A 144,179-nucleotide genomic window follows, 5' to 3' on the forward strand; every position below is an offset into this window, starting at 1 on the left:
AGCAAATGCTCAGTCTATGGAAGACCTGCTGTCTGATTTGGTCTTTCTCTTCATTATGCAGTGATCTTTGAGCAAAAGATGTAACGAATTGTGGGTTCCCTTTTCTCATTCTCTATAGCTGATGACAATTCATAGAGCACAATATTTTTGGAGGAAGCAGAATTGGAGTGTAGGGTCAGATTTCTGGAGGAGAAACTTTGCTTCAGAATACTCATGGTGGTCTTTCTTCTAGGAGTGTGTTACATGTCCTAGCTAGCTAGCCTTCTGGTTTTTCTACAAATGAGATGCCAGTATCAGAGACCCTCACCCTCCTGTGTTTTGGGAAAAATATCAGCAGTTGAAGCAAAAGCCAGATTAGATGTATTTTCTTCAATGGATCAATTAGAATGTGTGGAGTTGTACAGATGAATTGCTTTAAAACAACAACAAAACCATCTTCTAGTCTCTTGCAGATGGGATGAATGATATCATTGATGGCACAGCCTTTCTGTCAGAGCTCTTTGTGCTTCCTGGCTTGCTTGTCAGTTGGTCCTGTCATTTTTGTGAGTTCTGGCAAAATAAGTAAGATGTAAATAGCTCCACCAGGAAGAGACACTAGCCTAGTGGAAAAGACACTCATTTAGGATGAAGAGAGGAACTGAATGTGTACTCTTGGGCTATAGAGAATCTCAAACTTGGATGTCCTCTTTTGAAGTGAATATTTTAATCAGTACTTTTCTATTTGAAAAAACATATGATTTGCAATGACTGTATCCATCTTTGGCACTTTTCGAAGAAACCAACATGAAGACAGAGACTCCAGTGAAATCTTCAGCTAAAATAAAGAGGTGCAAAATGACTTCTGGACTGGGTAGAAAGGACACCCAAGTCACAGTTTTAGACATGTCCAGAAATTAGCCACTCACTGTAGACTTCTGAAGTCTCTGTTACATTTGGCTTCTCATAGAATCATAGAATGATTTGGGTTGGAAGGGACCTTAAAGATCACCTAGTTTCAACCCTCCTGCTTCCTTACACTGGAAGGAAGATTTTTAGTCTTTGAATGTTGTGGAAATAATTGAACTTTCAATATCCTCTAAAGTAGTATGTGAGTTAAAACAGTTTTGAGGGTTGCATGTGCTCTCAAATGCATAGAAATGCAATTGGCCATAGGGATAGATTTGGGTTTCCCTCTTTTGTGGAGGAAGTGAGAATATTGCCATGGATTTTAGAGTGACATGCAGGAGGTGATCTGTGTCACCACTGCCTGTATTTTTACACTTTCTTTCAGGACATAAATACTAAGGACATCACAGCAATTGATGCACAGAGCCCCTGCTGGGAAGTGCCTTGCACTGCTAATGAGACCCTGTGTGATCTCTTATTGCTGAAGGGGCTGCCAGATGCCACTGGGGAGAGGCCCAGAGAATGATGAGGAACATGAGGTTTGTGAGAAGCAGTTTGCTGAGAACTGTAGCTCCTTAAAAATCTTTGGATTTAGCAGTCAACACTTTCCAGATAGACAATACCTCTGTGAGCAGTTGCAGATGAAATCTTTGAAGTGAATGATCAAGGTGGAGATGAGGCAAAGGGAGGAGAAAATTCTGCAAGCTGCTAAGACAATGAGAAGCCAGTGATTAAAGTCATATAATGGTTGAAAGAATGGTGAGAGTGCTCCTGTCTAAAAATGTGAGAAATATTTTCTTCCTTGCTGCTTGGGGAAATTCCTCCTCTGTTGCATCCTGACATTTCTTCTCTCCTCAGGGCATAGTAGTCATCCTGCCAATATATTCTGTTCTTGCTGCTACTTTTGGTGCTACCAGAGGGCCGGATTTCGTGTGCTGAAATCCATTGGAAAGCTCCTATGGCCTCCCACCAGCATAGGATCAACTCCTGAAAATGGTATTTCAAAGTAGAAATCTGGTAGGTATTTTCCTAACTAGCTAAGAACTGAGTTGTGCTATGCTAAGCACAAGTTATCTAAAAGCCAAAGGATACACCTGGACTGTAATTCCCAATGTTAAATAGGTTTTAGATATTTCATTTTATGTGGGAGAGTTTTACCAGCAGCACAGCCTGTCTCTTTGACAGCCATGGGTGTGTACTGCAGAAAACTCTGTGACTGAAGGAGTTACTATTTTCCCATTGGAGACTTGCAGTCAGTTGTGCCTCTGACAGGGTAAAATGAGGAGTAATAAACAAACAGCTGCTCTGTGGACTCAAAGCCCTCGGAAGCCATTAGGGTCCACAGCACTGTGCAGATACCAACCCTGCCTGTGAATAAGGACAGCACAGCACAGCTTAGGGATGCCATCCTGTCAGTGTGAGGGGCTGGGTTAATCACCCTGACTGACAGCTCATCGATGCAAATAGGTGTTGGTAAATAACATGCAGCTGATCACTACTTTTAGCAGAACACTGAACTCTGTAGAGCCTTTATTTCCTGTTGGATTGTGACTGGATGAAGCCTCCTGCACAATGCTGCAGGCCAACAGTGTCTATATGGGCAAATTCACAGATATCTCAGGACCTTTGAGGTGAGCTGGTACCACCTGGAGAAGCCTCTGTCTCCTGGGCTGGCAGATAATGCCTCCCAATAAGGGAATCTGCCTACGTTTTATATGCTTTTACCCTTGACATTGTAAAGCCCCTCATAGGAACTGTACAGCCCTTAAAGATGCAGGGAGAGAGACAGCCAGTTCTGATGTTTACCCAGCAGGACTGATACTGTTGGAAAGAAAATTTGCCTGCCTGGCACAGCTGGTGCTTGACAAAGCCCTGACTAGCCGATCTAGTGTGTGACAATATGAAAGTTTCCTGTGTTGGCCTGTTCGGAGAAGCTCTGGGAAGAGGGACAGCATTCACTCTCTTCCTTTGTGGGCAAAAGAGAAGTGACTGTAAAGTATGTTCTGTTTGCCATGGGTTGTTCCTCACACTGTATTGTGACTGCCTGGCTTGGACACAGATTCTAGTTTTATTACAGAGAGTCTGAAGTTTTCTTTGACAGGCTGGAGTGGAGTTCTGTATTGAAACAATTCAAAGCTTTAAGCTGGAAGAAATATGTCCAAGGCTGTGCTTTGCTACAGACCTTTCTGCTTCTGTCCCTACCCTTACTGTCCACAAATGTACATGAGTAAGCAAGTTATGTGTGTGGTATAGCCAGGAGAGTTGTTTGAAATGGTTGGCCTTGTTCCCTTCAGCAGAAACAAAATATATGAATGTCTGTGGCCCTACTGTAAAATTTTCACATCAACTGTGATTTTACTCTGACCTTTCTCTGATCCAGTCTGTGCTAAGAAGAATGTCTGGTTGCAGAACATCTGAGTGGTTGTCAAGTGTCCATTATCCACCAAACCTGAATACTCCTCTCTCTTTCTTCTTTAGTTGATTTGAAAATAAAAGAAAGGACTTGTTGTTTGTCTGATTTCTGGAGCAGCAGTTAGGAAAAATGAATATTGAAAGTATTGATTCCCAGCACAGAGATGTTCCATGCTCTTGTCTTGCCTCCTGTGGCAAGACATGTGTTTCTTTGAATTGCTGAGCTACTCAGATGAGCAGAGAAAGATAGTATTTAATCCAACATAGGCCTTGCTTTGAGAACAGATTTATTTTGTTGATGGTGCTCTACTCACTTGCATCACTAGAGAAACCTTTAGCCTTTTGGCCATTTAGGTTTGCTGAGTCTTCTTGCTCAGACTGTGGCAGAGCTTGGCCAATGCAAGGGCTGTCTGTGGCTCCAGCAGCACTGGACTGTGGCTAACATGGCCTCTTTAGCAGAGATGGAAGTTGTCTTGTTCACATGGGCTCTACTGAACGGTCTTCCTTCACCCAGGTGAGCACTGTCACCTCCTCAAAACTTTCCTAAGGAGACATGGTGAAAACATCTCTTGTCTGCATCTTGACTGGTCCAGAGAGGGGACACATTTCCCTAAAGATGAAACCACCTCAAAGCCTCTGCTTCTGTTTTCCATGCATAGTTGATACGATGGATTAGAGACAGGTGAAAAATGCTCTCAGTTTCCTCTTGTGCATTCAGTCCCATGCTCAGGCACAACTAAGATCTGTGCCAAGAGGCAATTCAGGTTAGGAAAGGGATATGCCATTTTTCTCTACCTCTGCTTCTTGTCACATTTTGTTAAACGCGGTCATGTAGCATGTAATGAAGACATCTGTTCGTTTTGTAGGAAACTGTGAAAAAGTGCGTGCGTTTGCCTTGTGCCATCTGTTGCCGTTCTGATAAACACTTGAAAGCTCTGGCAAACATAAACAAAAACAGTGTGCTTTGGTGCTCACTGCACCATTTTCTTTCTTGATGCTCTGTGTTTGAACCTCTCCTTGTGGTGCATTAAATATTGGGGGCTCTGGTTTGCTGTAAGGCAATCTGATGCCCAGCAAACACTGCAGTTCAGCTTCTGTCCATGTCCCTCCCCTGAACCTGAGGCAGTGAGGAGAAGCAGGAGCTCCTGAGCTGCTGGAATGATGTGAAATGCTGCCTATGCCACTTGGACAGCTCAACTTTCCCCCTCCAAACTTTGTGCCTCTGAGTGGAAACTTGGCTCAATATAGGACATTATTTGGGAATATACTACTGATCAGGAGGGATTTAGATATATTATACAGGATTATTATTTTTCCAGAAGTCTGTCTTGTGAGCAAAGGTTCTGTATTACAGAATGTGTTGAAAATAAGTAGCTTATAATGGATTTCTTGTGGAGATGAAGAACTATTACTCTATGGAAAGACAAAAAAAGGGCATTTTTTGTGAGGCTCATGCTGTCAGAGAAACACAAACAAGACAATGCTGGAGAGGAGGTGGCCAACTAAAAGCAGACAGTGGAGAAAGAACATGTATAAACTTTTGATTGTGGCTTTCAATGCAAAAGCATATAGCAGATCTCAAGTATTACTATAAAAACATCTTTTTTTCCTTAAAAAAAGACCTGAGCTCCTTGCAGAGAAGTGTTTACCATGTGTTACTTTGCATATACCAGATCGAATCTACAGAAATAGTTTCTGTGAAAGGAGAAAAAGATCTCTGTTAACTCCTTCTGCTACATACTTACTAAATATAGTGCTTTCTAGTGACAGTGCATTTCTTCTGGAATATATAGACTGTGCCAGTCAACAGCTAAATTACCTTTTGTAGATTTCTCCCTGAGTTGCATATAAAGTGAGCTATGCTGCAGGTTAAAAACAAAGTGTGCTTGTTCTACAATTATTAAAATTCATACCTGATAAAGTACTTTACGCACAGAAGTTTCATGCAGAATGTCTAAGTCTATATTGCAGTCTTGGGACTGTTCTGACAAGGAAAAGAGTATGAATACACAGTGGTAAAAATATAAGGAAGCCAGGAAAGGATCAGAGGAGAAATACCAGATCTTCTTTTAAGAAAAGCCACAGAAATGTGAAATTAAAAAGCACTCTAATGCATACTGACAGGGAGCAGAGGCACAACTCACATTGCAACTATAGCTGCTCATAAGCCAAGCATGGTTATTTTTAGGCTGATTTCCTTAGGAAGGCAGACTTATGAGTGCAGGAGGGTATGTTTATGTGTGTGTGTGCATGCACCTGCCTCTGCACTATCTTGAGTTCTAAATCTGCTGGTCTCTTCTTGCTGAGTTTGATGGTAGTTTGAATCCTGACAGGTTTCCTGAGAGCCGATGAGGAGGGAGGGTAGTTTGACTCCATCTCTTGTTAGGCATGAAGGAATTCACACGGCCATAGACTAGAATAAAACCCCATATACAGGAAAACCTTGAGAGGAAAGGTGTAGCACCTTGTTAGACACAAAGAGAATCTGGCTGCAGGGCACCAAATCATAGGAAAACAGGTTTAAACACTTCCACTGCTTATGGAACAACTTTTGAGGAGGTGGGACTTCTGGCAAAAGCTTCTTTTTGGCAGCTTCAGCAGACTCTCCTCCTCTGTGGACCAGACAGGGAAGAGAACATGAAACACAGGCACAGTAGTGGGTTCACCAGCCCTTGGGAGTGGAGCTGCCAGAGGCTGTAATTTCTATTTCTGAAAGATGTTGTAACTTTTTAAATTTAACTTCACAGTATTTTTAAGTATATAAAGAAATGCTGAACTTTCATTCTAACAAACATTTTGAGAGTCAAAATGCCATCGAAATTATTTTCTTCAGAAAAAAATTCAGTAGAATTGTATATTCCTCCAAAAGGTTAGTTTTTACAAAACAACATTATTTTTGTTAAAAAAAATCCTTGTCAGAAAGAGTTTATTGCTTGGGGTCTAACCAATTTCAGTATCAAATGATAAATCAATGTGTACAATTACAGCTCTAATGGGGATTAGGTCACAGTAAGCTTAGGAGTACTCAAGACTTAATTAGCTCACTGGAATCAGTGTGACTCTATATTGACTCCATAAGTCTTGAATCAAACTCTGAAGGCTTGATGAGCAGAAAGACTCAGTGTTATGGTCCCTAAATTTCAATGACATCTCTCCAGCTTAGCCTCACTTTCATGACTCTCTGCTGGAGTCTGAGGAGAGGTTCTCTAAGTAGTAATTAGAGGTGCTATTTACTTTTGTTCTTTCCTTTCCCCATTCCCCCTTTTTGTAACAATCTGAGGACCTCGGTCCGAAAAATTATTCAAATCATTCCTCTGCCTGGGGGATAGGGGACCCTCATTTCCCACTTGAACAACTAGGTTTGGAGATTTTTCTAAGACAGGAGGTATTGGGCTCCTCTTAGAGCTCTTTGTTTTGCTTGAGGGAATAATTACATTGTCATTCAGGGTTACTCTTGAGACTTGTGGTCAGAGTACTTGTAGGACTGTAATGTCTTCTGTAGGCTCTTCAACAAGCTGTTTAACAACACCTTTATGAGAGGCAAGAGCTCCTGGCTGTGGCTGAATTCCAGCCTTGTTCCCTCTCTTTTATCATGAGGGACCAAGCAAAGGTATGTGAGGTTTCCGTGATTCCAGCTGGGTCCAAGAGACTTTATTCTTTCCTGTTGTTTGACCTTGTCCATGGATAGATGGCCCTGCTGCATGTCTGCACATTTAGGTGAAGGAGATAGGAGTTGCAAGCTGTGTTGATGTATTTCTGTGACTGAGCTTTGATAAGAGATTCTTTGATAGAGATAGTAGAAGTCCAGCCTCTGGGAAAGAAGGGGAATTCAAATCCTGTCTTCCTGCATTCCAGCAAAACACATTTATCACTAGGCTGGAAGTGAAACTGGAGATCTTGGACCTTCATGTTTTAGCCAGGAACTCGTGCAGGTCTGTTCTTTGCTTCACTTCTTGAATGTTTTTATAATTGAAGAATTCCTCCATACAATTAAATTACATTTCCAAGTTTTTTACACTGTTGTTTAACTGGGTTTTTATTTGCCTCCTTTTTGCATGTCCCTGTTTCTGCATGTGGGATCTTCTATCTGGCTTTGCTCAGTGACTTTTCAAGGCCTTTTCTGTTGTGTTATGCGTTGCTATCAATCTATGTCTCTTTGGCTGAGAAACAGCTGCAGGGGTATTGGGCTCTACAGGTGTGAGTTAGGCTGGGAAACATCTGGTCTGTGAATTGCAGTAGGGCAAATGAGATGGTGTCAATCTGCTCAACCACATAAAGATTTGGACAGTTCTAATAATGCCCCAAAGTGCTAACTTTATACCCCTAAAGTTAAACTAATTTTATTAGCAAATATATAGGCACCTTGGGACCTGAGGTGCCTAAGGGTTAAGTTGGGGTGCTCTGGGAGTGTTTAACCTGAACTATTTTTTTAAAATAAAAATGACAGCTAGAGACTTGAAACAAGAACAAGCTCCTAATCATTTTGGCAATGAGAGAGAATCCCTGCCTTGAAGAGATGGCTGTCTTGCTAGGCAGCAAATGAAAAACTGGTAAGTACAGGGAGTGAGAAAAAAGTAATTGTTGTGTCACATTTATCAGTGGAGGTGGAATTCATGAATTCTCTGCCTTGTGCTCTTGCCTGTGCTCCTTAAAGGCCATTTTACATCTGGATCAACATCTAGATATGCTGCTTCCTGCTATTTGTCTCTGGGATCTAATGAGGTTCTCAGGTCAGTTTGCCATGTTTATAACTTGCTGTTGGCCATACAGCGACTGTAGAGAAGTGGTCAGTATTTGAGTAGCCATGAAAACGGGATGACTTTTCTCAGCTGTTTATTATGTTTCATATTGTTGGCAAGGAGGTATTTATCTTCTAGTCTCTACCTTATATATGAGAGGACAGGTCTGTAGCAATAACCATCAGTCCCCTTATTAAAGACCTTGAGGTGCAGATTGCTTACAAGAAGAGGAATTGGAAGTAAGACAAGGTGATCACCTAAGATAGTGGGATCCCTTATGATCTCCTAATCCAGTTAATATTCAGATGAAGAGTTTATAGGTGATTACAGCTGACTTTGGACTCATAAATTTTGGACTTAGAAATTATATTCCTTCTTTCTTTCACCTATATTTGTATTTCCATAGTTTGTCCATATAATGCCATGGTGAACTAGGTTTATTTATCATAGAAAGATACTTCTTGTACATTCTGTGTGAAAATATATTATACTCTACACATGAGAACAAAAACAGGCTGCTTACTTATCTCCTGATTCTGGCTCAGGTGGTCCCATCTCAGGTTAGGAAAACAAAACTGGACAGGAGGATTGGCTGGTTGATAGGGATTGTTTCCTCTCTCATGGCTGGACAGAAACCTGCTAGGTGTTGCCCACTAATTTACCACTCCCCTCAAGAGGGTAGTGGATGCTGTAGCCAGGCTACCCTGCTGAGAGTCCCCTTTTGGATTCCAGATGGTGTTTAGTGTGTGGCAGTCCTCTGCCTTCCAAAATCATTCTGTAGTCATCTTCTGCCCATCAGTTTTCCCTGTTTTTGTTCAATGAAATCTCTATTGTAAAAAAAGAGCAGAGATGGTGGGCTATATCTCAAGCTACTTTAAAACACAAGAAAGTCTCTACTGATCAAAACCTTAAGTAAACTCATGAATATGTAAAATGTTAAGCATGCAATTAAGTAGCACCTGTGTGTATGAAATTCATACTGGCTGTAGTAGTGGCTTTGTTGGACAGGAAGGGGGCACACAGGACATAATCTCTGCTACTTATGGAAGTGAAAGCCATTTGAGATGGTGGCAGTGGAGGGCAGGAGCTCACACCCTGGGACCAGGAGCTCAGGCAGTTTCCTACCCACATCACAGTCTGTTTATCTAGTCTGTACTTCATCAATTTGCCTATGACGATTTAATGGCAGACAGTGTCAAAAGCCCTAATGAAGTCAAAATAAACAACATCCACTGCTCTTCCCTCATCCATCTTGCCTATCATCTCCTTACCAAAGGCTTCTGTTTGGTTAGACATGATTTATCCTTCTTAAATCCATGCTGACTACTCCAAATCACCTTCTTGTCATTCATATACTCGGAAAAAATTTCCAGGAGGATTTGCTCCAACACCTTCCAGGGATCAGGGAAGACTGTGGCTGCCTGAAACCTCTTCCTTGACCTTCTTGAAGAAAGGAGAAACATTTGCTTTCACCCAGTCCACAGGAATCTCCCATCTTCCCATGATTATTGAGTGTCCTCATAGCGAGGCCACCTCCCCGACATTCATGAATGCATCCCATTAAGCCACAAGAGTTTTGGTTTTTTTTTTCTTTTTTGGTCCAATTTGTTTAAATGTTCCCTAAATTGATCATCCTCTAGAGAGAGTAATTCTTGCTCCAAACTTTCCTACTAGACTCAGGAGATTCCTCAAGACCACACTTTGCAGTAAGATTCAAGCAAAGAAGGCATCAATTTTCCCAGGCTGGGATTCCATGATCCCACTGCTGGGATCCTCTATTCCCACCTATGTGAGCTCTGTGTCTTTGCTGCTGATGGGAAATAGTATGGAGATTAGTTCTGTACTCTAAAAGAAGGTGTTTAACTGCAGGAAAATAGGTCATGCTCTTTTGATTTTTTTTTTTGTAAATGTGAACTCTTTTTTATGTTTGTTGCTGACACTTGTGAGCACAAGTGACAGAAGACCAAAATGTCTGTTAGCCTAATTATGTCTTACATCCAGAGGTGCAGCTTTAACACAAAAGAGAAACAGGACCTCCCATGGTCTCTCTTTTGCATTCAGTTATTCATCCCAGCAAACAATATGGGAAAGTTTTACCAGGTAACTTTGTTTCTGAGGCAAGAAATCACAGCAAGCAGATTGATCATGAGTTAGTGACTAGGGAGAGAGAGGGGGAGAAAAACAACACCCTTCAGCTATAATGTTTTCTAAAGTTAACACGTCACATAGGAGGTGTAAATGATATGAGGTCTGAGGGCTGCTGAATTTCCAAATGCTTTGCTGCAGTATCTTGGGCTGGCAATTAATCAATTTTCTGTGCCTTTCAGAGTTTTCCTCTGAACAATGTTCTTCCTCTGAAGCTCATTAGCCATCAAAACCTGTCATGTCTACACATGTTTTTCTTGCACCTCATTAAGAGATTATTGATTGTTGGCTTCTACCTCTTTCAGAATTTGCTTCAGAAAATTAATTTCTATCACGAGTTCAACTTAGCTGAAAGCTTTTGCCGATGCTTGATAATGACTTGCTTTGTTTAAAACACTTTCAAAGTTTTCATCATATTTATTTTTTCCCTGCAAAATACAAATCAGCTTCAGCAGAAACAAAAAATGTACCTTGATAAAAATATTGTCTTAAGTTAGATTGAAGCCTGAAGCAGTTTCAGAAATGTTAGAAAACTTCATAATTGCTATTGATCAATTTGTAACAGGTATATCTTGTGGCCACCAGTTTCTCTTGTTATATGAGATTTGTCAATATAGTCATTCCATTGAGGGAGGAACATAGGCCAAGCAATTAACATTTTTTTTCAGGATTGCTTTGGTAATTAGGACCAATTTTTCACTGGTAGGTTATTAATTATTCAGGTCTCATGGGCTTTTTTTAATAGGAAACCTTGGCAAGTTCTTTCTGCAGTCATGAACAAACTTCTCCTTAATCATCAGCCAGTGAAGTCAATCAGACATTCTTTTGCTCAGGAAGAAGGAATGAGAAAAAAGGCTTTTTGCATGTGACATATCCTTGATGTTATCTCCATTCAGGTTAATGCAAAGGATATGTTCATCCTTTAAAGCTGCTGGGGCAGGCAAAGTAATGGTACCCATTTTACAAGGAAATAGATAAATAGAGGTGAAGGACCAGATTTGCCTAAGGTTTCTAACTGCGCTTGGGGGCTTATGATCACCTAAAGAGAGTCTTAGAAGGGCCCTTGTAATGGGAGGCATCGAGTTGCTGTTGTTTCCATGCCGAAATCAAGTCAAAGTGGGGTATCAAACCTTTCTGTGTACTTTAGACACTGCAGCAAGACGATTACAGCACCTCATCCTGGAAGATGTAGAAATAAGTCTCCTTTCCAAGAGTCTCTCTCTTGACTATCAAAGCTGTGTTAAGAGGTTTTCCTTGTTTACTCAGCCTCAATACTGCCTGCATGTTCCTGCCTCCTGCTTTTATCACACAGGTTTTATAAACTTCCTCAGTCATGTCAAAATTGTCTTTTGTGACAATAGTGGAAAATGGATAGATGAACTGGTATGGCTCAAAATTACCCACACGTACTTTACTGGACATCTGGACAGCAGTGGTTTCTGAAAGAGAATGGTAGGATCATTAAGGCTGGGAGGGACCTCTGGAAATTGTCTCAGTCAAGCCCCTTGCTTGAAGCTGTGCCAGGTAGAGGAGTTTTCTCAGTGCCATGTCCAGTCAGGTTTGAATACCTTCAAGAATGGAGACTCCACAACTACTCTGGGCAACCAGTTCTGATATTCAACTACCCTCACAGTTAATTCTTGGGTTTTGGGGAGTTTTTTGTGGTTTATTTTGTGCCTGTGGCCCCTTAACTGGGCACCATTGAGATTTATCTGGCTCTGACATCTTTATTCTTCCCTCATAGGTATTTATAGACATTACAAGATTGTCCTTTCTCCTGGGTCATTTTTTGGGGCTAGACTAAGCAATCTTGGCTTTCTCAACCTCACCTCATGTGTAGGTGAGCAGTAGTGACATTTGAATTTGGCTTCGCTGTCAAGAGCAAGCTTGTGAGAAGTCAGTCAAAGGATATCTAATAACTGGAGCATTGGCTTCCCATTCCCCAGAGCATTCTGTTCTGCCTTGCTAATAGTTTTTGACCTTTCACCCCTCTAGGTAGAAAGACTAATAGTGGACCTAACTAGATCTTCAAAGCCTCAGACGGAGAAGTCTCCCTCTCCATGATGTTGGTTGAGATACGCTCCATGCTTTATGTAGTTCCTTCCACCCAGCCTCCCACAGTTAATGACAGCCCTCTATTGTCTTGGCAAGAATGGCTGAGTTGACCCATCTGTCTCACTTAACTAATTAAGTGTTGGTTGGGTGACATTCAGACTTTCAGTTTACTTTAAATGAGGCAGGTTAACCTGCAATCTGTGGTCTCCCATAGTATGCTGAAAACCAACATTTTATGTTTCAAATAAACAATATAAATCCATTCAAACACCAATGACAAGAAAACAAAAACTACAGATGGCATTGCTGCAGTAATTGTTCTACTTATCACTGGGGAAGAGACATTTAAAAAGCTTTCCATTAGGAAATACATTATCTATATAGTTTTAAAGATATTTGAAATGAAAATCAACTTTAAAAAAATAATATGTGTGTAAATGTTTTGTTTCATGGAACAGACAGGCCAGTTAGTCACCTGATTTTGTATTCTAATCCCTTGCATGATGAGCTTCTCCCACTAATTCCTGCACACAGGTCTCTTGCCATGGGGCTGGATACTCAGGGAGTTGCAGCCCATTGCCTAATCCTGGGTACATTTGCCTAAGAATAACTAATCTTCTGTTGTAGTCCTGAAGTGGTCTGTGACTTGATAGAGCAGTCTTGAAGTAGGATCAGCAGCCACCAGCTGCTCCCTCCTGTTAGTTCTGTTCTGGCCGTCCTGGCTTCTGCTCAGCTTAAAGCAGTGTGCTTAATCAAATTACCACATGTCATTTCTCCATTTCTGGGCTGCACGAACCAGCATGAGACAGCCAAGATCAATCTTACAGCAGCCAATGGCAAAGCTACCATCAGCCTTGGGGAAAGAAGGTATTCCTTTGCTATTCGATGAGGTGCTGTACAATTACAGAGATACCTGTCTATAAGGTACTGGGTAAGCAGAACACTGGTTCACATGAAAAGTCAATTTGGACTCTCTCCAGCCTTTGTGAGTTTTGTATGCTCCAATGAGAAGCTCAGAGGCCTTGATGGGTAACAACAACTGGATTTTTACTGCTACTGTATGAAGTGAAATATGGGGACAAGGGTGGTGGGTGAAATCCCCCTTCCTTGTACAAGTGGCAGGCTTGCAAAAGTATTCAGAGTGCATACTTCTTACTGCAGTTGGTGGGGTTCTGGTACCATAATCACCTTTATGGATCAAGGCCACTGCTAAGAGTCGTCTGCAGAATTTAATATACTCAGTGTTGTGGGCAGGTTGAATGTAAAGTACCTACTGTTATGACCAGAAATAGCCATAGACCAATGTGCTCTGCCTTGGATGCTCTGTTCCCAAGTTCAGGCACCACTCTCTAAACTCTTCCGAAGGTGTTGAGTTCTACCTTAAAAGCAGCTGAATTTACTTTGCTCTGCTGTTCCTGTTGGCAGGCTGTTTCAGACCCTAATTGTTGTGGTGGTTAGGAACCCTCTTTTAATTTCCAATCTAAATGTATTCATGGCCAATTTATATTCATTTGTTCTTGTGCCACTATTAGCCATTAAGTAAAATAGTTCTTTTGTCTTCTGGTGTTTATCCTCAAGATAGATTTGTAGAGAGCCATCTTCCCCCTTTATACAAAGCTATTTTGCCAGTCTAAACAAGCTGAACCCCTTTGGTCTCCTCTTGCAAAACTGGTTTTTCATCCTGACTGATCTTTCTTCTCCAGTTTGAAGTCAGCTGTACTCATATAGACACAAAGCCAGAAACGTTTCCTGCCTCTAGTGGTTATATCATCTTCCTCACTTAAGTGAGTGGATTTGCTCTATGGATTCATCGGCTGAGCATTGCCATTCTCCTCATGTATCCCAGTTCTTCATATTTCTCCAGGCAGAAGATAGCTGAATAATCCAGTTCCATCATTAGAAAGATTTGTGAAGGACACCAGCTGCATATCCTGCTGCAGTAAGACTGCTGTATTTCGTTTGTGTTGGACAATGGCTAATGCCGAGACTTTGCTTTAGGCTGGTTTTCCTCATGTGGTGTTCTTGATCTCTCCCTTCTGTCTCCTCTCTTATTTTTTTTGGCAGGGGGAAACCCTTAAGAGGGTAGTCCATGGGATGGTGTGTAAGAGCAAGCCCTGCTTTCTTCCTGACTTTTCTTCCTGTCTGCCAGCAAAGTTGTGTTCAGCTGGAGGATCATACTGAATATTTCCAGCTGCTCTGACATCTCTTTGCTTTTCAGAAGTCTGAATTTCCTCTTTGCTGGCACAGATTTAAATGCCTTTCATTAGGCTTTGGTCTTCATCACACGAAATATCAGTGGTACATTCAGTTTTCATGATGAAGAGCGATTCTACTGGGAGAACATCAGTGAACTTCTGAGCTAAAACTGGTAAGCTTTGAGGGTTTTGTTCACTGGTGTTGGCAAGACTCTGGAACAGTTCCCTGCAGGTCTAATTATTTTTACTAGACAAACTCTCATTGCAATGAATGGGAAGTTTGGACTGTTAGATGATTTCAATGGACTTTATATTGTATGACTGTCATGTTGTAATAATTCATAATGTACCATGAGGAGGGACTGCACTGTGAGAAGAACATACTTGCTGGGGTGTCTCATATAAGCAGGGCTATGCTCTAGTAATAGTTCAAGATCTTATTTTGACTGCGTATATTGTTTTAATTTGCAGTGTTTTGGCAGTGCAAGCAGTCAAATTTGCTAGTTCTTGAAAAGAACAAGAGAAATTAAATATGCAAGAGCATTAGAGTACGATTCAGTATTTGACATAAACCCACAAAATTAAAGCAAACCAGACATACCTCTGCTTCTCTGTCTAATTTTTGCATCAACATGCCCCTCAGCTTTGGCTCTATCACACCTACTACTGAAGGGACAGTTCTATGAGTTTATGATGACTAAGAGTAATTTAAAAATGATTCAAAAATGTCACTGTAGTGACAGTATTATGATTCAAACTTGTTTTCTCTCTTTTTTTTTCTTTCAAAATCCTCTGTAACATCAGAGCCATGGATAGGTCTGGCTTTATTCACAGAGCCTGTGAATAAAGCCAGGAGATCCATGTGTCTATGGGGGCCAGGGTTAATATGGTAGAGACTAGGATAGTCTATGGTTCTGGTAATGGTTTTTCCTGCTTAGCTTTGAGCAAATTATTTCTTTTCCTTACGCCTCTCTCTCCATCACACTTTATTTTTTCCAGGTAAGGTTGTGCAGGGAAGAGCTGTTCCCAAAATACTGCCTGCCATTTGGTAGCCCATGCAAAAGTTGGTATGTTTGTGTTAAAAGGACTTCTGCTTGCTTATCTTTTCTGGGAGCTCACCTTTGAAAAACATCTTTCTTTCTCATCCTGCCAAAATGTAGTGTAAAATAGGTTAGGGTTGTTTGTTTTTTCTGAGAGCTGGGACAGAAGGGAATTTCAGTTTCTACCACTGTTCACTTTTCACTGAAATCTCCTAAATTTCTGTGCTCACAAAGAAGTTCTCTGTGAAGTTGTTCATGTTGGAATGGTTTTCACCTCAAAAATGTAGGGAAAAAGATATTCAACCATCTCTCCAATACAGTCTTTTTGGAGCCAGTGTAAGATAAAAGCAAGTTTCAAAAGGCTTGTGGGAAGAACCACTTCATATCCCTGATCCATGTTCTTGGAAGTGGCACGCTCCCTCCTTAGAGTAAGTCCTGAAGTGTATTACAGCAGCCAAGTGCTCTGCTGTTGCACATGCCACATCTGAGCTATGGGTCAAGGGTGACATTTGATCTTCAGAGCTGTGTCTTGTCTGCTGCTAATGAAAGCCAGAGTATCTTTGTGCTGAACCTGGAGAAGGAAACAAAAGAGAAATGTTGTGAGTCAGAACTGACCACATCTTTTTCTGCCTTAAACTCCCTGTTTAAAGAATTGGGCAAAATAACACTCCTTTACTTTCTGCCTGAGTTTGTCCTGTCTGTTTGAATTGCAGGATCTTTGAGACTCCTGTTATTCTTGTACATAGACTGGCATTATAGGGCCACAACAGTTGCAGGAGGGTCAAAACATGATGACAATAAAATATCGAACGATGAGAGTAGAGAGATTGTTTGTAAAAGTCAGAGTCCTTGGCACAGCTCTTAGACTACAATTTGATCCTGACACTGGAGATGCAACTGTCCATTATCATTCAGGTAAAGTGCTGGTAGTCCAAGCACAACATGTTCTGGTGATCCGTGAAAGATTTATAAACAGAGAAACAAAACACAAGACTTCAGAGCTTGTATCAGGAGAGTGCTCTAGAGGACTAAAAGGTTTTTCTATGCTTTTGTTTCTGTGGGCATCCTCCAGTCATTTTAATAAAGCCAAGATTATTGGCTCGATAATTAATTCATTGATTTACAAGTAAAGGGTGTAATTCAACAGGGTTTATTTTTTTATGTGAGAAAATGCTACGTTATAGCTTTCAGATTACTTACTCACGAAGTGTACAAAGTTAAGGTAGTTTCACTTTGGTCTGTCAGTCAATAACTTCAATGAGCAGAGGCTGTGGAGAGGAGAATGCGAACGAAAAGAAAACTTCCTACTGTCTGATCCTCTGCTTCTGAGTTGCACTTGCAAAAGCCAAGGGAGAATAGTCTGCTCACAGAGAGGACATCTAACAGAGCTGTTGACAAGCAGGATCGTGAGAAAACAGCAAGGCATTGTTTTAATCAATACAGAAGAAGAGGTAATTGATTTTAGGGATAGCAAGGGGTTACTCAGCCAATAATTAATGACCTTATCAAAGTTGTCTGGTAAAACCATGGATTATGTTGGACTCAGAATCCTGGCTGTTTGAGGAGAGGTCAGATCTGGATTTCCCTCTTCCTCAGTGCTGTTTGCTGCTGACATGCTGCCAAAGTCAGTGCCCTTTGTTCTTTTTTCACAGGCAGAAGGATTCTCTTCCCCTACAGCATTAGTGCAGAGGATCTGGGAAGAGCTTCCATGTCAGTGTGTGACAGGAGAGTCAGAGCTGTCCAGGAAATGTTTGTGCTAGTTTCTTCACACAAAGTTTCTCCACTTTAAAAGGAAGCACAGGGATTACAAGGTGAGTGTATGAAGATTATCAACCCCGTTTACATTTTTCCATCCTCCCCATCTTTGCTTGTCCTCCAGCCTCCAGTCCTTCAAGAGCACTTAAAGGTCCCTTGTTGAAAGAGTGCCCCTTCTCAAGGCTGAAATACCCAGTGGTACAATTGTTACTGAGCCATTTGATGAAATAAAGCAGGTGGAAATTCTGTCATCATAGTTTTAGGAGTTCTGGAGCATTTTCCTTATTCCTATGATTAGCTAGAGCCTTTTCTGCAAACATTTAACGATCCAGCTCACAGTGCAAATAATTTGTGGGATATTCCATCTTTTTAATTTCAGACCACTGCCATTTATGACTCATTATTGTGTCTAAGCAGAGGACTGTATTTAGGAATAATATTTGTTTTCCTAAGATAATGAGCCCATTCCATTCTACCGATGCTCTGAATGAGATTAATCTCTACTGGGATCACAATTCGTTTTGCTGTGCAGAACCCTCAGAAAAGACCAAGACTATTGGAGACTTCAATAAACCCAGATAATGAGAAAGTTCCTTCTCTGTTTAGGGCTGACTGAGCATTTTTGATCAATCTTTTTTCAGCAAAAAGTATTTTTGCCAAACTGAATATGTATGTGGAAAAACCTGCTGAAGAGAGAGATGCTCTGCATCTGTGAGAAAGAAAATCTTGTTTTACAACAGGTGGACTCAAATATGACAGGACTAAATGAACCTTTCAGTATGTCTTAGTAGGTCTATAGCAGAGCTAGGATCTCAATTTTGCTGCTCTAAGCCCTAGTTCCAGAGTTTGAAACACAGAACCACCTTATTTCTTCTTTATGCCTTTAAACTTAGTTTGGTTCTACTATTTTCATGGACTCTGTGTAATGGGTGAACAGCCACAAGAATGTTAATTGTATCCCTGGCTTTCCTGTTACCAATGAATATCACTCAAGCTTTGTGCCTTGGTTTCCTTAATTATAAGATAAAGATAATGATACCATCTTAGGTTTGCATTGTTCCTGAAGTACTAAGTGCTGTTACTTTTCTTGCTGAACTCTTGGAGCCAAAACCTGCACTTGTTACTGGACACTGTTAAAATCAATGGGTTATTTGCATGTTAAAGAATTACAGTTGTGGGGACAAGGCAGCACTACCTGTGAAGTCCTGCAGGGGCTGTGGTAAGGTCCTGCCCTAGCAGTTTTGACATGCTGCTTCTGTTGCCTTCAGAGAAGTTCTTCTTTTGCATAGTGTTTGGCAAGGTAAGAACAGGGGATGCAATGCCAATTTTTTGTTGCATGCCTTGTGATTCTCTCTTTGAGGGCTGCACAAGAAATTGTGGGCAATAACATGAAGATACAGGGAATATGTGTGTGGAATTCTAATTCTGTTGTTTATGCTCAGACAAGGCAAGCTGTTCTCAAGGTATTTCAGTATAAAGCATAAAAGTTTCTAATTAAACTTATAAATCAAGAACACATGCTCTGAAATATTTCCCACTGCTGGATGCAAAGAGTGTTTATGTGATGCGTCAAAGACAAAAGGTGGTGTAGAAGATGCAAGTAGTTGTTGCAGATTGCATTTTGAAATACTGATGGCATACAAGGCAGCAAATAAAAATAATTTATATTGATTAACCTGGTCACAGACATGTACTTATTTTTACATATAACTTTAGAGTGCATGTGTGCCTAAGTGTGCCTCTGCAAAATGTAAGGAAGAGCTCTTTTTATATCAAGTATTTCTGCTCAATTCTTTGGTATGTCTCTATTGGAAAAAATCCCTTGCCATTGAACTGAAATTCAAAAGTCACCATTCTCAGTTAAAAAAGAGGGAATAATCAGGCTAACTTGGCTCAATGTGTGTGTAATCCTCAATCACCTTCCTTGATTCAGCTCAAAATATAGGCTGTCAGGTTTTGTTATGCTGTATTAAAACATTTTATTGGAAATCAGACTAGAATCAGAGCAGGGACTAAGCAGTACCATGTGAGTTTTTTGTTGCTGTTCTGAATGTGAAAAAGAGATGATACTGCAGCCAGGTCTAGTCCCTGCATATTTCCTTGTAGGATCAATTAATGCTCTTGGAGCTAGTGTCCAGTGTGCCCAGAAGGATCACATTGATATAATGTGTTTGTGGATATTTGGTGTTGTTTTGGTGGGTTTTCTTTGTGTGGTTGTTTTGTTGGGGTTTTTAATGAGTTAGGTTTTTTTTTCTTGTTTGGTTGTTTTTTTCCCCAAATCAGAAGAATGCGATTTGACCTGCTGGTTGGTGGATCCTGTTGCTAGGAGAAAATCTGACCCTTAATGATTAGTGCTTGAGATCTTCATTTGGCCTCCAGCTCAGTGAGGAAAGATTGAAGTGTTGTAGGGCTGTTCAAAATCCATTAACCAAACAGAGTCTTAAGGAGCCTTTGGACTTCTTGAACTTATCCAGTCTCTAACAAACAAATTCTCTAAGCTAATCAATGAAACAGAATAACTTTGTGGTCTTTACAACCAACTACCCTTTGGTGTTTTCAGTCCAAAGTTCTAAGGGAACAATTCCCTTCTATTATTAACATAAAGGCTGATAACCCTCTGAGCTGTGTTTTGTGCATTGTGTTAGAAACACATTCTCCCAGACATTATTTTTAAGACTACAGGGAGATGCAGTTCTCTTAGAAGGCATTGCTAGACCTGACAAACACATTCAGCTATTTGGAGCCTAAAAATACTTGACTGGCCCAGCAGTAGGTGAGATTTTCCCATGCACAGCTGTAACAATATGAAAACTCTTTGTGAACAGCATGCGCCATCTTCCTGCAAATGCAGAAGCAAAAGGGACATGAATTATGTGTAAATACTGATAGGCTTGAAGCCCAAGAGAAGGGACAAGTAAATCATATCTCTGCTATAGATGCAGACATAATGAAAAATCTCAGGTTTCTTGGGGACACACAGAAGATCCCAGTGGTCTTGGCATTACGAGGAGGCCCATCAAGCAGCATTAGCAGACTAATTAAATGTGCAGCTTAAACTTAATTTTCCTGGTAGCATTAAGATGGATTAAACATTGTTCATTTTGTGATGTCCTTGGTTCTCAGTTAGTATTTTTCACTCCTCCTCCCACCTTGTCATTTTGTTTCAATCAGTAATATTACTGGGTTTAGTTTAGGAAATGCGCCTGAGCAGGATTTGAAAATAGGATTTTCTGAGCAAATCTTCATAACTTACAGCACCTGGGTTCCCATTTCTCATAAGAAAAATACTCCCTCTTTTAATGAAATAGGTTAATTATGCAAAGTGTGAACATAGAGGCTAAGTGGAGAAAATTTGCTAATCTCTAAATGAGGAGGAGGATCTGTTTTATAAATTGCACTTTCTATATTTCTGTTTCTTTTTCTGCCATGTAAATTAGGTGAGACTGTGTATTGGCACCAGTAGGAAAGTGTGGAATGCCATGTGTTTAGATTAGATATAAGGAAGAAATTTTTCACTAGGAGGGTGGTGACACATAGACACAGGTTTTCCAGAGAAGCTGTGGATATCCCATCCCTGGAAGTGTTCAAGACTAGGCTGGATGGGGCTCTGAGCAACAGGGTCTAGTGGAAGGTATCCCTGACCATGACAGGGTGGTTGGAACTAGAAGATCTTTAAGTTCCCTTCCAACCCAAACCATTCAATGGTTCCATCATAAGTATGCTGACTTTTGTTTCTGCTTTGTGTTCTCACACACCATCCAGTTGCTGTGCAAACACCCAGTACAGTCTTGCACAGAATGGGAGTTGCAGCCTTGTGCTGTAGTTCCTACTAGTTCTCTTATGACCCTCGATGGAAGTCTGGAAGTAAGTGAAAGAATCAGATGTTTGGGGGTAAGGATTTAATTTTTCTTGCCTTTTTTTTTTCTTTCTGGGAAGACATCTTTTGATTTTTGTAATTATTTCTGTAGCTTTGAAGTGCTGAATGTTGCTCTACAGGTAAACCCAGGTCCTGCAAATAGATGTCCAACTGCTGATTGCACATGTGATGAGAGTTTGACTGATGTGTCTATTAATAGATTATATGGAATCTGTTCTTTTGGACTTGAATTCTGGCATTCTGTGCAAAAGATTTGGTGGTTTCTTCAGTCTATCAGGATGTGAAACTTCTGGACATCATAGTAGAACTTGTGTTTTCAGTGATGGAAAGAGTTCAGACTTTGACTTCTGGGCATCTACACATTGCTATGATCTTTAGTCACATTATCATGTACTGCCTTTTCATCTAAGTCTCTAGGTAGATTAGCAACTATAAAATCTCTGAAAGAGAACAAATTACAGTGACCTGAAAAAGATAGTTGTGATTTATTTCATTTTGTGAAATGAATGCTCTGAGATACAGGGTGGGGTACTTGGGCACCTCCAAGCTTAAGTAATAGCCTACTTTTAAATTTTCTTTTATGTGTCCTTGAAATCTGCCATTAGTCTTTACTGCAACAGGAATCCCCAAGTGTATCATCCTCTGACCTACTGAATATAGCCAGCAAAATCTTCTGGAACATGATGGATCCCAGGGTATGTGGGAGGACTTTTTTAATTGCCCCTTTTTTTTTTTTACCATCTGTTGTTGACTTATTTTTCTAGGGGATACTTATGTATTTTATTTTCCATATCCATCTGAGTTTGTTGGATCTGAAAGGTCGCTCTCCTGCTTCTGCTACTTCTTCATTGCCATAATCACACTGTAATAATATGGAGGGATTTGCTCAAGAGAAGCATCAGACAATTTTTGTGGTTGCTGCTTTTGTCTTATTTGCATTGATTTACTATTTCCTAGTGGTAACACTCAATGATGCTTTGTTCTTTTTAGTTGTAGAAGAAGAGACAATTCCAGCTTGGAGAAACACATAGCCTGTTAGGTGAAGCAGGAAAAAGAAACAGAAGTTTTTTTTCTGCTTAAATCAACAAAATTCATAAAGATCATGAGAACAATAGGGGTTTTTTAACCATGCTTTAGCACAAAATAGGTGCAGGCCTGCAGCTGGGGTCACACAAGAAGGATGGAGTAATTAGAGGTGGTTTTGAGGTCTTCTCCACTGGTTTGGTTACAGCAGCCTGTGCACTTGCACTCATTTGATACTTTGCTTTGTAACTTGAGGGACCATGAATGGGGAGATGAATGCTGGCAATGAGGTGGTGATTGATGCAAGTGTGCAGCTGGACTTGCACTAGTAATTTGAAGTTCTTGGACTGTTTTTACCTTTAAAACCTTGCTCCTGTAGTGACAGTGTGACATATGAAAACTTTCCTAGTACCTGTGCCTTTTAATGTTCACAAATCCTATTCACAAGCCTGAAAGTAGTAAGGTAATATGTCTGATTTCAAAGAGATGGACAACTTAATTGGTATATAAATTTAGAGCTAATAATGCATACTTTTTTTTTGTAATATATTCTGTATACTTTGTATGTTAGCTGGGTAATTTGTTTCTGCCTTCTACCTTAGGAAGCAGTGGGATGGTGCTATTTATCTTATTTCTTGTGGGAGATTTTTGTAAAGTGTATGCTGGGCTGCTGATTGAGTGCATAACAAAACAGTCATTGCAATTTCTACTAATCTGAAGCCATTTTCTTCAAGAAGTAGAAAATGCAGAATGTGGCTTGAACTGACAAACTACATTTAGTTTGGGACCAGTGTATGAATTTTCCAAAGAGAATAGCTAATCAAAGAGTGATGTTTATGGAAAAATAACATGATTGGAACTGTCTGATTTATTTACTGATATAAATAATGTTGAAAATGGGATTTTGAGAAGCAAACTGTCTGTAGATGAAGTTCTCCTTCCACGCTGCTGAAATATAACTTGTACATTGAGTATTGTAAGGGGCTTAACAGGTGGAAAACAAGTGTATGGCCCATTAGATGGAGAAGATTGTGATCCCAGCAGGAGGGAACAGAGAACAGAGAAGATGTGGGGGCTGCTATGAATTTGTGGTTTGAATCCCTCTTCTTGCCCCCAAGACAAAGAGACCACTATGAAACTCATTTTTCCTTCTTCGAGTGTCAAACATGTTTCTTCAGTTTTGCCCCCTCATGCATGCACATGTACTTGCATATGTTTGTATGTAAATAAAACCAAATTGCTTATCACTAGGAGTCTTTCCACTCTGCCTGCTGAGAGAACAGTTTATCTGCATGACAAGTACAAGCCATGTCATTTGAAGTACTGCTGGAATATGCTCATTTTCCCTTGTTCAGCACAGGACCACAATCTCCTGATGGAGGAGAGGTTTGTGACTGATGCAGCTCTGCTTTTCTGCAGTGTGTTTTCTACCTTGTTGAACAAACAAAAAGTTGTGGTATATTACTATTACCATTGCTTTTTACTTTATTTAATGGATTCCCAGTGTCTTTCTCTGTGCAATGCAGCCTGACTGTGTCAGCAATGCAAATTATTAAGTTGTTTATCATTTATTATGTGTTAAATGCTGACAATGTGACGTGCAAAGGATGTAGACTGAAAAAGAGACATTTACGCAGATGTGATTTATGCTTTCTGCAGGCTGCTTTTGTAAGAATTCTGAGCTTTCATATTTGCAAATCTCAGGTTGGTGGGTTTTACAGGCTATTCAGTTAATTCAGTCCCATCTTTCAAACATCTGTCGCCTCTGAAAAGTTCTTGGTGTAAAAAGGAAACTGTTATTTATAAGAAGAAGCTGTCAAAGATCAGCTATGTTCAACAATCTAAAGCATCGCTTACGTACATCAGCACTAAACTATGCTCATTTGGATAGCATGAATGGCTAATTTTAGCTTAAAATTGGAAGCAATTATGGGTTCAGGAAGAAAAGTAGGGCTGTATGTCATTAGTAATTGATTTCTTTTGTGGAAGAGCTTGAAACGAACATCTAAAAAGAAAACATTGTTAAGTGATGTAACCTGTGGCATGCAATACACAGATGTTTCCCAGATTTGTGTGTATGTGTCTCAGGTGGATGGATAGTTCTATTGTCATTCTCCCTCCTCCCTCTGGCTCCCTAAAAAAATCCACTTTCCTACCCTGCATCTTTTAGCTTCTATGAAACTCTCAAGCTGATGATAGCTCACACTGGGACCATTGTGCAACTTATGTACAAGAGGAGAGTGGTGTGCCATAGCATAGGAAGCTGCGAGTTGCTTGGTAAGATATTCTTGGTAGTTTTCAATACCTCAAAGTCTTATAAACAAATAATTGTCCCACCTGTGCTTCTTAGGGTGAACTACAGAAAATATGTCTAACAGAAACTTAGAAGCTCGTGTACAATGTCTGTAGGGATAGAACTGACTGTGGTAATGTACTCCTGCTATTTCTTCCCTTTCTTCCTTCTTGGAACAGTTTGTGATCTTTCAAGGGAGTGGTCCTTGGCAATCTAGGGAATAGCTACTGGGTCAGAAATCCTGACCTCTCTCAAATGAGTCAGGTCAAAGAAATTGCCTTGCACTTATTTTCCCCTGAAGCTCTGCCTTCTATGGTAAGCAGTCACAGGAATGATCAGACCAGCTGCTGGGACTGAGTTGTCATTCTGCCGCCAGTGCTGTAGTCTCCTTCTTAGTGAATTTAAGGGCTAGGAAAAGGAAGGAGAGTATTGCCCACAGACTGGTGTTGTAAAGGATCCCTTCACTGGCCACCAGCTCTAGGAATACTTTGGGCTATTAAAATAAAACATATTTGCTTCAGTGGAGCCAGCAAGTGGGGAGAGGAATGATGAAGTGATTATTGTGTCTGGAAACCAGAATTTCAAGAGACACTGTTGGATCTCTTTTATGGGAAGAGTTAAGTTTACATGGTCTTTTGCAAACAGATGTGATCTGTGAGTCAGGGTTTGCGAGTTTAAGCTCAACGTAGTGCTAATATGATGATGTGGCTTTTGGATTAGGCTAGATCATGTCCAGTTATTTTGGTGTGTGGATGAGGTGAGTATCTGCACAAAATCACATCAACCTGCTGGGTGGGATCCAGTTCTTCAAGCGTTATATAATTTGAGGCCTTTTGAGATGTGTGATGGTATCCAAGACATCCAGTTAAGGGGCTGGCAGCAGTAACACAGGGCCTACATCTGACCAATGCCAGATCAGCCAAACAGGATTCCTGGAAGCATCTCAGAAGGGCTGAATACCTATGTTAAAAACATGCCTGCTTTGCTGCCCAGAGCGTTGAGGAGCAGACCTGCAACAAGTGCCCAATTTGTCATGTTTCCCTGGGAGATATGACCTGTCCTCCAAGGATCAGCCTGAAATAGGATTTGCTGTCCCCTTTTCTAAGAGAATTTCATCCAGAAAATGGCAGGTCTACACTGGCCAGGAAACTTAAAGCCAGAGGTGTTTTGTGGAGTTCTACTATAAAAGACAAATACATGCAGGGAAGTTGGCTGAAAAAAAGAAGGATTTCTACTTTTCTGAATACTTTTTTATTTGATTTGGCTTCAAAGCTGGCAGGACTGCTAATTTCATGAGCAGCTGAGGGATGAAAAGACCCTTACTTGAAATCTTGGGAGGATATCTGCCAAGTACGTCTGCCTTGGGACTAGCATACATTGCTAGCCAAGACAGCAGAACTGCAAGGAGTCCAGGGTTCACTCAAGAGTCTTTTGTGGATTAGGTCAACATTTGTCAAGATGTTTTTTGAACCAACATTTTTTAACTCAGCAAGCCATTTTTGATGACCTTGTTTCAGCCAAAAATTTCCAAGAATCTCTGCTTGCAGAGTCTGAACCACACACAGGAGACATTTGGGATGACTATTTCTTTCCTTAGGACTCTTTGTGGCAAGCAAAATTAGACAAAGATTCCATTTATCTCATTTTTGAAATTCATATGTAAGGTTTATGAATGCTTCTGGCAGATTGTAGGCTGGTCTCCAGTCACTCTACCTCACTTTCCTAAAGATGGATAAGACTTGTGCACAATTCTTATGGAAGAACAAAATACACATTTGTAATTAGGCACTCAGTAGCTTTCTCTCACTACGTTAAAACTTAGTCTTAAGACTCAGTTATATCAAGCTTAGCCAGTTTGGTGTTCCAGTCTCTCATGACTTTCTGGCTAACTGTATGGTGTTTGGTATATTTCTGTAGTGTACAGCTTTTGACCATACCTAATCACACTAAACTGTAGACTTAGTTTAAAAAATAATATTTTTATATAATAAAAGATAGTATTGCAAAATACTTAGGGTAAATCTGAAAGATAACCTCACATATTACTGTTATTTTTTCTCCTGGAATCTTATTACTCTGAGGACCCCACACCTAAATGGTTGACAATTCTTGTTTTCAGCACTGCTGGATTAAAGAAAAAACCTCCATTCCCTTCCATTCTGTTTTCCTAAGGGAATGAGATTTATGATTTTATTGTACCTGCCTGTCAGTCAGTATCTTAATAACTTTTGAGTCCATTGGCTCGTTTCAGCCACCTTTGACACAGGGTAGCCACCTCTCAGATATTACATTCCTACACATTTTGTGTAAATCCACACCTATGTGAAGGAGAAAGACTTTATTAGAAATCCCTCCAAGGGAATGAATGACAGGAATGCCTCTTATCCCTCCCTAAGGATAGCAACCACCAGACAAGTCAGAAAGTGGATATGGACCCAGTTCCAGGTTAGCTGCCCCAGCAGGCTGTGACACTGGGGGACCTGGAAATGTGAATCCAGGGCGAATGTGGGAAAGCCTGGAGTTGTGGGAAGGGGAGAGAGATAGAATCATGTGGGTTAGAAAACATAGAACCATAGAATTGTTTGTGTTGGAGGAGACAAAGATCATTCAGTTCCAACCTCCCTGCCAGGGGAAGTGACACCTTCCACTAGACCAGGTTGCTCAGTGCCCTGGGGGAGACTGGGATGATGGAGTACATGTGATGGAGGGACACCAGGAAGGTGACTTTATTGTAGGAACGTGCCTGAAATGGGGATGTTAAAGCCAAATCAATAAGGATATTTTGTTCAATATCAATAAGGAACCAGGCTTAGTCCAAGGCAGAGAGGGGAAGGTGAGTCGTATTTACAGTTCTGTTCCTGTGTGTTTTGCAGCCCAGCTACTTAGTGGGTGATTGATTATCGAGTGTTTTACAGTGACCTGTTTAATCTTAGTCCACAGTGAATATATATTTAACATCTTGATTTTTGTATGGAACAATATCATGGTATTAGTTGTATACAGTACTTTCTAACATTAACTAAAAAAAAAAATCACAGAGTACCTTTAACAATGAGGGGTTTCTTTGGCTACATTAATATCAATTCAATTTCTTTTTACTGTCACTACATACATATGAACCATCTCTTTCAGAAAGCCGTATTTGTTCTCTTTGTGAGGAAAATCTTATCAGAAAGTCCCATTACCCAGCATGTTCCTCTACCTGAGAAAATTTCTAAATTTCAGCCAGCTTGCAGTAAACAAATGCATCTCTTGGAATATTTCATAGTATGTTATGGACCTGAGTTGACAGGTTTTCAAACTCTTTGCAACAATTCAAGGAAATGATTAGATGTTTTGCTTATGTTCTTAGTGCTTCAGGGAAGGAATATTTGCAAGGATTTACTGAAAGAGAGCACCAAACTGGGTGTCATTTTGGTTTGGAAATACTATCATTATGCTCTGTTTATCTATTCTGTGGCAAGAGGATCTGCAGGCAGAATAAAACTGAGAATATGAGTCAGATCAACCAGCAATGGCTATTTTGACACACTCTGTCCACAGGCCTGGTTTATTATACCTGGAATGAAACAACCAAAGCACTAGTGATAAATATGTCTCCGTTTTCCACAAAATGAACTCCTGGGTTTTGCTTGGTAGTGGCTGTTGGTTTTCATAGGAAATTAGTAGAGTGTCTCATTAAACGAAAGGCAATTATATGTATTAGCAATAATGATAGAATCATACAAAAAAGAAGTCAACCAAAAAAAATACCCCCTATGGATGTAATTTTAGAAATGCATTATGCAAGGGGTTAATTTGTGAGCTGGTGGGTTTTTTTCCCTTACGTTTTGAAAGCTTTGCTGTAATTTTGTATGAAATTTTAGATCAGTGAGTCTATAATATCTAATGAATAATTTACAACGCCAACAGTCTTTCTGTGGAAGAATACTAAATTAATTAAGGCCTGGAGGAATTTCCATGTGTTTAAGCCACATTATATCTTCAAGGCTTTACTGCTTCAAAGTCACTGAGATGAACTCCTGGCTTTTCAGGTGTTAACAGTCCCAGGAAAGAAGATTGGTACCCTTGCTTTAGCCTAGTAAAACTAAAGGGCTTGAGCTTGTGTGCTTTGTGTGAACCTATTAAAATAGTACCTTGCACTCACCTTGTTCCCTTATTTTTCTGGGTTGTTGTATTTATAGGAACTGCTCTACTATCTCCCACAATCAGAGGTATTTTCCTGGGTTGGCTGGCAGACTCAGGTCCCTGAGCCAGCTCTTTAGGGTGGCTTTTTAATCTGAGTCAAAGGAGGTGGGGACCATCTCCTGACAAGACAAACAAGCTGTAGCTGAGTTTACCTCCACTCTGAAATGTACAAAGCTGACTTCTAACCACTCTAGCCTGTGCAGAAAGGGGTTTATTTCGATCTCTTGGTCAACCTTCAGAGAATTGGTCAGAAACCTTTTATTTTTGCAAGTCTCAAGCCGTAAGCATCTCTCACAGCTGATAGTACAGCTAAGGCTGGATATGGTGAGAACATCAACCTGCCACACACACATTGTTTATTTAAACAGGACAAAATAGCTGCTTTCCAGCTGCTTTGGATGCCCTTGAGTTGAAATGAAAATATAGAAAAAACATGTGCCACTATAACCAGATGACAGCCGTTCCCCTTCCTTGGAAACCAGTCAGGCACAGCACAGAGGAAATCAGTCCCTCTCTCCCATGGCTAACAACCCTCATCATCCTCTCCTTGCTTCCAGCTGCTGACCAACTAGCCCAGAAAAGATAATTTTACTCTCTGTGAGAAAACCTTCAGAGGTCCTTCATTTAGGCTTTTGTTTTGTCAGTTTATTGAATCAGTGTAGCACTTAACATATGTCCAGGTCTGGCCTCGGACATACTATGCTCTTCTTTTTATACTACTTCGTGCTATCCCCACTTCAGGATTAATAAACTGGGGTGCAGAGGGTACTTTGACGAAGGTTCATTAGGATATTTGTGACACTTTATGGCAGAGAATCTGTACAGTTGTGTCTGCATATTCCCCATTTCACACTCAAGCCCTGCCCCTCCTGTTATTCAAAATGTGTACATGTTGCTTTGTGCCTATTGTGGGGTAAACTAAGCAGTTTTGTGGCTGAGAAAATCTGGGTGTGGAGTCCTGGACTCCTCTGCCTATGTATGGTATAGAATAGTCCACAAAAAACCTGTCACCTTCACCAGTTTATCTCAGCTGCTTTGGGCAAGGGAGATGAGGCCTGGGCTCCACCTCGTCTATTTTACAGGGCACAGGTGGTTCAGATATAGGTCTCTGTGGTTCCTTCCTAAATTTTTGAGCAGAGCAGAACCATAGAGAGGCAGTGGTTAAAAAGGGGATGCTTTGAGGTGCTATTCTGGGCCATCACAGAGATTCAGCTTCTGTAGACATACAGTGTGTATGGGATGAAGAGTTAGGTGTAGTGGTGTTGGCAGAATCTGTGCTGACAAGACTTACAGCAGAGGTCTCATGTCATGGATTATTTTTGCTGAGATGCTGTAACACACCATGGGTCTGTCCCAAGAGTTGTAGCATGATGGCTTGAAGTGGGAAACAACCCTAGCAAGGACAGCAGAAGCTCGGCTGCACTCTCTCGGGTAAGCATAAATCTGAGCTCACTTTAAGTGTACATTATCCTTCTCACAAACACATTTACTTGTGGGGTTGGTATCTCTGAGAGAGTCCAGCTCCTGCCCAAAGGGTTTGGCTTAATTAGGCATCATCCATGTGAGTGGACTATGTACTCAGCTGTGTCTTAAACCTGGCTACTTCCAAACACTGGGTGGACTGTTTGAACCTCGAGTGCTGCTGCAGAGGCCGTGAAGTGTTGTGCCTAAATCTTTTCCTAGCTCCACAGTGGAGTTTGGGGACTCTGGTACCCCCTCAGTACAGAGTTTCTTTCTCAAAAGCACATGCCTAACACTTTGCTGAATCAGGACCTCTCTGGCACTATGACCAAATTGTACACACAGTAAATCAGAAAGGAACTGGGGTAAAGACTCGGGATACAGAAGGCTGCAGTGTCTGGTTAAACGTGGTCAAATTACTGACTGTGTATGTTCAGGCTACTTCAACAAATTAAAAGTGGGGGCTGGAGGAAGGATAGTCAATGAGGCCTGTATGATTGTAGAAGGTGGGGGGAATGTCAGGCTAGGGGTGCTCAGCAATACCCAAATTGTCCTGTTTGCCAATATCTAGAGATAATTTACACATCAAAAGGAGAGGGCGGAAATGAACATGAAAAGTGACAGCGATTGCCAAGTTAAATAAAAGCCCCTCAGTGAACATGAAGAGCAATAAGAGCCGTTTGGAAAGTTGGCTGGAGAAGAAGAGGTTATGTGAGAGCTTATACCCGACTGCCTTCTTGGCCCCTTGGGAACCAATACAGACATGGAATTCACTTGACCCGCAGGGCTGAGCAAAATATGGCCACACATCAGTAAAGCCTGATGCTTAAGTCATAGGAAACAAAAGCAGGACTGTGCCAGATGCCAGATGAGTGGAATCAGGTAGCAGGAACCACAGCCTGACTTCAAAACGCCTGAGTAAATCTGGGCTGCTAAATTTCCACTGGACTGAATCTGAAGAAAATAAAGGGGAAGAAAAATGGTGTTTTTTTCTTCTTTAGCCGGATACAAGTGGATGAATATAGGTTGAGTTGAATAAGCAACAGGCAATTTTTCTAAGACAGTGCTTTTTGAAATATGAGGCTTTGTAGATTTGGCATTAAAGCAATTTCTTTTCTTGTCATGACTCACCGAAGGACAGACACTGTATTTAGGTAGGATATGAACACCCAAATCTTTCCTTGCTGTTCTGCCCTTGACTATATTTTTTTTTAATCTCCTATGCTTTGAGCAAATTCAGAAACAGTCTTTATTTTCCCCATCACATCCCAGTCTCACTTTCTACTGCTGATAGTATGTTAGATACATTGTCAAACAGTGTCATCCTGGCTCGACTTTGCTGAGAGATGGTGTGAATGATCCAGGGTTTCCAGTGCAAGCACAGAAAGAGCGAAACTAATTGCTGCCCCAAGCAAAAATCTTCCGATGAGAAGCTGATCTATTTTACACAAGTCCAAACCTGAAATAACTCCTCAGACATCAGTGCAATCACTCTAGATGTGCAAGGGAGGCGAATCTGCCCTCAAGTCCTCTTGTCTTCTTTCCCGGGGGAGAACAGCCTGGCTCAGGAGTCAGAAAGGGGGAAGGCTGCCTGCAAGGATTGCTGCCTTTTTATACAATCTGCATCAGTTTTGTGATCAAAGACTCAAAGTGACCAGAATAGGCAGTCCTGGGCTTTCTCATTCACAGGCTTAACCCTGCCTGCTTAATGCTGGGACTCGGGGCTTTGATGCGAGGAGTCACGTGCATCTCCACTGCTGTGACTCTTTGTTCCAGACAGGGCTGTGCCTTTGCGGGAGTGGAGAAGTAGAGGGTGTTTAAACCCTTGGACATTTTGGATACATTAAGGCTTGAGTCAGTCTGGAGTGCAGGGGGTCTATGCCCATATCCCCTGGTGCTGTGATGTGACGAAGCCTGCAGCTGCCGGGGCCCTCTGCTCCCTAGAGACAAGCCAAATACCTCACAGAGTGGCTCTATCTTTGGCTGCCGTACTGCAGGGATTGGATTACAAGCAGCTTCATGCTGACAAGGCTTTGGAGGAATAATAATATCTTGAATATTATAGAATTTGAGGAATAATAATATTGGCAGGATAATAACATCCTCTAGGGAATGAGGTTGTCTCTCTCTCTTACAACCATGGCACAGAGGGGTTATATCTTCTTATATGTAGTGAGAATTTGCTGTTTCTTCAAGACATCTATGCCAGTTCCAGTTAAAATGTTCCCAGCATGTGTTCTGGCACTGCAGATGGGATGGGAATCTCCCTGCAAAATAAAACAACTGGGGCTTCCAGAGCTGTTTGAAATCACTCTGCTTCCTCTGCCTGGGAGGCAATAACATTTCCCTTGGCACCTGCTCCTCCTTTCTCCTTCCAATCACTTAAGAGCCAGGTAGAGTTTTGCTCTATCATATTCTCTGTAAGACCCAGACTCCCATTTGCTGTCTTTGTGCATAACTCCATCAGTTCAAAGGAGCTCTGCCAATATAATCCAGCTGAGCAAGTAATACACCATAAAGATGTTTTGGGATACTGTCCTGAATTCAGAACAGTGATGCTGAAAGTAAATAACCTGATTTGTTTCTTTGTGCTAGAATATGCCACATTTCTGATGTAACTGATTTGCATTGCCTTCACAAACCCTCTTCACTAGTACTAGATTTAATACCTGAGGCCAAAAGAAGAAAGGTTATTTTTAACAGCAAAGGGGCATTGCAGCAATATATATGGAGGATGCAGGTTTCTAAGGCTTTCTCACAAGGCGAGGAAAGTCCCTGTGATGAGAACCCTACTGCGTACCAGAGGGGTATGTGTGTGTTTCAGCATTGTGTTCTGGCTGGTGAGCCCTCCTTGGCTGGCAGAGGGGACCAGGTTGCCAGCACTGGAGTGGTATGAGAGCCACAATTGTATGTGTGTTGTGAGGCCCAAGACCTTCATCCACTGGGAGGACTGAGCCATGGGACTGAGTGCCTGCTGTTACACGCTGTCACTGATCTGCTGCATATCCACAGCCTGCTCACCTTTCCTGCCAGCTCCAAATGAGGAGATGCCACCAATTCAAGAGGGAGAAAAACTCAGTGAAGCATAATACAGCTCTTTTCTGGCTCACCCTGCAAAACAGCAGGGGGATGTGCTGCATAATCTAGAGGGATCAGTGGGCTCAGAGAACTCCTGAGCCTAGGACTAGTTCAAGGGAAGTGCAGGACAGACTGGCAGAGTCACGTCCAAGCTCTCAACAGCAGTATACAGCGAGCATTGTAGCTTTAGTACTGCCTGCTGGCATCTTCCTCCATCAGCGCCTGCAGTGTCTCTGAAACAGCTGCTTGCCTGCCTTCTCTGACACCCAGCAAGGTGCAGCAATGGCAGCTGTTCCTCACAGAGAGGCTCTGAGGAAGGGCAGCCACATCCAAAGGGACTTGCTCTGGGAAGGGCAGGCCTTGGGCTGTGCACATGCCAGTCAGCTCAGGCTGACTCTCACCATCTGCTGAGAGGGGACTGATGCAGAGGAGGAAGCAAGGAGAAGGATTGCTTCTCAGAGTCAGAGATGCAGACAGACTGGCATTTATTTTTCTTCTTTCAGCTGGATTGTTAAGAAAAAAAAAGCTGTAGTACAAAACCACATATATGTCAGCTACAGATATGCACACCTAATACACAAAAGCAAATGTGGAACAGTGATCAAACTAATTTGGTAATCTTCTGAGTGAAGAAAAAGAAAAAAACCCAAAAGTGAGAAACCAAGCCATACTGCCCAGGTCTCTTTGTCACAGGTCTCAGGAGAAGGGAGAAAAATCAAATCAAACTTGGTGGGCTTTTAGCTGCCTTCAGGAGTTTCTGTCTGACATGAAAGCCACATGGCAGGAGCTTGGAGGTGCCTTTCAGATTATTACATTAGCTGTGGCTCCAGGTGTCCAAGACAGACAGTTGACGATGACACCTTTTGTTTTCTTTTTCATGTTTGACAGCCAGATGCCTTTTTGATCTGCAGTGTGTGCATGTGTGTGTATGTGTATATTTATATATAATCTCATATCTATCACTCTGACAGCATCACAAATGATGTGTCTGAGCATTTAAACAAATATAGGAAAGATTTACACACTAAAGCATCAAGTGGAAGGGCTCCCTTTTAGCATTTGAGGTCCCCTGCAGTTTTATAAAACATATTCTTTCTTGTGACACTAAAATTATAAGGTTGTCGTGCAGATTTTACTGAAGAAAAGCCAGTCCTGTGGTTGGTTTCCTGAATATAGAGGAGTTATATGGCAAAACTTCATAGCTGGATTGTGGGGTTTAGCATCTCACAGCAAGGCTTGGTGTGACAGCATTCATGTTGTGTATGATACCTGCCTAGACAGGAGAGATGGTTCAGGAGCTGAGGGATCTCAGGGATGGAAAAGCAAAAGACTAAGCAAAGTAGAGGAGGAGCTCTTTCTGCAGATCTAGAAGTCAAACAAACTAAATAGCTCCTGTTGGCTGTGGGTTGCACAGTCAGAGCCAGAAATATGAAGAAAATGTTTGCACTGGTTCAGGTATTGAGAATTACTTTTCCTGCCACAGAAGAGTTAAAAATCAAAACCCCCAATCCTCTGTCTTCCCTGTGGGTTTACTACTGGTCACTGTAGGAGACAGAGTATTGGCTTGGAAGGCCTCTTATTGACCTTATTACACTCTTATAAAAAGCAAGTTGTTTTCTGGTTCAGAGCAGAGATTTTCTGCTCAGAGAAAAAAAATCTTTGCTGGTTATTTCTGGCTCTGGAGCCAACCCCACTGTAGGAGCTCTGGTCTTACAGGTAATGGTATGGTCTGCAGGAGACCATTAAGTGGTATTCTGAGAGACGAAGTGGGCACTTCCAGGCTTGAGTTACGATGGAGTACTTTAAAACTGCAGTGCTCACCACAGTATTCACAGCCTGCCATCAGAATTGCTGCAGAATAAGGCAGCAAAAACATTTGAGAAAACAGTTGTGAACAAGAAAAAACCTCTGACTGAAGAAGGGGATTGGACTAATTAATGTGTGACCTTATGGTTCAAGCCAAGACCAAGACTTGCACAGACTGCAAAACTGTGGACTGCCATTATGTAAAACAAAACTTGTTCCAGCAGTCCTTCTCTTTCCAGGGACTACTGCCTGAGGAATGAAAAGTCTGGGGGGAAAAATTTATTTACTTCTTGGACTGATATGGGTGTGAGGGCAAGAGTTGAAGAAAAAAAAAGGAGTTTTTAATAGTTTTTTGTTGGTGGTGGTTTGGTGTGGTTTCTTTGGTTTGCCTTTTTTTTTTTTTTACTACTGGAGTATGATGTGTTGGAGGGGAAAAAATAGTACAATTAATGATCAAGTGCTGTCCCTGACAGTGAATGACAAGTCCTAGAAGCCTCAGAGATACTAGGTAGTACAGAGCCCTTCTAGTAACCAAACATCTGAGGGTACCTTGTTCAACAGAAGAGCCAAAGAGAAAGACAGGGACTTGTATTTCATAATAGTCTGAGAGCTGATCTATCCTTGGAGGGAAGTAAGTCTGGCAGTGCTCAGGCTGTCATATATCCCTGCTCACCTTCATGATTCTGCCTCTGCAGTCTCTGCCCACGCAGTATATGAACAAAGTAAAGAGGTGAGTGTACTGTATGGGACATATGAAGTCTCCAAGGAAGAGCCAACTAATGCTCCTGCCTCACTATATTGTGATTGCATTAAGTTCCTCATTTAACATTTATTACATTCAGGATTCACAGGAAATCACTGTAAATTGTAGTTTTAATGGAAGTTGACCCTGTAAACCAGTTGATCAAATCTTGGGTCAAGATGACATGACATATGCAAATCATATGCAAAGATCATGTACAGCTGCATGTACAAAGATCACACTCCACCACGAGAAAACCTCCCCTGACTTCAATTAAAGTTTTGCCCAAGTCAGCTTGAGCTCTGTACGTAGAGCTGTATGTGGGCTTAGCACATGATTTGCATATGTCATGTAATGTACAATGTGGTATTGTGTACTTGCTGTCTCCCCCTAATTAATACATGATAGAAAAACTCTTAGAGAATAATGATTAAGAAAAAAAATTGTGCATAAGGAAATTGCTTGCAAATGACCACACTGGTGAAATTATAACCCAGTAATATTGCAGTCCCATTTATTTTCTGTTAGGTTTAATCACCACTAATAATTCAGTCGAGGGTAATTAATCTTTGCTGATCAAAGTACAGGAAAGGGCTGAAGTACTGTAGCTGCATCATAATGACATGTAATGCTGATGCCGCACAATTGCCTGTTTGCAGAGAGATGTGAAGATGTCCTCATCGGCATACAGTCAATGAATGGGAGTTCATTATCCCTCACTACAGGATAGAGGCTCAAATACTAAGGGATAAAGCCCAAAAGTACATACATAGGCAGATGCTTGCAAGTAAAGCTCATCTCATCCCCTGAGTTGGAGGAGGGTGTGCAGGGAAGCTGTGATAGAGACCACTGAGAGAAGAGACATTCAATATTGATTTTTTAAATCAATTTATCAGGATCAATTCCAGCTTATGATGCACTGAAGAAAAAAGAAAGCTTCAATCCCCAAACCCTCAGATTCCCCAGCAGAGAGTAATTTTCCCAAGTTCCTTCTATCAGTTATTATCAAGATGGAGGTTTGTTGCCTTCATGGAGCCTGCTGGTACTTTGTTAGAAAGGACACCTTCTCTGGTGACTTGATGGGGCCTAGATGCTTTGTCCTTCTTGCCTTGGTGGAGGTGGTTGATGAACAGAGAGATTGTGGGCAAGACATCCTGCAATGAAACCACCATGTGGTTGAGAGCTTATGAGAGTCTACAACCAGGGTGTCCACCTTAGCTCATCCTCCACTTTTGAAGAACAGTTTCGGATCATGATTGTGCTGCTGACCTAGACAACACAAAAATTCAACAAGACAATTTCCATCCATATGGCCAGAGAAAAGGCACAGGGACATGTTGCCTCCTGAATTACTTCATGGATATGTATACCCTGCTTGAACTTACAAGGCTCAAAGTCAATGCTGTGCTGTATTTAGTGTTACAGATGACATTTAAAAACCCCAACATCTAATTTATTTCATCAGGATTCATTTATTTTAATCTTTCAGCCAAGCCCTTGTTTGGGAACTTTGATCTGAAAGTGGTGTTTATTTTCAAAGTCACAAAAAACCCCCTTCCATGCTTGAAAATTCTATTTAAAATTCTTTTGATATTACATTCTATTGAAACTGCTACTAAACATCAGTGGTGTTAAAAAAACCAACACCTATTAGTAAAAAGGCAGTATTTAGAGCTACAATGGTCCTGAAGTACAGTGAATCAAAACTGGAAATCCATCAGTTCTTTGGCTGCTAAATGATTTCCATGCTGGGCTGGCATTTATCTTCTAGAATAGAGAAGCCTTTCAGAGTACAGCAAATATCTGGCAGAGGGCCAGAGGCCTTGGATATAAGACAATTAGCACAACAGGGGGAAAGAAGGGCTTCCGGAATTAGAGATGAATAAGAAATATTTGTAAAGTGCACTTTAAGTTATTGGTTTGATCACAGTCACTTATTTCTCATGGTTGCAAATGTGTTGTATTAGTCATCTGGTTCTGCTTTCTTCTGTAATTAGTTTCACCACTGAGTGGTAGGACTGGTACATAACACACTTGTTTTCCTCTACTTTATCATTAAAAGACTACTTTGTTTGGCTCAAAAAAAGGGAAAACAGCAACTTGCTATTTGTTGCAAAGACAGGCTGCTCCCTCCTAGTCCACTGGTTCTCCCTCCATGAGCAGATTTAATTAGATGTGAGGATTTAAGCCTTTACATTCTGAGGCATGTAACAGTCAAACTAATAATTAAGAGGATATATTTAGATGGTTTAAAAAACCCACTCTGCTTTTAAGAGTAAATCTTGATGATTCAAAATGCCGAAGGGTTTGCAGGCTCCTCACAGTATCACAAGCTGTAAATTTGCTCATCTTATGGACAAAGAAAAATATCCCAATCAAAGAACATAAACAGACTGTCAAGTCTTGAATATTAAGAGGTTTTAACTATCTTGTGCTACTCTGTTAGAAAGACAAGGTAAATTTGCAGTTGAAATTCTGGAATTTATTTGAGAGTCATCTTATAAAAGATGAAAAATTAATGATATAACACCATCTTAGCTAATGTTAGGGACTGAAACAAGAATTTACTTGAAAATTAACATAGGTGAGTCATGTGAAGGCAACCTTTGTTATGTGGCCCTGTTTAAACCTCAGCTGGAATATCATGTCTGCTTATGGACACTGCTCTCTGTGAAAAATGTAGGCCAACAGAAGGAAGGTAGTTCAGAAAACTGAAAACATGAATCTGAAAAAATTTGGTATTGTCTAGTCCAGAGAAGAGCAGACTTGTGTGTGGCTTAGTGATCTTTGGATGTGTATCTGGCAGATGCAGAGAAGAACAGTCAGTCTGTTCTCCATATAGGATGGAAAAAGAAGTAATTGTCTTAAAGTTTAGAAAGAGAAATTTAATTAAGGCATTAGGAAAAACTTCCTGATGTAAAGGTAGTTAAGGACTGGGTGAGATTGCCTGGCTTAACAGTGAACCTACAAGCTGTGGAGGTTTCCCATAGTAGGTTGAAGTAATATCTGTTAAAAATGGTTTAGATTGCTGTCCTCATTGCCATGAATGGTTCTTGATGTGGCTTTCAACCCCATTTTTGGGGATTTTCACTACTCATGATCTCTTCTTGCATGTGACTGTTCTTTGCTGCTTAGTCACTGGGGAAATAGCATTACTAGTCTTGCATGTCTTTTGGAGTTATACATCACAGAGCTGATCAGAATACAGATTTTCTGTTTATGGTAGAATCATAGAATAATTTGGGTTGGAAGGGGCCTTTAACAGTCATCCAGTCCAAGCCCCTGCAATGAGCAGGGACATCTTTAACTAGATCAGGTTGCTCAGAGCTCTGTCCAACCTGACCTTGAATATTTCCAGGGATGGGCCATCCACATCTCTGAGCAACCTGTTCCAGTGTTTTACCATCCTCATTGTAAAAAATTTCTTCTTATATTTAGTCTGAATCTACTCTCTTTCAGTGTAAGACCATGACCCCTTGTCCTATTGCAACAGACACTACTAAAGAGTCAGTCCCCATCTTTCTTATAAGCCCTTAGGGATGCATCTTGTCAGGTTCCATAGGCTTACATATGTGCATGTTCCTCAGGTGGTCACAAACCTAATCTTTTCTTACAGTGGGAGGGACTTTTCTCTCCCAGGTCTGTCTTGACATCCATTCACTTTAAAGGTGTGGGAAGAGAGGTTGCAAGTGTTTCTGTTATCCATGTGTCCGTTTATCTATCATGATGAAAATGTAAATGAAGATGAAAATATTTTTCTCTTCAAAGGTTGCCATGGGATGTTATTTACTACTGAAAACCATAAGAGTTTAAGAGAGGGGTTTTTTTTCTGATAGTCAAAGTGCCCCACAAAGCAAAACCAAAACATGTCATTTGGAGTAGAGCCAATCCAAGTGAAAAGTTGTACTTCATCAACTCAGTGGAGAGTGCTTTGCTTACATGAGGGGTTTATGGGAGATACAGCTTTGTCTCTCAGGCTGTGGCACAATCTCTGTTCTTCCGCCTTATGGTGTCTCACTGCATTGCCTCGATGGGAGGCTGCAGGCCGGTTTATGGACAGTCTGTGGAGCTGAGGAGCCCACACCACAATTCCAATGGAAACAGCAGTGGCTTGAGATAGGCTACTCATGTTTCTGAACTATGAAATATTTCACTTTAAAAAGTCAGAATATGTCGAATGTTGCTCTTTTCACTCTAAAAGCATCTCTATCTTTTTTAGTTCGGGTCTTTTGGGGGGTTTCTTTTTCTGACAAAAAAGCAATGTTTTGCATTGAGAAGTCATTTTTCATACTAGAAAACACAGGAAACAGAAAATTCCACAGAATATTAAACTTTCAGTGAAAACAAGCAAACAACCACCCATTTCTTGCCCCTTTGCTGACTTTCAGTCCGACCGCATACAGGGAATTTCTGAAAGTGAAAGTCTCTTTCTGGGGCCCACTGCAAAATGAAGTTCTAGGATGCAGCTAGGAGCTGCAGCAGCATTCATCCTTCCATGGAACCACCCTAGGGAGACACATTTCAAACTGGAGAAGGAACAGTGGTAATTGGAGTGACCTGTGGTTCTTGATCCCACTTACTGTGGGGGAGGACAGGGCAAAGCACTTTCCTGAATGACTGTTTCCTTGCAAACCTCTGTAAGAGAGAGGTCTCTGTGAAGTTCAGTTTTTTAGGATATTATGTTCTGTCAGGTGAGGTGGATTCATCTCCTTCAGGGGACACTTTCTTAGTGGTAATTCTGCTCCTCTGGTCTCTCAGGAGAGAGAGATTCCCAAAAGAGGCTTGCTTTTGGGCTTCATTTGTGCCTGCCTTTCTTTTGTACCAGTTAATTTTAGCCCCAGCTCTTTGCCCCCTTTGAGACTTCAGTCTAATCTGTTCCTCTTACTTAATGATTCCAAAGTGCTTTGAAACCCTGGCTTAAAGGGTTTCTTTCTCTTCACTACTGGTAGTCCAGAATAACTGCACCATAGGACACCCTGGCACCTCACAATCATCTTCCACGTCAAGAAAAATAAAATGGCTCATAGCTGTGCAAAGAATGTGCTCCCAATTTCCCCATGGTAGTTTTTCTCTCAGCTATTTCCAAGTTCTTTACAGTTGTCATGTAGGAACTCTATGCAGGACCAGAGTGCCAGCCCTGGGATTGCATTGCAATAAAGTCTTGTGACACTAATGTCACAGCTAGAGCATAACTGAAACCTTTAAACTGCATTTTCCTGGGGACAGGTAATTAGCAAGGTCTGCTATTTGATTACTAGTAAATTTAATGCTGTATGGAAACCAGCTGTCTGTGCCCAGAGTAGTTCCACTGTGAAGACAAGTGGTGTTAAAATAAAATCCCTGTCCCAGCTGGTGGTGTTAAAATAAAATCCCTGTCCCAGCTCTGCTTCTTCCAGAGACCTGGTGGGGGACATTCTGGAGATCTGTCAAAACTGTCTTCTCTGTACAGCCTCTGTAGAGGCTGTAATGTTAGCCTTTTTGTCTCACTCCTCTGAAAACTGCTTGAGGCAACAGGCATATCCTTGGTTAACCCTGGTGAGCCAAATCTCCACCCATCCAAAGAAGTTGCAGGTCAGTGACAAACGCCAGCTCCAGGCTGAGCCTTGTGTTCAGAGTAAGGTTAAACAGACCTGTGTTTTATGGCACACATAAACTGTGCCTGGCTCCATGAGAACTGCTTGAAAAATTAGCACACATCAGGCTGCTCTTTAGCAATGTCATGGGTCTTGGGAGGTGAGACCAGCTAGCCCAGCCTGCTGGGAAATTTCAGTGGGGAGCAGTCTCAGGCATGACTCAGTCTGTTGTTCTGTGTTATAGTTCTGGGGAAGATCTGTCATGTCACAACTTGCAGGGTGGCGACATCCTTGTAATTCCTCTGGAAAAAAGTAAAAAGAAGAGCCAGCCAAAGGCTTTAACTGAGCTTCATACTGCTGTGCTGTATATAGCTACAATTTATAGTTAAGCTATCCAGTAAAAAATGGCTTAAAGCAAATAAAGGACAAAGTAAAGACAGTTGCATGTGAGATAAAAGGAGGAGCGTTTTCCCAGCTGTATGCCTTTATCAGCCAGGGGGCCTGTACCTATAACCATGTTGAGTCCAGTTGTGCCTGAGTGTCCTCCTGTCTCTCCAGTCCCTCCTCCCCTCTCTACTCCCCAGCTCTGGTACTATCACACTCTGACACCAGAACTCTGAAAGGAAAGGGAATATGGATACAGGAAATTTGTCTCTTCTTGTTTATTACAAAGCACTATATGCATGTTCTGACTGTCAGCATTTGTTGGAATGGCTCCTTTGCAGAAAAGGGAGTCAGGGGTCTGCAGCCCCTCTTGCCCTGGATGGGACTCTGCACCCTGCTGTTCCTGTACAACACAGGCAGATTTACAAATCAGAAGTGAGGAGCTGATTGGATGAAGAGTTTCTCATTAACAGTGGCTGGTCTTACTGACACACAGTCCTGCCATTCTTGTGCTTCTTGTCACTCAAACCAGAAATTAAATCCTTTACTTGCTACAGCTGATCTTAAGATCAAACTTCCATGACTGGAAATCAGTTGCTCTCCTGCTCTCCATTCTTCTCACAGCACTTTAACTACAAATGGGATACTAATTACAGGTTGTCTTTTTCAGACCTATACTTTTGCATTACTTGTTGCTTTAGGAGCTCAAAAAATGCCACAAGAGACAATAGCTCACAGTGGCTTTTAGCCTCTCAGGACAAAGCCCAGAGCTGACATCATCTGCAATTATGGTGCACAGATCCAAGCACTCTGACATAAGGTGGTAAATTATTCATGATTTGGCAGCCACCATAACTGGAGAGTGTGCTTTAAGTAACCTCAGAATTGCAAGTCTGGTTTGTCACCACAATCATATTAGACCAGTGGCCTATCTCTAAAAACAATACTTTGGATGACAGTGATAGAGCCTGAGGGTAGATGTATGTTTCCCCTTGATTTCATGTGAGTTTCTTGGTTAATATCTTCAGGCAGAAGGATTAAAATCCTTCCCAGATGGGACCATGTGGCTTCTGCCCCAAAGACTTTGCAGTTTAAACTGAAACAAATCTAAATGCTGAGTGAACAAGCAATTTCAGCACATTTGGTGGGTCACTGCAGGGCAAGAAGAAAGGGAACTAATAACCTTGGGCAGGCAAACTTCCCATCTTGTTCAAACAAACTTGAGCTCGCTTCCCTACTGAACAAAGATGAGGGAACAAGACCTGGGCCCATAGGACTGAGAGGAACAACCACGATGGTAGAAACAGGTGGGAACTGTAATTAAGACTTACAAGCTGTTGAGATTTAAAGAGCTTGGGTGAACAATGCAAATATAGAGAGTTCCAGCTAGGGTTATATTAGGGACAATCCTTTCCTTGCACAATGATCAATTATATGGAAGTCCTAGCATGAGATGGAAAGTTTAAGCTGCTATAAGCAACAAGTGTGAATCTTTTAGGTGATTCTGCATCATTACACAGAGAATTCAGGTAACCCTGAGACCATCACGTGGGACAGAGTGGGAGGAAATACTCTTTATCATCAATGTTTTACCCCTATGGAGACTGGGACAAGCAGAGGCTCACCCAAAGTGCCAGTCCCATCATCCTGGATGGTTGTCAGGACATGAAGATGGCTGGACAGGATATCCAGTGCTGCAGTCTGCTGTGGCTCTTATGGGTCTTGCTTTCTTCCAGGAGAGAGATACCAGCAATTTGTGTCTCACTATAGCACATCCTTCCTGCAGGCCAAAAACAACTGTTCAATCCTAAAAGGCAAACCCTAATGTGTGATAAAATGCATTTTCTTCTCCCTGTTTGTCCTGATACTTGTACAACTTTAGCATATACCTTCTTCATCACTGTAATAAAAACACAATTAATCCAGGAACCCTGGGGAAAAGTGACCAGGCTCTTGTTTCCTTTGTGAGAGGTATATCTGGTTACTCAGAGAAAACCCCTTTGCATCAACTACTCTATCGATTTACTCTGTTCATTGAAGGCTTATTTCACTCTTAATCAGTCACGTTTTCCAGATGTAAAGTAGAGCCCAGAATAAATTTTTCAGATAATGTTGAAAGCTGCAAATGACCATACACTCACTGATTTTCACAGCCACTAGGGACTACTATGTTCTCTATCCTGACCTCTTGTAAAGCTGAGGCCAGAGAATATGACCAAGTAACTTATTTATATGACATTAAAGGAAACATGTTATTTGTAAACTGTGTTTTAACTAGTTATTGCTCAAGAAATATGTGTTTGCTAGATTGCTTTTATGTCTGCTGAAAATTTAGTTTCTTTCTAATTTCCAATTTCAGTCTCTGCATTTCCTCCAGATCCTGGCCGTGCTGGTACCTCAGGATAATGCCAGAGACTGTAGCAGCTTTCTACAGTGCTGATGCAATGGTGTGTGGTCAGGCATCTGTTTGAAGTATACTCAACTCCTCCTTGTGATGGGGACAAAGAGAGGAATTGCATTGGCAAGAATTAAATGTCCTTTCCTAACTGTATTCTGACAAAAGGGTAATTTGCCCATTTGAAATTATTTCTTTCTACTAGTGGATGAAATGTGTGGTAGTTGTCCAGGAAAAAATATAACTGATTTTGTGAAGACAGTGTAGTGTCCTGTTCCTAATCCAAAAGGAGATAGTGGAGAAGGATCTGTTAGAGTGTCTGCAAAATATCATCCAGGTTGGGATGAACATTGTGTGCCCACGCTCCTTGTCACCAAAGCCATATGAACATGATGCAGAGCTGCAACTAACGAGCTTCAGAGAGACAAGATACATCAGCACAGACCAAATATTGCAATGTTGTCCATATAGTGTCCCTTGGATCTGGGCACAGCTGGAGTCTGCTTGCACACTGGTGCATGCACCACCAAAAATTCCACTTTAAACTGGAATGTCCTTTTTACATCTGTGATTTGCCTGGTTAATTGCACAGATGTTGTATGATGGCCAGGGACAATGGGGGAACCCCTGGAGAAAAGGGAGAGTGCTTGGGAAAGGAGACTTGGCAGATTTTCACTAATGAGTTCTGGCCCTTTTGGGGAAACTCTTTCCCATAGAAAAGAAACTAAAAAAATGTAGAAGTGACTGATTTTAGAAGATGGAGGAGTAAAATCTGACAAGGTAAGGTTTAAGGTGCTGTTTGGCATCTTAAAATGACTGTTGTAGCTGTACTTGAAATGTGATGTATAGGCTGACTTCAAAGGGAAATGGTGCTATAGTTCAATGCCTTCTGAAATGCTAAGAAGAGGACTGTCCATCAAAGGGTAGATACTGGCCTCAAAAATGATATTTATGGATATTAAAATACATCTGGGTAATAATTTGAATACACAATGTTTGAATGAATGATAAATAAAAGCCAAACACTAATGTTCCTTCCTATTAAACAAGTAATCCATGTAAATAAGATGCACCAGCAACAGCTGAAAAGAGAGCCCTTTGCAGGCAGGTCCTTTGAATTTCTGCACCTTTGCAAAAGAAGCTCTACAAAGAGTTGTAAGTGAATTGCCACTTAGCAGCTGTCCAGGCAAACCAAAACATAGCGGCACTACTAGCTACAGTCTGCCAAATCCAAATCCCTCTGCAAAACAAAATCCCAATAAAACACTAAATTGCAGGAAGTCAATAATTGAATCCAATTAGGCAGGATAAGTGAGCTTGTGCCAATCTGATATCTTACACTTGAGTGGGATAGACACAAGTGCAGTGGGATGCTGGTGACAATTTTTCCTCCAGCAGTGTGTGATAAACATAAATCTGCTTATAAGTGTGACATTTCCATGGAAGTTGGTAGTCCCTTACCCTGCAATTAGGAAGAACTGGCTTTGATTTTTTTTTTTTGGCATCTACTCATACCTGAGTCGGTATGATTGCTCAAAGGTGGAAAACTTGGAGATGAAGCAACCGGATTCCTTTCCTCCTGCTGAACCATAAATCAGCATTAGCAGGTTACTGGCCTGAAGCCTGTTCAGCCCCCACCTTCTGCATCAGTGGATGTGGGAATGTAACATTCACAGATCCTGTACCAGAGCAATTCTCCAAAACCTTGTCACTTCTTTGTCTTTCTAGGCCCAGGATGCTGCCAGAAGATGGCCACTGCAAGAGACCTGCTCTCTGCAGTTTACATCCTGTCTTGGAGAGCAGAAACACATTCAGTGCTGAACACTTCAGAAGGGGAACATATTTTGTGACCTTGCTGGTGAGCTAATGCAAGCAGAGCATTTGCACATGTATAGGTTATTTTGCCTTTTAAAAAATGTCCAACAACCAAAAAGCCATCCAGAAGACCAAATTTAATGTTTAAGCCTGTAGATATTACTGCTAGATTTATAGCTCATCAGTGCCATGGAGTGGCATCCTTGAAGGAAGAGCCAGTGTCTACAGCAAAAATATGTTTGGAGGAAGCTGTAGTTATGCCTGTCACTGTTAAAGGATTTGATTTATAGGAGAAGGTCACAGGCTTTATTGAAGGGAATTGTGAGACAGAGCAGATGGCATGGAGAAGATTCAGGTAATCTAGCTCTACTTGGCAGCACATCTTAAAAGACAGAAATAACAACACGTATCAGCAGTAGGTAATCAGAAAATTGTCCAGTTTGTAAGCCTCCTGTTATGTGTTTCCCCATGCACCTTTATATCCTGGAAGCCTGTGTGTGACTGTAAGGCAGCACAGAGCCCACTGTCCCTTCTGATGAACACTGGAGTGAGCTTTAATGAGAACTGGAGTGGTGATGGTGGTGGTGGCAGAAACCTGTGCTGACAGAGACATTCACTCCTGAGCCTTGCTTATGGTAAGAGGGATGCCTGCTTCAGCTTACATTTTTGAATATTTTAAGCCTGAAATTCACATCCTGTGTTTTACTACCTGTAGGTTTGGCATCCTTAATGTACTTTGGAAAAAGCACACCACTGCACAGAAATCTCTGCAACAAGTGTTGTGTGTTAACCATGTATAGATGACAGAAAAATGTGTATCCAACTAAAACCTCTTTTCCATACACACACATGCCAGAAACACCTTTAAGGTTTTCAACATTTACTTTTGGTGCTTAAAATTCAACGATGTTCATGCTTCAAAACCTGGAAGGATAACATGAATACATAAGGTGCCTCAGGGCAATGAAAGTGAGTTCTTAGAGGTATTTTTGACACATGATTTAAAATAGGATGCCTAGCTTTTATTACTTCAAATTGTTTCTGTTGGTTATAGATATATAAGAATAAGGTAAATCCATTTCTAGTCTGGTTACTCCTCCTCCTTCACTTCCAAGAAATCCAATTTTTGTTTTAAAAAATGTACATGTAATTAAAGGACATGTAATTCAGCAGAAAGTCTTTTAAATGCATAACTGATTATCTGCTTCCTGTAATTGCTGGTTTGTATATTGAAACTTAGATTGAGTTGGCAGACAATAAAAGATTATTTTTTAATTAGATATACTCATCCCTATCATTTGGGAATAGGGGATATTCTTCCTATCCAGGAACGTATGCTTGATGTCAGTGTCATTTTTTTCCCAAATGAGAAGTAAACAGAAGCCTGCCTTTCTTGCAGAAACAGCAAGGCTAGGTTGTGTTTGTCATTTTGGTTTGCAAGGATGCTGGTAGCAGGATGTATAAGTATGCATTATATGACACACAGCGAGACTATGCACCATGACCAGTTTAAAGTACTGATATTCACTTACAATCCCCAAGGATTTTTTGTATTCATTCTTCATTAGAAATTCTGCTTTCACATCAGAAGATTGTCAGCACAAAATCATCACCCCCAAACTGTTCTATTATGGGGTCCCAGACTAATTTCTTTCTTTTCCTTTTGACAAATGAACAATTGTTAACTGTCTTAAGAGACATATCATGTAACCTCTTGCCCTGCAAGCTCCATCTAAAATGACAACATCTCTAGAGATCTTTCTTTGCTTGATAGACTGAGTTGCATCCTGGCTTTTGGTTTAAAATAGACCCTCATGGGCACCACAGTGTTTGGACCTCTCTGGTAATAGTGTGCTTGCAAAATTGGGTGGGTGTCTAGCTGGTAATTTGGGAGCAACTTGTATTCAAAGGATGTGCTCTCAATTTATAATTCTTTTCTTATGTGGGGACAACATTCCAAATCCATTGGTAGGGTCTCCTGCTCAGCCTGTCCTGCACCATCCACAGCTGCATTACTGTCATGTGGTCACCAGAACAGTCTGTTTCATGGCACAGTAATGAGTGGCTCTCTGTATATTTTTAGTCATTCTTTTCATGTAATTCAGCCTCCAGAAAAGGAGGTGATGGAAGCACTGGGCAGCCGTCCCTAGTCCTCTGATGAAGCTGACATGAACCCAGGTATGCAAGCACAACCAGTTCTGGGTTCACATTTCTAGTTAGAAAAGGAAGTTTTGTAAGTTAAGGCATGTGGAAAAGGTGTCTCTCTAACTGAAACTATGCTGAATTTTGCTTGCCCCTAATTTTCGCTTAACCTTCTTTCCACACTTACAGACTCCTCTGCTTCCTCTTCCAGACCGTACCTTTCCACAGCACTGCCTGTGCAACTCCTGTTCATGTCATTCATGATAGCTTTCCCTCTTGACTACTGTAAATCTCCTTCTATTGCATTTTTTTCCCTGCAGGCCTCTCTCACTAAAGGATGTGATTCTTCTCACTCCCACTGGCTTTACCCTGTTGTAGTTTGCCATGTCATTATTCATGATTAAATGAGGCTAAGTGAGAGAAGAATGGTGCACAGATATTTTCATTGTGCCAAAGCCATGCTATTCTCTGCACGCAGACTATGGTATTATATCCCACTCTCCCTTCACCACTTTCAAAGGCTTCCTTTCCTCCTGATCAAGCTGAATAGTATGCTAAGGACTTCCAGAGCTTGTTTTTGAACTTGCCGGACCCTCCTTCTCTGATCTCATATCCACTCCCACACACATTTATTTGGCTTTTCTAATCTGGCTATCCCCTGTGGCTGCCCAGTTCTGAGCGTCTGGGTGTTTGTGGTTATTTATGCTTCCCTTTTGTCTGACGTGTTGAGCTCCTGAGTCATTTTCCCTCTCTCAGTCTCACCTTTGCAGCTTTTCTCACCCTCCCAGCTGGTGAGCAGACGCTGCTGCCACCCTCCCTTTCCACCTCCTCAGGGTGATGCTGCCTAAGGTCGGGGGCTGCACTGTGATGCCTCACTGCAGAGTTCTGGTTGGGTTGATCTGACTCCTCTTATGATTTCACAAGATCTGGTGGCTTTTCTAATTTGCACCAACTGTCCAGAGACCCCTCATTTAGCTGGTGTGAGTACAAACAGCCATCAGGGCATGATGCCCTTCTCTCAGTGCTTTTCCACAACAAAACTGCCATGCCGCCCTGTCTGACACTTCACAATGAACTCCTCACAGCAGCATCCTCTACCCAGGCTGCTTTCAACCCCCTCTCTGCTGAAAGGGAACATACTGAGCAGGGTGTTTGAGAAAGGTGATTGCTGTCTCCTGTGGGGCACACTGAGACTCAGCTAGTCATAGCAGCACACAGGTGTTCCCAGTCTGATCAGCACCCAGGCACCTTTCTGTGATTAAACAATGCTAATAAAGCAAGCTTTGTCAAAGTTGGTGTTTTTCAGGCTGTATTTTAATGCCATTGACTCAGTATTTATGCTTCTGTAACAGCATCCTCACATGTGCAGGCATAGTCTGCTCCTTCCTTTCCTTCAGTAATTGCTCAGCTGCCCTTTATGTGGAGAAGAGAAAGTGAGAGGTGGTGAGCAACTGAGTAACCTCTACCTGCTACTGCATCTTCAGGAGGCCTTTCCATCTGGCAGGTGTAACCTTTGGAGAAGAAATATGCTATCATCACTCTTTCCTCTCCAGCCAGCAAGCTACAGCTGAGGTGATACATGATCAGATGATTCAGAGAAGGACCCCAGGGCCTGAAATATCCACATGTCAAATATACTACAATCTCTATACAGCTTCCTTTCTATTAGGGAACATATAATAACATGTGAGTGTCCTGCTTTCCTCCTGGAGCAGCAATTTGTATGTGCATATGTAACTTGTGAGAGGTTTATGCATCTCCCCAAGGCTGGAGCAGAATCTGTGGAACTTTTTTTCTTTCACAGTAGGTCCAGCAATGTCTTTTGCTTCAGTGTAGCATTTGAGATTACCTAGACAAAAATAGGGAAGATACTTACATTTCTGTATAAATCCTAGAAAATTCTGTATCACTGCTAGAAATTACTTTAGGAATATTTCACTATTCCAAAAAGTTTGATCGTGCTGATTTAGAGTGATACCAGAGCTCTAGCAGCTTTTTTGAGGCTGTCTGGTCAGTGGGCACCATCCTTTGAACACACATATCTCACCAAGCATGGGTTTTGCAACAGGTTAGTGAGAGAGCTGTGGGAAGAATTTGGGGAATTTGACCACAGGGGAAACTGCCAGATCTTCTATACCTCCTTATGCAGAGATGTTCAATCCAGGGAAGTATTAGGTGGTCATCCTAATTGTCTTCCATAGAAGAAATAAGTTTGTGCTGGGAAGAAACGAGTTTGTGCTCCTAAAATCTCAAGGCACTTCTCTGGAGATCCCATGTGATTTTCAGGAAATCAGTTTATCACAACATCCAGCCCCAGCATTTCTGGCTATTCAGACTGAGATCTCTGGTGGCAACTGTTTCATCAGAGGGCTCAGGCCCTTTTCTTGAGAGATGGAGAGCTCTTGGTTCCCTTCCAGTGGGATACTTCAACCATTGCTCTGCTCACAACCCAGCAGGCAGTGTTGGTACATAACCTGTGAAAGTGTGTATTTTGAGCTATAGTACACTGTGGACATACACTTTCTTCTGCTACAAAATTTTAAGTTAACCTGTGTCCTGGATTTCAGAGGCTGCTCAGGCAGAGTATAAAATTCGGATGCATTTTCTGTATGTGCCCAGATTAGCTCTAAAGCATGTGTGGTGTGTCCAGCATTTCCAGGAGCCATGGGCCTTCAGTCTGTACACTGGACAGATGGTCTCTATATGCACAATAAATGCCATGTGTTTCCAAGCACAGACCGTCTGTAAAACGCGGACAGAGCATGTCTGATGCTTCCTGAAAACCTGGGACAGAAATATGGCAACCCTATGGCTGATGCTCTGCAATGTGACTGAGACCAGAATTTTCAAAGGACTTTGGCCTTTCTGCTGCTGCTGATTTCAGCAGATCTTTCAGAGCAGATGCTGAGCAGGGTTTGAACTCCATGACAGGGTCGTTTGGTAGGACAGATGTTGCACATGCTGGATATGTGAGCACAGCAAGGAAAGGCAAGAAAACGCTTCACTGGGCGGCTATTTGAAGAATATGGAGCAATGTGGAAGGCTACAGAGTGCAGCTGAGGTCAGAAAGATATTTTGACAGCAATTCAGTGTGATGAAAGGACTGTGTGGCTCTTTTAATGGAGTTCTACAGATGCAAAAATGCTCCTACTTCTATTGATAGCATTTTTATTTATTTGCTTATTAACAACCCTTGAAATTACAGTCTTCTGTAAAAGTATCACCATTTTCTTCTCCAATGGATACCTGATTAATGTCTTGTAAGCCATGCATGCCCTGCCAAATGATGGTGATGGGTTTCCCAGCTGATAGCTAAATAATTATTTAAGTGAGTTATTGTCTCAGTAGCTCTGGTAGACTATATTTCCCACCTGACGCACTCTCGCCATACAGGGGAGATTACTTAATTTTACTCTAATTTATAATGGTATTTACATAAACATTCAGCAGTGAGAAATTGCCCATAGGCTTTCCTGTTGAATTTTCTCTGTGGGGTGACTTGTATTTTAAGCTCTCTCAAGTGAAAAGGTCATCCCATTTATTCCAAGCCTTACTTGAGATTTTCCTATAGCCAATATTTAAACAGGAGAACACTTTCATTTACCCAGTCCCACCACCTCTCAAGAGTATTTTGTAGATTTTTCAAATTTGCAGCTTTCCCACATCAAGGAATGAAGAGAAGATAGTTTTGGATCAGACTGCCTCTTCTTGAAGGAGCAAAATACAAGTATTGGGGAGTGAAAGTGCCCATAATCCCACTGAGGTCTTCACTGCCTCTGGAGTTTCTGTAGCAGGTGCCTGGGGATAATTCAACAGCACTTCACATGAAGTACATCTTAACCTCCTGTCTTAGCTCAACTTATTTCTCTCATCTCTCATTCCCTTCCCTTTTCTCTCCCCTTTTTCCAGACTCTCCCACCTACCAACTCTCTGTTTTGGTGTGCTGGGTCATCATGGCATCTGCTACTCCAAGAAGATGGAGAAGCTTTTGAAAACATTAGGCTTTTTGAGCTTAGCTCCTTTCTCAGATGTGATCCTTGCCATACTTTTGCAATTGTCGACCATCCTACTATTCTTTATCACTATAATGGTTGCTGAAAAATCTGTGTGTGTAAAGTATCCATCTAATTTTGCAAGCTGGAACCTTCAGACCTTTAAGTTCTTGCCTATCCAAACTGGTTATTTTTTTCATAGGACTGACAAGCCTCTTTCTCTTTACTTCTCTATCCTTTGCAAGGTCTTGCTCTGTTTAAGTTTTGGCACTTTACATTTTATTCTCAAATTCCTGACCTCTAAAGTACTGTTCTCATTGCTGGGTTGTCTTTTTTTCATTCTTTTCTGGGCTTTGTTGATTGCTATTATACTTTGTTGAGGTAGTTTACCCATTCACTACCATTTACAGTAATTTTTACAGGCTTTCTTTTTCCCTGGCTTGGGAAATGTGTTGGAAGTAGTTTCTACACTTTCAGATGAAAGGAATCTGAGGCCTTTCCCACATTCATGCCTTTCAGTTCTTTAGGCCAGTTAAGTTCACTAATTAGTTCCCTTAATTTCTCAGATTTTGCCCATTCAAAATGTAGAACCTTAATTACAGACCTATTTTTGTTTACACTTTCATTTAATTTAAACTGAATCAACTTGTGATCACTCAGTCAAAGGTTATTTTCTTTGATCACTTCTTCTGTAATGTGCTTGCTATTTACCAAAACGAAGCCTAAAATAGCATCAGTTCAGTGCTCTTTGGTGAATTAATTTGTTGGCAATTACATCTAAGACTGCCTGGGCCATGCTGTCAGTAGTAGCTTCAGTCTCTGTGAAACTGTATTTATTTTCCTCAAATCTCATTCCTTAATGACATGGTGCATCATCTGTGATATTGATAAAGAAGCAAATTAAATGTTAAAAAGTCTAGAGAGGAATAGAGAACATGATAGGGAGCATTTTTACATGACTTATTCCTTAATGCTGCATGCATTTCTACTACATCCCATCTCATAAAGGATAGAGCACACATGAAAAAGGTTCAGAGATGGGCAGCGAGAATGTAATATGGAAGAGCTTCTGTCTGAGGAACAACTGACTGAGATAACAGGCTTCAAGCTGAAGATAATTGAAGGTATGAATACTGACAGGTAGGATGCCATAAAAACGGTAAATAAGGAAGGATTGGTCACTACTCTCCTAGATAAGAGAACAGAAGGGGGCATGAGGAGAAAATGGCTCAGGGATGGTTGAAAGAGGTAGAAAAAATGTTTCTTTGTATGGTATGAAGTTCTGTGAAACTTCTTCTTGCCACAGGTTGCTGAGCCTGTTTATAGGGTTAAGCAGACAAAGAAACAAACAAACCCACCCCAGACAGGTTAATAGAAGAAAAAAATAGTCTAATGAAGACTTCTGCCAGTGCCTCTGACTCAAAAAGCCTGTGTAGGCAAGGTGTTTATCCTGAAGAAATGCTATGGCAGATTATATGTCCTATGTTCTGCCCTAAACATCTGCCTTTGGCCATTTTTTGGGACAAAATAGACTTCTACTGTAGAGCTGCTTCTATAACCACACATGCAGTCATGAGCAAAGGACTTCAGCATACTGCAGACTATAACAACTCCAATGTGACTCCCAGTTTGTGACTAATTAGAACATAGGAAGATTATAGGGTGATGAGGCACTGGAACAGGTGGCCCAGGGAAGTTGTGGATGCCCCATCCCTGGAAATGTTCAAGACCTGTTTGGACAGGGCTCTGAGCAACCTGGCCTAGCAGGGGATTGGGACGAGATGATCTTTAAGATCCTTTCCAACCAAAAACCATTCTATGACTCCATGATTAATAGCAGTTTATTTTTGATTTTCCTCTCTTTGGATATTGGTACAGGCCTGGGTCATGCTCAGTTCTGCATGGAATGTGCTTGCCATTTCTGCTTAATTTCCAGTCACCTTTTCAGTTGGAAATTATCTCAGTGGTTTCTCCATGCTCTGGTAGGCAGCACATCACAGAGTGAAATGCCAGGGGAGCATAGAATTCTGCTTGAGATCGTCTAAGGAATAAAGATAGGTGAGGTCAAACAATTAAGAAAATGTGATTGACTAATAGTTACGACCAAGTTAATGGCCTCACGTATGGCACAGTTGTTCTTAAGTGTCAGAATTCCTATACCACCGGACTCTTCTACCAACCTTTATCCTGTTCTGTCTTACCTCTGTGTTTGCAGAAGATGCTGCGAAAGCTGAGTTCATATCATGCAAACCTCTAACAGCTGCCTGATGTTCCTTTAATCTTTCACATATGCTGCATTCCGCTTCCTTACAGTAAAAAGCACAGGTTTTTTAAATCCTGCAGCTTCCTAGGAGGTCTAACTTCTGACTTCTGACCTGCAAACCAAAGATAACCAGCAGTGTGCAGTTGTTGCATGAACTTTGGAGTTGCCCAAACAGTGAGAGTGTGTTCAAAGGACTGGGATCCTCTACCCCAATTTTGGTAGTTGGCACTAACTTATACAAAGACATAGTTCTGTACTGGTGCATGTGGGGAGAGTAGTCTGTCTTTCCTGGATTGTTTCCTTCTCCAACCTTTTGTTTTGTTTGTTAAGGTCATTAATTCCTCGGGCAAACTCTCTGCACTGTTTGTTCAGAGTCTAGAACAAAGAGATCATAGGCTGGCCCCTAGACACTACCATATGAATGAATGATCCTCTTTTAAACTGCACAGATCATACTGGTAAACTCCCACTTCGATGTTTCCAGACTGGTCATATGCACATCATTCTGATGATTGATTTTTTGTGGTTGCTTTGAAAATCAACAGTTTACTGTGGGTTTAATATGAAGAGGAATATAAAGAAGCAGTGTTCTTACTATGTCTCTCATGAGATAATCCCCTTTGGATATTTTCCAGGCTTCCTTCTTCCTGAGGATTTGTTTTTAGAGTTTTTGTTGCAAAAAATCTTTGATCCTTGAGCCTACATAAGTCTACTTTTGGAGCATCTTAAATTAAAGCTTATCGAAAATAACTAATTTCTTTTGAATTCACAGATACATTTAATAAATGCATTTAAATACCTTCCTGCTCCTTCACCACACAGAGTTCCTATTTTTTATTAACACATTCTTAGATTAAAAGCTCTTAGTCTTCACCTCCACTGTATGTGAATCTATGGCTGATTGATTCTGCATTTCTTGTCAGCTAAAACTGGAATACTTTCTGTTTTCTTCAGCATTTCAAACTAACTTTCTGGGACTGTCCTACCCTCATTCTGACTCTTTGTTATAACTATTATGTCCTTTCATTTGTACTTTGACCCTCAGGAAACACTTCCCTCTTTTTCTTCTGTGAGAGGGTCACGAGGAGCTTGCTGTTTTCATGCAGTCTCCTGGTTCCTGTTTCATTTAGTGGCTGGTTAATAGAGTGATTCACCAAAATATTTTGCATCCTGCTATATCAGTTGAAAGAGTTCTTTTGCATCAGCATGTGTTAACACATAAATATGTATGTGACATCCTGCTAACTTAGGGTTCTATTTACCTGCTCGTGTGTCTGTCTATCAAGCACTGTTCTCGATGGAAATTACTGCAATGTCTCTTCGTTACTTTGAAGTGATTTTTAGACAGCTACTTATCAAAGAATATTAACATTGATGGCAGATCTATTTCCCTATTCCTGCAATTAACAATTCTATCCATTGAAACGGTTTTTATGGGCCCATGACTGAAGCAACAAAGTGAGAACATTCTATCTAGAAATGCAGTAATACTTTGTGTAGCAGAGGGCAGTAGGAGCAAGTACAAGGGACTGAACAAGTGTGGTATTCCAAAGAGCATCAGGGAGAGAGGAATTGGGCTTGACTGAATTCAGTTAGCTATTAACTTAAAGCAAGGCAAGGAGTCCTCCCTGCCCTTCTCCTTTGCATGACTCTCACAAAAGCTAATATGCTGAGTGCTGGTCCTGACAAATGGTGCTGTGTAAGCTGTGGTAGTCTTAAATACAAAGGATTTTTTCCTTCTGTTCCCCTTTTCTTTGATGTGTCATTGCTTTATACATTCTGAAGTTTAGTAGCTGTCAGGATTTTTGGACCTGATGCTTCTACTTTTTTTGATCAGGAGTATTATGGGGTACTGTAAGATAGGCTGGTTTCAGCTGAGTGATGATTTGACAAGGGCTATTTACTCTCTCTGGTTTGGGGCATCTCACATAGATGGATGAATTAGGCATAAAGGCTCCCTGTTCAGTCACAGAACTTAATCTGGCCTGTTGCACATGAAAGCTCATCCAAATATCTTTTTTGGACTATTGTGGGAAATTATGGCATGTACCTCCTGGAAAATTACACAGGGACCGAGTTTGCATGGGGCAACAGTGCTGTATGTTTGCCTGTTCTCATGATTCCCAGAATAGGCAGAACTAGATGAAGCTCTGCACAGCAGTGCTCACTGCTGCAGCTGGTAGCAGTGGGACTGTCACTGTGCTCTCACTACGGCAATCCTTTCATATGGTACACGAGGTGTTCCTGGCCTGGATTCAAAGGGCAAAGGGCAAAGGATAACAGTATAGACTCTGGCTTTTGTGCATTTTGTTTACTGGAACATCCTTTTAACCATTCAACACTGTGCTGAGTTAGGGGAAAGTCATTAATGTTGCCCTTGGTAAGAGGATCAAGTAGTAGCACCATATGCTCCTGTGAAGTGAAATGCAATCACTGCCTAGATGACTTTTAAAACTGAAAAGCCAGATTAGACTTATTTTTGCTTATTTTGCCTTACTCTAAGGGTGTGCCCCATCGCTTCTTCACCAGTGGCACTGAAGTACCTAAATGTAGTGGTTACACCTGTGCAAAGCAGAGATCTAGAAGAACCAATGAATCAGTTTCTTTCTTAAATAACTGTTTCTCCACTGTCTGACTTTGTTTTAAAGGAAAGTCTGTTTATCCCCTTGTTCATGGAGTCAGGGCTCTGTGCCATCACTCCTGGTTCTGCAGAGCTGCTTATTGTGACTTCATCTCTATGACCTTAGATATTCCCTAAAGACCATTGCCAGGCTTGGCCCACACAGCCATCTGTAGAGGTGCAGAGCTCTTTAGGGAGATAGGTATGAAGCCTTGTCAACCCTGTGAAACCAAAATTAAAAGAAAAAAAAAAAGAAGGGTAAATTAGTAGCATTGAACCCAGTGCATTTTTTACAAGAGGCTCAAATCTGTGTTGGCTCCCACCTTAATCCACCCCTGCTGACATGCATCAAGAATAAATCAGCACAGAGCCTGGCCCCTGTACTGTGCAAACATTAACTAATTAATCCTCCTTACAGCCATTGGAGGCTGCAAAGAAGTTATTATTATACTTCTCTTCATACAGTGTTTAACTGCAGCAGAGAGGATAAAGATTAAAGGACACAGACATAATGATTGCTGAACCTGGGTGCAGAAGGACTCTTGGACCTCTCTAGAGCACTTTTCACATAATATTTTGGCAGTCCCAACTGAGGAATAAACAGAAGGAGCTCTATAATCTATTTTAGAGACAAGCTTTATGGCCTTATCCTCATCTATGTTACACTTAAAAATCCATAGGAATCCTGTTTGCTCCTTTTGGGGGGTTTACAGCAAAGCTGAAAATCAGAGTCCAGCCCATCATATTAATATAAAATGTGAGGAAAAATACCCAGCACCAAGCAAAGGGCAATGCAGAAAATAAGTTTGTTACAAGCAAATTAGTTATGTTTGTTTTTTTCTACATTAATGCTGTCCAGGCCTCCCCTGTGTATTCTCAAGGAAATGACTTCGTTATATCAGTGAAGTATATTGAAAATTAAATCAGTGGTAGCACCAAATGTGCCCAGACATGACAAGACTTTTAAATAACAACAGAAGAATTCTATCTTCTTTCCTGTTTGTTCCATGTTAACTTAAGGAGATTGGTGCTGACTTTCTGGAATGGCTGCAGCAAGCTGTAAATGATGTATGAAAATTAAATGAAAAGTCTCTGCACAGGACACTGTGCACAGCAATCACTGTTGAGCCAAGTTAATAGCTCTTTGCTCCTGTACACTCTGACATGAGATGGAGCCAGAGCAGCCAGCAGTGCAGAAATTGGAACAGCTACCCAAAAATATCCCAGAAAGGACCTTTGCTGATTCTTCACTCAACCTCATTTTTGGTGGTGGTGTCCTTTACAGGGTTGAAAGGGAAGAAACACAAACGTTTATAATAAAACATTCCTATACAACTTGGACAGCTTGGTCGTGGGTAAGTAACGAGTCAGACCATGATGCCACTTTCTTGGGGTCCTGATTTTTCCTACCTCTGTTTCCCAGGTTTGTTTACTATCCTCTTCCCTATTTTTATCCAACAGTATGTGGGTTGCAGCATCAAACCCCCTGGGCTCTAGGGCTGTGCAGTTGAAAGAGACTTGCACCAAATGGCCATAGTTAAGCCAGTGCATGTGTGTGGGTACAGTTAACACCTGGTGATTATGTCATCAATGCACGGGCATGGTGACAGGGGGCATTTCTGTGACCCAGTTACTGAAGGGCTCTCTGGTACTCACACTGCAGTGCAACACCGCAAACAGTGATTATTAATACCATTAAAAATTCATGCAAGTCCAGGTTCTGCAAATGCTCTGCTGTGTGATTAGTCTCTGTGGAGATAAAGAGGGCACTGCAGCAAGAGTAAAAAGCTGGTGTCCTGGCTATTGATGCACTGGCTAGAAGTTGCCCTTCAGAGCCCTGGGCTTGACCCACTCCTGTGTCCTCAGGTGATGGGCTGAGCAGATGTTTGAGTGAACATTCCTCATTTGGCATTCCCTTTGGGACATTTGCAATGTATCTCACTACTCTTCATTTGCCCTTTTTTTGCATGAGTAACTTGTGCAAGTGTAAACTAAAACCAACAGAAATTAAAATACAATACAAATTAAGCGAGATGCCCTACGTGTGAAACTCCTTCACAGCCCAGAAGCAGAGAGAGATGGGATTTAATTTAGGCCAGTCCTCTGCTGCATTTCAGATAAAGGATTTTTAATCTAGTTGTAGGTTGATAAAAATACCCCTCTTTGATCCTGCAGGCAACTTTTTCTGCCAATTTTCTTTGCAGAGAGTAAGAGAGGGGAAGAAATAATTGAAAGAACACTGCCGCATAGAAAATGACACTGACGGAGTAATGCACTTTGGAACTGTGTGCTCTGCCAGAGTCTTGTTTTCTACTATTTTTTCCTTCTTTTTACTTCAGAAATTTAAGGCTATTGGTAATCATCAGCATGATGAGGTGATTTTTTTTTTTCACAGCATTAGCCAGGTAGCAGTATTTTAACTACAAAATCATTTCTCTATTCTGGAGTGTTATTTCAACTTTCAAAGTACAGCTTGTTCCCTTTCACACCCAGCAGAAAATTTTCAGGGTTAATTTATTCATCTAATTGCTGGATGCACATGTGGTATTGCAGTCCACAGTGATTTTAGGGACTTAAGGCTATGGTAATAACTTAATAAACATGCATGTGTACATGATTTGAAGGCAATGTATTCTCTTGAATGTAACATTTCAGAAAACACGGCGTGAAAAATAAGAGGGTAGCCAGAGGCATTTCTCAGTGGAGGTGTGATATGCTGAGCTTTTAGGATTTTTTCCAAATTAAAGACTCTGTTTAGAGAAGGTATTACCTGTCCAGCTTTCTGACAATTCACGAACATTTGAATGATCAAAAGCACCTCCCAATTCAACACCTTTTTTTTAGCTTCCTTTGCCGCAATGCTATTTTGAGACATGGTTTAAGCTCTTGAAGTCAGTGTACAAGTATCCACAGAAAAGTTAAGTTCAGCTGAATGGGGAAAAGGAACAGGACGGGTTGAATGGACACCCTTCAGGAAGCATGTTACAGAATCTCTGTTGTGGTCTATGAAAGGGTGAAGGGGATCAGGAGCAGTGGACAGATTCCAAGGGCTGTTGATTGAGTTGCTGGTGAATTAAGCCATACCAGCTTAAACAAAACCCAACATAAACATGCCTCTGTTAAAGTGTATGAATTTACTCTGTTGAAAGGAGAGAGGGTTGGACTCCATAACCGTTGGTCAATTTGTTCTGCTTGAAAGTTAAAAGTAACTTTGATTGCCCCATTGTCAATTATTAAACCTGATGGTCTGAATGCAACTTCCCTCTTGGGAATGAACCAAACACTGCCAGGGCTGGAAACACATGCCCAGGGATGCTCACCCTCTGCATGGCTACTTCTTACCTCCTTCTTCTCCACTCACTGCCCAAAGCAGTGTGCCAGCCAGGATGGGACTTTGACTAACCCATAAGGCAGCTCATTTATTCTTCTAGCAGTCTAATAGTCCAATGACATCTGCTGGCAGTGTTGCATGAAGTGGTAAGATTTTCTGATGAAGCCAATTTCCTTTGGAGAGCAAACTTCTCTGTGGTCCATTAGTAATTACTGGGCTGTCTGATGAAAAGGTTGGCTCACTGATAACTGAGAGAAAGGAGCCACATGCAATGAAAGTTGTTGGGTTGGTGGTTGGGTACTCAATGATTTTGGATGACAGGACTCTAGTTCCTTACCTTTTTTTCCCCCTAAATATACTCTGTTGCTTCATAAATCTTGTGGAATGGTTTATAGCAGCATTCAGACCATTAAACCATGAGATCAGGTGCCAAGTGGTTGGCCAATAGCAGATGCAAAATTCTTTGAGTCTTGGAAAATTCTGGATAAGTGTTTTAGCCATCGCCTAGGCCTGCTACCTGTAATACTTCATGATATTTTTTCCTGGAACTGAACAAGTCACAAAGTTTTTGAATGAATGTATATATTTAGCTCAATTTTGTATAACATTTGCCTCACTTTTTAGCATAGCTCTGGTCTGGATAACAGAGACTAACCAGCACCTCTGCTTCGTGTGAGCTGTGATCAAAGAATGTCTCACTGCAACACTTGGCCATCATTTGAGATGGAAAAATCCTCTTTGGACAGTTACACTGAATGCCACAATGGCTATTTTTGGCCTTGACCTGATGACTCCCTCAGGAGATACCTTTGAGTACTTCAACATGCTGTGAATTTGGATGCCATCTCCGCCTGTTCTGACTCAGGAGGCTGTTCTGGGAGATGGACTGTTTGGTCTGTGAAGGTAGATATAAGGAAGGCCCAGGATCTTCAGACAAATCCATGGTTCATGGGAAGGAGGAACCTGCATTCCACTGCCCTTGACTTTGTAATATGTATTTGCCCATCCAACCCTGCCCCCAAAATTGGCTGTCTGCTGAAACAATGATTTTCAGGTTTTGAGGAGATAAATGGTGATAACCTGTTCTGCTTGAGCTATACCATTTTTTTCTCCAAAAAGATCACACTTTGTGAAGGAAGACCTGGTGAAGGACATGACTTTCTTTCTTGCCCTGCCTTGACTCTGAGGCATGGTGATATTTTCCCTTTCTTGCTGCTTCCCTGTCCCCAACAAGCCAAGTTTAACTAACCTTTCTGTTAAAGGAAGGAGCTAATATTGAAAAATGAGCCAGAGAGGTGCTACTCTTTTAAAGCCTGTAGTAGTTACAGCTCTTGGCTGCCTTGGTGAGGGCCACATCACCCTCCCCTGTGCTTGATCCAAAAGCAACAGGAGTATTATTATGGATTTCAGTTAGTTTTATTCAGTCTGGAAGAAGGTGTGATGAAGTAGTCTCCCACTTTTGCGTTTGCTATTTGCTATCCTGGATTTTTAAAATCAGGAGCACTGTCTGTGCATCTGTCCACCCCTACAAACCAGTTGTATGTCCTTGCTCATCATATTTAATGGCTACTCAGCCATGCTGGCAGCTAATAATATTCAAAAGGGCCATGAGTTCCCTCTGTCCTTGGTGTCCAGCACTGTGCATCCATACTGACTGTAGTTCTTGTGCTTCTTGCTGCTTTCTAGACTCATTATTTTTCATTTTGCTACTGCTAATTTTGCTAGTGAGGTGCCATTTTTCACAACTCTGTTATTGAAGCAGGGAAAAAATTGGGCTGGGGGAGTGAGGTGCACAACTCCACAATGGGTGAAGTTACTTCACAGCACAAAATTGCATCAGCAAAGAACTGAAGGTGACTGCAAGCACACTCTGGAGAATGTCTTTCATTATTTGTATGTGCTACCAAGATGAAGCTATCCCTGCTTTCCCTCCTGGGAGGTGCTATTTAAAGGAGGAAAAGGCTGTCTTCAAAGAGCACGCAAGCTAACCAAACAAAGCAAGGATGGGGGAAAATAAATATTACCCCGACTACCGATATGAAAAGTAATGCTTATGGATCCTAAATGATTTGATTGAGTTGATATAAGCAGTCCATAGAGGAGCAGAGGTGGAAAGTAAACCCAGAGCCTCTCACCTGGCAAACAGTGTCATCGGGGATACTATGTGATCAAGAAAATGGCAATTTTGTCAAAATCCAGCTGTTTCCTGTGAACTCTGACAACTTAGAAAACTGACATAATTAAAAAAAAAATCTGTTTATTTTTTTGGTAGTATTTTCATCATATCAGAACTGGGGTTTATCCCCCTGATTTCATTGTTTTTATTATATTTAATAGCTAATCTATTAGCCACTTTTGATAGCAAAATACATTGAGCTTCCTGAGTCTAAATTTTCCAGAATTCCTGTTCTCAGAAACATTTGCAAGTTAATTCTTTCCTCTGGTTTTGAACTAAAGAAATTGGAATATGTTGGCATTTGTCATATAGCAAGTCTTCTTTTGCTGAAGTATGAAGAGCAATATACATTGTACCACATTTTAAACATCCGTTTCTTCGTCATCATATCTTATCTAGTTAAAAATAGGAATGAGGTTCATTGTATTGGAATATATTCTTGCAATACACTTGTGTTGTTGGCAGAAAGACTCAGTTCTTAATTACCTACAAGACCCATTTTTTTACCTAATACACTCTGGCACTATGAATATTACCCCTAAATTAACTCTTTAGTTTCTCTAAATGAAAGAAAGATAATTTAGAATATTACCAGGAACACATTTTGCTCATTTATACCAGCTTTGTCCTCTGTGTTGGAAAGAAAAAAATTGCTTTATTCTTTCCTTGAGCTGAGCTGTAAGGTTTTATTCTCTTGGACAAGCAAAGGAAAATTTGTTTCCTAACTCTCGACTCTGCATTTCTAAGAGGTATTCAAAACAGAGAACACCCTGGATTCATTTTTCCCCCCTATTGTCATAGGCTGCACAGTCCCAAAGACTGCTCCATTTAGGAGAAGGAAGTTAAGTTACTGCTCACTGACAGACCCTCCTGTGAGCACTTCAGGATATTGATGCCAGTTTGTTTGGTGGGAAAACACCTGAAGTCAACACAGCGAGGGAGTGGAAATGTCATTCAGATGGTTGGGATATGCAGGGGTTGGATGGAAGCACATGAAAGAGTTGAGCAGAAAAACAGTTAGGAACCATTTAATGGAACCATTTAAATGACTGTATACTACATCTCTCTTTTGGCTACCAGGATTCCTGAAGCACTTGCCCACTAACCAGTAGTGAACATGTCTATTGTTGGTAGAGGTGAAGATTTTTCTGTTTCCTTATACTGGGCTCAGGTGTGAAAACCCTGCCTTGAGGTCGAGGGTAATTACTGCTGCATAGCACAGACATGTGGGGCTGATTAGTTCCAGGCTAGTTAGGGAGAGGGTGCTGATAGTTCCCACGTAGAAATGAAAGTAGGACAGATGGTTTATTTCTAGCAAGTGAATACTTAGGTTGAAGCTCTTTCCAGGTGAGGATTTGGGTACCCAAAGAAGAACAGAAGTAAAATTAGGTCCTGCAGGCCAAAACTGTAATGTGAATCAGCCGTTGCCTAGCCCTGAGAGTGTCTGGGTTCAATATCTGTTTAGAGATCTGTGGCAACACTTCTATGTTCCCAGGGCTGCCCTGCCTGGTTGGGATCCAGGGACTTCACTTGAAACTACATTTATCATGACTCAAAACCTCTCACGATGGATACAGGTGACTCTTTCAGCTACCTGAGAACAAGCAAAGGCCATGTTGGTTACATCCAAGGAGAAGCAGCATCAGGAAAGTTTTTTTGAGGACTGCAGCTCTGAGCTTAGGTAACTAAGTTGACCCTCTCTCCTGCATCTGTGCCTGAGGCTGTTCTGAGTCTGATCTTCAGTCCAGGAGTGAGGAGCAACTGTCTGTGATGGTGGCAGGTGATTGAAGAAGGACTAGGGACCATAGTTACTGATGCTGTTCCTGTCACAAAGAATTGGGAATGTTTTAGTGATGATAGGGATGTACTTTATGTTCCTTGGTGATGCTAAGTGCTAGGCTGCAGCTCTACCTGTGCATTAATGAAACACTAGCAAAGCTGAAACTGGCTCACCCCAGAAGTGCTGGTCAACTGACTATTTTTTGTTATCGCCCTTTTTTTTTTTTTTTGTAGTTCATAGACCTGTGCTTTATATGTTTCCATTACACAATTTTATGTCACTACTGTGGATGAATTAATTTTCTGAGAATGGCTGTGGCTGTCCTTTACAGATGGGGGAGGAGGGCAGGAGGAATGACTTCAGCGCTCCTTTAATTACTGATCTCATTAATTACCCTCCAAACCAAGTGGGTTTTTGCTCAGGCCTTTTTCCACAAGCCAGAGTGTCTTTCTGGAACTGGTTTACACCTGACAGGGTAATTACTTCCTGACTCTACACTTAAGTATTTCCAAAATCCAGCAGCATTTCATCCAATGTCATCACACACCTCCTCCCTCTAAAACACTGGGCTTACCCTACTTAGGAAAGTTCCTTATTTAGCCCCACCTTAAGACACCTGCCTGTTAGTAATCCAGGCATAACATGTAGCTGGAATTGTTTGTCCTCTGCATTCCTGATATGGTCAGGATGAGAACTTCCATCCTTTTTGTTTATAGTTTGAAATAAATGGGACTCACAAACCCCACACATGCAGACTCCAAATGGACAGTGCTGTGTGTGAGCACCCTCTCAACAAAACACTCACCCTGAACTCCTCCAGCTGAAATTGCTGAGCGCTGTGTCTTGGCCCACAGGATACGCTGGTATGGTGCCAGAAGAGCAATCAAATAGAAAAAACCCCAACATAACCACCAGAAATCCGCTTTCTTCTGGTGGTTCCTGAGCAAATGTGGTTCTGGCAAGGAAGAAGGACAAAAATGATCCCTTGTGGGTCCGCACCAGCTCAGTTTGGCTGTTGCTGTGTTGCTGCTCTATAGGCACTTTATGAGTGATGTGACAGCTTCCCTGACTGAAGTAATTCCAAGTACTGTAACATGAAGTGTCAAGGCAGACAGTAGAAAACATTTCAATCCTTTTCATTAGAACAAAGCACTATTCTCTTGACGGCTTTCAAATGCATATTGTTTAGCTATTATGTGCTAACCTTGACTGTTATATTCCAAGCACAATAGCAGTGGGAGCTTTCTGCTTTTTTGTTCGTTTCTGATCATGGTTGAGAGGATCTATCTCTCTCTCTTTTTTTTTTTTTTCAGGGTCAGTAAAATATTCAGTTATAGAGGCAAAAAAAAGTAAAAAGAAATATTTATGTTGCAGTAGCAGAGGGAAGGAAGCCTGAGGTCACCTCTTGTGTCTCAATTTTCAGGTGGGTCAGATGGTTCCCAGGATGGATTTTTACCACAGTGTGGCTTGTACTTCCCTTGACAGAAATCAAAGACTGCAAGTGCATCCTGCCTAGACTGCTCGTATGACTAGTGACGAGCTGATGCTAAAGTGACTGCAGTGTTAGCTACTGAAAGCCTCAGGCAATGTGCAGCAGGTAAACGGTTAATTAAAACGATTCTTCAAGGATCCCTTTAAGGGAACATGGAGCCTTTCCAAATCTCCGCAGGGAGTTATTGATGGAAATTGCTGCTCCACTTTTTCGCTCAGGGATACACACAGGCTGGGTTACCTTAACTGTTTCTGACATTTCGTCTGTCTGACCATGAGGTTTCTGAGATGGGAAGATTAAATTGCTCCTGAAAGAATGAGATGTGACACAGGTGAAAGCCAAAGATAAAGTTAGAGAAATATGTAAGCAACATATGAAAACTTCTGATAAAGCCTGAGCTCCTTTCTAAGACCACATGGGCCATGAATGCTGGAGGACAGTTCTCCTTGTTCTCTCAAAGGGGTTTGTAGTCTCTGCTTGCTCAAAGGCCTGACTGATTTTTTTCCCCATTCTTCTGAGCTGACCTTTGCCAGTTTCCCCAATCGCACCTATTCCTCACACTTTTCCCCCCTCATCTCATTCTTCTTTTCTGAACAATCTCATTTTGTTCCACCTACTAAACTCTTTCTCTAAGTAGTGCATTTCCCATCCACCTTCAAATCCTTCTTCCTGGCCTCTTCATCTCATCCATTTCTACCCTTTTCCTTGTACCAGCTTCCACTCTCATTTTTTCCTATTCCAACTCGAAGTCTAAGATTACCCTCTCCCACTGCCATCTCTTTCTCTCCAGTGGATTCAGCTCTTCCCTTTCCACTGTTTGATTTTTCCTCCTTCCTCAGTGCCAGCGCCTGACAGAGGAGTCACTGATTATATGTCTTCATTGTAATTAAACTGGGCCAGAGCCCATTTGCTGGCACTAAGAGCAAGTGGCATAGTCTGGCTCACATCCATACAGCTAAACTCTCTTCCTCCCATAACAGGATGGCTTTATCCTTTCTGCCTATTGGGAACAGCCCTTGGCAAGTGCTGCTCTCTGAACCCTGCCCAGACACAGTCTCTGAAACTACTCCCTAGGACAAGCCAAAACTGTGCCAGGGAGCACGCTAATAATTAAACATTATAGAGTGTGCTATAGGCCTTGATGCAGTTTAATTTGCTAGTAAAAATGCATCTGAGAGAATGGGAGAGGCAATGTCCTTGCTCTCAGCTCAGGTATTGACTCACAGTGCAGCTACCGTGGTCAGTTTGGCCCCTGTGAAGACAGTGGTCTCTGAAGGCCTCTGGAAGCACTTATCTTCCAAGCATAAACTTGGCTAAACATGGGCAGGGATTTTTAACCTATTGGGGGTGTGGGAAGTATGTCCTTGACTAAACTCCTGTCCTCCAGCCTCCACAGCCAAATTACTGCCCCCAAATATAATCTTCCAAGCAAGGATTTCCTTGGGAATTTTTTCAAGTATGAGTGAAAAAACATAGTTTTTCCTGCGTCCCCCCTGAGGTGAGGATAGAAAAATTCAGTTAAAGGAAACACCCACATAAGAAGTTTTAGCTCCTTTAGTTAGCATTTAGCAAAATCTGTATCAGCTGAAAGCAAGGTCTTACTGTGTGTAGGTAGTGCAAAGCATTTTGGTAGTAAGTGATAACACCTTTATCTGCCACAGGTAAGTGTGTGTATATATGCAGGCTGTGAGGGTGGTGCTGGTATGACTCCTTTGACAAATCATATTTACCTGAGACCAAACACGTACTGCATCAAAAGGAAGGTCTTAAGCTTTTGGGATAGGTTTTGGAATAATGTTCTGAGCAGGGTTAACATGAAATTGTGCCAATGCAGAGATTATATTGGTCCACTGGCTGCAGACCTGGGATTTTGTTGTGACCCAGGGGTAAAAGCAACATGGAAATCCTCCATAACCAAACTCTAATATTCACCCCTTGTGTTTCTATACCATGAAAGGGTTTGAGATAAATAGCACATTTACATACACCTGGTGCCTGTATATATGTGTGTGTATTTATAGCTATCTAAAGTCTAACAAAACTACATATGGAAATGGTCAAAGTGGAGAGGTAGGTTATGACTGTTGGCTTTGAAAGTGTTATATACAGCCAGCAGTAAAAAAAAAAAAAAAGAAGTTACTTAATTCTAATGTTATTTCTGAAATTACCATATATTTTTTCTGAAGATTTTGTCTTTTAAGTGTGAAGTAATAGTCAACCACTGTCTGTAATGAACTTGTTTACTTTTTTCAAATACATGTATTTGTAGACTGGATCACTGGTTCTTCGCACTAACAAAGAAGAAAAGTCTTCAAAGCAGCATTTCAGTCAGTGGGTATTACCTGGAATTTGTCTTGGACTAGTTTCAGATTTGGCTCTGCAGATATTTGTCATCTTGTGCTTCATGTAACCCTTTCTTTTGTACAGCATGAGTGAGGATGGATGAAATATAGGGACAGCCAAAGTATTCTGTAATGCCATTTTGTCCTGAGGGCTCCTTGTTTCCTTTTCCCAAGCTGCCACCCGGGGAGTTTGTCCTCTCACAGTGAAACAATAGCTGTGTGGGAGGTTGCACACCTGAGCCTGGGCTGGAGGAGATCCTCGTTCGTTCGATCTAGTACAAGAATTCATGCTTCCCGCAGTTCCTTCCCCCCCATCCCCCAAACAAAATCCAACTGTCTTTGTGTGAAACTGAAACAGATGTTCACATTATATGTGTATTAGCACACTGTAAGTCTGTCCAAGGCAATGGAAAAGCTCTGATGGGGCTTTCTTGTGTTAGAGGGATAAGGAACAGTGTCTTTGTGCACTGTGTGGGACCTGACTGGACTCTCTTGCTGGGGAGATTGGCAGCAGAAGACTATTAATGCACAGATAAAGGAACGTGTTATCTCCTCGTTTTCTTCAAGTCATTGGCGAACTTCCCTTCAGCTCCAGCGGAGATGGGAGTTGAGCTGAGATATTTGCCTTTTTATGGACAGATTTTTCTTTTCAACTTGAAGATAAAGATTTTTGGAGGGGAAAGCCAGTGACTGTCAAGACAGAGGATAGCTGTGAAAGCAGCAATTGCATTGGCAGATCTGAGTGCTGTGAGACCCACACATAAATGCTTGAACAGCCAAGAAGAGATTTGCAAGCTGGGTCCCTAACTGCAGACAAATAGGGCAGAGCAACAGAAGGCAAAGGCAAGCCACTGGAGCAGAGGTGAGGTGTGGGAAAGTCAGGCAGGCCATGGATTCAGCACAGTGCAAAGAGCAGCCAAATCTCAGACGTTTGATCTTGTCTTGCTGTTCAGTTAGGTGACTCAGCAAGTTCATGGAAGAATGGTTATCAAAACACTGTCAGACTCCCTGAAAGAGGGAGAAAATGGAAGCTAAAACATAGAGTCTATAATTAAAAACATTCCAACTGGCATCTAAAGTTTGTTCAAATGATCTAATGCCTTCTGCTGGTTCGTCACTTCACACTTTTCCAAGCTGCCCATGTGAGCACCGCAAGGCTGCAATTTGCTTCTGAGAGATGCTGTGTTTTCTGCAAACTGAGACCTTCTCTGGGCTTTGCAACTTTGAATTTTTTTGCCAAAATCCATCCCATTTTCTTTCTCCTTCTGCCCTGGGTGGATGGAAGTCCTGTGGAGAGGGGAGCAAGGTGAACAGAGCTGAGGAGAAAAGGTTCAGAGAGACTGTCCACTGGGGAAACAGGGGCCTTGTGCTGGGTGGGAGCCAAGTGTCCTCAGCTAGACCCTACTTCAGCTCACTCTCCCCTCTTCTGCACTCAGGAAGGACTTAAATGATTCCAGTGCAAGCTGGGGGTAACAGCTGGGAAAGGTCTTGGATTTCTGTGGATTTCGGCTTATTCCAGGCTTTCCACATCACAAGGAAAGTGCACTGATAGCCTGATTTAAGCACTCACCTTTTGCTGGGTCGTTAAGAACAATTCCATGACACAGAGCTTTCCCAGCAGTACGTGCTCAGTGTGTGCTGGCCCTATTGCACACCAGATGTGTGTGGCTGTGGGCCATCCAGCTGACCACAAAAGGTGTGACAGGAGTGACTCTCTGTATTTCTCTCCTTCTTTCACTTCCTCCCAGGTTGTCCCAGGTTGCCAGTGACAGTGTGGGAGTTCACGTTGCTCTTCTGTGAATTAGAGGTTATTTCTGACTGTGCTCTTCCATTTCAGTGAGGTGAATCAGCTCATGAGGGACTTTGCAGCTGACACAAGGCTGTGACTGTGGGGTAAGACTATACTTGGGAAGCTCACTCTTTTTGGTTGCTGTTGAATCATCCTATTATGTCTTAAGTGACTACAGTGACTACAACACCTCTGTCCAACACTCAGACAGGGCAAGTAATAACCAGCTACATCATTTTCTGTTTTTTTCAGCAGTCTAATATTGTACATAACCTCTCTATCTCCCTTGTATGAGCTTTGCTTGTGTGAGTACTGGGGTGCCTGCTTTCTGCTGTGTTTTGCTGAAAGGCTGCAGCAGGTGCTTTTTGGCTGTGGTTTTTACCTCTACTTGAAACAGCTGCTATTCCCAGGGAGTATCAGGGAACCCTGGAATGCTGGGCACTTGGTGCCTGTCATTGCTGGTCATGCTGGAGGACTGAAGGCTGCAGTCCCCTCTCAGCCCAAACACTTGTTGAGTCAGGGTCTATGAGGTCAGATGTAATTTGTGAACAGCTCTACTTAAGGGATAGGGCTCTTGTTTAGGCAAGGTCTTAGCTGCAGTGGAGAACACTTTACCTTGGATACCCTCAGTCAGCCAACCCTACCAATCAAATGGAATTCCTCTTTGATTTTTGATTAACTGTCTTCCAAACTTAGTGTTTCTTTTTTTAGAAGATGTGAAGAAGGCACAGACCTAAATTTTCTGAAGCTATTTCTCTGTCAAGACTTAAAAGCAGAATGTTACACATGGATTCTGAAAAGATATCTGGATTCTCTGAAGGCAGATTGCTGGTTTTCCATCCTTCACTATAGGTTTTTGTTCTTGACAGGAACATGGAAAGCTTGTCCCAGCACACCAAAAGAACCTTCAAGCATGTACTTGCCATGAAACTCAGTGTAGTCTTAAGAATGGGAGTGATGAAAATGATAGGGATAATTCTGATAATATGTTTCTAGGGATGCTGAAAGGAGGGAACTGGCTACACCGAAGTGACAAAACAGCTCATTGTCCAGGGAAGCAAGAGACAGCTTCTCCCTAAGGGAGGACAAGCTGGAAGACGAGGGTGACCCAAGTCTGGGCAGTGAGGGGGTGCCTTCCTTTAGGGTATGAACATGGTGGGCAGAGCTCGATGGGTCCATTAACATTCTCAGACCATGCAAGAGCTGAACCAGATCCAGGGTACATACAAAGCATACAGTCAGTAGGAAATGGATCCAGGTCCAGAGCCCGAGCTGAACACAAGGCTACAACATGGGTCCAAAGTCCATCCAAAATAGAACTGGAGACATGCAGTGGGGTAGCACTGCGCTTATACAAGCCAATAATTTGCACTTGTTTATTTTATAATCAAGATGTCCTGGGATTTTGATCCCTCCAGGGTACTCCTGAATCATCATCCTTGGATGCTGCATGACAGGAATACAACGTGAGCTGAGGAGAACAGAATGGTGTCTTACCTAGCATTCACTTACAACCAAAAAAAACAATTGAACTTTTAAGATGGAATTTCATAAGGCTTTTAAAATCTGTCTGTCCTAATTTAAAATCATCAATAACCATGCTAGAATTATTAGGTTATGGATTTTATTCAGTGCAATACACAGGTCTTTAGGACAAAAGTTTGTATGATCTTTCTTTGATGAATGGTATTATTAGAACAAATTTGTTTCCAGACAGAAATTATCTGTTTCAAGTATTACCCAATATTTATAAGATAAAAGTGAATATTTTTGTTACCATGTGTATTTTCATAAAAGCTCAGGTTTATCCAGAAATAACAGACCAGCTTGTGTTGAACTGTCTCAATGACTGAAGCATGTGCATTTGTTTTATTATAGTGTCCTCTTTATGATCTATTTTCTTATTTTTTTTCTGGTGTTCAGGGGAACAACATGCACCATGTGCAATTTACAGATGCTATTGGATACAGCAGGATTAGAAATAAAAATCAGCTATTCACAAAGGTCAGCTCATTGCTGTTGTCACAGGTAGCATTCCTCTTTTCGCAAAACACTTAAAAGGACAGCTTTACAAGAGAAAGGCATAGTTATTACTGTTGATTCTTGTGCTGTTATCTCTGCTCCATGCTCACTAATCATGTTTGATTTATCAGTCAAATTTTCCATTATTACTGGAGGATAAAATTCAAGGCTTAATTTCAGAAGAACAAACCCTTTGCTCTTAGCATAGCCATTAGATTGTCCCTCTAATTGTCTTGTTCACCTTTCCCCTTTGCATGGTAAATCACTTCTTCTAGGCTGGTACTTTTCTCATAAATATTTGATTTTCTTTTTGTTTTTGGACAAATGGACAAAATTACCTAAAAAAGGATTTAGTGTCACCTCTCTAGCTTGTGAAAGCAAGGAGAATATCTGTCTCCTGAAGCTGGCACCTGGGAGAGATGGAGTCCCCTTGGTGGAAAGCAAGTAATGAAGTTGCTCTGCAAAGCAAAAATCATCTGAGAGCAGAAAGTAGGGCAATCTTTTGAATATAAAGTTTGGAGCCTCCAAGGAGAGCCTGTGAGTTAATTATTGTTAGGTTTTCAGTCTCTAGGGCTTCTTGACTCTGTCATCCTTGCCTTCTTCCTTGACCTGCAAGGGCTTGTCCACGTGAAATTCCTTATCCTGCAAGTCCCTCAGCTTTTACCTACAGTTTTTCACCTACCCACAGTCAGTTTTGCAGTGGGATGAATTGGCTTGTGATACGGCTTACACTAAATCAACTCACACCCAGCTTCTTTGACTCCTCCATTAGAAGGCAGTGCAAACATCCCCAAAGATGGGGCAAAGAGCTCTGAAACATATCCTTGGAAATATCAGCCTTAAAAACAGACTGGATTTTTAGAGTAAGAATGAAAAAAGAAATGTTTAAGTGATCAGCTCCTCTCCAGTGCTATGCAGATTCCCTGGCTGCTTAAGAGTTTCAGGTGTGTGAAAGTTAGGTGTTTAACCAGATGCCAAAGACTGACTAGTGACTTCAGGTGTCTTAATGCTGCAGTGCCTAAAAATGCTGTTAAGGGAATAAGAGATTAGATACAGTGTGTGGAAATTAGACAGCTTTGACATGTCTTGAGGCACCTGACATGGGAGCAGCCAAACCCTCCAATTACCTAGAAATTTGGCTCCACAAGTACATGGGGAAGCTGAGTACTGAGCTTTCCTTTTAGAAGAGAAGTGATATATATGATGTGAATCAACTCTATTTATATATATAAAACCAAGAGGAATTTTCCATCTGCTTTTTGTTTTGCATACAAGGAAATTTCAAAGACTTTCTCACTGTTTATTTTTATGAATGAACATATAGAGACATATAAACAACTGCACAAATGCACAACACTGAACAAAGGAAGGGTGTATGTACATATACAGTTTGGTGATGGATCCAAAACTAAGTATTTGTGTAGTAAACGAGCAGTATATTTCAGCCTTCAGCACAGGGCATGGTCCCTCAGAAAGCACAGCTGTGGTAAGAAATTACAGTTTTGAATAATTTGGTAAACTTCCTGCGTTGGAAGGACAGGACAGATCCCCTCCTGACGAGTGCACAGAGGTGAAACAGCTCTGGCACCACCAGGGCTGCAGTTATCCTCCTGCAAACCTTGCTGGGAATACTGTACAAATGGCATGCTGCCCATTTGGATCTGCCAGCAACACTTTTCCAATTCCAAGTACCATATCACTCCCTGGCATACATATTTCCCTTGGCTGAATCCCTCAATGCCTTGATGACTGTATGAGAAAGCTGTGCAAAGCCTGGCTGAGCACGGGAACTTCTGCACCTTGTACATCTTGTGTGCAGGATGAACCAAGGCAAATCCTAAGTCGTCTTGTTGCACTTGGAGTAGCGACAACTCCCCGACACATGGAAAGGGGCCAGCTACCAGACCAGCTCAGTTTTCCTTGTTTAATCTCTTAAGCACATTTTCAGGCTTAACTGCTTGAGTGGCAGAACCCCCATCAGCAATTGGAAAAAGCAATTATTTTGAATCTGTTCAGAAAATATTTTTATCTGCACGATTCTGCTCAGCAGCTGCATATTAGAAATGGTATGAATCACTCCGAAATATTAATTGATAAGATTCAGGACCTTAAAAACATTATTAAGAGTAGAATATAAAGCATGCACAGTTTTCATTCTGGCCACAGGGGACACAGCATTTTAATGAAAGAGTGTTAATTATCACAAAGATGGTAGAAAAATCTTCAGTCAAAAAGTTCCTGGTATGATTGGTTGTGCATTATGCCCTCCACTTAACACAAAAAGATATATGAGGCAAGTTATAACTCTGCAAATCCCTACTGGAAAACTTACTTTTCCACAGAAGTATTTTTTCCATACCTCTGTGTTCTTCTGAGCCACCATAGCAAAGGCATGAGTGGCAGCTCTGTTCCCTCTGATCTTCCTGCTACTAGCAGTTCCATTTTTGTAAGAACGATCTATTGTCTGTAGTTATTGAATGACATTTAGGAAAATTTCCATTTGTGTTTTCCTGTGCATGCAGTGAAACTTCCAACATCCTCCACTGGTTATCTTGGAGTCAGAGATAAAAGAGACCCACTGGCTCGCTTAATTTGCTGCGCCTGCCTTTCTGCTGCTCAAGCTTGTCCTATTTTTCACAAGTGTTTACCTGATTAGCACATACAATTACTGATGTGTATATAAGGCTCAGTTCAGATTTTGAATGTTCCCTGAACCTTTCCCTCCAGATCAAAGCTCCCACGTCCTCCTGCGCCAGATCAACCTCCTGCTGAAGTCAATGCGACTTTGGCTGTTAACTTTGGCCCACAAGCACATTCCCGGAGAGCAGAATTAGGTGAGGGTTCCAGCGCTTCGCTGCATCAGGACCTTTGTTGGAATTTAAGCCTCCGTGTTTTTACATTATCAGTCATTTGTGAATTCCATATAATTTTTTTAATGACTTTTTCAGAGAGCAGTCAGATGCTATTAAAGTTTTACTGAATTAAATTGGAGAAACTAATTTTGCTCTTAGTATTTTATTTCAGTGTGTAACTTGATTTTTAAGAAGCACTTTGTATTGCATGGCCGTTTGCGTTTGCTTTATAAGCATAACATAAAGGTTTCCCTGGAGTCATGGAAAAATTACCTTCTACGTCCCCTATCTAATTAACACCATGTATGTTGCCTAACTCCTTATAATTCACTCCTGAGCACAGTATATAGAACATGATTGGAAAAATAATTTGAAGCAATAAGAAAAAAATGCCTTTTGTAATACATATGATATGGCCAAATACACTTCCAATCAAATTTTATTAAGAAAAAGAAAGGGCAGCACACTAATATATCTGATGTTGAAAAGAAACACCAAAGGCTTAATTAAAAAGTATGCTCATGTTTTTAAAGGGGACTGTGTTTAAAGCATAGTAATGAAACCCTTCTTTCTGAATAGCTGGGTGACCTGTCTGTGTCTGGGGCTGTAGCTGTTCGGCTCCCTGGTGAGAGCCCTGATCCGGCATCCAATGGGTCACAGAGGAGCTGCTAAGCCCCTGGTTGTGTTCTGGTGGGTCACAGGTTTCCAGGAGGGAGAGCACTCAACCAGAGCACAGTTAATTGCAGGGTTGGGGTCTATTGTGAGGACAGAACAGATGAGCGCCCCTGCAACAGACTAAATCCAAGTACTGCCTTGCAGCTGAGGGAGTGGTAAGACTTTAAACCCTTCTAACTAGATTGTAAGCACTGTCTGACCAGGCTGTGGGGATTTTTCATTCTTTTTTTTTTCTCTCCCTGTGGAGCCTGAAAGACTAATATGATTTGGAGAGAGAGCAAGTGTCAATGTACTCAATTCCTGCTAGTGCATTGGCAGTGCAACCAAATTCCAAATGAAGAAGTTAACCCCTTATCTTCCACTGATTCACTGACATTAATCAGATCATGTGTGCATAAACCAGGGCACTGCTGAAGACAAGAGGCTGGATTTTGCACCCTGCATGAATTAAACGTGGAAGGGGAGAGCTGAGACATATGCAAAGGACTGAATCCTTCCACAATCGTGCAGTAACAGTGCTTGTCACATCAACTACAGGTAGCCTTAGCTCTTGCTGCAAAGTTTCACCTTTTCTGGGACCTATCACAGCAGGACTTGGTTCTGACCTGAGACCCCTTTGCTCCCTTCATGTGAGATGGACACTCTCTCCTCCATCTCTCCTGTGGAGGGTGAACTCCTGTGAGACTCCATGAGCCTCTTGCTTTCAGATATTTCTCACTGCTGGGGTCTCCTCTATAGAGCTTGTCACCACTGGTTGTGTTTTAAGGTGATGTTGCATTTTCTTACCAGAGGAAGAGAAGAAAAAGAGATAAATATATAGTCATCTTTTCTATACATGCCCTTAAAAAAATAAACATTCCCTTTTTATACTTCTTGCAAGATGTGGTGCCATTTCCTGAAGTAGAAGGAGGGAGGAAGAAGGGCTGAGAGCAAAGGCAACTGGAAAAACAAATGCTTTTGATTTTAACAAAATTAATGTAGATATTAATTTTGTCCAGAAAAATTAAAATGTCCACCCTGTTTTGGACAAGGACAGGGGATGTCCGTGAACACCAAAATTGGTGGAAATGTTTCAGTCTGATACTTGAGAGCAGAGACTGTGAAGAAACACCAAGTCTGTTAGGCTTATAATTTCACTTGGAAAAGTGGACTTTAGAGGTTTCTGATAGGTGTCTCAAATGGGGTAAGGAAAGAAGATGCAATATTTGACAAATTGGTTAGAGCTTTAAAACACAAAGTGCAAAGTGTACACTGGTGGTGTAGTCAGAGTGATCAAAGGGATGCAACTTGGGCCTTTTGTGAGAAAATATTTTGCATCAGGAATTACAAACTTGGCTTTAGCAAAAGACAGCAACAGCAAATGTACCTACTTGAGCCAAGGTTACCAAAACTCACCCTTCTTGGTATAAATCCAGGGAGCCTCACAATATGTGTTGTATATGGGGCCTAAAATTACTTGAGATCACACTTAAAATAGTCGCTTCCCCTTCAAATATATTTTTTCCTTCAGGAGGAAAAAATCTTTCCTCCCTTTTTGCTTTCTTATTTCCAGATGTGTAGGATTTAAGAACTCCCTCCCTCCTCCCTTTCCAACCTTGGTCCTGTGTTTTCCCTGCATGAATTGTGAGGCATCTGCATTGAATGAGTTGATCGCTCTGCCGCTCACTTGTGAGGTGCTGGAGGACTCTGCTCTTGATTCAGAAATGCTGCAGATACTTGACACACCAAAGAAGTCAAGTGAGAAGTATGAGGTGTTTATTAATTGAGAAATGCACATCTCACATGCTGAAATGGACTGTAGAGTGTAATTGGTTCAGGGCACTGAAACACAGGCGCTGCCACCTTTTACTAAGGGAAGGGATCAGTTGCCAACCACATTCCTTCCTGCATTAACCAAGTTGCCAATGGCACTGGATAGATATTTTATTAAATAAAATATTTTCTAGCTCTAAACTGCAGCTGTCAGTTCCTGAATCAAATATATTAGCTATTAAACCTGTCACCTTCAAAATGACATCAATATTCTATTCCAAACATAGCAGTTGTTTACAGATCTCAGAGCTGATAAAGAAGGTTCAAAAAGACTACAATTTGGGATAACATAAAATGCACCAAGCTAAGTGAGGTACTGGTCAATGTGAAAATCAAGACCCCTTTAGATTTTCATCTTTTCAAGATTTTTTTTTTTGAGGCATGTTTATATTCTGGACTTAGGATCATCTCTTGGCCATGGTTTTCTAATCTTCTAGATCATGTGTGTGTCTTGGCCACAGGCCTGGATTTTCCTTTCATGGAAACAAGCACCTGGTAAGGATGTCTTTGTCTGTCCAAGCTGGTCTTTGGGACAGATGGAGAAGTTGGGTGTTTGAGTAGAGAAGTGTTCCCATCTCATTATACAAACAGATTAAATTCTTGGGCTGCCCCAGGGCTTCCATATTTAGGAACTTCCAGGCTCTCCATGCCCTGCAAGTCCAGTGAATCAAAGAGAGTGAGAAAGCCCAGAAGACAAATGACCAAGCAGGAAAAATGGGGAAAGTGCTGTAAAACAAGGTGGTTGAGGTCTGACTTCTCCCTGACTGGTGACATGGTGCCCCTTGACAACAGCTTCACACTTTTTTCATCTTCTTTTTTCAAGGGCATATTTTGCACCGTTGCCACACTGTCCTGTGCATGGAGTGGATCACTCAAGTGCAGTCAGATTGTGAATATTATAAAAAACAAGAGCAAGAGTGAAAATGCTCACCCTGGTTTCCAGTACCCAGAGCTTCTGTGAGCGAGCTCCATTTTTCAAAGAGAATTATTTTATTCTTTGGAAGGTCCTCTCTTTGAATATGGAAAGGTTAAAACCTAAATGTTTGAACTCGGGTAACCAGGAGGTTAATACACTGGAGAGCCAGTTCCAAATATTTTAACTCAGTCTCCTTTCTGGTAAAGGTCCATGGACAGCTTTTGAGCTATGCATGCTCAGCAGGAACCATTGCTGCAGGAACAGTCAGGAGCTGGGCTCAGGCACACAGTCGGGCTGGGGCTCAGCAGTGTGTGGTTTAATTCCTCAAGCTGACATGGCTTTCCTGTGTGATTCTTGGCAGATCACCAAATCTCCCTGGGCCTCACTCCCTGTCTGCAAAATCACACCTCTTGGACCTGCTGCCTCTCGAGAGAGCTGGGGAGAAGCCATTTGTTATTGTGTGTTTATAAATTGGGGGCTTTCCTTTTGTACAAGGCCCCCAGACAATCTCATAACACCAATCGTGAGATAAAGCAGGCAGATTATCTTAAATAGTCTGGCAGATGCTGGAGAGGCTCCAGCCATGTAGTGATCAGGGGTTAAAATGCGAGCTGCTTGCACAGCAGTGAGAAATCTCACTGTCCTTTTGTAGCTCACCCCTTGTGAGTAAACCCTGATTTATTTATTGAGGAGCAGTTTCTGAGTCACCTTCTTCTCCACATTATGAAAACACTGAGAAAGTGAGTCATTTTGAGGAACAGAGCCTGCAGCACTCAGTTCTCACCCTGTTGCCTGGAACAGGAGAAGATGAGCCCAGTAGGTAGGCTTGGAAGAGAGGGAGAGCGGGAGAGACAGCTTCCTCCTCTCAAGCTTTGTCATCTGACCTTGGGAAAGTCACATAGGATTCAGGATATAGACCATAAACTGAATGGTTGCCTGGCCTTTCTCAAAATGGTGTTTTTTATAGAGTGACACCATTAGAGATGTGAGACTGTCAGCTTCTGTGGTAACAGGGTCCTTTTGCAAGCGTTGGATAGAGAGAATGACAAAAGTGGAGATGCAATAACTGACTCTAAATGTGTTAAAAGGTGACTGCAGAGATAGCCAAAGTCAGCTGTTCCCTGTGATTTCTGTGGATTGGAGAAGAGGCAATGTCCTGAAATTATAAAGAGGAAAGACATAGCTTAAATGTTAGAAAAAGCCTTCTAGAGGTTATGTGTGGAATGCTGAAATGAATTGTCTGGAGAGAGGGTGGACTCTCCAGCCCTGGGATTTTAGCTCTGGATAGATGCACATCTGTTTGGGAGGGTTCAGGTGGAGCTGCTTCAGGCTGCTTTTTTCTGGCTCTGCTCAGAAAGAAATTGTCTGCTTTCCCTGATCAGGCTGACCTTTAGCGAGACCCTCTACTACTGACTACCTCAGCATATCACAGTGTAAAGTAGACTAATATTTAATTTGCCTAATTATTTGCTTTGTTCATTTCTGTCCTGCTGTTTTTTGATATTTTCTCTACCACCAGTGGCACAGCTAAGAAAGCAAGTGCTTTCCCTTGTCTGTGTAAGATTTGCCCTTCATCCATCAAACTCTCCTTTGATTCTGACCTTGTTCCTTGCTGCCTTGCAGTCTGTCTCCAGCTGCAGTACTGCCTCCACCCCACAGGCATCGTGTAGCTGTTTTCAGCTGCACACATTTGCTAATCAAGGTATTTGATGAAGATTGGCCTTTAGAGTGTTTAGGCTTTCTGGGTGCTGCTGCCTGGTGTTTGAAAGAGGCATTAGCAAGGCTGGGACCTTGAAGTTCTCCTGAAGCTTTAATCTCACAAATGGGAGCTTTCTGCTAATGAAGAGCAAAGAACATGGCACCAAGATGAAAGTGCACCTCTGTGGCTGGTGTACTTCAACTGTTCTCATGATGTGAGCTGAAGCAAGTGTCCCTTCTGCCTCCCCTGTGTCAGAACTGCCTGTTTCCAGCCCAGTTACCCAGCAGAGGATCTGTGTAGGCAGTTCCTCTTCTCCCTTCTCTCACCTCTGCTCTGTCCCTGGCAGATCCATCCCTTCCCTGCCCTTCAGCCCATGCACTGCACATCCCATGGGACCCGAGACATACCATAGGAACAGTGTAGGTGCACATACCTGCTCTGCTGAGTCCCCCCTGGGGACTTTGGCTTTCCCATCCTTGCCTCTGACTGTGAGGTGGTGTATCCAGTCAGCCTTGCTCCTTATGAAAGTCTCTAAATCACTAAGCTCCGTTGTAGGCAGCATCAGACCTATCCACCCCTCCCTCTTTTCTGCTGGCCAACTTAGGAGGAGGGACACTGGGGCATTAGAAATCAGGATGCCAGTGAGTTGAAGCCACTCATAAAAAATAGTCTTTCATGAACAAAAGAGATGAAGTCTCAGTTGTGCTAGAAAACACTTACCCATAGTGTCCTCTGGGCACGTTCTGACCAGCAATGCTGGCAGCACCTGGTTACTTGAATCCCAAGGAGTGAAGGTACCATCTATATTGTGTTCATACCACTGATACAAGTTGAGATAGCAATCCCAATGGATTGAATCTGTTTGTGAAGACGGCTGATAAGTTTGTGTACAGAAGATTTGATCTCATTACTTGATGCATGATCAGCCATGACTGCCTGGGAAGACACCTGTGGGAATTTGTGTGGTATTCCCTGCACACAGGGCAGGGTTGGTTAGGACAGCAAATAAAATTCAAGGATGTATAAATACTGGGACAGAAAGTTCTTAGGATACCACCTTGTGAGTGTTTCGCCATTTCAAAGGCATCTTTCAGGAAGAGAGGAGAAAAGCATCCCTTTCTGCAGTTAAGTAGACTGTGTGAAGGATGCTGAGTGCCCTCTACATCAGCCACATGCAGAGCTGGTGGGTGGAAAACCTCTTGGATTATCACAAGGACACAGAGTGGTGAGCTGGTCCGCAGCAAATGGTTGCCACACTAGCAGCTGGGGGTTTGCACCCGTTGGAGCTGTGAGCGCCTGCAGCAGTGAGAGGGGAAAGGCTGCAGACTAATTTTAAGATGGAGGTTGATGGATTTTTGAATATTCTGCTGAATGCTTCCAGTCCTATGTTTCTAAAAATTGTACTGGAGAAAAAGAAGAGCTATAGAGTGGATAAGGGAAACAAGCTGTCTTTGAAAAGACACTGTGAAAAATTAGAAGTGTGGGAGGGAGAAATGAAAGGCAACATTCTAAGAGTATAAAAAGGAAAGAAAAACTCAAAAAAGCACCCCCGCTCTCTATCAAATAGTGCAGGGAATGTAAATCAGGCTTTGCTGCTCCCCCTGCTAGTCAGACAGGAGCTTCCAGTAACCCTGAAAGGTGATACATGGCAAATTTATCCACTCAGCCCCACAGCAAGGCAGAGCACAAGTAACCTGTGGGAAATGGCTGCCATTAGGCATCACTGAGTCAGAGAGTCTAGCAGGAAGGAGTAGAACTGGATAGGGCTGGTGAGAGCATCTGTGGTTATATATGAAAGGATAAAAATAAGTATTATAAACTTGCATGCTTCCAGGCACAGGCAACCTCAAACTCCTCAGGGCAAAGAAACTTCCCTTATAAATAGGTTATTCCATAACTGTTCATGGCATTAGCTACTGTCAGAGACAGGATACTGGACTAGATGGGCCCCTGACAATTCCTCTGGAGAAGCTCTTTCCAAAATAAAGACCCTAAAAAATTCCCTCTAACAAAGAAGAAATTATTGAGTTGTTTATTAAATAGATTAATTTGAATAGGGAGAACAGCAGTTCCTTTGTTTCCCCCTAAGTTTGAACTGTGGGTCTCAGAAGGGAAAACGAAACCACTGCTCCGAGAAGCAGAATAGCATCCTCAGCGCTTGCTTCTTCCAGAATAAAAGGCCTATATTTAGAGGATGCCAAGTATTAGAAATATACTGAGCTGGCAACTGGTTTGGGCAAATTTCCAAACCCATCTGATTTTCCACTTAAGTTAGACATTTCAGTAACATAAGAAGTTGCAAAGAGAACTGAAAATAGTGTTTTGCTATCTTTACAGCTCAACCTGCTGTTGTTAACCCAGTCTGGGGAAGAAGTGGATGATAGTATTTGTGGGAATCAATATCAAACTGCATCTGATTTTAGCATGGGTATGTTTTTGTGCATCTACTCACATACAAGTAAGTGTATGTGCACATTGAATGTGCATGTAAAGGTGTATACAGAGTAAGGTATACAGCCCTTTCTATTGGGTTTGATGCTTGCTTAATGAAGCATTAATTCATTGTCTTTTTGACATCTGTATATCTATCTATCTATCTATCTATCTATCTATCTATCTATCTATCTATCAGTCATCTATTTTTCACAGGACTTGCCTAGCACAAGTGAATTAGAACAGAAGCCAGGCTCTAAGTGGAGCATCTTTGACTTAGAGGCTCTAATAGCTGTGTTAAAGGACAAATATAGATGCATGAGGCTATGATAAAAGATGGCAAATACTCTGACTGAATCTGTAACAGTTGCAGAGTTCCCCAGTCAATAGTTTGCAGATACCTCACCCTGATACGACAACTCTGTGCTATGTACAAATTGCATCTTGCTTTAAGAGAACTAAGTGGGTTTTATAGCCACCTTTCAGAGTATCACAGAGGAAATAACAGCAATTTCTATAGTGAGCCTTCCATCACTCCATGTAATCCCCCCTTTCTTCTCTCCATTTTAGATTGATCATACATTTTGCATAGACTGTTTGGGCTGGTGATTCCTATTCTTCTTCTCTATCCAAGAGTCAATCTTTTCACAGAGGAAAATGACAGCTTAAACCTTTATTTCTGCATTGGTCTGGTGTGGTCCAAATGTATTTATTCTACCTATTTAGCTCTCTTTAGGGGTGCCTTTATTATGATGTGATCTTCCAGGTGAAAATTGTGGCTAGATTCATATATTTCAACATTTGTCCTTATGTTTTGTGTTTCATAATGGCTGTTTCAAATGTGTTTCAAAGGCTGCAAATCATGAAGGGAAAAATTTAAGCACAGAAACTCAAGTGGAGTTTAGACAGAATAAATCTGGGCTGCAGTAGTTTCAATCTGCAATAAGAGGAACTCAGTGTACCTTGGTACTGCCTCATATCTATAAACATTTAAGGCTGGAAAAAGAGAATCCAAGCAGATTCAAAATCAGAAGCATTTAAGTGCAGTTCAAAATGCATCATAATGATTCATGTAATAAATCATTGTCTTGCTGGGTAGATTGCAGGTGATAGGACTTTTCGGCCATGCTGCAGTTTTACTGATTGCTCACTTCCATCCTGGCCTAATATCAGCCATCTCACCTGCGTGTTGGTGCTTGTGTAGGCTGCCTTTCCTGAAAACTTCTTAGATGTGGGTGGAGAGACTTAAGAACAAGTCAGATAGTCTGTCATCATATATGATGCCATGAGTGCTTGAGAGTCACTCATTCCTGAGTGGCAGGGCCTCCTGACAGAGTCCTTGCCTGATCTGACTGCTCTGACAGCTCTAGGAGCTGCTCAGGGAGGAGCCAACCTGTCAGACCTGGGGAAACTCAGAATATCCAGCAATGGTCACAAGTCCAGGATGCCACAAAGTCAAAAAGGAGAGTGTGGTGATGTGTTTGAGAGATGTGGGATTTTCCTGTGTGACCTGTGAGCACCAGGACATCTAGGAGCCTCTTCTAAGGGGCTTTTAAAAAAGGAACACCCAGAAAAGGAAGTCTATTACCAGTGGCACATATGTAATACAGCTATTATTGTTAACGTGTGTGACAAAGACTTTACCCTCTCATTAGTTAGGAACAGTTATGAGGTCATTGTTAGCTAAATATTATCCTCATTTTATCTTCCTCTTGGATATACAAGCTGACATTTCAAAACCATTAATCAGTTTTAGTGTAGTGCATGATCATAGTATAGCAAAGGTAGAAATGTTTCTTTTCTCCAAGCATTAACAAAAAGATTTGTTTCAGTCTATTTTAAAACATTGTGGTAGTGGTTTTTAATCTCTTATCTAAAAGAACCTAGCAAATTGCTAGAAATGTCAGCTTAGATCAAAGCCATATGGCTAAATGATTGGGCAAACATATAAATGAAAGCTTCTCTTTCAGACACGTCAGAGATTAAGACATGACCTTCAAAACTGTTCGCTGGCAACTAGTTCAGCAAATTCAGACTGTTCAAACTAAGCAATTGCCTGTATATTGACTCCTATTTGAAGGGGATAGATAGAAGCCAGGATAACTCCATCTCCCATAAATCCCTTCTTTGTGAATTTCTTTCCCTAATCATCTTTGTTAGGGCTTGTTTTGTTGAACGTGTTCTTGTGGAATAAGGCCTTTTTGGCTTGGAAGAGCCAAACAGCCTTATACAGACCCTTATGCAGCCATCCACAACTTTGGTTTTAGTATCTTTTGTGTTTCTTTATTTTACTCTTTCCTGCTTCATTATCTTCCAGTTTTACTTTTATTATTTTTCCTGGGAAGACACATATTCTGATTTGAATCCTTTGCATCCTTTGAAATAACTTGACCATTCATTTAAAGACCTGGTTCTGTCATCTTAAGCCATTCATGAAAATTGTGTTCCTGTATGTACTGTTTGCTGTTGAATAATGTTGGAAACAAATCTTACTGGCCACTTGGGTTTGACTGGGATGTGATCTCCTTTTCTTTTGCCACCAATAAAGAAATATGCCACCAATGGCAATGCTATTGAAGAGGCATGAATTGAATAGACTGGCTCTTGCTATCTCACTGCAGAGCTGGGAGGAGTAAACATGTACTAGAGATTGTAAATTGAATGATGCTTTGTAGGGGGGTGCACATAGGTCACAATTCTGGACTTAAAGAATGAGAGAACAGTTTGGGTTTGAAGGGACCTGTAAAGGCCATCTAGTCCATCCAACCTCCTCGCTATGGTCAGGGACATGCTCAACTAGACCAGGTTGCTCAGAACCCCATCCAACCTGACCTTGAATGTTTCCAGGGATGAGACAACAGCAACCTTATGAGTTACTATTAAATTCAGAAGCATGATCCCATCATGTGCCCCACATGGTGTTGCTGCTGAGGGAACTCAGCATGCGTTAAAATAAAAATTAAGCTTGGGAAAACAGATGTGTTCAATCAGAAAATGTTATTTTTCACAGGCAAGCATTTTTCATTAGTTTATTTGTTTAGCATAACACCTTGGGGTCCCAAAAATCTTAATTTCTTTTGAGGTTCTGACTTGCTCTTACTACCATATGTCAAGATTCAGGGATAGGCAGGAGCCCTAGGATGTAAACAACATACTGGAAAACACACTGCTCAGGCCTTCCTGCTGGAAAGGCTTTCTGTCTTCATGGCTGAAAACTACTAACTTCCAAAGAAACCACAGCCCAGCAGGGAAAAACCTGTCAGTAATTGCACAGGACGCTGTCTGAGTTGATGCTGTATCTTTATGTGCTTGTCTGCCTGTTCAGTGCACCTGTGTGTACAGACACATTTGTGCATGCTATACCAATTCCTGTGCATTTGCACCTCCTGAAGAGGATTGCCAGGAGTAATTCTTCTCCTTCAGTCATTTTGCCTGCCTGTGCTCAAATCCTCTTGCACACAGCCCCTGCCAAGGCATATTGCTGACCTCAGCCCAGTGAGCTCGTGTGGGGGCACAGCGTTGCACTTCTGGTGGTTCAGTGGTGTGTAATGCTCACTATGCTATGCTCAAATGGCTGTGATTTGATCTCTGATCTCTACTCAGACTTGAAAAGGCATCCAGGGTTTCCAGAAAGTGCTGTCCATGCTGCAGAGCACCAGGGCAGGGAGCTGCGTCACAGCAGTTTCCCACAGGAAGGGAGGTGTCTGCACTGACCTTGTGCTGATGAAATCCTTGGCTGATCCCGACAAGGTTCAGCTCCTGGAGTATTAGTGACACAGCTGACATCCTCTGGACTCCACGAAGCATGACTGGGAACAGCAGAAATTGCAGGGCCCAGGAGAAGGAGACAGAATTAAATAAATACCCTCTTTTACCATGCACAAAGGGAGAATTGATACTCTGGTCAAAAAGCCAAGTGCTGTTACAGCAGTTCTTCATTACAGGCATGTGCTTATTGGCTTTAATAAAGTGTCAGAGAGGATGCCTATGCAGATTTGTGGACCAGATACAAAAACATCCTTTAAAATGATTTGTGGTATATGGTTGAAGTAGAATGAGGAGTCCAGTGCCTTAAATAACAAATGTGAACAAAGATGTAAAATGTGTATTTGAGGTTTTATATCACAGGGGATAATTTTACTCCCTGTAAAGGAGGGTGTAATTACTTGGCAGTTCTGAAAGTTCCATATAAGGCACTGTAGTCTGCATCCTTAAGGGAGATAAGCTGTTTCACAGGATACAATTAACCCCTTGATCTGATCTTCACTTCTGTCCATCTCAGACCTCCAAAAGAATCTGTGGGATCTAGTTGATGAACACACCATTGCAAACACCTGGCCTGAACCTGATCAGAGAACGTAAATTTGTGAGCTCTTTCTCAGAGCAGCAACCTCACCCTTTCTCCATCATGATCATGGAAATAGAATTCCCCTGACAAAGTGAGCAGCACAGGCTCTTGTGACTGGAACATGAGACTGTGTGCTTGAATTCACTCTGAGTGAGAAAGGGAAAGGGTGATGGAAAACATCGCTTCTGTTGCTGTGCTGATCTGGCTGTTCTTCTGGACTGTATTTGATGGAGCAATAAGTATGGTGCTGCTACAAAGATTAGTGGAAACAGCAAGTGTGGAAAATATTTTCTATTGACAGAACAGCTAAGCTAACCTTATGGTTGAAATCTTTCTGGCTGCTGAGATATAAGCCCCAATCCTTTTCATTTTATTGTTTCAAGTACCTTTTCAAATAACTCATGGTACATTTGATGAACAAGGTTGAATTGGGACCTTTGAGCAGGAAACTTCCCCAGCCTGAATGCTGGAGTAGTCAGTGCTTGCAGAGCACAACTCTTTGTCTTGTGAAATTAGGTGTACTTATCCATACGTTCCCAAGGAACTGTGTATGCTCCTTGCAGACCCTGCAGTGAGCTCAGAGATCAAGCATAAGTGACATCCCTCCCGGCTGGTTGGATTTGGTCTGAGTCTTCACAGCTACTGAAAAGGGTAATCAAAGAATTATCACAGAATGACAGAATTGTTTGGATTGGAAGGGACCTTAAGATGATTTAATTACAACCCCACTGTCATTGGCAGGGATACCACCCACTAGATTAAGTTGCTCAGGGCCCTTTCCAGCTTGGTCTTGAACACTTCCAGGGATGGAAATGGGATCCACTCATTCCCCTTCAGCCATGTGCTCACACCACCTAAGTGACCCCACCGACACACTGGCATGGTTGCTTTTCAGATGTCTTAGGCCTGTGAGCCAGCTCACCATCTGCTGAGTGCAGGGGAGGAGGCAGGAATGTGCAGCTGGAGGTACAGTGGAAGGCAGAATCAGTCCTGGTGGCAGCTGTGCTGATTAAATAATTTCAAAGTAAACTTTGAACATCTTAAATGAACAGTGTAAACTGGGATCTTGCAAAAGTGATCGGTACCTCTCAGCTCAGGTTTAGTGCTCTGCAGCATGGGGGTAAAGGCTTCTGCTTGTTCTTGAGCCAACAGATGCTGACTAGTTGTGCCTGCTGCTTAACAGCAGCATTCTGCTGCACAAGCCGTCATGTCAGCTTTAGAGTCATGGTAATTTTTCCAAGGCAGGCAAAGGAGAGAGCCCTCTGAGGAATGTGGTCATGTCATGCTTCAAACATAAGCTGATTTTGCTCTGGAAGTGAGATACTGCATTCCCTGGCACCCTCACACTGAACATCCTCTCCTCCTGTGCACACATGCTGCCATCTTTCTGCTTTGAACTCTCTGTGTTGAGAATAGTGATAGTCTTGGATTTTTTCCCCAAGATTTGTTCTCTGTGGGGCATCAGCCATTTCCAGCTTCTTCAGAGACAAAACCTTTCCTCTCTTTAATGCTTTAGTGCTGTGGAAGTGACAAATCAGTGGAAGACAGGAACAAAAATCTGTGTCAGCTTTTGTTCCCTGGTTGCAGAAGTTTTACCCCAAAATGTATAGGCAAAACACAAACAGCATTTCACTATGACTGTCTGTTCCATCTGAATCAGGAGAAGGGCCATGATGTACAGGCCAAAAAGAGTATGTCTTGACTTTGAGCCAGGTTGGAGTTTCAGATCTGCTACCTGAAATCTGATTTTTATGCAGGAGAGAAAACGTTGCATGGAAAGAGCAGACCTGGTGCACACTGAACATTAATGTTCTCTGCATGCTTATATGCAATTGCAGCTGCCCTTTAAAATTATAAAGAGGATGTTTGTTTGCATGGCCTGAGCAGACATTTGCAGAGCAGAGGCATCTTTTACAGTAAGGGACAATAAGGCTAAAACGGTGACTGCTTCAGGACATGGCTGCTGTGTGAAGCAAAGCGGTGGTAACGAAAATTGTTTTTCTTCTAATTAGAGCAGTCACTACTGGCAACGACTCCAGTCTTATCTAGGGAATTTTCAGCCAGTAACTACATCTTGGTGAAAAGCAGCTCCTCACTTTCAGTTGCTCTCTTTTTGAGCTATTTTCGGTGTCATTGGTTTGCTCCCAATAGAAGGGTGGGAGTGAACCCATTCAAACCATTCCTCAGCTACAGTGGCCTGGAAGGCATTTTGATGAGTAGAGATTTCCACCGTGACTTGTGCTGCATCAGACTGGGCCGTTTTGCAGTGATGGACTGATTTTGGCTGGTATTTGACTGAGAAGGCAGGAGAATGGTGAAAAGTGTGACCACAGCTTTGGTTCTTATGGTACTGGTTGGGATGAAGGAACACGTGGTACCTGATCCATCACAGTGGTGTCCTTGCTAATTCAGCTCTATAGGAGCTGTTCTGTTCAGGCTAATCTACCAGTCTCTGCTAGCTGGCAGCTCCTGGGACTTATATGAGCAATGGTGTGTGGCACATATTCCACAGGAGAAAACCCCAAAATTTCTGCTTTCTCTTAGGCATAACTAGTGATCTTAGGTTTTCCACATCATAGTGCTATAGAGTATCTGAACACCACTCTAAGGAAAAAAAACCACTCTGAACAATCACACTGTTCTTTGCAAGAAGCCGAATGTTAAAGGCATCCCCTGGTCAGTAATCATCCTTAAATCAATCTTGAAAGAGAAAAGTATCTCATTGAAAACATCATTAATTAATTAGAGTGTGGCCTGTACCACAGCAGCATGTTCTCTGAAGACACAGATTTATTTATATTTAGTTACTGAAGGGTATGTGAAAAAGCTAGTGACAATTGTTGACAATGGTTCATAAGGGAGGCTGCTTGCTGGTGCAAATGCATATATTATTGAGACAAATTTAGCTGGCTGGAACACTGCATAAACCCGCAAATGATCTGAAACTTATGTGGATTTAATGGCATTTGCCTTTGCTCTGTGCACCAGAGCTTTGGAGCGAAGAAACCTGCAGGAAGCCCTGAGAAGACCTGACTGCCCTCAGGTTCCTGCTCAGCCAGATAGCAGTAAGAAAGTTAATTTCTCCTGCAATAAGTAAAGTTCAATGGGTATCACTGTTGGAATTACATGGTTCCCATATGTTATTATTCTGTGATGCCGTATCACAGATACTTACAGAACCAGAACAGTCAAGTTTACCGTAACCCAAACTACATGACCAGCTTGCCAAGAACTTAAAATCATTGTGTGATATCTACTAACTTTTTATTACCATTGCAAAGTGGCTGCATCTTCCATGATCTCACATCCCTCACCTTTGTCAGAATTGAAGTAAAGCATTCCTGTTATGGGAGGTTTTCTGAGGCTGCTTCATGGCATTGTAGATGAAGCCTACCATGATTTTTTTAACCTAAATTTGTATACTGTATTTGGTGATGGATCTCCTTCTAAAAAAGCAACCCATGACAGAAAAGTGAGGTCCCATGCATGGTCTGATCTGAAATTAAAGGGATAGGTATGTGTCCGATCCTAAAGTCCCATCTTTTTGGGCTGGTGTGGAAACGACATAGGACTCATTTGTGGTAATGCTGTATTTGCACTTGCCCTCACATATTTTGGAAATCAAGCACAGGAATTAACTCTACTGTTACTGATTGCCAAATGATGTAATGTTTCCTGTGCTGTCCAAATTCTTTAACTAATATGGCTTCAGCTAGCTAAGGAAGACAAACATGGATGTTTGAGCTCAGTTCAGCAAAGTACTTTAGCATTCATCAAACATCAAATGCACAGGCAAGCAGAATTTCAAGGGTCACATTAAATACCCTCCTGAAAAGGAGATGGATAGCTCTGTATTCATCTAAACAGCTCTCTCCTTTACAGACAGTTTTTAATTCAGACCGTTTTCTGTCAGACTCTTAGGGAGATTTCCTGAGATTTTTCAGCTAAAGAGATATCCACATAACCCACAGGGGAACACGCCCATCTGACAGAGGACCTGCGTGAGGCTGTCTCAGCTGCTGTAGCTGTTTAGCACAAACAGGCAGGTAATGCTTTGGCTGAGGAAATTCTCAATTAAACTGAGACTGCCTGAGGAGTCTGGGGAGCCTTCCATGTGCGGTCCTTAAGAATGACCTCTGGGAATGGTTCAGGTCAATCTGACCCTGTGTCAGAGCAGCACGATGGACCAGATGACTGCTAGAGGTTCTTTCCCAGGGATTTTGTGTTCCCAGAAGAGCTGTAATTGCACGATGAAAGGTCAAACATTTTATACTTCATTGTGTGTGCCCCATAATGACTGAGTAAAAGGTAATTGTTAAATCAGTTTTTATTGATACAACACCACATATCACTTCATATTTTAATGTGTTGCTCCTCATAAGACTTCTTTAATCGCTACCAACTTCATCGCCCTTATCCGATCTCGCTCCAATCCCTCAATATCTTTTCTGCTGTGAGGGGCCCAAAACTGAACAGAGGATTCAAGGTGTGGCCTCACCAGTGCCAAGTACAAGGGCACAATCCTGGTCCTTCTGGCCACATGATTTCTGATAGAGGCCAGAATACCACTGGCCTTTGGCCACCTGGGCACATGCTGGCTCATGTTCAGCTGCTGTCGGTCAGCACTGGGCAGCTTTCTGGTCACTCTGGCCTGTAGTGGTACATGCCGTTGTTGCAACCCAAGTGCAGGACCTGGCACTTTGCCTTATTGAACCTCATACAACTGGCTTCAATTTGTCCAGATCCCTCTCTTGAGTCTTCCTACTCTCCAGCAGATCAACACTCCCACCCAGTTTGGTGTTGTCTGAAAACTGACTGAGGGGGAAATCAATCCCCTTATCCCAATTGTTGATAAAGATATTAAACTGAGCCTTGAAGAACACTACTAGTGACTAGCCATAAACTGGATTTAACTCCATTCACCACCATTCCAGGTAATGATCTTCTGGCTCTTCCTGGTTTTTCCTCATCATTCCCTGCAACTATAAGGGTAGAGGAGAGCACTACTTGTGCTCCTGATCCCTCAACCAGTCATCCCAGGGCTCTGAAGTCTCTCTTAATTGCCTTTGGATGCTTTGTTGCAACATCATCACTGTCTACCTGAAAAAATAATACTGGATAATAATCTGGGGACTGTACCAGATTAGGGAGCTTCCTCTTCACATCTTTAGCCCAGGCTCCAGGGATGTAGCAGATTTTCCCAAGAAATGGGTCCAGCCTGCATATTGTGCCTTCTTTTCCCATCACTGGTTTTCTTTACGGAAGCAGTTAAATGCAGGGCACAGACTGACAACTTCAGCAATACCTCCATATTGAATATCCCATCATCCTCATTCTCATTCTGTTCCACATGCAGAGACTCATTTGTGTTATGCTGGGGCACTTGGGAAGGTGAGACAGTCATGGAGGAGATACACCAGCACAGGAACTGGTCACCCTTGCCCCCTATCCTTTGAATCCCTGTGTTGAGCCAGGTGGAGAGAAGACAGGGAATCCCATGATCATGTGTCCTGTCTCCCTGTCAGGCCTGTCCCAGAGAAGACAGGGTCTAATTTCAGTAGTCTCTCTTGCTTTCTCTCACTCTCTCTGGTACTCCTCAACCTCCTTGCCTCCTCCAGTACTCTGCCACTAAGTGGAGGAATTCCTCTATTTGGGTGCATCTAAACTGATTGAACCAAACTCTCTCACAGGTGAAAGTTGCAGGTGAGCTCTGGAGCAGAGCTGGAAATAAACCAGAGCTTGCCTTGTCCATTAGGGCATAGCTAAGAATGGCTCATAGCTGCTGTGATATCATGGGAGACAAGAAGGGCAGGAAGTCTTTCCCTGAGGATGAAGAGGCTGCCTTAACATTCTTGCTGTGAACTGTTGTGGACATGGCATTAGAGGCATCACACCAAGAAACACATGGGGATAGCTCCAGAGCAGGAAGGTTGTCTCAGCCACATCCTTGCCAACATCCTAGTGAGTTAGAGATATCTCCTGAAGAAAGGAAAGATGAGGTCATTAGGTGAGTCAGGGAAAGACAATGACCAAGTAAAACCAGTGTATGAGCACAAAGCATCACTGTCTGTGACTGGTGAGCTTCCTTCTTTCTTGGAATAGGATCTGAAAGACAAATGAAGTGATTTCTACCCCCTCTCACCTCTGGTGGTCCGACCTCAGAAGGGAGTGGTAGAGAAAACAGCTGGGAGTAACTAGCTATTTAAAATGGTTCAAGATTGTGACTGAGAAACTTCCTAAAAGGGTTACTGGGGAGGGGACAGGGAAACACCCAGGACATTCAGAACTAGCTAGCCAGTGAGCTTGGAAAGGAAATAGTGAAGCAAAGCGACCTCTCCTCCTCTAATCAAGGAAAATAAAGAATTTAAATACCCCCTGGAACTGATGGAAAGTCAGGTCAGAAACAGAAATATTCATGCATTTGCCCTACTGGAGGGTAAAAAATTTCCAAACCCAATTTCTTTTGTGGAAACCTGGCTCCCTAAGGCTCTGAACAAGATGCAGAGAATGTCCCACTGCATGTGGTGTGCTGGTTCAGGATCCCTGCCAGGGCAATCACTCTCAATAACAAGTAAAACAAAAGTGAGCTGCCAAGTTTCAAATGTTCATGGGAGAGGGAGGCTCATGACTGTAGACAGAGCCACGAGGAAGCATCAGCTCATTTGCTTCCAAATCAGTGTGAGTGTCCTCACTTGTGCTGTTGCCTTGGATAACACAGGTTCAAAATCAGTTTCTCATTGTTCTAGGAGCTATATTGATCCAGAGACCAAGGACAAAGTACACCCAGAATTTAGGATATGATGGAGCAGATTGTTATACTGTGGAAACAGAATATCATTTAGGATATAGTGGGATAGGATGTCTCAGTGTTTGTAGACTCCAGTATCAGACATGAGACCCTTCTGTGTAGGATAGCCTCAAGACTATGTAATGCATGTCATAGATTCATATATCAATATGTATTTGGTTTGGAAGCAACCTTTAAAGGTCATCTAGTACAACTCCCCTGCTCACTGCAAGGGGGTTGGACACCTTCAGCTTGGTCAGGTTTCTCATGTCCTTCTTCATCCCAAATTCTCTCTTTACTTCCAAGGGCTTCCCTTCCCATATACTTTTGGTTTTTTTATGATTACCCTTTTCCGACCAGTCTCCTGGCTGATATCATCTTATATTGACAATAGTGTTGGTTCAAATGGAGGGCTGTGCTAGAGATCTCCACAGTCCCTTCCAAGCAGCCACCTGTGATTCTAGAGGAGTGTCAAGCTCCCCTTATTCCCAGAGTTTCCCTCTAGATGTGTAATTTCATGATGGTTTCAGTGATTTTCTGCAGAGATCAGCTTTTCACTGCCTCTAATCAACTCATGGCCATGTATTGGATCAGGCACCCAAACAACCTCTTATGAGACACAGTTTTGAGTGATATGGTCTCTTTCTCCATATTTTAGCCTCACCCCAGTGTCAAGAATGCAGAAAGGAGAAGAAACTTTTTCTGTTTGTCTATGTTTTGTGCCAGGCTGCAACATGAGTATAGGATTATTTACAAAGTTGTAAATATTTCACATACACTCTCTGCATTTTAATTTTTAAAAAAAAATCTAAAAAAAAAAGAAAAATATAGTTGACTTTCTGTTATCTTGCAGGCTTTGTGCAGAAGAGCCTCTGTGTCAGGGACATCTGATCTGCTGAGACACCTGGAGTGGTATCTCTAGTTTGACAGCATGCAAGTGTCTCAGTCCTTGATAAACCTGAGTAAACATTTGCTTTATCAGCCAAGGTTCTCTTTGTGGCACCAACCATTGTCCTAGTTCCGCCTTCCTCCTCATGTGACGAGACAGTTTCTGAAGCTGTGAATTCAGGTGAATTCAGGGGCACTCAGGCCATCTTGGAGATTGTGAACTGGGAGGGGAGAATTTATGAGCCCACACACACACATGGGCTTCCGTGCCCCAGGAAATGAAAAAAGATAGCAGCAAACACTGAGCAGCACTGTTGTCACCAGCCTGGCAAACATGACTTGTTTACAGCTTAGGAGCTCAGGTAGAGAATATTCCAAGGAGGCAGGTCTGGGCAGGAGCAGGGAGAGGTCTCCACAGCCCCATTTCACCCAAGCCACACCAAGCGGTGACTCAGTGAGCAAACACAGCTGAGCACTGGAAGTCTTGACTGGGCTTGCTGCAGTAACACCTGAAACTTCTATTTGCTTCCCAAGGGAATCTAGAAGTGAAGGACCAACCAAGCAAGACAGTTGAGTGGCAGAAAATGTTTCCTTCCTTTTGGTATAAACACACTTTCAGAATAGCATCTGTAAGTGCTGCGATTCCCACAAGAGGGAAACAACAAACCAAGTTATCATAGGACAGTTAGTAAATAATAACAGTAATAGTAAAAATGACAGCAACAAAACACTCTTTCAACTAATTCTTGATTTTTTGTTGTAAATGGGGTTACTTTCACCTGACAGCACCAGGGAATGATGCTATATCACCTAAGGAAATAACACTTATTTCCCTGCTTCTCCTTTTTCTGGCACCCCATCAGCATTTTGTGAGGCCATTGCAGGACACAAGGAAATCACTCTGATCTCATGGTGCAACTTTTTATTTTGGAAGTCAATCCAGCCCCTGGGAATTGAGGGTACTCTCTCTGAAAGCAATTTCAACCTCCTTTGTTGCCCAAGACATGCTGTATAAACAATATGCTCCTCTGGTAGAAACTTAAAAATGCATATCATGTGGGCAAAGACACACAGAAATGACTCCATGGTCCAGTTTTTGTCAGTATTGTCACAGGCAGGCAAAAATTCCCTGCTCTCAAAAAAGGAACTTCTTGAAAAATGCAGTCCTTTAGGTTGACATTATTTTATTGAAGTTTCTAATACTGCTCTTTATGCAATAATTGCTACATGATGTGAAAAGGAGAAACAGAGGGAAAAGGAAAATCTTTAACCATTTCTTGCTTTAGACACCTAGCATAATTTCTTATTACTTTGTGCAGAAGTTCAGCATAAAATTGCCTCGCTTCTAGACACTGAGCATTACAGGTGTTCTAAATATTAGAGGGTCCACCTGAGAGCCCTGACTGTTTCCACAGGGATAAATACAGGTGAAAGAATAGTTTGTAATGAATATCATTCAACAAACCCTATCTTCCATTTGTGAATTGTCTGTGAAGAGATTGTAATTTTCTTGAGCTGTTTGCTGAATCACTTCCGGAAATCATTCTTCACCAGCAGCTTCTTTGAGAGCAATCTGCTGAGAGTATTTCATATTCCAAGTTGCCAACTTGAGCTACTTTTATGAGGTATGTCACTTCCCTGGTAGGATCCATTCCCTACTTAGTTGAGAGTAACTCCTGAAGTTTGAATTTGTGTTCTGCACAATTCCAGTTATGAATATGAAATTTATAACTTTGCAAAGATGTCCTGAATTATTTGAAATCTGTTTGAAATATATTTGTTTTTTTGCAAATATTGGTAAAACATGGGAAACAAAACCAGCAAGTTTGAAGCAAACTCATTACAGCATTCAAATGAACATCGTGGCTGCTGTAACCTCCTCAGATCAGGGTCTGTGCTTTTGGTGTGTTGGCTGGTTTGCAATCAGTGTTGTGTCATCTTGAGTCTAACAGGTTTTGGTAAATGACATTATTGAAAAGGTAGAGATAAAAGAAAACCTGTCAGAGACCATGTGTAAACAGAAAATGTTAACTCTGGTGATGACTGGGCACCTCATATGACTTATTCGGAATTACTGAGTGCTTGACCCTGATATTGCTCAAACACAGCTGTTCTGCTGACTTGGGAAGAGCCTTTCCTGGTGTCCTTCATCTCTTCCACAGCAAAATTAATTTCTAAACTTACCTCAGCTGAAAGAGTTGACAGGCAAGAGATTAGCTGGAAATAAAGTCATCTGGGAAGAACACCCCACTCCTAAATACTCTGAGAGATATGTTCAAACCTGAGGTTGCAATGGAGGCCCTAATGGTGGATAAAAACAGAAAGCTCTTAAGAGAAGGTTCATGTTTCTGTTGGCAGCGTTGTACAAAGTTGTTCCAAAATGGTTTATATTGCCAAGGATTGTGTTCTTTCAGGCTGGGCTTGGCTTTTCCTCTTCATGTCCTCACGATGACAGCCCGTGTTGAAGGTGAGGGAGGGTGGAGTGTGTGGGAACCAGCTGGAGGATTGTTTTCTCCTTGTAGCTACTTGGTGCTGCTCCAAGCTGTGTAGTGCTTTGGAGGAGAGACATCCCTGAAGAGCCAAGGCATGAAGTGAAGGATCAAGACAGTGTCCACAGACAACCCACTCACCCTCCCGGCATCAGATGCAAATGTCTGCTTCAAAAATTTACCTTTTATATCGGGACAGCTGAAGGAAGGCAGTTGAGAGTGAAGCTCATGGGTTTGTTGAACTGGAAAGAAAACAAATATTTGCCTGTGCACTCTTCCAATCATACAGAGAGAGAAGGCCTTATCTTGCAATCACAAAAGAATTATTGACAAGGCCTCAAATAATCCCAGCAAAACCTGCTCAAATAAAAGTTTTTGCAGAGCACAAAGCTGTGAAAATTAAAGGAATCAGAGAGTCTCTCAATCAGGAGCTAATGCTCCCTGAGAGCCCAGTGCCACTCTAATGCACCTAATGAAGACAGAATGCCATTGGCATCTCTCATTCACCTGAAGACAGACAGAAATGAGCCCAGCACCCTTTCTATAAGGAGCACAGTAAGGGCCTGGAGTAGTGAAATCCTCAATTACAGGTGATTCAGAGGTCCTACTAGTGGATGCATTGTCGGTCTTCCTCGAACCAAAGGTCTGTAGTTAAAAAGGCAGACAAATGAACTACTTTAGCATAGTAATGATTTCATAAATGCATGTGTCTAAGTAATGATTCTCTGTATTATGCCTTCCTCCCACTCGTGTTAAGCCATCACGCCTGGATAATCTAGCACTCTGAATTAAGCTCTCCTGCTTTACCCATTCTGTGCCGAGAAATTCTGCCAGCGTTCAGCAAATCCCTGACCCCTATCAAGTCCTTACAAGTACAAAATAATTCATTTTATTTATACAAGTCATCCTACAGGCCAGATTTATAGGGCAGGCAAAGTAAATGCACCTGTGTTGATGCAGTGGTAATTTCATCGTGTTCTGTCAGGGGGAGTCTGCTTAAAGATGGTGACTTTCATGGTGCAGCTTGATGGGGTTTGGCTACAGAACAGCCCAGCTGGCCAGCAAGCAGGGGTGAGCAGAACAGGACTGGATCTCCAAGTGGCTTTTGTGGCTTTTTTATTCCTAATAGCATATATTTAAAAAAGAAAAAGAAAAAAAGATTAATTTTGAAGAAGAGGAGAAAATAGCTACTCATTGGCTGTGAGGAGATTAACAAGGTAGTTTACCATAATATTAGAGGGGAGAAAGTCTTTTCATGGAAAGTACTGTGGGGAAGATGATTGTTTTTACTTGCAGTTGTTTTCCTTGCCTCCCCGTTGATCTTTTTTTCAGTTCTGTAGAACAGGCTCAGAAAGTGGTAAAAATCATATTATTTGTTAATGTGCCAGCCTGGTGAGTGGAGAATTTTCAGTGGTCTGCAAAGAGAACAAGCACAATTCCTGTTATTTGTTAATCACTTCTGTGTGCTTAACTTTCAAAGGCTGTTTTAAATATTTATTCTCCTTTTTCTCCAAGGATTTGTGTTTGCTTCTAAGAAGAAAATTAACTCTATCCCAGCCAGGATCAGGGCAGTACTGTTTCATTCCTTCCTGAGCCCAAACATAGTGGGCATAGAGAAGACAACACTCACAAGGAACAGTGTAAGGTCTTCCACTTTCCATTTGGAAGATGGAAAAGAAATTCAAGGAATCCTCCTTCATGATAAAGGAAAAAAAATCCCAAAACTAAAACAACAAAAAACACCCCCAAACTCACCATCAACAACAAACCCCTCAGCAAAACTTTTGTTTAAGTAAGCAGTTTCACACAAATTCACCTTTAGCATTTCTAAGTTGACGTGCCACTCCATGGCAAGTTACAACTGCTATCTGCAAGGAAATGGATTGGTCACAGAATAAGCCCTGACTTGTCACAAACTTGTGGTGAACTAATAAATGGTCAGGCTCAACTCATTGTACTGCAACTATTATGCAAGTCTACCAATAGACAACAGCTTGCTTGATTCTTACTCACCTCATATGTCTGCCCAGGAGGTGGGAAACAACTTAATGAAATAAACACAGTCAGACTTTGGCTCTTTTTCCCTCTCCCTTATAGGTGACATTAACTACTTGTGATATTGTCAAATTCCTTTCAGTTTTTATGTGGTGTAAGGGGCCATTAAGTGAGTCATTCTGCATAGATAAGGGAAGACAACAAAGATCTGGCATCCTGCTGGACCCAAAGTAGAAATCTCTGGAAGGAGTATGATTGCATGGGGATGTTTCTGTATGAGCTGAATCACAAAAAAGCATTCAAATACCACAATGATATTTTGTTTTGTACTGAAAACACTTCTTTCAGCTTGATAGAGCTGGAGGTATAAATTGGTTACTTTTCCCTATGCAAACAACTTTTGGTTATTCATCATGATATTCCTGTGTCCTTAATTTTCTACAAGATTTATGGGTGGGATGGAAGTTTTCTTTTATAATTTGATAAGGCATTGTTTTAAAACACCCATCAACCAATCAGGGAGGATAAGCCTAGTGATTGAAGTCAGCAATTACAAAATCTGTATACTGAATACCTAAAGGTTACAGCTTGCAAACAGCCAGATGACAAGAAAATACTGTGTGATACTAATCATTAATCATAGCCTGCTTAAGAATGGCATTTTCAGGAATCAAGATCAATCTGCCAATGATTCACTAGCTGTAGAAAGAACTAAATTCATAGCATGCATTATTTGAAGTGAGTGTTTTGATCATTTCAGTATCAAAAGCTGATTCCCATTGGTTGTATAGGAAGGAGGCAATCAAAGTCACCTCTGTTTTTCACATAACTTGTGTTTTTCAGTTAAATACTGACATCAAAAGTTTGTCATAAAAAGGCAGAGCCTTGTCTCTAGCCCTGTGTTACACGCAGTGAAATGCCAGTCCCACTGAATTTGGTGACAAAATTCCCATTCATTTAGCGTCACGTCAGAGAATTGATTTTTATTGACACACGGGGGAGCAATTAATTATTTACCCATCAGCCTGAGAGAACATTTCAAAAGGATTTATTTAAGGTGCTGTTCTTTAAAAATCAGTTATCTTGAGGCATGTGATACCTTACACAGTTCACTCTGCTTAAATACCTTCTACTCAATTAGCTCATGTTTTTATTCAGGAGAGGAGATGGATAGGTCTCTTCAACTGGCAATGCTTTTGGAGTGTGTCAGGCCAAAGGGAAGCTAATTACAGGGAAGAGAGAAAAATGTGGAAATTACTATTTGCAGAGGGCACTTTAGGGAGGAACCTTTGCTGTGAGCAGTTCTCTCACATTACACATGCTAAAGCTGTACTCTTCTGGCCATAAGATTAATGATGCCAAGCCAAACATTATACCCATGTTGCAAGGGTCGCAAGCAGACTTCTTTTATCATGTTTCTCATTTTGCTGGCCACTAAGGTATTTACCAAGGAATTACTATATATCCAGGTTTCAGTAGATTAAAATAGAAACATGCCACTGCTTACTGGATACATCTGCTCTCATTAGTATAACTTGTTGCTGTTGGCATGAAGCAGTTTAATTAAAATGACAGCATAGTTTTCTGTGGAATCAGTGCCTGTTCCCAGTGGGCCTCCTCAGATAGCTGTGAATAACTGGTGCTTGCTGTGGTGGCTGCAGAAAGAAGCCAGGGCTTCTTGCTCACTGTTACCCCTCCAGACAGTCCACTTGGAGAGGAGGACAGAACAGTGCTTCTGCTTATGTTAAACCTGACTTTTATTATTTTTTTTCTTTCCTAGTTATTCTTCATTTAGGGTTCAGTTCAACTCATTCCATTAATACCTATGAATGTTGTATATTTATTAGTGACTCAGGTGTAGGATGCATAGGTTGATGAGCTACTGAGAGCAGAGAGAGGCCAGGTCCCAACTCCATAAGGAATGAAGTTGCACCTGCTAAATACTGAAGAAATGATGGAAGTTTCCAGAAAATCCTGTGATTGCCTTGGAAGTTATGAATAAGCAAATTGACAGGGTCATTTGCCTTTTGTTTGCTGTGTTTTGAGGTGATACTTGGCAAATAATTTAGGGATTTTTTTTCCTGCAATGGCATAGGTTAGAAGCTGGGCTGGGTCAAGAAACTACTCCAGCATGTGAAAAACGTGAAAAGTTTTCAAAGTACTTGGTCAAAGCACACTTACACTGAAGTCTGGTGGCCAGGCCACTTTTCTGAGATTCTGATCTGGGAATAGGATTTGGGACATGCCCATTCTAAGCAGTTTCCCTAGCCAGGAGCCAGTGTTTTCCTGGTTTCCATGGGCAATCCTCCCCAGCACTGAAATAGAAGCAGTTGAATCACAGGTGTGGTTGCCCAAAGCTTTCTTGGATCGTCATCAGAGAGAGAAAGTTTTCTTCAGGGAGTCATTGAAAGACCATGGAGATCACCCCACCAGCACCTTCTCTTGTTATAAGTTTACTAAATAATATAAATCCTTCATTTCAACAAGTGGATGACTCAGTTTTCCAATGGCATGGGAAGTAGTGAAAGATCCAAGTCTTGCCATGTCTGCCTGACAACATAATTTCTACCTAACTCTCTCAGCTCCACCTTGGACTAGTCACTTGAAGAAATGATACTGTTTTGAAGGAAAAGATGGTGTCATCTCTTAACCACTTTTGGTATGAGAGAAAATCAGCCACCTACTCCTCACCCAGCAAGTGGAGCAGTGTGGTTAAAACATTTAATAATACAAGGCTTGTGATGAAATCCAAGACCTCTCTTTTCTGTTCTTTCTGAGGCAAAAAGCACAATTACATAGTTGAGTGGTTTTGGAGGTGGTTTCAGAAAAGTGCCTGTCCTGCCCACTCGCTGGGGTGGGTGCCAGCAGAGATCTGGAGACCTGCGCAGTGCAAACACACAAGATGCATCTTCTTCTCACTGTAGTGGGGAAACTTTCTGTTTCATGGTGGCTAAAACCAGTTGAAGCACTTTTGGCTATCTGGCCATCAAAGCACAGTAGAGGTGGACCTAGAAAGAATGGGAAATGTTCCAGTGCTAATGAACTGTATAAAGCAGTGGGGCTGAAGGTGCCTCTTCTCCCATCTAAGTAGCCAAAAGCAAGAAAACAGATGTTGACAGACACATGGACTCCTGCTTGGAGTCTCAAGGTAGGCCACTGGCAGACCTGGAGTTAAAACCAGGAGCCTTTGGTGGTCTCACAGGTCCAGAGGCCATGGGATGGAGCTGTCCCTCACTTGTCTTTTCTAATGGTGTATTTTACCTGCTTTTTCTTTTTAAGTAGATCCTAACTCTCTCTTCCTTTGGTTAGCAGTGTGGAAAAGCAGTGAAGGGGAGCCAGAGTGTCTGCAGTGAGGATGTGTTTGTGTTTCCACATATAAATGTAATAGAGGGAAAATGCTACATAAGTTCACTTGCTGACTGTTTTGCTCCAGTGGCATGGCCAAAGAACAATCACCCAAACTCATCCATGTGTGAAAATTGTAATATTGGAAAAGGCTCCTGTGTTTGCTATTAGTCATATTTCTTTATAACGACTTTTCTCTGTAAGTGGATACAGAAATAACTCTTCAGATTATGGATTGGAGCAGAGAGCTGTATTTGTTTAGTGGTGTAGCTGCATGGATTGGCATCCCCCTGCTCAGAAGAAATGTTTTTAACCAGCCAGAACAAGAAATACTGTTGAAAAACCTACATGGGTTGCACTGACAGCATTCAAATGTAAAAGCAGCTAGGTGTTTCAGGAGCCAAAACATGATTATTTTTAAATGGCTGTGGTTAAGAATGGTTATTATTTATTGTTTGAACACAGCAGCACCTACTGGCTCCAGCCAGAAATCAGGACTTCACTATGGTAGGTGTAAAAAGAAGTAAAAATGAGTTTTCCACCTCTGTTCTGAGTCTGGACAGGGGAAACAGACAGAGTGTTTGGACACAACCAGCACAAAGGAGGAGCAGGAGGCTGAGAAAGGAGCCTCAGAGAGCAGGGCAAGCTGGTGATAATGTGTTGTGCATGTTTCTGGATGGAAGGAAAATGTGGAGAGGTGTCAATGCCTCAGTGACATGCTGCAGTTTGTAAGAGGGGAAGGTCAGGGGGATGTGTGGAATGCAGTGGGAGAAAGAGACTTGCTGGTTAGCAATAAAGTGTGGGATAATGGGATGGGCAGGAGTGGATGGAGAGTGGCAACAGTGTTTTCTCATCCAATTATACTAAACTGGAGGGAAAAAAGGTTGATTATAATTTTTTGTTGTAGTTTAGTTGGTTGGTTTGTTTGTTTGAGGTTCTTTGTTGTTAATGGTAAGTTTTTTTCCAGAAAACCCACCTTGGGAAAAGCTAAAGCTAAGCTGTTTGACTTGGCATGTAGCAAGATGGGATGGTTTTACCTCCTGCATGGAGGATTCAGGATACCCTGACAGCATTCTTTTCCATCCAACACTCTTAGCAAAAGGCACTCAGTGCAAGTGGGCATAAGTGTCCCTCTTTCTTTCCCAGCCTCACTTCCCAGGATCCAGACCTCTACCTCTGCCCCCTGAAACCAGGATTTACAGAGATGTGGCTGTTGTGGAGGCAGGTGCAAAACTTCTCCTGAACTTAGCAGCAAATCCCTAATTCTCTGGAAAGCTGTTGTTCATCTTTCCTCCCCATCAAGAATAACACTCAACTTTCCACAATAGTTTTGATTGATTTTTTCCTACAACAGAAAATGAAAATTATCTACAAAAGTGATTTCCTTCCACAAATGTTTAGTTTTCTTCCGTAAAAACACTTTTTGCTTGGAGTATTATTCTCACTGAAAATTTTGTGGCCTTAGTGGTGAAAGTGCAATGAAGAAAATTATTTTTGCAGCAGTATTTCAAATATAAATGGTCAGGAAGAGTTTTGTCTAGGACAAGAATCAGGAAAAATGAGAAGCAGTTAAAGCCTGTATTCAATTCCATTTTAAGATCTCTCTTTTAGAGCTGTTTCCATATAATGGTTCAGAAATGTCCAGGGAAGTTCTGTCATTTCTGTTTTCCATCTCAGACTGAAACTGAAATAAGCAAAGAGTCTTATAAGAAACCTTTTTCTTATGTAGAGTTTTACAATTCCCTATGTGTTTATCCTCATGAGGTTTAGATAAAAAATCCAGATTTTTCCTTTTTTAAATGTAAGCCACACTCAAAATCTGCTGAGGTTTCCCCATCACTAATTTTAACATGTATCTGAAATTCCTTGCTGTGAAGATGAAGCGTAGTGTTAAATTAAAATCAGATGCATCAAGACCAACTCTCTCCTGCCTTGGCAAGTGTATGGGGTTGATGCTCTGAAGAATAGTTTTTGTTTTGTCACACAGTTTTACTAAATGATCCAGATGGGTGCAACTGAAGGAGGGTTGTTGGAATTTTGAAAAAAAATTAAATGAATCCTAACTTGTTAAAAAAAAAAAAGAAAGAAAGAAAGAGGTAATTTTCTGGTTCATCATTTCATTTAGTTCTCCTTGTATGTATAGGGAAAGACATATTATTTTTCCTTTCTCCTCAAGTAGAAATGCCAGGTAAGGACAGGTCTTATTAGCTGGCAGGATACAGCATGATGTTGGACTTGACTGTGGTCCAGGGAGTGACGGGGAGGAGTGTGCGGGTGTGGGTGTGGGTGTGGGTGTATGTGTGGGTGTGTGCATTCATTCCTGCCACCCTGGCCAGCCCTCCTTGGACAGCAGAAGGGGTTTCTTGGCTGCAGCAGTAGCCACAATGCATTTTCCGGTTGGACATGATCTTCTTCCTTAACCAAATGTTTTTTCCTCACAGGAACTGCAAGCAAAGGTCTGTATTGTTGAGAACTGGTAGAGATGGATGCCCAAGAGATGAAGCACCACAGTCCTTGTTTGACAGCCAGCCTTGTTTTATTAAAAACCACATATTGCATGTATGGTTTGCCTGAGGCAAAGCCCAGCATCAGTGCAGTATGTCCACCCTGAAACCAACTGCTTGCAAATTGAGGTAGGCACCTTGTTCTCTGTCAGTTCCCTGAAAGAACAAGCAATACTGCTGAGCTCCTTCTAAAACTCTGAACATCACATTTCCATGCTGAGAGCTGGGTTGGCTGGTCCCTCGACCACCATAAGCCATATAAAATTTATTATTGTACAACAGCACAGTTTCTTCAAAGTTAAAGTTGATGGTTTGCTGTCTTGGTGATTCTTTTTCACTTGTGCAGAAAGCAGTTATTTGAGTTTTTTACTTAGTGACCAGAAGGCTTCCTGAGTAGCAATATTTGGTGGCTGTGAGTTTAAGTAGTTGAAGTTATAAATAAGAATCTTTAAACACAGAAAAATCTTACAACTGGAAAGACTTTTCAACCCTCATTTTTTAAAATTGCCACTGGATGGGGTCAGGTAAGGTTCCTGAAGTGTTTGACCTGGAATAAATAAAAATGAAATTTTGGAAAGCTGAAGGATTTTTATTTTTAAAATCTGTGAATGTTATACAGAAAAAGCTATTTGGCTTTTCTTTTCTGTGTGCTACCAATAATACTAGTCCCTGAAACAGCAAAAGAAATTTTCTTTTGCTGAGTCTAAAAAAAAAAAAAAAAGTAGTAACAGAAGTAGACCCTAATCAGATTGTGATTATTATTTTTAGGGTGGCTATTAGGAAAAAAACCCCAACAAATCACAGCCAAACCAATACCCTCCTCCTCTGTACAATCTGTGAGCTAAATTCCCCTGAAATTGCCAGACATTTGATCCTAGTGACACAAATTATTGTGAGCTTGGAATGATATCAATTACTCTCCATTACTACCCAAGGGCTTGCTGCTATGGTGGTTAATAGGCCAAATCCTAAGGTGCCCTTTACATTTGTGGGTAAGGTCAAAAGCAATTAAGGAATGGAGGATCTGTGGTGAAAGCTGCACAAGTGTGATATTGGTGGGGGTTTATTTTGTAAATCGGTCACATCATTCAAGCAGTGATGGATTTGATCAGAAGATGGGCTCTTCCCAGTGCTACCCAGACTCAGAGGTCTATGGAAAACCAGCTTTCCCTTGATCCAATCTGTAACTCGTGGCTGTGGCTTAACAAGGAGTATAGGATAGGGAGTGCATTGGGGGTGTAGCTAAAGGAACTAGGTGCAGAGAGAAGCCAAATGACCCCACATATTTTGAAACTTCTGAGATACTCTTCTATAAGACAGATATATTATCACATATGTTCTCATACTTAGTTACCAGCCATATTAAAACCACATCCCCGGTCTCTGTCTCTACCTTTCACTTCAGTTTAGCTACATCACTGGACCAAGGTACTCTCTGTGCACCTTAATTGGACTCGATGATCCTTGTGGGTCCCTTCCAACTCAGAATAGTCTGTGATTCTGTAATGGAATGAGAGGAAGTCATCTCGTATTGTGACCAAACCTTCTTGAGCTTCCTCTTGTGAACCTCACCATTTTTCCTAAGCTCACTGTAATTTTACAAAATCCTTTTTGCAATGTGGATTTCAACTTCTCATGGAAAACTGGAGTGTCCAGACATGGTATCTGATGTCAACAAAATTAACTTTCTCAGACATACTTGTCCTGAGGAAGGCAGAATTAAATTTCTTTATGACCAGAGTTATTTTCCATAAACTCATCGTGATTGCATTAATTATGCTGCTATCTGTTAATTATTTCCTGATTTTCTTCCATATCAGATTTTGCGTGCAGTCAATTCCAGATGAACCAACTGATAGTTATGCAAGGTTTTGTCAGTGACCTCTTTCTACACTGCTACAATAGCATCTCCCAGGCTTTGTGACTCCTCTAATTTTCCAAGAGCTGTTATAAATTGAGGTCAGTGGCTCAGAAAGCTGCTCTGCAAATTTTCTTAGAAAGCAGTGATCTGCATTATCTTGGCCTGCAGACAAGTTTGGAAAAATTAAGTCTTCACATATGAACTGCTCCACACAGGGTTCCCTGTGACAAGCTTCAGTTATCTCAAAGCAACATCTAGCAAAAGGTGGTCATATGGGCTATTTATAAAGTCAGAGAAGAGTAGGAAGTACTGCCAGAGGTGGTTCCTGCCATCCCCAGGCAGCAGAGGCCTCTGCAGATGCCATCTGTCTCTATGGATGAAAAAAAGTCCAAGTCAGTCAGAGTATGTGGTGCTTGTTGAATTTTTTTATGTGTGAGAGGTAGGTCATATGCCAACCTTATGCTCCCCATCCTGTAAACTGCAACCACAGGATTTATGATTCCCACCCTCTGACCAAGACAGCTGGCAGATCAAGATGGTATTAATGTCTTCCAATGCTGATTTTGTGCCTGTAAAGCTAGATTTTGCTTCATCATCAATTTCTGTGTTTCTTTTATAAACCCACTTTGCCTTAACCCCTTTCCAGGTTATAGAGGTTTCTGTATAGGTTTCTGTCTCGCAGCGCACCCACAAGTGCCCAGGCAGAGGTGTGTGTTTGAGTGTGCTGGAGATGTCCAGTTGAAGAAATAACAGAAAACAGCTATTCTCAGCACACTTTGTATGAGCAGAGTATTGTTCCCCTGCAAATAACCATAGTAAGCAGGCTGTGTTGTGGTCAGATGAGGTCTCCCTTGCTCATCTCAGCCTGTTGTTACCAGTCCCAAAGGAAGTTCTCCAGAGAAAGTGGTCTTTTGTCTCCTCCCTGACCGGGTAGTTTGCATAATCTGGTTAAATAAAATGAATACACTCAGGCACAAAGAATTGTGGGGGAAAATGGTGGTATAAGTAAAGATGAGTGGTCCATCTAATCTGACAACAACATAATAAAATCATTTATTTGTGTACACTGGAACAACTCCTTGGGACTGTGGTCTATTCCTGTTTCCCAACAACATTGTCATTGAAACAATGGGCAGTGTAATTACTGTGATAAAAAGGCATTATTGCTTCAGTTCTTCATCTGGCCCATGTGCAGAAGGAAGAGGTTTTCTTTATAATCTCCCTGCAGAAGGAGCACAGGGACCAGAAGGCTCCTTCTCCCACTGGCTCTGCCTGTACAAAAGATTTCTCCACACCGGAGACTGCAGTGTGAGAGCCTTTGTCTTAAATGAAAGGGCATAATACAGGCCTTCTGCCAGCACTGGCTACGAATGAAAGCAGTGCCTTTATGTACCAGCTAACTGCTGAACTGCAGACAATTCTGTAAAATCTGTACTCCTCGATTACCTCAGCTGCCTTTGCATTGCTAGAGTGCTACTGAGCCTTAAAAAGAGGAGGGCTGCAGGCGCCAGGCTGGAGCTTCACAAAGTCCATGTCACTAGGAGAGCAGAAAACCTGCTTGCCCAGCATAGCCACCCCAGTGAGAATGAGGAGAGTGGATCAGGAGGGAGGCAAGATGAATACCTCGAAAACAGTTGTTCCAGTTATTTCTGCAGTGAGGCCAATTTGCTCTAGCAAACTGCATCTTAACTTCTCTTCAGTTTGGTTTCATTTAAAGGCTGCTAGTTTGGCAGATTGCTCGCTTGCTATGAGCTGGCTGCCCAGCTCCTGTATACCAGACTCTGCAGGAAGGAGCCCAGAGGTGAGCATTTTTCCACTGACCTTCATGAAAAACTCTTTTGAGTGGGTCCAAAGGCTCATAGGAAATCTGTGAACATGGCCTGGAGAGCCAAAACGCCAGTTAGTTTGTGTCAGTGTCACTCCCTGCCTTCATTGGAGCCGTATTGTCTGCCACCCTTTAGAAGCTGGGCTGCAGTCCTTTGCCTGCTTCAAAATGCTCAAGTGGTTGCTTAAATCCTTCAGATTATTTAAACGGGGACACTCTGGCTGCTGCAATTCCAGCTTCCATACGGCCCCTGCCTTGGGGCTCTGACATCATGAAGTATTTGACTCTGTTAGGGACACAGGGAACTGCTCTCCCTGGCTGCAGTTAGAATCCTAGAACTGTTAAGCATGGAAAAGACCTCTGAGATCACTGAGTCCAACCACTACATTGCCACTAAGGGCACACTGATAGCAAAATATGCTGACAACGAAATCCTCCCTGGAGGTCTGATGTGGGTGACTACATGCTGTGGTGGGGCATACACGTCTCCATCTAATGAGAATTCCAAAAGAATATCAATAAGGGGCTGAGACGACCACTGCTGTTGCCAACACCCTCTTTTAGAAAAATGTTTACCCCACTGGAAGCATAACTGAAGTAAATTGAATGTGTCAGGCTGAGTAGGAACACCTACCCCCTCCTCAGAACTGCTCTCCCCTCATTTGACAAGGTACAAACAGAAAGCCCGTTCACATGTGAGTGGAGAGTACCAAACATTGCATCAAAAAGCAGGAGCCATCCTGTTACAATCTGCTGCTTGTCAGGATTTGACAGCGTTGTGAAATATAAATGATCTCTGTGATAGCAATGCCTGCCTCAGTCACCAGTAAACAACTCCCCTCATTAAAGAGATGCTTTAGAAATGACAGCACCAAATTATGTTAATAATTTTATGAAGTGCTCTTCAGCCAGAAATCCCAAAATGAGTTTTGCCATTCATTTGCCAAAAAAACATTTCTTTGCAAGCAGAGGCAAGTGGCCTTGCAGTTGAAAAACCGACACTATCAAACAGGCTCCAGTCAGTATGAAAATGGAGCATTTGGATGTATGAGAAAGGACTGTGAAGGAGTAGATGGACTTTTCCTAAAGCTCCTTTTTTTTTTCTTTAGAATATCATCTGTAACCTTTTTAGCCTCACAGATTGTCTTAGGTTCTGAGTTTGTTCAATGCCTAATTCAATATCCTTAGCCATGACAGTAACTCATAGGCCCAATCCTGCAATATAATCTTGCTAATGGTTATAAATGGCTAGATCTGAAATGTGCTTGATCTGAAACTATATTCTACTGTGCAGTGCCCTCTGCAACCTTGTTAAAAGAACAAATTCAGAAACAGCCCTTGGGAAAGAGTCCTGAGTCATCCTGCTTCCCTTCTTACCATTTGGATTTTCCTTGGAGAATTTTCGGTTAGGTTTTTGCCTTGATTTTCCTTATCTCTCAGATCTAGCGAGATTAGAGTCCAAGACAGAATGGCTGCAATGAAATCATTACAGATTCCACCTGCATCCCACACTGAGTCAGAGAGAAATTAACAGGATAATACAGGCTGCATGTATTTCTCAAGTCAGAGATCACTGAGATCAGTCCTTGTCAAGAATATCACTAGTAAGAAACAGGCTATAGGCAGTGACAGATAATATTTCATAAGATTCCCAAGCTTCCTTTTTGGGATGAAAATATTTGATCCCTTTCTTGTCAGCAGGCTCACTTTGAGCTTCTTTTATAGTAACATTCTCCACTGAAGGTTCAGTTTCCCTCACACTGTCTGCTCCTACTCCTTTTCTGCAGAGTTCTAGTTGTACCTGCCCTTGCACAGGAGCTGCACTGCAGTGAGACCCTCCACCCATCACCCTCTGTAAGGTGGATCTAATGCAGGAATCTCTTCTGTGCCTTTAATGTGGCAGGGAAAGTCATTTTTGGTGTGGACAGGTCCTGTCAGTCCTGGATGTCATATCTTTATTACATTGTTCAGTTTCTCATTTTCTGAAGATTTTTAACTGGTTGGTTAAGTTATTCCAGAAGGCAATATTTTCTCCTCTTCCTTTTTATTTCTCAGACTTCCATATAATGGTCGATATAGCTGGCTGCAGCCATGTTAATACAGTTAAAAAAACCCAAACATATATATGTATATATATATAAAGGCAATAATTTCTACTGCTGAAACTGAAAACACACATTGTTACTCCTTTCCAATTGGATATGTGAGTTCATACAAGAACTTCATACTAATTCTGTCTGTCCCTCAGTCTTCTATAAATCTAGGAAAAAGCACGTGAATTTTATTAAAACACAAATATTCCAAATAATCCAGCTTTCATATTTACAAGCATAGCATATGGATGCCAAGCGTAGGAGTAATCATGGTGTTATACAGCAAAAGAAGACACTGATTTCATGACCTGTTATATGATGCAGTTACTCCGCCTCTAACTCTCCTTTTGGAATTGTTTGGTTATTATCATGCCCGGGACGTTTAAAGACCTGGTGATAAATTGCACATGTTGTTTCTATTAACAGTAAATGTTCATTTGTGTTAAATACCTTCCCATTTTTAAAGTGTTTGGTCTCCATCAATCTGCTGCTGAGACAAAACAATTTCCTTTGTGATGGTGTAGAGCTAAGTAAGACTTTCACTCTGACAGAGAATTTTGATTTACTCCATATAACATCCGTGTCTGTTCTGACAGATGGAGACCACACACTGCCCTTGCTGTGTTACAACTGGTATCTTCAGCAAGCACTAAGTGGGTTGAATAGTTTGGTTCACACTGGGGCAAGGCTTGAATATGGAGGAAATGAGTATTTAAGGACATTCTCACTCCCAGGTTGAAATTTTCAGAGTTGATTTCCACCCACAGGAGTTGTGCAAGTGTCCCGTCAGCTTTTTAGGTAGGTGAGACAAAGATGCGCCTCTTGGAGGAATATCCGTAACTAAAGACATTGTTTCTGCACACCTGCACAACCTGCCTTTACTTTTAACCTTGACATTTTGCTGGCATCAGAAGAGACTGAAGATTAACCACTGAACCACGGGCATTCCCCACTGGGCACCAGCAGTCTGTTTGCCTTCAGGGTACAGAGCAGTGATGGTTTCCTGACATCCGATCCCGTCAGATCTCGGAAGATAAGCAGGGTCAGCCCCGGATTAGTACTTGGATGGGAGATCTCCTGGGAAATGCTGGGTGCTCTAGGGTCTAGTCCTGAGGACTTCACTGTCACCGCCCAAGCTCGCTCGGCTGTGGCAGATGAACCTCAGGACTTAAACGGTGGGACCAGTTCTGCGCACGCTGAGCCTCACCTAAAAAATGCACTGCGCAGGCTGGAAGGGCACACCCACGCGGGGACAGCCCTTCCCAAATCTTCGGTCGGGAAGCCGAGCCCCAACACAGAGCAGTGAGAGAGTGCTCTGCAACACAGCTCTTAAGTCAGCCCCACAGCCAGAAAGGCAAGTTTGGAAGGGATTTCAGCATCTACCTGTGCTTGGCCAGGCTGTCCTTGGTTTGTCACAGGCTGGGAAGGAGGGTGCCCACATCTTCAGCATCCAACCACAAGCTTGTAATGCATCCCCTTTGGGTTTGCATTTCTTGCAGAATGAATGATGGGTGTTTGAAAAACACTGCGATTGTATTAGACACCACCACAAACAAGTAATAACTATTGCTACATGTGATGAATTTCATTGTATTCCTAGGGCATAGAATTGCTCACTTTGGCTGATGTTCACGATTCCCCACCTTCCCACCTCTGCTCTCAGCATTAATGAGATGCAATTAGGACTGTAGAATCAGTGCAACTATTCTGGTCTTTTTGCAATTGGCATGTTTTCTAATGAGCTTTTTTTTTTTTTTTTTTTTACTTACTTGGTTTGAAAACAAACACAGAATCCTGATACATTTAATCTGACAAGGAAGCCACAGCTGTCAAGAACTGTACTAAGGTGTGAATGAAAAGCTTATGCTGACAGAGGAATCTGGACTCACAGCACTGATTTCCTTGGGCAAGTTCAACTGCAGCCTGCTGACAACAGAAGTTACACAAGAGCACAGCTCCTTGCCAGGTTGCCTTTCTTAACACTATGTGGTTGTTCTTTCCTTTCGTCTGCCGTTAAGATGAGGGAAACAACCATCCAGAAGAGAGACGGTGACAGAAAGTCCAGCCTGCTTGAACCAAGGAAGCTTTCCCTGTAGAAAGGCAGGACTAGAAGGGCTGGGATAACATGAAGTGAAGTTCCCAGGGAGAGATTCTGACACTATTCATTGCAATGCCCGTTGAAAGCTTTATTAAGCCAAAATAAATGGTGTCATTTACAATGTCTTCCTTGCAACAGCTTCTTTAAATTACTTTATGTTTATCAGTTCATGCTAACAACTGGAGTTGACCCAGTATGAAGTGGAAGATATTTACTCTGTTTAGGAAAAGACTGTAGCACAGCAATTGGTAAGTCTCAAGCTTGAAAATGATATGGTTTTATAAATAGTGAAGCTTCCTGTGATGGGTTTGATCCATGGCTTCCTCAGTAACTAAGTGTAACTAAGAAAGTGGACATTACAAAATATTCCACACGTGTTTTCCATGTAACAGAGGAGGAGGGGAAATAGGAAGGGGTTTTGTCTTCCTGGTCCCAGCAAGATACACTGCCATCCCAGGAGGGATGGGGAGGTCCAAGCCCAGAGCACCAGCTTACCCCTTTTGAGATGATGTAATATGGTATGGAATGCAATATTATTGGCTAGAAGAAGTCAGCTGTTAGCTAGCCCAGCTCAGCTCAAGTCAGCTGACAATTCTAGGCCTTGTCTGAACTTTAAAGCCTAAATTTTTGGCCTACTTGGCCAAACCCATAACACTCCCTCTTGACTCCATGGAGTAGATGGAAGATGACATGCTGTGTGTCTGCATGAAGCCATAAATTTCAGGCTTACTTTCCAATTCTGCACTGCTGATCTTGTTATGGAGGAATGGGAATCAGTCTGCCCCTCTTGATTTGAAAGCACTTGCTGTTTATCCTGTGTCAGTGGATGAAATCCAAACCAGATTCCCAGTGTCAGTGATTGCAAGGGATATCGACCGAAACTCCAGCTTTGTGCTTACCAAAATTGCCTCAGAGCCCTACATTTTGGAAATCACAGAAGCAGAAGGTTGGTTTTATTCATATTATCCTGTAAACAGTGGGGGCTGCCTATATGAGACAGGTGCCATTTCCCAGCTTCACGGCACACATGCAGACAGGCTAAGAGAGTTGGGGTTGTTCAGCCTGGAGAAGAGAAGACTTTGGGGAGACCTTACAGCATCTTCCAGTACCTGAGGCAGTTATAAGAGAGCTGGAGAGGGACTTTTAACAAGGCATGCAGTGATAGCAAAAGGAATAATGTCTTAAAACCAACAGAGAATGGGGTTTAGATAGGATATTGACTGTGAAGGTAGAGAGGCACTGACACAGGTGACCCAAAGAAGCTGTGGGTGCCCCATCCCTGGAAGTGTTTCAAGGTCAGGTTTAATGAGGCTTTGAGCAACCTGATCTAGTGAAAAGGGATCCTGCCCATGGCAGAGGAGTTGAAACTACATGATCTTTAGGGTCCCTTCCAACACAAACCATTTTGTGATTCTATGAAGGGGCAATGCAAACACATACCTGTGGGTGTAGTTAGAGGGGGATGAGAGTCAGAAAGTCGCTAGTGTTTCACACAGCTTGGAGTCTGCGATTATAAAAAGTGAAAAGACCTGTAAAAATGGGAATGTGGGAGAATTGTCAAGCCCTTAGTTGAATCCCAGCTTACTGTGATGTGGCAAAAAGGTTTTCTTCATCTGCCCAGACTGTAATCTCTGTGAAACAGAGCAAATGCTGGTATTCTGGCTGAATTGTTACATCTCTGTTACAGTAAGACTCGTGTATATTTTTAAAATGTCCAAATACTGTTTATACACATCACAGAAAATAATAAATATGTGTAATACTAACTCTGCAACAGACTTTTAATACACCAGCCATTGAGTGTATAAAAATACGCTCACACTCTTATCATTGCTCCTTTAAAATAACATTATTTTTTCAACAAAGCCCAATTACACCAACAAGAATTCCACCAAGAATAGAAAGTTCTCTGTCCTCAGACAGCTCATGTATCTTGCTTAGTCTTTTGAGAGCCCTAAAAGCAAAATTTAGTAGTTTGTTTTCAGCAACACTCTTCTACAAAGGAGACAAAGAATAATTTATTTTTGATTCATGGGAGTGGTTAAGCAGGGGATCACCAGCTTATATTTTGATTACTATCTTCGTGGAATATCTTATGGACTCTAATTAAATAAACAATTTCACATGTCTATAAATGTCAGGGTTCAGTGGTGGAACCTTTTGCTTGTGGCTAGAGTTGGATCAAGCGTGTATCAAAGACAGTTATGTGTGTAATATTTCTAACCAGACCTCTTACAGTAAATTTCCGATAAGGTTTTAAATGTGTTCTAGGGAGGGGTCTGAGATGAATCCATGTTATTTTGGGTTTGCTTAGTGTTGTTTTACAGAAATACACAGTAATGCTCAACTAACTGTAGTCATTGGTAAGAGTAAGTCATTGGAACAAGTACTGCATTCATTGACATGCTGTGGTCCTGGTCAGAATTGTGGAGGTAAAGCTTTAGGGCAAAAAGGTTTAATGCCTCTCCAGAAGCTTACTGGGAATCCAAGTTGCACAGGAGAGACGAGCAGAGGGAGGGGAGGACCCAGCCAGACACCTCAGGGGAAGCTGCTCTTACTGTGCCACAGCGCAGGGACATGGATGGTACAGCGATGATTAAGTCCTCATGTCACACCAAGATTTCCTTCCTTCCTTCCTTCCTTCCTTCCTTCCTTCCTTCCTTCCTTCCTTCCTTCCTTCCTTCCTTCCTTCCTTCCTTCCTTCCTTCCTTCCTTCCTTCCTTCCTTCCTTCCTTCCTTCCTTCCTTCCTTCCTTCCTTCCTTCCTTCCTTCCTTCCTTCCTTCCTTCCTTCCTTCCTTCCTTCCTTCCTTCCTTCCTTCCTTCCTTCCTTCCTTCCTTCCTTCCTTCCTTCCTTCCTTCCTTCCTTCCTTCCTTCCTTCCTTCCTTCCTTCCTTCCTTCCTTCCTTCCTTCCTTCCTTCCTTCCTTCCTTCCTTCCTTCCTTCCTTCCTTCCTTCCTTCCTTCCTTCCTTCCTTCCTTCCTTCCTTCCTTCCTTCCTTCCTTCCTTCCTTCCTTCCTTCCTTCCTTCCTTCCTTCCTTCCTTCCTTCCTTCCTTCCTTCCTTCCTTCCTTCCTTCCTTCCTTCCTTCCTTCCTTCCTTCCTTCCTTCCTTCCTTCCTTCCTTCCTTCCTTCCTTCCTTCCTTCCTTCCTTCCTTCCTTCCTTCCTTCCTTCCTTCCTTCCTTCCTTCCCTCCCTCCCTCCCTCCCTCCCTCCCTCCCTCCCTCCCTCCCTTCCTTCCCTCCCTTCCTCCTTCCTTCCCTCCCTTCCTCCTTCCTTCTCTTGCAACTATTTTCCCTCTTTCCCTCCCTTTCTCACTACTCTGCCTGTTCCTTCCCCAACAGTCCATCTTTCACATCAATATTATAAGAAACCCCAATTAATCTCTGCATCACAGATGACTTGTCTTAAGTGTCACAGCTATCTGGGATTTTGATTCATAATGAAATGAAGATCATGTGATCGTCCTTTAGCCTTTTTTTTTTTCTTGGTCTGGACAACCTTGTCATAATGTTCAGTTGCATTAAATCAGTGCATTTGGACTATCACCATAAATAAGATGCACTAAACATGTCAAAACAAGTTCTTATGTAATACAGATCTCTGTGGTTTCATTTACTACTAACACCCTTCATAAGTCATAACAGGGAACGAAGCAATCTCTGTGATATGGAAATTTCTTCTCAAGTGCATAAATTATATCTTAATGCTTCAATTGCTTGAAAAGTGGGACAGTCCCACAGGTCACCATTTCCATTCTGGTGTTAAGATTTCCAAATATTAGCAATGATTTCTCTTTTATGGGCAGGATTAACTTTACAGGTGTCATGGTTTAACCCCAGTAAGCAACTAAGCCCCACGCAGCCACTCGCTCACCCCCACCCCTATCATGGGATGCAGGAGAGAATCAGAAGGTAAAAGTGACAAGTAAAGTGACTCCTTTGTTGAGATTAAGTTTAATGGGACAAAACAGGAAGAAAATAGTAATAGTGATAATAATAATGACAGAAGAATTGAATACAGAAAATTGCTCACTACTTGCTGACCAATGCCCAGCCATTTCCCAAAAAGTGGCCTCCAGTTTATGTACTGAGCGTGACATCATGTGATATGGAATATCTCTTTGGTCAGTTGGGATCAGCTGTCCTGGCTGTGTCCTTTCCCATCTTGTTGTGCCCCTCAAGCCTTTTTTCTGGTGGGGCATGAGAAGCAGAAAAGTCCCTGACTCAGGGTAAGCACCACTTAGCAACAACTAAAAGAGCAGTGTATTATCAGCATTATTATCATACTGAATCCTAAACATCGCACCACACCAGCTACTAGGAAGAAAATAACACTCCCAGCAAAAAACAGAACAACAGGGCAGGAGGGTTTGAGTTTAGTTGAACATGGGCAAAGAAAAGCCTTAAACTTAATAAATTAGCAAAATCAATGACAGCAGCTTTACTTAGTTTTCAGTGATTTTTTAAACTCTTACAATTCTGAAAGGATAAGTCACATGCTCTGCTTCAACATCTGGCCTTTGTGCCTGCATCTTCAGCCCAATCTCCACAATGGGGATGAGGCACACAGACTCATACAGGGGAAGAGACACTGTGCTGGGACCTGCTCTCTCCTCCATCTGTATCACAAGTTGGCCATGTGCTCTCTGACCAGCTGCTTCTCCTAACACTTAGGGACATGCCCTTGCCTGCAAGTTGCCTTTGGTTTTGCAACTCAGCTCTCACATAGACCCTAGGTGTTTTCACAATTGATTTTTCCTAGAATTGCAGTTGTTCAGCATGTCTCACCACTGAGATGAGTGTAGTTCATCAGGAAGATTTCTGAACCTCCAAAAATGTGTGCAGATTTGCTTTGCCGTACTCATTTCTCTCTGTTTGAGCACTAAAAACACATTCAGGCAGCCTCTTAAAGTCATACAAATAACAGCCATTGAAATGGAAAGCAGCAAAATTATGAATATTGTATAATGCAATGTTAAATTACAAATAAATAAAACATCTGGGGCCAGATGTTGCAGTTGGATTTCTGTGTGGAACTGCCATTCCTTTCAGCAACATTTTGTATGCGCTTCTGAGAGCGGAGTTCGGCACTTGATGTAGAAAACTCGTGTTTTTAATGCAATATTAATGGAGGATGATTTCTCCACTAAAACCAAGGCAGTTTGGTAGATGGATAGATTAACATATTTTAGAAAAAACAGTTAAGGGTGTCTAGAACAACCTTTCATAATGGTGGGGTGTTTGGTTGTTTGTTGGGTTTTTTTTTGCATGTGGGAGTTGGGGGTTTTTTTGAGGTTAAAAGGACAGAAAACAAGAGTGAAAGAAATTGGAGAAACCTCTACAGAGCACATATGGTGGAAACAGACAGTATAAGAAATTTACTTGAAGCAAGCCTGAATGTTCAGTCACTCAGGAGTTTTAAAAGATAGAAGAATGGTGAAAATACATGAAAGAAGAAAAATATAATCTCAGAATATCTAGCCTCAGGTGGACTTGTCAAGTACTCAACTCCCATTTTTCCTTTTTAAAAGTCTCTTGAGTCTTTCACCAATACAGAATTTATTAATACCCATGGGGCAGTTACAGGAGAAAAATGGCCATTTAATAAAAAAAAAATCCCCTTCAGAGGTTTGGTTGGACAGCTTTGCAGAATTTGACCTTTAGTAGAATCTAGAAAATCCTTTTTTACACCAGGGTTGATTTCTCTATTGGTTCAAGTGTGATGCTTGTGGTTGCAGGTGCTGCTTTGTGACTGTTTGTCACATAGCTGTCAGGCCCTGCTCCACTCCAGCTCCCCTCTGTGGTACCTGCCTGGGCTTGTTTGCCATGGGCTTTTCTGAGATTGCAGAAAGCCTTTGAGAGTGGTGGCTGTTTATCTCATTATGTCCTCAAAGGGGTAACCTTTCAAGACACACATAGTTTTCCAGTCTGCACAGCTGGGTTGTCAGACTGCAGTGCATCCAGGCTCAGCACTGTGTGGAATCTGCTGGATGACCAGTGAAAGAAATTAAACATCAAGCATTAATTCACTGCTTTCTGCACACCTTTTTGAACAATTGATTAAGGTGCCCTTAAGCCTCTGCAGACAAGGAGATGTGAAGTGCTGTGCCAAGGACCAGCTCCAGGCCATGGTCCCCTTCACATTAAATTGTGGGCAGGTATTGTATCACATTAGTAAAGGAAGGGCTTTAGTATGGCAGCCTTGGTGAGATATGCCCACTGTGCATCCCTTGCCATTAGATGTCCAGTCTGAGAAAAGAAGACTGCACCATCCAGCCCTCGGGATGTGCCAGTTGGTACCCAGTAGTTCAGCCAGAGGAACCTGGCAGCTCCATTCAGCTTGCCAGCTCCCAGGTTTCAAAATAAAGGCTCAAGTATATGAAGTGATGCTATAAAAGCATCAGCATGCATCTGACCTGTGATAGTTTTGATCCAGGCCTTCCTCAGTAAACAGCAGTAACTAAGGAAAGGCCCATTTCCCAGGTATTCCACACTTGTTTTATTCCATGTAACAAGGGAGTATAACTAAGAGAAAGATAGGAAGTTGCCTTTCTTCTTCTTCCAGTGAGGCTTGGGAGCAAACAGTCCAGGTGTTGGTCTCCCTTATCAGAGCCTGAGGCCTCGTTGCAGTGATTGCCATTGTCTACCCCGCAGGAGATCAGGGAAAAGCTGGTTTTCTCTTGAAGGAAGTTTGGTGAAGTTATATTTTGTCAGTTTTTAGAGGTTTTGATTGCACTTGTCTGTTTTGTTTCTGTTTTGTCTCTCCTTTGTCCCTGTTTCCCCCTCCCCTTTTCCCTTTTTCCCCTCAAAAGCTCCCTGTCATATATACAAATTGTATATATAATTGTAAATGTTTGAAAATATATTCTGATTTAATTCAGTTCCTTTCAAGTTCTCAGTTTCCTTTCATTTTCTTTTCTTCGCTTGGAGGAGCGGGGAGGGAAGAGGGGCACAGTTTGTGCTGGAAGGCCTTGTCAATCAGAGACATGACTCTAGACAGCATCAGCAGCCCATGCCTTTGGAGAAGCATTAAAAGAAAAGGCAACAAAAGGCATCTGCCTTTGCTAGAAATTATTTATTGAAGGAAACCCCAATAAATCAGTGACCAAGGGAAGAATACAGAGTATTTTATTTGTTGGTGACAAAGAGAAAACTCACTTTTTGCAAGTGTCTCTAAAGTTTTACAGTTCTCTCTTCCTGCTGCTGCTTACCCTTCTCTCTTCCAAGACTCATGTAAGTCTGTGCAAATTCAGTCCTCTGCCCAACATCATCTCTCCATAAAGTCATTTAAAAAAGGTGAATGTTCTTGGCCTGTGGGTCTTAACTTGATGAATCTACCTACAGATGGCAATTTCCGAGGTCAGGGCAAAAAGTCTTCCTTTCCAGAAAAACAAATCTTCAACCTGGAAATCCTTTTCTGGCACAGCATGTTTGCTATTTGCTACTTTGCATTTCCTTGAACTGAAGAAAGCAATAAGGAAAAAAATCTGCTCAACAGGGTTTTGTTTGATGCTGTGTGAAATGACATCACCAGTAATCCAGCCAGATGGGGCTGAGCACTGTGTCTGTGAAAATGTTCATAGGAGCAGTGAGCACCTTCAGACAGACGCTTTCCATTAGACTAAACACAGGTATTCTTTTTAAAAGTGTGCAAGGAAATGGAGCTGCAGACCAAAGCCAACAGTTAAACACAGCTGTTCTTTTGCCTTGCTGCCCCCCCAGTTATTTTTCATTTCAAGGTGTGGACTCAATCAGGAAAATGGAAAAATGGTGGAGAGCTTCTATGAATGTCTTTTGCACACCCTGGATTTTATAAGGTAATGTTAAAGTTTCTCTTCCAGTTTTACTTATCCAAAAGTTATCTACGCAAAACACAAGAGCTGAAGCTGGAGTGGAAAACTGGATCTTCCACCTTTTGGGCGTAAAAAACTTGTGCCAGAACTTTTACAGGGCCTTTAAAAATGGTGTCTCTAAATAACACCTGCACTATACATTTTATATGCCAGCGTTTCAATTTATGAAGTTTCCTTTGGCTACGGCTGTATGCTATCTTGGTTTTTATATATGACAAGAACCCCTCTGCCATGTCTGTGGAGTTTTTGGACTTGAGGGTGTTAATAATGAACATCTTATGCTTGTTTCAGTGCCCATGTCTGACAAGAACAGCACTGGCTTTTAAAAGCCCTTTATCTGAGCTAAGTAGAAAATGATGTTCCTATGCCATGGGACTTTTCTGCATCTTCAGTATTTTCTCTTCCTATGCAGAAATGAAATGCTTGCTGGGTTTATGACAGACTGGTGTGCCACAACATAATTTTGGTTTTCAGTGACATCTGCTCCTTAGAATAGAATTAGCTGCCCAAAATGAAACAAAAAATGCCCTCTTCAAGGGGTGACTCTGGATGCTCTGGCCAGGCAGATGTGGCAGGAGCAGGTCCATGAGTCCATCTCTCTTTTTCTGGTCCCTGTGCAAGAGCGGTGGTTTTCCTGCAGCTCCAAGGCATTTCCCAACAGGTCTCTCAGAAGCAATGAGTTCCTGCCAAAAGAGTTGGTTTTCTTGAATCAGCATTTTCTGACTGGAAAGAAGAAATTCCAATCACTTTTGCTCTTTATAAATGGACAGACTGGCAGTCCCTAGAAGAAACTTTACCCATCACATTCTATTTAGTGTGGGTCTAAGACATACACAGTAACCAACTGGCTTAATGGAAATCTCCCAATATCTCAGCGTGAAGAGCTAATACTTTTAAAACAATTGCATGTTTAAAAATACATATTTCATTCATCTCCAGCAGCCTCATGGTAACAGCATAGAGCTGTTCCAGCACCATAAAAAAAGGAGAAGGTTCCATTATCAGACGCTTCAGCTATTTCCCCTGGCTAGTCTAGAAAGAGAATCCCAAAATCACTGAAGTGCCCTGGGCAGACATTTTATAGCAGTACAGGCTATTTCATTGCTGGAAGCAAGTCTATAATAGCCTTTTAAGCATCATTCAGCCTGAATTATCTGCTTAAGACATGTACATAAATCACACTATATTACACAATATTTTTTCTTGCCCCCTTTCTTGAATTTTATTCCTCCAGCTCAAGTTTTAGAAAAGGAGCAAATGAGTTTTCCTTCAGATCAAAGCTAGTGGGATGACTGAGTTAGGCCAGGAATTTTTGGCTCAGTTTGTCATATTAAGAGGAGTGAAATTCTATTTAATGAAGAGGGAGAGGTGTTACAGAAAGAGGAGGCAGTAACTTACTTATTATTACTCATTTTAACTTGCTTGTTTTCATGTCATTTATCTGTGTATGCTCTACACTGTTGTAGTACTGGAGTACTGGATGACCTATTAACTGAGCCTCATACTCACAGTTCTTTTCTGAGGAAGACTCACATCTTAATGATGGGCCATTAGGAGAAGGCTTTTAACTACTTTAAATCCTAATCCTAGCTCTAATTTCCAGCTTTGTCACATAGGTATAGTTCTGGAAAGGGGTTAAACCCCACTGTGCCTGCTGAGGCACCTCCTGTTAGTGGTGCAACTCCAGTGTTTGCATAGCAGAAACGAGATGAAATATGGAAAACATGCCCAAGGCAGGGAACAGAACTGAGACCCACCTATCTGAATGAACACCCTAAGCATCAGGCTGCAGGACTTACCTTGAATGCCTGCCCTCTCTTGCTTTGGGAAATCTCTCAGTCTCATGGGGACAGTGATTCAGAAAAAGGCATGGTCTCACCTGAAATTTCAAAGATAACCAAAGTCTTAGAATTGGACTGAAAATTTGCAGCTGTTGGAGGAGAGACCTCTGAATTATAGCACCTCATAAAGAAACAAGGTGCCAGGTCCTAGCATGCACTAGGGCAGCAGCCACCTGGATAGACAGTACATGACTGTTTAGAATTGCTGAGGATGGAGATTATGAGGAGGAAGTATTGTGTAGGCTAGAGGGCAGAAGACACAAACCCAAGGGAAACTAGATTTTGTTAGTTCTGTTCCACCAGAACCAATTTAATATTCTCTTTTTGGGTGCTGCCTGTAGGATTGAGTCTCAGCACCTTTGCTTGCAGGTGCCAGTTGTTCTGGCCATTCTATATGTACCTGTACTGCTGCTAAGCTGAAGCAGGAGCCATCTGCATTCACATATATGCAGGAAGAGCTGTCCAGATTTGGTGTAGGAAAGTCTGCTGGATCTATTCCCAGCTAACTGAGAATAAGGAGTGATATATTGGGAAATTTTGGCAGTAAGGCTAAGAGGCAGCATTGCTTACAGCCCCATTACCTCTGCAACTGGTGCCCATCTGTAGGATTGGGGTCCCCTAACCATTTCAGGAAACAAGATACCACTTCTTAGTAGTGGAATGGAGTAGAGAAGAAGGGTAAGTCCACTGCCTGCCTGCTTAGCTGAGCTGTGGCCTGACTATCAGCTAATTGGCTCAAAACAGGCTAAATGGGTTCAAGTAGCACATAAGTACACTCAGAGCACAGACATGTCCATAACAGGTCTGTGGCCAAGAGCTGCCCATTACCTGTTAGTGTGCTGACTACTGAATAAATCTTCATTCTTGGAGTCAGCACACCTGAAGCATGTTCAGGTGACATCTCTGGAGCCCGAAGATCACTGATGATGTCCTGTAGCATTAATGCTGGAGGGACATGCTTTTCAGCCATCCACCCGTTTCTTGTAGATGTAAATAGCGGCTGTTCCCACTAGGAGTGAGGAGACAAGTTTGTTTCCATAAATGTCCAGACTGCCAAGAAAAATACCAAGCAATCTGTAGTAGCGTTTGTACGATGCTGACACATGCCCACCAGGAGCACGGCTGCCACCACCACCTCATTTCACAGAGGCCATCGACAGCTGTCAGATGATAACAACTTTGGATAATTAGTGTCCTGAAGGGCTTGAACTGAGAGCTCAGAAATGAAAAACTGCATTAGAGAGCAGCTATTGCCTCCTCACCCCTCGAGACTGGTTGTGTATGTTGAGCTCAACAATAACATTAATAAAAGGTAATACTAAGAAAAGCAATATAGCAGGCTAAATTGCCTTTGCTGTGTCTTGGGCTTACATTTCATTACAAATACCTTCTTATTCAGGATATGATCTTTTTAAGTCATTAAGGAAAGTCCTGAAGTCCTTTCTCAGTTTTCCCTCATAGCTTGAATGCTTTCTCATTAACTTCAGAGGATGACTCCTTGTCTGACTGAAAACTGAAAGGGGGTCTTGGGATTTGAACTGCTGGGAATTTTGCTTGAGTAAGCAGCAAGAAATATGGCCCTGATAATAACCTTTCCTTTTTTCTTTTCCCCAATTTTTTCATGTTGCTTTTCTGACAGCTCTGAAAGAGTGGGAGGAAAGCCGTTAGGACTCACAGCCCTTTTTTGTTTGTTTTTGAGGATTTGTGAAATGTTTTCTTTTGAATTGCTAAGCAGAAAGTAATTTCAGCAGAAAAGCCATCACATTTCATTTAGAAATTATCAATTGAAGCTGGTAAGGGCATTTTTCAACTAAACCAGCATGACGATATCAACATAACCACCAAAATGTTTGGATCAACAAAAATCTGGCCTTTATTTTTGATTATGAATGCCACAGAAGTTTTAACGGAATTTTTTCCCGTCTCTTAAATTGAAAAATTTGGCTAACTCATTCCCACAGAGACTGTGTTCACACAGGAACATGTTTACACGTCTACCTCTGATCATACAAGATATTGCTGGATTATCAGATGCACTGGCTTTTCAGCCCCAGAGAGTGATATGTTCTCACCACAATCCTGTCTCTCACCAGAAATGTGGACTACTTAGATAACAGCAGCTTCACTCTTTTCCTGACCTCAGAAAAAAGGGCCTTTTTCTTTCTTTTTTTTTTCTTTAAAAGGAGAAAATGAGACCAAGGGCAAAACTGTATTTCAGCACTTCTAGACACTGCTGAGAGGCTGCCCCAGTTTTATTAACAGAGGGTGAAGTGTTGCATGGGAAACCCAAGTCCTCAGAAAAAGTTTACTTTAGCCTATTTAGGATTTGGTTTAGAAACCACCAAAATATTACTAAAAGTTAGCAAAACTGTGAACAGGTTTATCTAAGATGAAGTCAGAGTGGCCAGCCCTTGGTATGGGTTATGCAGGTGTAGGGAAAGCAGTCAGCTGTCACAGGTGTCTGTGAGAGGAGATGCTCACCCAGGACAGGTCACATAGACTGGGGAGATGCAGAAAGGTGACGAAAAGCAGTTGCAGGGCATGACAGCTTGTAACCACCATAGCCATCTCTGCAATTAGCATCTGTATATGCTTAACATTTCCTCTCTTTTGCCTATGGTTTTAACCTCAGACCTCTTTTTATCCTATTTTGTGCAGCTTTACTGCTACTTTACAACCTCTGTGCTCTGCCAAAGGAGTTCAGAAGAAGCTGTGGCAGAAATGACTGGGCATCCTGAGACTATGTCCATGCCAATCTTCACAAAATAAGTCTTTTTTCATACACTGCAATGTAATAATGTGTAATAATGGACATCGGCCCTTGCTCAGCCTCATTTAATGACCTATAACTGAGTGAATAATTCATTCAGTGCCTAGGGTTCTTGTGTGGAGACTTGTTTTACCACAGGGCCCTAGGGAATGAAAACAGCAATAAAGTTCCAGCTTTTAACCCATCCATTTACAAAGCCTCCTGATATTATTCCATCCGTGATCAATTTAAATGAACTTGTTGGAGGTTTACTAGCAGCCTTCCTGTATTTCATACCTCAGTACATATTTTTTCAGAGCATTTACAGCTTTTACTTATTTGTTGGTTTGAAGAGAAGAGAGAATTCTCAACCACAAAGTCACATTTTTATTTAAGGCTTTAATTGTCTTAAAGAAGAGCTTTTCTGAAATCCAGCCCTTTTGGAGTCACTGATGTCATTTATTATCCAGCAAACTCTTTCAGGCTTTGGGACAGGTTAATACTCCTCACTACCAGTGTAATTTTTCTTAGGCTGTGTTACTGTGTTTATATGAGGATCTTCATTTTGCTTTGGCAGCAGAATTTCTTTTCTGCTTCTGCAAATTACAAAAAAAAAAAAAAAAGCCTTCCTAAGCTGGATCGCTTTGCAGCTGTGAAAACCTATAATAACTTCAGTCGGATTACAACTACATCAAAGGTATTATATATCCCTGAGTAACATATTTACTGGGCTTTTCAACAGCTGTATAATTAGCTCTGGGTGACTACTTTTTTCCTTCACATCTTTAAATATCCATATTTCAAATTCACAGAAATTCAAAGGGGAGGTGGTTTTCCCTTTCATAGAAGGTGCAACCCACCAGATTTTTCCTAAGCTTTTTCAATATTTTTGGTTTTCAAAAACAAACAAAAAAATGCTACAGCCTCCCTGTCCCCTGGTAACCAGGTCCAAGGTATCCATCATCCCTTCTGGCTCATTGTGGCTGCCTGATTGATGAGGGAATTGATTCAGGCAGGGGATGGGGATGGACTCCTTTGTGGCATTCCCCTGAAGAGGCAGCTTAGAGGCAGCAGCTGTCCCCAGAGTCGGTTGCAGCCCCCTCTCACAATAGGAGGTGGCAGAAGGTGAGGAAAATGCTCGTGCCTCCACAAGGAGGAATAAAGGCTCCATATGCCCCGGGCCCCAACAGATGCTCCAGCGGGGTGACCCCCTTTGCTGTTCCCTCCCTCACGCCTTCCCCTTGCAGCGCCTCCATCACCAGCACTGACGGCCCCTATTGGCACTGACAGTCCCTATTCACAGGGACATCTCCAGTGAGGGTCCCGTCACGGCCCACCAGCACGGCAGGAGCTTTGGGAGGAGGGGTTGCAAACAGGGTTGGCCTGGACAACGTGTGGTGTCAAAAACTCATCTCCCACTGCACACGTCCGCTGTCATTCCTCTGCAGAGCCTTTTGTTATACAATTCCCTTTATTCTGGGAACAGGAGAAAAAAGAGGTTTCAAAATTCACTAGCTAGGTTTTCTTTCCGGGTTCTTTTTGCCCTTTGATGAGCAGCAGAAGGCAGTGCTTGAGTGTTGACGTGAAGAGAAGTTTTTTCCCCCCACGAGAATACATCACAACCTGTTGGTTTATGTTGTGCTGATTGCTCATTCCCATGGCCAGGATGACAAGGGAAGGTGTGAAAAATGCTTTTACACAGTCTCTGTAGAAATGCTGATTTCCTCTTTTAATTTTTTTTCTCAGCTGATGGAACTTTGAACTCTGTTTTCTCTTCAGAAAGATTTCCTAAGATGAGCTCCTAGTCTGGAATTGTCTGGTCCCAGTGTTTTATTATGGCCCTGTGCTGTGTTGGCTGGCGGGTTCTGATGTGCAGGAAAGACTCAGCTGGCTGAGCCCTTTCAGGACAAACAGCTAAGACAATTTACTATCTGATTTTATGAGAGCCATTTACACTTTGCAGAATTTTTTAAGCATCAAGCCCTTAAGAAGTGTATTCTGAGCGTGGTACCTAGGAGAATTGCACACACATTTCCTGTCAGCAGCCGGAGAATAGTGTCTAACACCTGCTATGAAGAGCTTGAAATATATTCTTAAATGGCTTGATTGCTTTGCATTTCCCTTGAGATGCAATGAGACATTATGGTGCAGTTTCTTTTCCACAAAACCTATTGCAGATCCTCCTCTAGTTAAGCTGCAGAGCAGAGTGGCTGAGCCTGGGCTTGCTTGTGCTTACACTCACTGAAATTTGAGCCTGTGCTTAAAATCTAGCTTATGCTCAGAGGGATCTTCAAGATCAGTACCTGGGAGGGAGCAGACATGGGCCACAGGCAACCGAGGGCAGGATTTTGCCCTACAGGAGCTTAAAGAGCCAGTTGAGAGTAGGCATAAACACCAGTAGAGAAACCTCTCAAAGTGTTCTTGTTGTAAGCACACACTTGTGACTTCATGGTGTCTATTCTTCCTCTGCATTGTCCCTGGCCTCATTTGGGAAGCCAGCAGAGATAGAGATGTGTTTCACAAGAGAAGGGAAAACATCTGCCTTGGTTTCCTGAGTCCATTTGCATTGTCAGAGCAACCTACTTCTCCCATACAGGTGTGCTGCAGTGGCATCAGGAGGAAACCTTCCCATCCTTGTCAGGTGAGAGCCAGCATCCACTGGGGAATGGATGAACACACCTTTCCCTTCAAACCCACAGCCCCTGATGCTCCACCTAATGGGCCGCCCTTGTCAGTGATCAACCAGTCATTGCACAGTAAATATTCAGCTACCCAAACACCAAATGAGTAAACCAGAGAGCCTTCTAGACAAAATTTCCCAGGAGCTTAAGCCCCAGCCTCTTTGAAGCACATCAGGTGGGAAGGAGGGGTGCTGAGAGTGAGATGCACCATTATAGGGAACCTTTTTATTTCAGCATCTTGAAATGTTGTTGAAATGTCAGCATGTTGTCAGCCATTACCTTGCAGCCCTTGCACTCCCCTGTACCAGCCCACCCCACCACTCACCCATCCCATGGGTTGGTGTATAATGTTTTCAGAGGACACTGCAGTTTCAGCTGAACTTGGTGGGAGCTCAGAGCTTTCAGCCCCATGGAAAACACAAGTGCAATCCAATATTAAATTTGTATAAAAAAAACCAGCAGTGATTTTCTACCTCAGAATGTTTGTGTTTTCAGACACCTGAATATATACTCTGTAAAAGAAAGCAGGAATCTATTAGGTATATAAATATTAATATTTATGAAATAAATCCTGAAGTTTCAACTCTTCTTTGGCTGTGGATGTCTTGAAGCTTATTCCATGGAGGATGATGTTTTTCTGCTATCAGGTAAAATGGTGGAAAAATCAGTACAGGCAGAAACTCATTTAGCATTTCAATTAACAGGAAAAGGCCTTGGAATTTGAGTAGCAATTTTTTGTAACTTTCAATGAATATTTCAAAGCTTTCTCAAATAATGTAGTTTTCTTTGAACTTCAGTTGCTGGAAGATGCCCAGGAATTTCACACAGATAGCTAACCTTTCTCCTCACTGCCACTCCTCCACCTGCAGGATGATTCCTCATCCTTGTTTCATGTTCCCTGTGCTTTTGTGTGGACCCTTCCCTCCTTACAAAGGCAGCTGGGCCTGGGTGCTGCAGTGAGGCTGCCCACTAACTCCAGCCTTAATGCATGTATTTTGCTCTTGCAAATTAAAAAATAGAACCAAAATTATGAAAAAGGGCAGGTGTAAGGATATGTTTATGGAACAGCTTCAGACATTTTCTAATTATTTTTTGATCTGTAGGGGAGCAGAAACTGATCCTTGCATATTCTTTTTGCCAAATGTCCTTATTTAGGAGTCACTCCCTCTAGCAACAACAGGAAACCCCATCCTTGATTTTGTCAAAGTTTTCATGACAAGGCTCTGTTAAACATATGTGATGAGGACAAAAGTGCATATTTCAGTTTTATTCACGCTTCCTGGTCAAATGCAATAAATTTTATTGTCCTTGTGCCAAATTTCCTAGTTTTTAGGAAGATAACAGAATTCTACATAAAATAAGGTTGAAAAAGCCAGCCTGTGAAACAACTCCAGTTGGCTATGGAGAATCGGCCTTGCTGACAAGCTTCTCTGACCACACCATGTGCTGTGTCCATGCCCATTGTTCCTGCATTTCAGGGCCAGGCAGAGGGGATGTGGCTGATGTAATTCAATGCTCACGATTTGTGATTTACAGCCACAAAGCACTAGATATGCCGCCTTGATGCCCCTAAGCCATCCCATGAAATGAGCATAGACAGGGAAGTTTCCAGGGAGGTGTGAAGCCAGTTGTGTCCCAGCAGAGCACAGCACTTGGCACAGGGAAACCAGTCCTCCCTCCTGGTGTTGGTAATGTTGTAAACTTCAGAAGCTGTATAGAACTGAGAGTTAATGCCGAAATATTAGGTAGATGCATCTGTTTTAAAGGAAGGGTCTAATTTTAAGTCTTTAAATTATTGGTCAACTTGTCTGCTGTGGTTTGGCAGGCAGGGGAGAGGAATAGAGCAGTCCCTTCCTGCACGTGACATACGATCCCCAGGAAAAGCTCCCATACATCAAAGCAGCCCCCACAAGCTCGTGGGATCCACCATGCACATCTCCAGAGGAAGGGCTGGTTCCCTGCCTCTCTGACACCACTGCCCATGCTCCCTTGGCTGTGTGATGCTGCACACGTGGCCATGGCAGATCTCGTCCTCTCTGCTGCCAAAGCAGCACATGGAGTTTCTGCTCCACACACACCACAGCAGATTTGCCTTAGCTAAAATGTGAGAGAGTGCTCAGCAGCCAAAATTACACCCAGAGGTAAATCTGAAAAGGACACACACTGGGCTGCCTCTTCAGCTGGCATGTGTTGGTGTAGTCCCACAGCTTACCTTTTGGGTGATGTCACTTTTCACCAGATGAGGGAATGGCACATCATAATCCAATTTACAGCTATGCATTAACCCACAGAATGATAGAATAGTTTGTGTTGGAAGGGACATTAAAGATCACCTAGTTCCAACCCCTGCCATGGGCAGTAAATATTCCACTAGATCAGGTTGCTCAAAGCCCCATCCAGCCTGGCCTTGAACACTTTCAGGAATGGGGCATCCACAACTTCTCTGGCAACCTGTTGCAATTCCTCACCACCCTCACAGTCAGTAATTTTTTCCTAATATATAATCAAAACCTGTCCTCTCTCAACTTAAAGCCATTATCCCTTGTCCTGTCACTATGTGTCCTTGTAAAAAGTCCCTCTCCAGCTCTCTCACTGACCCTTTAGGGACTGGAAAGTGGTATAAAGTCTCCCCAGGAGACAATATATTATTGTGGCTCTTGTGACCACGGTCCATATTAGAGTCCCTGAGTCACCTTGATTTCCATCAAGCAGCGTGTTCGAAGCAAGAAGCTCTGAATGTTATTTTCTGTCCCACAGTGATATTTTCAGCTGCAGGCTTGTGAGGTGGTCCCCAGTTATCCACAGACTGCTTCCCTTTTAAGGGAATCATATCACACCTCCCAGTAAGGGATTCAGTCTTGTTATCCATGTGAAAGTGTAAATGAGCATATAGAAAGGTAAGAATAAGGGCCGATATGTTAATTGCATATCTGCAAGATGTTTAAGAGAAAAGACATTGAACTTTGGGTTGGTATTCCTATATAAAAATAGATTATAATATCATGCAATCAATAAAAAAACCCCAGACCAAAACAACAACAAAAAAACATCTAGAGGAAATGAATACAAATACAAAGCTCTATACAGTGGTTTGTAATGGATCTGACAATCCAGTGGCTACTTCAGTAGCATAAACACACATTCCAAGATGCACTATGTATATTGTACATGTTCAAATATTTAGTAACTACATTGCTATAAACAGCGTTTTGATCTCAAAGTGCACCATATTTTAAAACCTGCTGTACTCCAGGAAGAATTATATTCTCTGGTATCTTTAATAAAAGCCACAATCTGTGATGCTCTTGATGTGCATAGACTACATAGTATGATGACATTCTTCAAGAGGCCTTTAATGAATTAATGCCTCTCCAAATGGTTTTAAGCTTACAAAAGAAGATGTGTACATGATCCTAAACCATTTGGAGCCATTTTATTCAGTGCCTATTGATTTTAGTGCCAGTAAACCTCCCTGCTGCCTGCCTCTGATGAGTATTACATTATATCCTGCATAGCACACAACAGGATTTAGCGGTGCCAAAAATGTAATTTCAGCACAAAATCCAGAAGTCATTATGACATTAACTCTCCTTTTTCTTTCAAACTTTAGGTACCTGAGGATCAAACTTCTGAAGAAACTGGAGCTATTTCTCTGAAGTGAATTCAGAGAACTTACTTCTCAATCTTTATACTAATCTCAGGGGCTGAAATGGTCTTAAAAATAAGAAACTGCAAAGTTAATATGTTTTTTTTCCCTCATACAACCTTTATATTGATTCATTACTTTAATACTGGTAATGGCAGAAAAGGTTGATTGTCTCTGGGCTTGGTATTTGTCTTTATTAAGAAGTTCTCTGTCTTCTCCCCTCAAGGCATGTCAGGCAAGATGCTCTGGTCAATAAGGTCAGAAATGGTCCCACGACCATGCACAGAAGTACATGTTCACTTGGAGTCTTCAAGTAGAGAGCATAGTGCACTGATGACTTGACAGTCTGAAATATTCTGCCTTGCACGAGGTCCTTGGGGGAATATTGATGGCCACAATACTGCACTGATGTTGCAGACATGTGATTCTGTAACCAGCTGCAGATACAGACCCAAAATGTTCTGATTCCTTAACATGATGAACAGATGATAAAATCAGTCAAGCCCAAGTGTCAGAGAAAGGAACCTTGGATGTTTTCATTAAATTTAGTTTCATTCTGTATTTCCCTTTCCTCTCCTCTCCTCTCCTCTCCTCTCCTCTCCTCTCCTCTCCTCTCCTCTCCTCTCCTCTCCTCTCCTCTCCTCTCCTCTCCTCTCCTCTCCCTTTCCTTTCCTTTCCTTTCCTTTCCTTTCCTTTCCTTTCCTTTCCTTTCCTTTCCTTTCCTTTCCTTTCCTTTCCTTTCCTTTCCTTTCCTTTCCTTTCCCTTTCCTTTCCTTTCCTCTCCCCACAGTAACATTCCTTACCCACTCATATATTTATCCTTTCCTCTCCCCACAGTAACATTCCTTACCCACACATATATTTATGCTACTCCAGAATGTCCCCAATGCATACCAGGAGAAGCCTTTTCCCTTCTCAGTTTTCAGGGAGTTTCTGCAAAAGGTGAGGATGCACTTCATTTCCTCAATCAATGATGCATCTTCTTCAGCTGTGTTTAAGCAGAAGAAGGATACAGCCAATATCCCACACCCCCTGAAAGTGCTGCTCTGGGGCTCAGGGGCCCCCAGCTCTGAAGTGTCATGGGGCTCCCAGTGTGTCAGCCCTCATGGAAACAACTTTGATCATTTCCATCATTAAGAAAAGATAAAAAGAGCAATCTCAGGAATAGAAGCTACAGGCAAAGTAATTCTGATCATGGGAATAGACATGGATATAAGACCCATCGAGGTAAGGGTTCTATGGCAAAATGGAATATTACCACCTTCCACAGTACCTGGACAGGGAGGAGAGCTGGGGGGAATTCACAAGCAAAAGAGACACTCAAAGGACTCAAGTTTGATCTCTGGGGGTGAATTTAATCCCCACTTAGCATTCCAGGATGGAGGTGTGGAGGGGATTTGCCCACCCCTGCCTTACTGGGCTCCTGCCTTCCAGCTAAGTGATGCAAAGCTGAGAGTTGCTGGTGTAAGAGCCTTTCAGCAAGCAATTAAAAGCAGAATGTTTTCTGTAATATATAAACAAGCCCATTAAGCCTGACTTTAATGGGGCTGAGGTTCTGTGATAAATAATTGAAAAGAAAGCTTAAAGTGAATTTCAAAGATTTTTTCCCCCTTAAAATGTATTTACAATGCTTGAGTACTTTATATAGCTTGAATGTTTAATCAATTGTCATTTAAAGACAGTTCAGTTCCTGGAGTTTTGTGATATATATGTGCTAAACAAGCCACTTGAATGTCAAAGCCACGGAGCAGCAGCTCTTGGGTTGAGACAGATTTGACACAGTCTGCAGTGGCTTGTGCGTGGCAAAAGCTTATTCTCCACATCTCTGCTTCTTCCTCTAGATTAGAAGGTTCTTGAACCAGCTGGAATTTTTCCTGCTGTAGCTCATAGTGGGTGATGTGATAGCAGGCCAGGCACTGGTCAGGGACCTGCTAACTGCTCACCTGGTCCCCAGGTCCAGGCAGCAGCTGGCAAAAGCTCTGGTTTCTTTGTCAGCTCGGAGGCAAAATTCCAACCCTGCTTCAACAAGACCAGAGGAACAGAGATGAAGAATGAGTAAATGTATGAAAGGAACAGCTGATGTTTATTGTGCACTAAACATACTTGTCAGGTGCCTTGTAGGTATTTTTCCAGGGCTGGTTGTGATTAAGGATGTCAGGGGTGATATGCTATTCCTTTCTCAGTGAGCAAGCATTTATCCAGCTTCCACTAACATGAGGCTTGATGAGATGGGAATGTCCCTCAGTGCCTTTCAACACATACATTTAAAATGTCTTGTAAATTAGCTAAGACTTTGGACTTCCCATTGACTGTGCAGCTTCCCTCGCTGAGGCTAAACTGGCATTGCTTCAGGGACATCACTGGAGTTTCACTGCAGCCCCCATGATGCTGTTTTAAACCCCCAAAACCTCTTCTTGATCCTTATTACTCCTCCCTGTCCTGTACTCAGACCAGAAAGCTGCTGACCTCTATTTCGCAGAGGAAAAGCTGTCTCTGTCTAAATCTCAGAGGTCAAGTGTGCCTGTAAGTCCTAGAAGCATTTATAATAGGAGATGTTTTGTGAAAGCTCTCACACATGTTTTAAGGTACTGAAGTGCTTTGGGAATTGGGGTATTCAGAAGCTTATTGATGTCCTCACCCAGGCTTCATCTCCTACTGAAATGGGACACTGGAGAAGTTTCCCAGATTTTTTTACCTTTATATGTATTTTAAATGATTCTATTTCTGTGCTGCTGTAGTGTTTCTTATAACTGGGAGACTACTTGTTCTTCACCTTTACTGGGGTGTCAGCAGCAGTGACCTCCCTATGACTTAGTAGGGATTGAACTGGCACCAGAAGAGTTAATCAGGAAGATATGCTCTCTAAAGTGAACAGACTGGCACAATATTCTCCCTGCTCAAGAACACTGCAATAATTGCCCAGATGGCTTTAAAAATAATATACATAGATATTTAAAATTATAAAAACAAGCAAAGGAGGATATAAATAATTAGAAACTCATGGCAAAATGGGATCAAATCCTGCTCAGAGCAGCTGTGCTGGAAATGGTGCAGTGTAGTCCCGGCTCTGCACCAGTGTGCATGAAATCACAGCTTGTTCCCACACAGAATCCCCTAATCATCCTTCCATTAACTCATATAACTGTGTGGGACTTGAGCAGATTTCTCAATAAAAATGATGGATAAGTAAATTGGGAGAAGCACTCTATCACTTAGCAGGTGTGAGAAGATTGACAGTCCCAGCACTGCTGAGGGAGGATCATGTGTGCTGACTCAAGGGTGTCGCTGTGTGGAAAAGCTTGTGTGTGGCTGGGGAAAAATCACTGTGGTTCTGTCATGAATGGGAAATGGTGATGCTAGAAGAGGTGATGCTGAAAGAGGTAATTCTGGAACAGGACATGCAGGAAAGCAGCAAACACCTCATGAGCACTGTAGCACGGGCAGCAGCCATGTGACAAAGGACCAAGAGCCTTGTGGCTGCTGGATCTCCTCATCCTGACAGCACACGTGAAGGCTGGAAGTCAGGGAACTCTCAGCACTGAGATATCTGGGTGTGAAATTCCACACTGCTGTCCCCATGCCAGACCTGAATGCGAGCCTATGTGCCTGAGATGCACCCCTGTTTGGGTATCTTAGGTTATTGGATGGAAACACCTTCCACAACATGGCAAAAGCCACTTTGTACATGAACTAGGGCCTTGTTAATAAAGAATTTCTCATAAAAGTGATAGTGCCTTTGATGTTTCTATGTCCAACACTGCCCACTGCAGCTTTCTCTCTTTCTGAGGTTGCAGACAGAGAGAAGTGTGTCCTCTGCTACTCTTGGGGCTGAGACACGCCCAGGTGGGATGTGCCAGGTACATTCCACAGGCAGATGTTAAGAAAAGTTGTTGAAACAGATTTCAGAGAGAAGTTGTGGATGACCCATCTCTGGAAGTGAACGAGACTGAGCTGAGTGCAGTTTTGAGCAACCTGGTCTAAAGTAAGATTGAAATGGATGATCTTTATAGTGCCTTCCAACCCAAATCATTCTATGATTTTGTGTGTCCCCCAGGCTGAGCAGGAAGGCCAAGCTGAAGGCAATGCAGCAGAATGAAAAATAGCACTGGGAATGATATTCTTGTTTGTCGCTATGAGACATGCTGGGCCTTGGGGAATGGGCAGGAATTATGCAGCAGCAGGCTCGATTGCATGGATAATGGGCAAAACCTGTAGGCCTGGTTCTCTGTCCTGGTTAAAACCCAGTCTGAGCTCCTGCCTTCTCCTCAGAGAGAGCACAGTTCTCTGCTTCCCTGCAGGCGTGGAAAGCCACAAGAATGGTAGAAGGCTCCCAAGGTCCCACAGCACAATGGGGTTTCACTCACTGCTCAGATGTGGTTTCCAGCTCCAGCAAAAAACATAGTCTGAAAGACATGTCCCTTTGGCCCACTGGATTCCCCCACAGTGATATTGCATCCTGCAGCTCCTCCTCAGTCTGTGCTGATTGCAGAGCCAGGAAATTCTCCTTGTTCTGAAATTCCCACCATGGCTCACCCATTCAGCATTTCAGAACATTTATAACATGGTCGGCAGCTAATTAGCAAAGACATGTTAATGACACCACTCAAAGATGAGAACAGCCTTGCCACCTTCTTGATGCATCCAGAGAGCCAGAGGCCATGCCAAGTCCTGGGTCTCTGGAGGAGCATCATCACTGTTCCCTCCCTGTGCCCACCAGCCCAACTGACTGGCAGAGCACCTTCTCCAGTGCTGAACTGTCATTACAGCCTTGGGTTGGGGGAAGTGATGTCAGGGAAACATCCCTGTGATGAAAAAAAGAGAGGAGATTGGGATTAATTTTCATACATGGCATCTGGAGAATTAGGTATTTGTTGTAAGGAGTTATTGAGAGAGAAACAATGCTTTCCTAATCCCTTGGCAGAGGGAGCTGCTCTGGCTAACAACTTTGATAATTAGCTCTGGGAAATTTCCTGCTTCCTCCTCTGCCTCGGAGGTATCTCAGGCACTATCGAATCTAACTCCAAATTGTACCCCAGCGTGGTGAGCAGGTCTCACCATCCTGCAAACCTGTCAGGGCTCTTTGCCAGCTCCAGAGACAGGGGTTTTGGGCAGGGTGGTTGGCTACTGTCCCTCACCTTGGCTACCCTTCAGCTGCACTTTCCTATGATGTCAGAGGACTGCTCACAGCCCCAGAACACCCAGACAGGTTTTCTGGGGTGCCATGGAGGCCAATAGGCTTTTCTGATCCTGTCTTTCCTAGCTTTGGCTGTGTTTTTCTGCCTGGCAATGCTTGTTATACTCTTTTAAACCCAAAGACAGGGATGTGTGCCACAGGCACCCCAAGGGTGGAGTTATCTCCTTCTGGGAAGGGTAGACAAGGATAAAAGTATTTCCCAAGTCCAAGCACTGAAAAAAGTGGCAAACCACTGCCTGTTACGTGACTCTGAGCTGCTCTTATCCTGTGAGTGATAAACGTAGGAAACACATCTACTGGGAGGGAGGTGATGCTCCTGTCCGAAGCCAATACCAAGTGCTGTGATATGCAGGAAAAGACAGTGGGCAGACCAAAAAGAGACAGGTGGAAGAAGTCTAAGTGTCAGGCAGAGCAAGCTGCTGGAAACCACAGTGATCACATTGTGTCATCTGCTGGGTCTCCATAACTGTCACTCATCTGCTGCAGTGAGCAGTTCCCTTACAGATCCTGAGGCAAGCAGCAGCAGAGAAAACCAAGATGTGCTCTGGGGTTGCAAAAGAATCAGGCAGAGTCATGCTGAAAGATACCCTGAGGCTGGCTTCATTCACAGCTGTTGTGCAGCAGTGAGGAGCAGTGATGTGGCCATATGGTGTGCCAGCGCCATGCATTTCCCCACTGCAGGTGTCCATGAACAGGCAGTCGGGAAGGTAGTCAAAGGAAAATTACATTTGCAAAGTAATTTTTCAGTTCTGGCCCTGAGTGAAAGACACTAATGACTTACAGAACTGAAGATTATGCCTAACTCTGGGAATTTGTCCTCCACCTTTCTCTTTTTGAACTTCAGCAGTCACTTGCTGCAGAGCAGCATGAATTATTCCAGAAATGCAGTGCCCCCTCACTGCACTGTGGGCAGTACTCTGTCAGTCTTAGGAGAGAGGTGGGTGTCTATAAGACATTCCTGAAATGCATTTTTAGTTTTCTTCCTTCTCTGTCTTTTTAAATGGCAATGCTTTGACAAAACCAGCCCCAAGAGCCAAGATTTTTGGAAGTGACTAATGGTTTGGGATGGCTCTGGTTGATACTCTTGTGAGAGCTGTTGATGGTATTACTGTTCAGGTCTTGTGAGACACCTCACACTTTAGAAAGGCCTTGACCATAATCTCAGTATTATGTTGTTTCAAAAGTCACACTGTCAGGATAGGTACAAAACACTACCCTCTTTCATAAAGAACAAGCCTGGAAGGATCCAAGAGAGATGTGTCTTGAGATAAATTCGACAAGCATCTAGACATGAATCCCACAGTCCAATCCTCATTGTCTTCTGACACCAAAAGTGTCCCCATGCGTTTCAATTGATGCAAAGTAGATTCCTCAGACCATATTGTGCAGCTCACCTGAAGCATGACAGGGATCTATCAGATGGACACTTACAACACAGAAGCTTTTCAATAAGACAGTGCCTGCTGGTAACATTTTCCATGCATTTCCTAGTGTTACTGGCAAGCTTTTCAGCTCACTTGATATATTATTAAGAGTAGCTATGAAACTAATTAACTGAGGAGAATGCTATTTAACTGTCAATAAACCTTTGGATCTCTGCCCTCTTTCCTTCAAATTTAGATGTTCTTTCTGCAAAACCGTCTGTGTTCCGTACCCCACAGCTTGTCTCCCTTGCTATTTCACAGCTTACTTGGTGGTACTTTTCCTTCACCTGGTCCAAGCTGTTTGTCCTATGAACCTGGTGCCTGTCTGCTCTCTGTCACAGTTTGGCAGGATATGATGTCTCACTGCTGCTGTGTCTCCTCCAGCATTCCATTACCAAAAGCCTCTATGGGGCTCTCTCCCAGGCTGGAGTCTGTCTCTGATGCATCCTTTGAGGCTTGTTCCTGACAGGGTTCTACTGGGCACTACAGTAACGGCACAAGGTTGACCAATGCAAATGAAGCTTCGAGTAGGGAGGTGAATTTTTACCATCCAAGCACCAGTGAGCTCCCAATAGTTGGTCTTGCTGGATTTTGTAAATTTAAGCCTCTTTGAAATACAATTGCCTTTAGTCTCCTGATGCAGAGAACAATAGTATTCACTCATATTCCTCCTTAAAACACCCCTTTCAACAAAACTCGTCACTGTTAATGCTTATTCCTCCACCCTCTGAAAAAGCACCTCCTGGATCTGCTGCTGCCATGGCTGAGGAAGCCCCAGGGACAGTGTTGTTCCCTGGCATCACACAGCATACACTCCTGACTCACAAATAATGCCCCATTTCTCCACACAATGGCTCCATGCATACAGTAGCCTGGCAGGGAACAACAGACAACTGTAGCTTCAGAGCAGATGTCCATGTCAGGGGTTTTGTGATGGAGATCTGGAGAAGGAGGGGGAGAAGCAGATCTCTTGTGGCAAAATATGATGAGTGTAATAAAAACTACAATTCATAATAAAAAAGCAGACCTGGAATCTTCATGCAGCAGGCTTTGAGGACCTTGCTCATTCAGGACCATCTGAAATGTGTTTTCCCTAGAATAAAATGCTTTCTGTATTTGAAAAGTAGTCTCAAGCCTGACTTTAAGGTACAAGCTTTCTCCTGAATTTGCAGAAGATAAGGAGCTTCTCTATTGTCTCTGGGAGAATGCAGCAAGGGCTCTGCTCCCCTTTCAAGGCACCTCAAAGCCCAAAGAATGAGGCAGTGCCCTGAACTTCTTTAGTTTATTTCTGGATGAACTGTTTCAAATCATGGCACTGCAGATATCTGGACTATCCTAAGTGACAGCAACCAAAGCAGGTACCTGGGAATTAACTTTTTTCACACTTGAATGCTGTGCTGGATTTTCCCTGCTGGGTCTTGAGGTTGGTACATCTGAGTTTAGGATCAATAGCCTGGCTTTCTTGGACACACTGCAAGAGACAATATGGAAGAAGCAGCAGCCAAAATAGCAACAACAGAAGTTGCAGCAGGCAGATTAAGTGGCAGCAGCAGGCTCTGATCAAGCTGTTCTCCTTCTGTCACCATTTTGAGTGTTTATTGTTTAACACTCCAAACTGCTGCCGGTTACAGGGCTTTACCAGCGAGAAGGGATAAAGGGCAGTACAAAGCCTCTGTAGGAATGTATGAGCCCACCCGGCTGCTCCATGCCGGAGCTGGATGCCTTCCCTCTCCTTCGTTTGCAGCATGATCAGGCCCACCTGACTCCTGTCCAAGTCACACATCCTGGGGAAATAGTTGATTTTTCTCTTTGATAATTTGGTTACAAGCCCAAGGCCTGGAGACAATAAAGCTTCTGCCACTGTACAGTCCGTCTGCCTGTGCCCCCTGCCTTCCTCAGTCTGTTGGCCAATGTCAACAAACTTTGTCAGGGAGTTAAAGGTCTTTAAATTATGAAATTCCTGCAAGTTTCATAAAAACAGGATACTGTATTCAGGATGGAGAGCTGAATCCATTCCCATGCATGCCCCTGCAAAACTCCTGGCTGCTACATGTCCTGAGCTTTGCCCATAAGGCAGAGTTAGAGCACATGGCACACAATGGGAGCATAACCACGGAGTACTCAAGAGTAAAAAGTGCAGATGACATAAAAGTGGTCAGGAGAGACCCTTAGGAAGGAGGTTCTGTGTAGAAAATGCCATAGGAAGAGATCTGCTGGCTTTCTGTGGGAGGCTTCAGAGGCAAGTATGTAGGATTTCAGGTTTAATTGTTTTTTGCTGCTGACAGAACAACTTAATTATGCACTGAGGGTCTCATTTGGTTTGGCCTCCCTGTGCAAGTCCAGATAAGGAGGAGCACAGCTGAATGCCCTTTAGCTTCCTGGTTATCTCCAGACAGATTCACTCTGATGTGCTGATATGGGATTTGAGGGAGGAGCTGCAGTTCCTGTTCAGGAATGATCCTAACCCAGGGCAGCCTTAAGCAAGCCAGAGACACACATGACACCCAGGTGCTGGAGTGCTTGAGGCCCTTGAACACCCCACCGTCAAAGGAAGGTGATACCTACCCCCTCCACCTCCCACTGCTATTGGAGCTCCTGTGGCCTAGAGTGCTGCCTTTCTATTTTACATAAAAATCTGCATTTGTGAGAGCTAATAAGTCTTTTCAGGGTCTGCAGCTGGACTATGAATAGACTGTGAAAGCCCTAATTTTGTTTCAGACTAGAGCCATGTTGGGCTTTTCCCATGAGCCCACTCTAGTCCCTCAGGGACACCCCAGAAATCTCCGCAGGAACTCAGATGAGCTGGAAATGCTGTGCAGGTCTGAAAATGAAGATTTAATTTTTTTCTTTCTCTCAACTTTGGGAAACAAAATAGAAAACTAAAAGGCTGTAAAACATCCAGCCTGCAACCAAATTGCTTTTTTAAATGACTCCAACTTGACAAAAGTTGCACGTACTGCCATTAGACATCCCTTTCTCTCTTACCTACTTACACCTCTTCAAAGTTGAATGGAAAAATTAATGCTGAACCTCCTTCCCCTCATAATCAAACGTTACAACGCTGAGAAATTCAGAGTGAAGATTACACGGAACAGTCATTCCATAACAATACAATTATGATGAAATCATTTTAGCATCTGTGATCTGAGATGAAATTAAATCTATTTTAACGAGACATTAGATGGGCTTTTTTCTCCCATGGTTTTTCCCTCATGGCGCCATTACAATGCAGAGGAAATTTTTTTTTTAGTTACCTCACTTTCTGATTTTTCCTTTGCAAGAAACCCACATTCTGTGCAGGGATGTGAGAGTATTTTAACACTTCTTTTTGTACTTAAATAACTGATACACTCCCTCCATCTTCATGCTGACAGTTTCTTTTTCCTGAGAATTTCCGCTTTTCAGGTTTTTTCTTCCAAAAATTATTTCATATTTTCTGCATTAGCAACATTGCTGAAGTGTTGATTCACCAGGCCCCCAAAGCTGCCAGGGAGCTCCATCTTGCCAGGCTGTATTTATAGCAGCTCTGAGTCAGAAAGGCAACATGGAGCTGCCAAGAGACCTGGCAGTGCTGACTCTGACCGTGCAGTCCATCCAATGGTATGGAGGGTTGTGTCCCAGCAGTGTACCTGGGAATGGCTCATGCATCTCAGTGCCCAGGGCTGTCCCTCCAGCCTTGCCTCAGTTTCCCAGGACTGAGTGTGTGACCTGGGGGTGCAGCACCATGATTTTCAGGGTCACTTCTCATCACAAGGCCAAATACTCACAAAGTCTCTGTTCAGCAGGTCTTGGACCACAAATTATTATTAAATTATTTGCTCTCCAATGAGCTAGAAGCTTTGGTTGAGGCTGTATTTTGATGGCAAAATTTGGGTTGATCTCAGATTTCAAAGTTAACCTAAGGCTCTTTAGGGACTGACACAGATAAAAAAGGTGTAGGCTGTCTCCATCTCAGCTGGGGAGGGTTTTTCTGTCTTTGCTTCATTTACCACGGCTTCTTCCCAAAGGCAACCTCCCTTTGATCCAAAATAAACCCTGGGAAACCGTTTACTCATGGATCACCTTCTGTGGCATCCTCAGTGAGTTATCCGTCCAGCATCACATGGGGGGCTGGCCAGCTGCTTGCTCTTCCTCCTTCTGTTTTGAAGAATCAGGTGGACAGATGGAAATGATCTTTCCAGGGAGCAAATTGGTTCCGTCGATAAGCTGTTCAACTGTGAGGGCAGCTGGAGGCTTTAATTTGGGTACTTCTGCAAGAGATGGATTCAGACACCCCTTATCATCTGTTAAACCTACGAGGACAAGGCATTCCTAAGGATCTAAATTTGTTGACAACTTGCTCTGAAAGAAAGAAAAAAAAGAGATTAAAGGGAGCCGCATTCATTGATCAAAGCAAAGGGAAAAGGGATGGGGTTGATGTTATGGATCACCAGCAAACTTCCTGCAATGAAAAAAGGATGTCATATTTTTTGCCTTTAGAGCAAGAAGGTCTAATCAAACATGTGCCAAAGAAAGGGAAAATCCCAGACTCCATAAGAAGGCAGAAAAAAGTTACACTTGATCGCTCGGAGCCCTTGAGTTAAATGTATGTTGAGAGGAAACTGATAAAGATAAAACACAATAATGGAAACCTGTCTCCAAAAGAGCAGGTAGGTCCCAACTGTCAACAATAATCTGAACCTATAACAAGCCTCTTGTTTGAAAATGAATCTAACTGAAAATGAAAGATTAAACAAGTACAACAACGTAAGAATAAATTGCACATAAATCTCTCTGGTATTCAGGATCAAAGGAAGATTAAAGAACAAGTTATGGAAATGTGGTAAAGGCAAAGAGAACCTATTAAGTGATATCATTTAGTGAGTATACAAGTAATAGAGAGTTCACATTTAAGTTTAGAGGAAAGGGAATGAATCTTTAGCTGCTCAAGGAGACTTCAATTGATATGTGGCATGCATGAATATATGATGAAGAAGATTTCTATAGCTCAAACCCAACAAAAATATGACCCAGAAGCTGAGCTCCAAAGTTGCTGATATGAGAAAACTCAATTTCAGTTGTGTTTCAACAGTGATGGTGAATGACCAAGTTTTTTCAGTGCACCATGCAATTTTGAGAATGTGAGGGTGGACACCAGCTATATGAATTCCTGTTGTAGGAATGACATCCAAGTAAGGGTGCAAGTGGCTCCCCAGGGCTGGGAGTACTCCTGGGAGCAGCAGAGTCCATCATCATGCCCCAGAAGCTCTTCATTCCATTTCTGCCTCTGTGCTGGGCTCAGATCACAACCTTTTCTCCACTGAAGATGCTTAATAGGGGCTGCTTTTCTTTTGGGAAACCACATTAATATACTTGTCTGTGTGTGTAAGACTGTATGTGTTTATGCAAGCATGTTCTTTTATAGTGATGATATTAGCACCAAAAGGCCCTATGTGAGACACTTTGCCCTCATATTTCATAACCTTCTGATTCTTATGATCTAAATAAACCAAAATGGAGAAAAAAAGGACCCTCTTCTCCCTGCAAGTGAGTTTGTTTAAAAAAAAAAGGCATCTTATCCCAGCTCCTGCAGAGTTTACAGCAAAATCAAACTTGAGCCCATGAACCCAGAACCTGCATCTCAACCAACAGTGCCCAGCTCCGTAGTAGATACTTCTCAACAGTAATAAGCTGCTTTTCACTTCCACAGCTGACCCCTGGTCCAAGAGGAGCTATCACGGGGAGCCATGTGAGAGAGGGGAGTACAAATGAATGAAAAACAGAGTGGTGCTTGTTTGACATAGAGCTCATGGTCCTGTTTCCTTCTGTGTGGCATGGCTTGGAGACTTCTGGAACCTGGTCATGGTGCTTCTGCTCTAGGGGAAACACAGTCTGTCTCTGTCTTTGGGGAAAGAGAAAGCCATATTCGGAAGAGGGAGCAAAAGGTGCCTGGATCATCTGGCAGCATTTTACAGGATTTCACCTCACCTCGTGTGGATGCTCCACGCTTATCATCACTACATCCAAGAGACAAGCAACGAATGTGTTGACCCCCTATGACTGTGCTAATTTCAACCATTCAGTTCAATATGAAATCTTTTTTTCCTGTGTACTCTGTATTTTTCTTTGTGAATACTAATCAGGAGACTTTAAGGAAGGAAGAAAATGTAACCAGCCTTCTCCAATATTTTCCCATAGTGAAACCAGCTGGAAATTGAAAGAAACCAAGGTGAGGAAGGTATTTGCATGTGCAAAAGACGATATAAGAACAGCTGAGATTATATCAAAGTAAAAACAGTACAAGCTAGTCAGAGAGAAGGTTTGGCCTTTGTTTGGCCTCCTAACCCAAGCAAACAGCAGTCTTTGATAGCTTTGAAGGTTAT

The 144,179-nt window shown here is 42.1% G+C and overlaps 1 long non-coding RNA gene across 2 annotated transcripts; it reads left to right on the top strand.

Moving 5' to 3' along the window:
- The first annotated feature begins 13,983 nt into the window (after positions 1-13,983).
- On the top strand, positions 13,984-114,111 carry LOC139673601 (uncharacterized). 2 transcript variants are annotated; one of them, XR_011698149.1, is made up of 6 exons: positions 13,984-14,175; positions 14,455-14,604; positions 17,124-17,282; positions 45,775-45,904; positions 104,491-104,682; positions 112,123-114,111. It is a non-coding gene; the product is annotated as an uncharacterized lncRNA (long non-coding RNA). The 2 variants fall into 2 exon arrangements; XR_011698148.1 differs by lacking the exon at positions 13,984-14,175 and having other exon boundaries at positions 14,256-14,604.
- The last annotated feature ends 30,068 nt before the right edge of the window (positions 114,112-144,179 follow it).

This window comes from Pithys albifrons, chromosome 6, assembly GCF_047495875.1.
Source record: "Pithys albifrons albifrons isolate INPA30051 chromosome 6, PitAlb_v1, whole genome shotgun sequence".
NCBI lineage: Eukaryota > Metazoa > Chordata > Aves > Passeriformes > Thamnophilidae > Pithys > Pithys albifrons.